This window comes from Urocitellus parryii, chromosome 3 (assembly GCF_045843805.1).
Source record: "Urocitellus parryii isolate mUroPar1 chromosome 3, mUroPar1.hap1, whole genome shotgun sequence".
NCBI lineage: Eukaryota > Metazoa > Chordata > Mammalia > Rodentia > Sciuridae > Urocitellus > Urocitellus parryii.
Genome location: NC_135533.1, coordinates 110,665,954 through 110,784,642, shown reverse-complemented (window position 1 = coordinate 110,784,642; position 118,689 = coordinate 110,665,954). Strand labels below are relative to the sequence as shown.

Below are 118,689 nucleotides of genomic sequence, written 5' to 3'. Positions count from 1 at the left end.
AGTTCCTAGCCACCCATATTAGCAGGAAAGTATTATATTCCTCTCAGGCCCAATGTCCCATGGGACCCTGAGGTCTCACTCAGCCCTTAGAGTACCGGTATGTCTCCAAGTTGGCGGCTTTTCTATGGATGGATGGATGTGTGTCTCCTCCAAACTTCCCATGCCAGACTCCACTCCAGTGCTGTCCTGGGTGATTTGTGCTGGGCCCAGCCTTCTACCCATAGTTCAGATCTGGCCACTAATCCAGACATACTTTCCCCTGAAGCTCCTCTGAGGTGTTATCTGCAGCAGAAGCCAGGTGTCTTCATCATCTGAGAGATTTCTTAAACATTTCACCTCAGCTGGGAAGTGGTCCAGCCTCAGGCCTTCTTCAGAAACTCCTTGGCACCTCTACAGATGTGCCCAGCTCATAATGCCACACCAGCACTGCACCCCTGGGCTGTCTGGAAGAAAGCAATAGGCTCCCTATTTATGAGATTTTCTGTTAACTCTTCAGCACTTAGCTATAAATTTGGGGGAAAAGAATTTACCAGTTTAATTTGTTACGTGCATGGGAGTACTACTGTTTTACTTGATAGGAGTATATTACAAGGACACATTTGGCAAATAAAAAATCTCATGCAAAACTCTTGTCATGGGGACAGGAAATAAAATGGAAGAGGTCTAGCCACTTGGCAGGCATTGCAGCCATGTTGCAGGGGGTGGGGGCATCTCATCAGGTCAACTTACTTCAGTAAAATGGGAGCAGGGGTCACTTGCAAATCAAAGGTCATGAGACTTGAGATGGTAGAGTGCTCACTTTTGTCTGTCCTTCCCAAATTTCACTAAACTTCAAGAAATCTGTGACAGCTGTCAAAGCAAGACAGTGCAAGAACAAAAATGTTGAGTAATTTCTGAAATAAAAGGCGGCTGTGAGATTGATGGATGGAAAAAACAAATCGGAGAAGATGGAGACAGCCTGTGCACAAAAGGCAGCTGGGGAGGGAAGAGCTGCTCCTTAGAGGAGCTCCATGGCACAGTAAGCTCAGGAGGAGATCAGGAGGGGCTGGGGGCAGATGGGGGTGTGAACCAACAACCATCCTGGAAAAAAGCCATGCCAGAGTCTCCACCCTAGATCTGGACTGTTCCCAGAAGATGTGTGTTAAAAGCTTGGTTCCAGATTGGCACTATCGGAGGTGGTAGAACCTGCTAGAGGTGAGGCCTAGTGAGAGCACTTCCAATCTTTGGGAGAGTGGGACCCTTGCCCAATAGCTTCCTTTTTCTTTCACTTCCTATCATGAGGCAAATGGCTTTGCTCTACCACACACTTCTGCCATGATGTGCCTTCTTGCCATAGGCCAAAAGCAACAGGGCCAGCCAGTCTTCAACTGAAAACTGCAATACTATACGCCCAAATAATGGTTTTCTCTTTATAAGTTATTATTTCAGGTATTTGTTACAATAACGAAAACTCAATGTGCATTTTGTATAAAGTAGGACCTTGAGGACCTGGAGGAGAAAATGACCCAGTCGATCACCAACAATCCCAGTCCTACTTGAATATTTTCTCTGGCATCAGAGGAAAGAAATTCAGTTCTGCTGGCACCTCCTCCTCCTTTGCCTCTGTCTACATGGTGACGGCATCTGCTTCCACAGAAAGTCGTCTGCTATTTAGAATACCTTGTAGTAAATCAGAAATCTTCCTTCCCTCTGTCTATCACTTAGTAGGAGGGAGAGAGGTCCTTCGGTAGTCTCCTGATTTGCACTATGCTAGCCTTTCTACCTAATCAACCAAGCATTTCTTACTAAGATGATCCTTAGTCGTTTGAATTTTTGCCTCAGTCCATTTAGGCTGCTATTTAGAAACAAACAAAAAAGCACCCAGCATAGACGGATGACTTGTAAATAACAAATATTTACTTCTCAGAGTTCTGGAGGCTGGAAATTCCAAGATCAAGGTGTTAGTGTCTAGCAAAGGCCTGCTTCCTGGTTCACTTCCTGTCTTCTTGCTATAACCTCACTTGGCAGAGGGGTAGGGGAATCTCTGGAACCGCTTATCCCATTCACCATTCTTAAAGGCTCCTGCCTCATAGCCTCATCATGCCCCCAGTCCTCTGCCACCAGCAACAAAACCGTCGTTTGGGATTAGGTTTCAGCATAGGAAGACACACATCCATAGAAGGAGGAGACACACCTTCATCCATAGAAGTTCTCAACTTCTAATATTCCTTGCCAAAGATGAGAACATGAAAGATATATGAGAGCAATCTGTATTATTCATGCTTATGTCATGGGAAGGCCAAGGGCACTGAAGATGGACAGCTTTGCTCAGTCCTGAGTCTACTAATTTTTAGCTGTCTTCAGGCAATTGATTTAATCTCAAATTTCAAATTCCTCCTGTATAAAATCAAGATGATATTACCTATTGCCTCTACCAGACTTACACATAGTGGATAATCAACAAACATTAAAAATCCTCTGTGCCCTTATTTCACACTAGTCCAAGCAGAAGAAATAAGAACAGTGGGAGAGGAATAAACTCCAGCCCAGTGCTTTGCTTATCTGTGAGGAGTCTCCCTCTCTGGTGTAACCAGAAGACTGGGAGTGGGGGGACTTCTTCAACATCTTCTCCAGTTGTGCTTTGTCTTTGGGACCATGATTATGCAGGGGAGGAAGCCAAGGAGTTTCACATACACCACCTCCAATGATCTGACTTACTTGTGGGTACCTTACTGTGTTCCTTTTCTGACTAAGTTGGTGTGCGTTGCCCAGTGCAGGGTGTTCAGCCAATCAGAGCAAGGAGAAAACTTGGGCAACCATCTTTCCCCCACCATTTATCTGAAATGATATCTGTGAGCATCCCAGAACAGGCCATAGATGGTAAACAATATTTCGTACATTTATGTTTCTTTTGGTATTTCTTTTGTCCCCAGCATCATCATCCTCAAATGATGATATAGTTTGAATATTCAGTGAGCTTCCAAAGGCCCCATGGGTCACAAACCTGTGTCACTATAGAGGGTGGTAGAACCTTTAGGAAGTGGAACTTAGGGAGGAAGACAGGTCACTGAGGGCATGCCTTTAAGACCCAGCCCCTTCTTTCCCTCCCTCTCTCCCTTTCTCCCCCCACCCCTCTCGCCCTGATGCTCATTTGCCATGAGATGAGCAGCTTTGCTCCACAATGTGCTTCCACAATGATGTTCTCTCTGGAGACAGGCTCAAAAGCTGACCATAGACTGAAACTCTGAGCCAAAATAAGTCTTTCCTCCTTGAAAATTGATTATCTCAGGTACTTTTTCCCCAGCAATGGAAAGCTGGCTTACAGAGGGGCTGTGCTGCAGGTGGAAGGGGGATCCTGCTCCACACCTGTGGCAGTGTTGAAGGTTGCCGTCATCCCACATGTGGCCTGGTGGAGATAGGAATGATTATCAAGACAAAAGGAGATAGGAATGATTATCAAGACAAGAGTCTCCCCCAGCCCCTGCCACCCAAGAGGAAGGTGACAGGAATATGAGTTGGATCCTGTTGCATCTTCCTACTAGGAGGCCTCCCTCTGACAACAGCCCTGGCGATCTGGGCTTTACTTTTATGAAAGGGGCTTATATTCTTGTGCAGGTTCCAAGAGTATAAAGAAGGAGCAGCAAAAAGACTTGACTTGTTTTCAGCAATAATTGGAATGCTGGAGAAGGGTGCCTTTGTCTTCCTCTCTAGATGTCAGAAATTACAGTCCTGATGTCATGAAGCTTGAGTGATGTGCCCCAAACCCACGTATATACATAGGAACAAAAAAATTGTTAACAAGCCAATACATGTGAAAATTGCCTGGGTGCAGCCTTTATAATTATCCCTCAGTTTTTGTGGTAGAAAGGTGCTACAATTTGGATGTGTTTTGTATGCTAAGCATTCACATGTTGAAAGCTGTTCCTCATTAGGGAGATGTGACAAGTGGTGGAAACTTTAAGAGGTGGGACCTGCTCGGTGTGATGGCACATGCCTGTAATTCCAACTGCTAGGGAAAATCACAAGTTCAAAGCCAGACTCAGCAATTTAGCAAGGCCTTAAGCAACTTAGCAAGACCCTGTCTCAAAATAAAAAAGGGCTGGGAATGTGGCTCAGTGGTTAAGTGCCCCTGGGTTCAGATCCTGGTACAAAAAAAAAAAAAAAAACGAAGTGGGACATATAATAACATGAGTAGGTCACTAGGGGTGCTACCCTTAGAAGAGATTAATATAGTTTTAATAGGACTCTGGATAGTTCCTCTCCCTCTAGGACATGTTTCTACCGTGATGCTATCCACCATGAAGCCTTCACAAAAGGGCAAACAAATGGAGCTAAACAGGTCTTGACCTTTTAGCCTCCCAAACTGTGAGCTAAATAAACCATTTTTCTTTATACATTATGCAGCCTCAGGTATTTTGTTATAGCAACAGAAAACAGACTAATGCAAAAAGAACTTTGCAACTTGTCTTAAACTTTAAGAGAAATGCTTTTAGATATATGTTCTAGACCAGTCACTGTCCTTTAAAGATATGAAAATGTTGTTTAAAATTTTCATTAGCTACTTTAGAAATAAAAAATTAAGTTTATTTTAATAATGTATTCATCCTTTATGTCAAAATATTATTTCTGCATGTAACAATATAAAATACATTAACAAAAAATGTTATTCTTTTCCCCATACTATGTTCATTTTATTTTGTTTTGTTTGTTCCCTTTGTTTGTAGTATCAGGAATTGAACACAGGGCCTCACACATGCTAGGCAATTATTCTACCACTGAGATACATCCCCAGCCCTTTTTTATTTTGAGACAGGATCTCACTAAATTACCCAGGTTGACCTTGAACTTGTATCAGCCTCCTAAGCAGTGAGTATTACAGGCATGCATATACTCATTAACACACATTTTCACCTGGAGGAGCACATTTCAAGTGCTCAGTAACTAATCAGGGCTAATGATTTTATTTTATTTTTTCTAACTTCATACTGCAAGTCTGGAAAGCATAAGAAAATGTGCAGTTCCTATGTTCCGGCTGGTTACTTGTAACAAGATCAAGGGAGATCAAAATAAATTTATTTATAGACAGGTTGATTGAGGAGAAAATTCAAACTCCTGTGATAATACCATTTACAATTTTCTAGTGAACCAACACAATTCTCTCAAACTCTGATCCTGCAGACTGTTGTAATACTTTTAAGGTCAGAAATGGAATCTTAGGCTTGATTAACAAAAGGTGAGTGACATCCTGACACTGTAGCTGAGAGTGAGGATTGCTATGTCCCATTGTAGCTCAGCATTTTATTCCAGCCTTCAAAGGTGCTATGTGGTGGAAATGGAATCCAGTTGCTCCTGAGGAATACCTTGGGGAAGAGATCCCAGGACTCAAGAGAGCTCACAGGATTTGGTGCACAAGGTCTCAGAGATAATGCTAGAGCCAGCCCTCAAGTCTCCTCCCCCAAATGTCTCTCAGCCACAAATCTGTCACTGTTGGTTTTCACCAAGTTCTCCAAATCTCAGGTATTCCTGGAAAGAGTAATAGAAGAGCAAATAGAAGAGAGTAGGCAAAGATGCGGTGATTCCTGTTTTTTCATTTTTTTTCATCGCCATCACTGTCAGGAAGAACTTCCTCAACCCTCTCAGGGTTCATAGAGAGATTCAAGAAATAGAAAAGTTGCATAAATTGTGTCATCTCATCAGCATCTCCAAAGACCTGCTGAGCACACAAGTGTTTCAGAGAAATATTTCCCCTCAAATGTGATAGGGTTGCACTCAAAGATTTCTAAGGCCTGACCACCTACAGCATCCAAGACCAGTCCTACAACCCAGATATAGAAGTGTATAGTGAGTGGAGGTCTCACAGGAGTTTGACAGCATTCACTGAGAGCAGAGTCGCCTCAGGGGGCAGGCAAGTGGTCTCTCTGGCTCTCTAATAGCTCCCACAAACCAGGCCAGGCTCAGGGCACCCTGTGTAAAACTTTTGCCTAAAAAATATTTCTGCTCTCCAGGGCCCTTCTCTGCGTTGGCCTGGAGAGATAAAGGCCAAGGCCCTCCTTCTAGTTTGGGAGGCAAGTGGTTCACAGGCGCTGGGAGACCAGCAGGTATGCCTTGTCTATACTTCAGGCACTGAAATGCCCCTGTGCCCTGAAGACAGCTCACTTCTGGGGGAAGTCCTGGGGAGGGAAGGTCACCTCATAGCAGCTTTGGCCCTGTGTACCTCCTCTCAGGCGCCAGAAGTTGGGCCCATTATATTAGTCCCAGAACCTGGGGAAAGAAGTAGATGCTCAGCTCACCTCCACTCCCTGCTCTGCTCCCAGCTTTCCCTACCATCTTCCTGTCTCCTCCTTGCCTGGGCACCGAGGGCTTTGCACTCAAGTTGAGAAGCCAGAACCTGGACATAGAAAAGCCTTGAGATGCCAGCTGATATTTATTTAGACTGACGTCTCCGCTGCTTGGAGAGCCCAGAGCTCGCCCTGGGTACTGGAGAGGCGGGGCCCCGGGAGACCGAGGCGCCAAGGCTGCGCTGGGGGGGGGGGGAGGGGGCGGGGGCAAGGCTCAGTCCCTTGGCGCCTGACTTGGCGTCGTCACCCAACGCAGGGGCGGGGAACCTCCTGGTACCTCGTTGCCTCATCCAGAAAGTCGATTCGGGAGGCACGCAGGGCTGTGGTGAGGATCAAACCCGCCCTGAGGAGTTCAGGGAAGGCGCCAGACTGGATCGCGCAGTCGCCGCGATGGGAACGCCCAGCTCAGCCACGGAGACCCGGCCGTCGCCGGACCAATGGCGAGCCAGGCCGTGAGGCGTAGTGCTCTGGCAGGAGGGTGGCCGCCCCCCCACTCAGCCGAGCCGAGCTCAGGCAGTGAGCGGATGGGCCCTTCGAGTCCTTCCTAGCCCGCGCTCTCAGGCGGTCTGGGCCTCCCGCACCTGCCGCGGTTGCGAGCATTACACCCGCGCGCGGAGGGCGGGGCGAGGGCGGGGCGAGGGCGGGGCGTCAAGAGCAGGTGAACCCCGGTGTTTTTAGAGCGGGGCACCTACCACTATGCAGTTTTTACTCGAAACCAAAACTATGGGATTTTTGTTTCTAGTTTAATTATGAAAATAATACATGTTCAGTGCGAGGAAAAAGGCAGGGTGGTGGTGGTGGTGGTGGTGGGAAGACTGCAGAAAAGCACCTGAATCCCTAGTTAGAATAACAATTGCGTCTATTTCCATTGCTTTCTCCTTGTCTTGCTCCAAAAACAGACACCCTGGATCAAAATAGGACTTTTTTTTTTTTTTTTAAGCCTGGATTTCTAAGGCTTTTCAACATTGCCCTATGTCTTCTCTGATAATGATTAGCTAATATTCCGCTATATAATCGTTCTACAGTCTATTTTACTTAACCCCTTTCCTGATAGAATTTTTAGGTAGTTCCATTTGGGTTTTCATTTTGAAATAATCAAATATTTTATTCATTCACAATAATGAGTGCAGCACGAGTAAGATGTTGTGGTAGATACTGACTAGCCACTCAGGAGTGCCACTTTCTCTATTTTGTGGGTCCACATTTCCCAGCCCCAGCAGCCAGATCGCATTTGTGTCTTGTTTTGTTTCTTTGAATAAAGACGCTGGTGAACCAAGCACTTCCAGGTCTGGCCCTGCAATACTGCCAGGTCCTAAAAGTTGTCCCTTCCCTTTCTGGATCCTGGAATAGGAGGTCCAGTGGAGGACTGGAAGGTTGTGGGAGGTGATGGGATTCCTAGATGACTGTGGAACAGAGATCTCTTGCCAACCCCCAGGGTTATGGCTCCAGCAAATAATCAATCTTCATTGTGATGTCTGGGTTTGCTCTCATGGCTGTGCAAGATGCAGAACAAGTATGATACTAACATGAACAGAACTTAAGAAACAGAACTGAGATCCCCATGGATCTCTTCTGCCTTCTACTTCCCACCATTATTTCACATTTTGTGTTTATAATTCCCTTGATTTTCTTCATCACATGTGTCTTGTTTTGTTTGTTTCATTTTGAACTTTGTGAGATGATTATATTTTATCCAATTGTTTTTTTAGTTCAAGTCGTTGCTAATTTTTTTCAGTATGAATAATGCTGTGCTGAGCATGTTTGTCTATTTTTATATACATCTATATTTATTTCTTCAGAATAAAATATTAGATCTCATTGCTGGATCAAAGCATATGTGCATGTTTTAGGGCCTTGAACACATCATTTTTCAAAAAGAATATACTAGTTTATTTTTCCAGCCTTTTCCAACACTGTATTATTGTCAATTACAAATTAAAAAAATCATAATTATGATTTTGAATGAATTAAAATGAATAATAATGATTTTGAATTAATTATAACGACTGTTACAATTACAATGAGGTATAACTATAATGATTTAGTCCATGTGTAATTGCTAATTTGAAGGGAGAAAAAGAAACCCCATCTTTCTTTCTTTTCTTAATGAATCTCTGACCACTTGTGGAAATTACTTTTCTTTTTTTTTTTAAGAGAGAGAGAGAGAGAGAGGAGAGAATTTTTTATTTTTAATATTTATTTTTTAGTTTTCGGCAGACACAACATCTTTGTTAGTATGTGGTGCTGAGGATCAAACCCGGGCCGCACGCACTCCAGGCGAGCGCACTACCAGTTGAGCCACATCCCCAGCCAGAAATTACTTTTCTTGAAAAGGTCTGCTGTTGGCAAAACCAAGACTGACAAGATTAAGCTCTCCAAAAAATGGAGAGTTAGAAAACACAGGCTATGACATTAATTATATATTTATGAAACGTATGTGATATAGCACTGAACGTACATAGCATACACCTTAGCCTTGCATATATATATATATGTTGTGTGTGTAGAAACAGAAATTCTCTAAATCCACATCACCAATACACCATCAGGCAATTCCTTTCAAATTGCCTTTTGTTCTTTAATGAGGTGGCTAAATCTCTGTCCAGGGTTGGCTTCTTCCATTCTTTGAGGACATGCAGACCCCACTGATTCTGTAAGTAATTGAACCAGCCCCAGACTCAAGTAACACCAAAGTCCTCATCACAGATTTTCAGTGAATAAACCTTACTCATGAGCTTTGCAGTTCTGCCACTTACCATATTCTACCACTCTGACCATCAGTTCCCTCGTTGGAATCATGAGTGCAGAAGCACTCTACTGTTGCTTGGCTTATCCAACCCCATTCCTAAACCTATTTCTTGCCTGTCTCTTCTACAGGATCTTAAAAGCTACACATCATATTAATTTTCCTATTCTCCCTTGTAGTAGGGGTTCAGGGAGATTATGTGACGTAGTTTTGGCTAATGAAATACGCAGGACTCCTCTCTAGGACTTCTGAGAAAGGTTTCCTTTTCTCAAAAATGGAACTGAAGTTGTTGGCATTGCCACATGCCTGTTCACCTTGTTATGATCATTGATGTGGTATTTGGGACTGCAGCAGCTGTCCTGTGACCAAGAGGGAAAGGCCAACATAATCTAGGAACACCAGCTTTCATACTGTTGAAACTCTGAATGAGCCAATTCTAGGTTTCTTGTTACCTAAATAAATAAATAAATTCCTATTGATTAAATGTTCTGTTACTAACGTTAGCTCATAGGATGGCTTTGAGAATTATGTGATATGATTTTCCTAAAGGCTAATCAAAATGCCTAGCAGCGTTAAAGATTCAACAAAACATATTTTATGAACATTATTTGTAGTAGCTATAGCAGTACACTGATCTCCATTTCTGCAAGTATTTCAACTCTGACGTATAAAGTGGTTCACAAGTAAGAAGATGATTGTTGAGGATCATTCTCTGCTGCCAAATAGCTATTAGTGATCTTGGGCAAATCATGAACTTTTATTGGCTTTGGTTTCCTCAGCTGCTTATAAAATAATATCAAAATTCCCATTCAGCCCTGAAATTCTTTGATTCTATTTCCTTTCACAAGAAATTGTTTCTGTCTTATGATATAGGATCCAGACTACAGAACCAGAGGAGGACATCTTGAGTGGAGAAGAGAGTAATATCTCTAATTTACATGCGGTGAAGTTTAAAATAGTCCCCCAAGAGCACCCTGTACCTTCCAGCCAGCTTTTTCGTGTGATATAATTGGCTATGCCAAATATCTACTAAAAGTCACAACACATGTTGAACCTGGATACCAGCTTAACTTGACGGCCTTGAGAGAAGTGTTATCCAATAGTATTTTCTATGATGATGGAAACGTTTTAGGCCTGCATTTTCAATATAGTAGCCACTACATGTGACTGTCCACCACTTGAAATGAGACTAGTGAGAATGAGGAACATTATTTTAAATGTAAGTCAGTCTTTATAAATTAAGTTTAAAAACCCATTTGCAGCCAGTGATCACCACATTCAGCATAATTCTAGAATCCAGACCTAACTTCTAGTTAAAGGAAGTGAGAAGCAGCAGAAAAAAGTTATGACACCAATGGGAAGGAATCAGATAAAGCCACAGGTGGGGAATGGTTCTATAAGACAACAGCCCTGGGGTCCTGAGAAAGACAATGCCATTTAAGACAACAAAGAAACAGCAAGGTAGAAGAGATGAAAGAAAAATCTAAAACATCTACTCTAATCTAATTGATAAAACAATGCAGACTTAAGAGATATTCTTGGGTCAATTGGTGAACATAGAATATGATATGGCTGCAACATAATATTGTGTTTTGAAATATGTATTATTTGTTTTTTTAGGTTTGATATTGGCATTGTGATTATATGACAATTATATTTTTTGAAAATGTATATGAAGTGTTTAGAAATAAAGAGTCATAATGCCTACAGCTTCCTTTCAAATGATGCAGCAGGTGTGTGTATGTGGGGTGTGTGTGTGTGTGTGTGTGTGTGTGTGTGTAAGAGGGAGAGAGAGAGAGAGAGAGTTGGAAGAGGGATAAGAGGGAGATGAGGAAAGTTTATGAGAGTACACTGGAAAGATATAAAGTAGCAAAATGTTTTTATTTACTTTTGTCCTATTCAATTCTGTCTTGTCTGATACTTATGATATTTCTTTTGAGAAAGAAAGCAAAAAATACACCTATAAACCAAATGCCATAAAGGAGATTTCCTGGCAGAATATTAAAAACACTGTCTGTATTTTTGTTCTTTATAGTAAAATGTGTAAGAAGATGGAGAAGCTAAAGAGAAAACTATTAAACACAAGAGAATCAAGTCTTGTTAATTTAAAAATTCTCAGAGACAGATAGCCAACAAGTAAAATTTAAAAATGTCTTCCAGGCAAAAAGAAAACCCAGGGTACTGTCAGGAGAGTATGGTATAAAGTAAAAGATGTAGCTATAAAATCTTTGTTAACTAGTTTTGCTAAGAGAAAACTCAGCCATGTGTGGTAGTGCAGGCCTGTAATCCCATCTATCTCGGATACCTGAAGCAGAAAGATCTCAAGTTTGGGGCCAGTCTTGGCAATTTAGAGAGGCCTTGTTTCAAAATAAAAAATAAAAAGGGATGGGGAATGTAGCTCAGAGGTAAAGCATGCTTGTGTTCAACTCCCTGTACTACAAAATTAAAAATAAGAAAATGAGAGAGGAGGGGCTGTGGTTGTGGCTCAGCGGTAGAGCACTTGCCTAGCATGTGCAAGGCCCTGGGTTCGATCCTCAGCACCACATAAAAGTAAAATAAAAATATTGTGTCCCCCCCCCCAAAAAAAAAGAAAAAGAAAATGAGAGAGGACACTCTGGGGTCATATCTCCAAGGCAACTGTTCAGATTTAAAAAAAGAAAAAAAAAGAAGCTTCAAAGGAGCTGAGAGGAATGTGCTGAACAGCCTAGCAGAGGCTGATGCTATAATGAGACAGGCATTGGGATAGGGGCAGTGGAAGGGGTAAGCATCTTCTGTAGGTGGAAGGATGTGAATCAGGTATCCAGCCTCCAAGATGCCTTCAATGGCCCCTGCCACTTGATATTTGTGTGCTTGTGTAGTCACTGAATGCACACTGTAGAGATGATGGTGTATAACTTCAAATGTTTGGCCATAAAAAATTGCAGTTTCTGCCTTGGGCTGTCTTAGATTCTTGCTCTGGGGGAATCCAATTACCATATCATATAGACACTAAAAAGGGCCACAAAAAAGAATGTACTAGATTGGACAGAGTGTCCACCCTCAAATTCACATGTGTCCTAGCCACTCAGAGTGAGCTCATATTTGGAAATAGAGTTGCAGACGTCACTGGTTAAGATATCATTGCAGACGTCTTGTTGGAGTAAGGTGGCCCATCATCAATATGACTGGTTTCCTCATAAGAAGAGGAAAAGAGACAGACCCTGGAGAACAACTTGAGAGGATAGAAGCAGAGATTGGAGTGAGACATCCATAAGGCAATGATCACCAGGCATTGCTGGTAACACCAGAAGCTAAGAGAAAGGCATAGAACAGACCCTGCCCCGGAGCATTTAGAAACTGCATGACTCTGCTGACACTTTGATTTCAGATTTCTAGCCCTCAGAATTGTCATTTCAAGCCACCTCACATTATGGTGCTTTGTTATGACAGTCCTAGAAACCTAAGGTAGAGAAGGAGACCTTCTGCCACAACAGCACCAAATTGCAAGCCCTGTGAGTGAACATCTTGGAAGTGGTCCTCCAGGTCCAGTGACATCACAACCACAGACTCATGAGGGAGCCTTTGTCAAAATTGCTCAGCGAGACTGCTCTTAAATTTCTTTCACAAAGAAACAGATATGTTTATTATTATTTTACCCCACTATGTATTGGGGTAATTTGTTACACAGCAATAGATAACTAGTACTGCAAGAAATTTAGGGGAAGGCTATACCTAGGCATGAATGAATATATTGACTTCTTTATTTTATAATTTATCTATTGTAGTCTAGAGCTTTGATGGTGGTTTGGAGGCTTGTCCTGAGTTATCAACTGACATTAGAGATACTTGAACTGGGATGGAAGGTAACGCAAAGCAGCATGGCCTTAGAAGTGCTTGGAAGACTGCTCTTCAGTCCGCAAAGCACCAAACCCCAGCACTGAACACTTCTTGGTTTTTTCCTTTGCTTCCAGATTCTACTAAGACACAGCATCTTCTCCACCCCTCCCCACTGCCTGTGGCCCCTAGTCCTACTCTCAGAGTATTGGTTTCATACAAACTTTTCCAGGACATTAGATTCCCATGATCCCAATCTTGAAGAATTTCAGAGAGTACTATTTTAGTCAGCTTTTTTTTTTAGCTGCTGTGACTAAAAGACCCAACCAGAACAATTGTAGAGGAGGAAAAGTTTATTTGAGGGCTCATGGTTTTAGAGGTCTTAGTCCATAGAAGGCAGGCTCCATTCTTTGTGGCGAGAGGTGAAGCTGAACATCATGGTGGGAGAGTGGCAGAGGGAAGCAGCTCACATTGTGATCAGAAAGCAGAGATTCCACTCTCCAGATAACAAATATATACCCAAAACCATGCCCCAATTTCCACCTCCTCCAGCCACATCCTACCACTTCAGTTACCACTTAGTTAATCCTCATCAGGGGATTAAATCACTGATGGGTTAAGACTTAAAACCCCATCATTTCTCTTTGAACCTTCTTGCATTGTCTCACACATGAGCTTTTAGGGGACACCTCACTTATAAACCTTAACTAGTACAGAAGAACAGAGATTATCATAATGAACTCTTATGTGATTGTCACAAGTATCAACAATCAGAGTGTATGGTCAATCTTGTTTCACACAGATTCCTCTGGCCTTTGCCTGAATTATTTGGAAGTAAATTTCAGACATTTCCTCCAAAAATATCTCTGCATATAGCATATCACACTTAGTTAAAAATCAACAATAATTTTTTAATGTCTTTAAAGATCTTATCAGTATCTACATTTTCCTTTTCTCACAACTTTTTAAAAAATTGTGTCAGGATCCAAGTAAGATCCAAACCATAAAATTGATTTCTATATCTCTTGGAATATATAAGTTTCTCTATTTCTTTTTTATCTTTTTGCTTTTTTTTTTCTTGGAAAAGAAATTGGGTCATTTGTCTTGCAGGTTTACCAACAGTCTGGAATTTGCTGACTGCATCCATCTTTAACAGTATTATTCAACATGTTTCTTTGCCCTGTGCTTCTGGATTTCTTGCAAACTTAGAAAAAAAAAATGATCACATTCAGTTGCTTTTTTCTTTTTGTTTACTTTCTTTCTCTTTTCCTCCTCCTTTTTCCTTTTAAAAAATATTCAGAAAAGCAAATATAATGGCAATTTGCAACAAAAGTCCACATGTAAGATTTTTCTTTTTCTTTTTAAGGGTCTACTTCAGCAGTGGGTATATTTCCATCAGAAGGCACACATGTCTACTGATCTCCAAAGAGCCATGGATGATCACTGCATAATTAGAAGACAAAGCAGTTCCATTTACCCTCTAATATTCCTTCAAATGTATCATAGGTTATAACTCTGAGACCCATACTTGTTTGAAAAAAGTACCAAAAAGAAATAAAGCTCATGTACATGATTTTGTGCTTCGGCTTGGGCTTGAGCACAGCTTTTCACTGCTGCTTCACTGTCCCTATTCACTAAGCTCTAGATGTCGTGATGTCACACTATTGCCCATTCAAATGGCTCATCTTCTTCCCCTACCCTCACCCTTCAATAAGAATAGAGATCAGTTTCATATTTATCTTTGACCTTGAAACATCTGAATGCTATTCTGGTAAACTTGTGTTTGATTGAACATCTGCTCCACAACTCGCTGGCTATATGACTTTGGGTAATTCTCCCAACCCTCCCAGCCTAATAGGTAGTAAACTGTGGCTGATAAGCCTATGCAGAAGCCTCAGCAGGGCAAAATGGGATAATTGAATGCAATGATGCTTATCAAGTTGCTTTGCACAGTGCCCAGCTCAGTAAATGGTTGATATTATTATTATACATTAGAAATGAAATGCACTCAAGCAGTTAAATCCATTAAATGTATGAAAGCCTAGAATAAAGAATGTGAAGAATCCCTGTTGCTATGTCCCTTGAGTAGGCCCTTGGGAACATTACCAATGACTCAAGATGTGCTAATTTTAAATTAAATATCACATCTCTCTAAAAGAGCTAGCCATATGTCGGGTGTGTGTGCTGAAACTGCAGTGTCTAAGTGGAAAGAGCTGTTCTCTGAAGGAAGTGGTTGTTATTCCCAGGAGAAACAGGAAAATGGTGTTGTAGAGGCAGAAAGAACCAATAAAAGCTCATTTACCTGGGACTGAAGCTGCCCTACTGCTCTCTGAGGGGGGTGCCAGCTGCAGAAGCAACCAATTCCATTATAAAATACTTTTTCTCCTAGAAAAATCATCTGATGTCTATTAATTTAAAAGTGGCATGTATTGAACATGTGCACAGTGCCAGGTGTGTTACTCAGATTATTTTGTTTAATCCTTCCAATAACTCTTTAAATTAGCATTGAAAGTAGCAAAACTCAGATTGAAACCGAGAGAATTTGGATGTCAGTCATCATTCTTGTCACAGTCTCCATATATGTAGGTTGAGTTTCTGAATAAACCATGCCTATATTTCCCCAAGGTGCTTTAATTTCACAACTTGTAAAATTATTTGGGTGAGGAATCAAGGAATTTCAGGCATCAATATAATTTCATGCATCTGTGAAGCTAGTACTCCTCAAGCTGGGGAAAGAGGGATGGTAGCCTTTGTCTTATTGTTGAACCACAGGCCACTGCAGTTTCTGCTTCCTTTGTCTTCCCTCTTCCCCCAGCCACCTCCTTCTGGTCTTCATGACCCCTAAAGTTGTCCTCCCAGAGAGAACTAAGAGAAACACAAAACAATTGAGAAACTGCAGTATCTTGCCAACACTAAATGTTCTTAGTTTGTGAATTTTTCCCTCTGACAAAAAATTAGTTGGCTTTCCTTATGAGACAAATAAATAAATAAAAAGACATTTGCAAAATCATTCAAAGTGAGAGAATGTCAAGAACCCAGAATAGTCTGACAATGTGGAGTGCAGACAATAGCGCCCTCCCCTGACTAGTCCCCAAGTCTGGTTTCAACACAAGAGCGAGCATGATGTTAAGAATGGAGACAAGGAGCAAAGGGATGTTTAAATTCTGTTCAATATGTGGTGATGATGGCTGTGCAGAGCTTAGAGTGACACAGGAAGAGTCACAGGAAGACTACCAACATTAAAACCCCTATGGGCCCCAAAATATCTGGCCACTCTTTGGCCATTCAAATTTAAGCAGGAGCCTAAGACAGTGAGTTTCTGAGGATCTTGGGCAAGAGCTTGTGACTAGGCACATTTGGGCTTCCTTCCAAAGTCCCTACAGCCCAGGCTGTCCCCCCACCCAGGTGTCCCCCAGCCCCACGGGAGAGGAGAAGAAACAGGCACAAAGTTGGGGAAGCCAAGAAGCAGATAAATGGGTGACAAATGACTGAGCAGAACATGGTAACAGGAGGATAGAGGAACACAAGTGAGCCCTGAGCACACAGTAAGGAGAACAAGAGCCAGAACAAGGAGAATAAGGGAGAACCTGTCATTTACTTAGAACCCCAGCCCATGGCTGAGCACCTTTGATGGCAGTGAGGAGGTCAGGTCAAAGTAGGTTTAGACAACGATCTAGGTGCCCTCCCTTAGCCCAGTGCAAAACTGGAGGCTTTTTTTTTTTCTTGGAAAAAGTAAACCAGAGAGGTTTTGACCCAACATTAAGGTCTGAGTGCATCCTGTGTGCTGGGAGTGTAGTTCAGTGGTAGAGCCCTTGCCTAGCATGTGTTAGGACCTGGGTTCAATCCCGAGCAGTACATACACACAGAATACCAACTTGAAGAAATGGTGGCCTCTTAGCTCTCTTCCCCCATTCCTTCCTATTTTGTCGCAAGCAGGGAACTGGGTGGGCTCAGCAGGAACTGAGGAATCCCAGAAACTGACCTTTGTGGTTCCCAACTAAAAGGTTCATCCAAACCACACTACATAGCCATAATTCATCTATGGCCAAATATTTTCCATCCACTTTATTCTCCCACTCATAACTCTGCAGCCTTCTGCAGCATGCCACTGTGTGAACCCTTTAATATCAAAGCTAAATAAGTATGGATGAAAAATAAATATTAGATAAATATTTATGGATGAAAACCAAAGCCAACAAACAGGAAAAGGCAATTCAGATGCACTAAAAAGCAAGCTGACTGTGGCCAGAAGTTGACTGGTCTCAGCTATATGCCCAACCATGTGGGCCTTGGATGCTATCAATCTTACCTCCAGGCAACTTGCCTTCAGACCAGCCATTCTGGAGCAACAAGAGGACCCAAGGGAGAACCTGTTTTCCTGAAGTGGGATTCTGGATCAACAGCTTACTATGGAATATGTTAAAAATATAAACTTTGGGGCCCTATCTCGGACCTACTGAGGAGGAGGAGGTTCGCCCCTCAATCTGTCTTTCAGCAAGTCCTTCAAGTGATCTTTGAAGCATGCTGAAGTTGGAGAACCACTCACTTGTTCTCCCATCCTCCTGGATAGTATTTCACACTGCTTCTTCTCTCTTCTAATCCCAACACCTCCTCCTCCTCCATCCTTACTTAGCAGATGCTGCCTTGCTTGCTTCGACTTCACTTCAGAGAAAACCGAAGCAATCAGGAGAGAATTTCCACAGCTCCTACCACCACCTACCGCCCACCAGCATCTGTTAACCAAAGTTAAATCAAATGTCCGTGCTCCCATCTGAAGCAGTTCAGCACTGGACACTAGTTCCCACCCCTCCTCTCCTATGCAAGGACAGCAAACCAGCACTTTCCCCTTTCTGTCCTACATCATCATTTTTTAACTGCCCATAACAGCACTCCCATCAATTAAAAACATGCTGTTATTTTTTGAAACTTAAAAGTGTTTTCTTGATCACATTGCTCTCACCAGTTATGACTATTTCTTTCCTCTATTGTAATAAACCTCCTTTCAAGTATGTCTATATCGAGGACCAACTAGCCAATGACTGCCATGCAGCTTAATCTTAAGGTCAATTCTCAGTCTTTATCTTACTTGTCAGAAGCATCAGAAACAGCTGACCACTCCTTTCTGCACATAGGTTCAGTGTTCTCACTGTTCTGCTTAAGGCTCTGTCTTCAGTGCCCCTTTTCCCCCACTCTCTTTACCCTCATTTCTTTGGTGATTTCATCTGGTCTCATGGATTTATATAATGTCAATATACAAAGAACACCAAAGTGACAACTCTATTTCAGATTTTGCTTCATGCTCCAGACTATTCCATGTCTATTCAAACTCAACATATTTAAAGCTCAACCCTCGTTTTGTTTCCATATCATTATTTTACAATGTATGAGAAAATTTTCTTATTTGTTAATTTTGTGTCTCCCCACCAGACTACCAATTCCTTATGGTAATGTTTTTCTTTCTTTCTTTCTTTTTCTTTTTTTTTTTTTTTTTTTTTTTGACACGGGGGATTCAGCTTAGAGGCTGTATCCCCAGCCCTTTCTATTTTGAGACAGCGTCTTGCTTAATTGCTTAGGGCCTTACTAAGTAGATGAGGCTGCCCTCAAACTTGCAAACCTCCTGCCTCAACCTCCCAAGTTACTGGGATTACAGGTGTGCACCACCACACTGGCTTGGTATCTTTGCCTGTTTTGTTCACTGATAGGTTCCAAGCACCTAAAACAGGGTATGGTGTACAGTAAGCACTGTGAATATTAGTTGAATAAATCAACATCATCAGAAAGAGATGATACTGCAACCAAAATAATAAAAATAGGATACCATAAATATAAAAGATAGGCTGAGAATAAGGAAAACTCCAGGAAAAAGAAAAAATGAAATAGCCAATAAGAGGACTGAAAGATAAAGCTGAAATCTCAAGTGAGTAAAGCAAAAGAACAAAGAGGTGGTATAAAACGTTAGAAGAAACCAGAGTCCATAATTGAAGGTTTAACATGCAAATAATAGGTGTTCAATGAAAAGGGACAAGGTCATCAGAGAGGAAAAAAACATTAAAGAAATAAATTAAGAAAATTTTCTAGACTTGAAAAATACGAGTTCACAGATTGGAAGGGCCTACCAAGAACCCAGGACTAGTCCTATTATCATGACAAATGAAAAACAAAATCCTACAACTTACAAAACAATTGTACAAAACATAAGATCATGTACAAAGAAATAACACAATGGCTGTGAAATTCCAAATGGCAAAACTGAATGCTTGCAGATAGAATAATGCTTTGCAGTTCCAATAGGAAAGGGATCTCCAACCAAGAATTCTGTAGATAAATTGTGACTTAAGTGTCAGGACACAGTAAAGACATGTTTCAGGCAAGCAAGAACTCAAAACATGCACCTCAGCTGCAGCGAGGAAGCAGCACTGCAGATGGACACGGCCCTTCTTTCAGCTACTGTCAGCCTCTAGAAGGGATCCTGGGGGCACCCAGGTGAGCTGGACTGGTTTACTGGAGAAATGTGGAGGTTGTTTCCTTCTTCTTTTTTTTTTTTTTTTTCCTTCAGGGATACTCGACCAATGAGCCATATCCCAAGCCCTATTTTATTTAGAGACAAGGTCTCACTGAGTTGCTTAGCGCCTTGTTTTCACTGAGGCTGGCTTTGAACTCGTGATCCTCCTGCCTCAGCCTCTCAAGTCACTGGGATTATGGGTGTGTACCACTGTGCCCCAAGGTTGTTTCTAGAAGCTTAGAGTGAAGTATTTGATAACTTCACTACAGTCTCCACTGGAAAATGATTTGCAAAGATGGCCTTGTTGGTTCTTGGAACTATTAAAAAATAAAATCTTTGATTATGGGTGAATGTATGATATGCTGTTTGGTACATGTTTTATCCTCCTATGGGCAATACTTTGAAGGGTAGGCTAAGATCCTATGTGACCTGCACTTTATCTGATAACTGGTCCTATGAGCCACAACATTATCTTGGACAGCTGTGGGTTAAGGGTGGGAGGTGGCACAGAACCAGGGAGATTTCCTAAGGAACTCAACACAGAAAAGGCCAAAGGAGCTGACAATTCAGCCTCTGAGCTCTCAAATTTTGAGCACACCTAAAATTGAACATGGATATCCTCTTTTCTGTGGCATTTTTCCCTTTGAAATGCTTTGGGTCAGTGAGAATCTTACTCCCTACCCACACACCCCCACCCACACAATGTGCATGCACAATACAGCTGGCCAACAGCTGTGGGCTGACAAGCAGAGCAGTGATGAAGGCTTGTGGTGATACAAGGGATTTAGTCATTTATTTGTCCTGAAGATTGAACGCAGGGCCTCGTACATTGCTGAGCACATGTTCTTGCACTAAGCTACAACTTCAGGCCAAGTATAGGATTTTGATGCTGGACAGATAGGGGTTTTCATTGTACTCTTTAGGCAAGTGAACCTGTTTCTCCACATAAAAGTTATAATACATCAACACTTTCAGCTCCCTATTATGGAGCACTTACATGTGCTAGATAACCCTCCCCCTTTTTTCATATTACTTCTTTTGGCAACTGAATATAGCAGATTCTCTTGTCTTGACTTTTTATTGGAGTACTGGAGAATAAACCCAGGAGTGCTAAACCACCGAGCTACATCCCTAGCCCCCCTTTTTAAATTATTTTTTAAGACAGAGATCTCACTATTAAGTTGCTGAGGCTGGTTTTGAACTTGTGACCCTCCTGCCTTAGCCTCTAGTTGCTGGGGTTATAGGCATGTGTCACCATGCCCAGCAATTGTCTTGATTTTATAGAAACAAAACCAAGCCTTAGGAAATGGCTTAGGTTCACACTAAGTAAGTGGTCGAGCTCAGAGGTCAACACAAGCATCAAAAGCCCCCACTTTTTACCTACACTTCACTAGCCTAGCAGTAAAATAGTGTTTTAATCAGTTTTTTCATCTCTGAAAGACTTTAAAAGAACAATTAGAAGAGGAAAAGTTTATTTGTCTCAATTACAGAGATTTCAGTCCATAGAAGGCAAATTACTTTGCTCTGAGCCATGGTGAGGCAGAAAATCATGGTAAAAGAGTGTGCCCCAGGAAAGCAGCTCAGGACATGGCAACAAGAAAGCAGGATAGAGAGCAAGCTCCACTCACCAGGGACAAAATATAAATCCCAAAGCATGTCCCCAGTGACTGCCTGAACAGAATAGGCAATGAATAGAACACAGCCTTCCAGAAGCCTGATGGCCAGTTATGCAGTCTGAAACAGTGGCTGAGCAGGTAATGATAGGCACCAACAGTTGAGTCAAATTGGAATGGACACCTGGCTCTCATCAAGAAAATCTGCTATGGAAAATTGAGACCTGCAGGTGACATCTTTCACTGTGTATTTGGGGGTCTTCCTAAATGAGCATGGTATCTGATTTTAGATTCCTCTGCCATGCTTATCTCCCACCGCATCTGTGGCTCCCTGCTTTGAGGCCCAGCTTGCCAATATACATTCTTTAACCCACAACCTGACACCTGTACCTTTTCTGGTCACAAACCACTTTGAGGCTCTGATGAAACTTAGTAACCTTCTCTCAGACAAAGACATAAAATTTTATATATCATTCAGTGGGCTCATAGCTTCCTGAAGATCATCTAAGTCCCCATCCCTACTACACTTGCAGGCTCTTGCCAAATGTAGAGGATCGTGAAAGGTAGATTCCCTACAAGCTGCAGCAAGGAGCCTGGGGTGAAGAGGGGACAGTTTTTAAAGATTTTTTTTGAGAAGCTGAACTTTAAACTTAGATAATTGTTTTCTTTTTTGATTTAGCAAATGAAACAATGGATGTGAAACAGCCTAAGTTAAAGGTGGTTCCAGTTATAACAAATGGTTGTAGAGTTCCTCCCTGCAGAGCAGGTTGTAGGGGAATGGAAATGATGAGGACATAGAGAGAACCCCTGCATGGGTCAGCCCTGCCTTCCATTTTCTAGTTTTATGCATATGGCCAGGTCCCAGAGTCTCTTGAGTTTCATTGGCTTACCTCTGCATCCGGCATGTGGGGGAAGAGTATTGAGTGCAGCTTAGAATTGCTAGGACCACTGGCAAGAATCTCCTGAACCCTGACTGTTCCATGAAGTAGGTGTGAGACTCTGGGAGAGTTCAGCATTTTCTCATTTTTTAAGAAGGTAACAATAATATTGCCCATCTCCCCATGATGTTGAGAAGATAAAGGGTCTGTCACATAACTGAAGTTCAACATTTGTGATTGTTCTTCTTATTATCCAAGTTCCAGAAGGTCTTGTTGAATTTTTTTTAAAAAGTGCATGTATAGAGCCCATTAAATATAACATCATGGGTAACCACCACATTCACATAAAAAAATCAAATCTTCAGGGCTGGGGTTGTAGCTCACTGTTAAAAGCACTTGCCTTGCATGTGTGAGGCACTGGGTTCAATCCTCAGCACAACATGAACACAAATAAATAAAGATATTATGTCCATCTACAACTAAAAAAAATATTTTAAAAAAATCAAATCTTCAGAATTACCCGTGCATCTCACCCATGTTACACAGACAGAATGGAAAGAAATGAAGACTCCACAAGTTATCACACGAAACTGTCTTTTACTAATAAAACCAAAGAACCTCAAATACTTTTTGTGGACTTTAGCTTTTTTCCTTCAGATTTTGAAATGGTATTGTGCACGTACATATTTTTAAATTTAGGTACATTTGGAGAACACAGTTGTGGACACAAAGAAATATAAAAAATGAATGAGATGTTCTGAAATCTGATTTCAAACACTTGTAATTATTAAACTGATGTCTGTGAATCCTGTCCTGTGAAGTATGTGCCATTTCTCTCTGCTTTTCATGATGGTGAGATCACACAGCAGCCCATGTAACAGACATGAGAAGTACGTTAACATAGAATCAAAGAACTGTACATCTGTTAATATCTAGTGGAAGGTGTCAACCCAGCTGGCTTAGAAAAATCTTTAAATAATATTTCCATTTATCCCATGAATACTTTCTTTCCCTTAGTGCGTTAATTAGAAAGACTAGTAAGTATTTTTTGAACATGCGCATACGTGAACACATCCAGCATCCTGATAATTAAGAGTCACCCTTGCTGCTGCTGGACTAGAGATCCCTGGTCAGAATCAGAGATTCTACTGGCTGACTCCTCCTTGCAAAAAGCTGTACTAGAGAGCCCCAGGGAATTCCTGGAAGCCCCAATTGTTTGCCTTGAGAAACAAGACAGGCAGGGCCTCATTGGTAAGCTGGGTTGTATATTATTCTTCTATGAAGTGGATAGGGAAGATGGGAACCTTGTTGTTTGGAAGAGATTGAATATTATGTGGGGCCTTCTACAAAACAGTTCCCGTTGGCTTGTTCATGATGGCATATCCTGCCTTTAGGTAATGACTTCCTGGAGAGACCCAGTTTAAGCATAATTATGAAGACTTATGCCCATGCAAGTCATCACCCTAACATGAACAAAAATAATAATGACTTAGAAGCAAGAGCGTCTTCAATGAAGACAGTCACTAGGCATCATTTAGAAACTGAAGGTCACATGTTTAGGGCACCAGACTCTCAAATAAGGCTCAGCAATGCCCTAAAAACTGCATAAGCATGAAGGAGACTTATCTTCTAAATTGATATTATTATTTATCCTTTATAAAAGGAGTGGAAACTTGGGCTAATATTTAGACAGTCCCCTGTAGACAAGGACTAGACCATTCCAGAGTCCTATCTTGTCTTTTGTGACAATGTCTTACCTTGCCTAATGAGAATTACTTAGAAAATCCTAGACCTCTTGTACCATGATGAAAAACACCCTTCTAAAAATGGAAATCTACATAATAGAATTACTAATGATATACTAATCCAAATTAATGCCCCCTTTTTTAAAAAATATAGTCATCTGGATAATACCATAATTTTCTTGTCTAGAACCTTATGTTGTTCCCCATATGCATAAATGCAGACTAGTACTTTTAACTACCCAAAAGTGTACAAAAAGGAATATATTCATCCCAAATTTACACTTTTGATCACTTAAACTAAATTTTTGAAATAAGTTTGGTTGCAGGGACATTGGTCCAACTGAGGATCTTCCTGTTTATCACCCATCTGGAATTGTATCCACATAACCAATAAGTTATCATATTGATAAAACTGAACTGGGGTCTGTTGTTTGTTTTTATTTTTGTGATACTGAGGATTGAACCCAAGGCCTTGCACATGCTAGGCAAATGCTCTACTATGAGCAACATCCCTAGCCCAAGGTGGGGTCTATTTTAATAATATACATCTGGGTGCATGTTCTAGAATTGCCAACTCTCAGTTATTACTACTTACAATGTGGTCATTAAGTTTACTCTTGGTATTATGAAATACATTCCTCAGGGCACTAGCTGCTTGAATTGCAAAGAGCTTTTGAACTTTAGGCAAAATTCCTGAAATCTCTGCCTTGCTAGACTGGCAGCTCTAATGCACTTCCTGGGGTTTCTTAGAAACACTAAAGTGAGCACAAAACACAAAGAATAAACAGTAGTCAACTGTATACTCCCCCCCCCCCCCAAAAAAAAAAGTTCCCAACAAATGCCCTCTTGTCTGCTGTTTCTGTTTAGGTTTTGGAGTGGTCTTTCTCTCATAGTCTTCTGAAAATACCCAGGGAAAATGCTGACAGTCAGTGGGATATCACTCTAGATTATCTTTCTTTTTTCTTTTTTTTTGGTACCGGGGATTGAACTCAGGGCCCTCGACCACTGAGTCACATCCCCAGCCCTATTTTGTGTTTTATTTAGAGACAGGGTCTCACTGAGTTGCTTAGGGCCTCACTTTTGCTAAGGCTGGCTTTGAACTCATGATCCTCCTGCCTCAGCCTCCCTAGCCACTGAGATTACAGGCATGTACCACCATACCTGGTTATATTATCTTTCTGATACATAAGAAAGACATCACCTGACTGCTCCCCTATCTGTCAACAGAGATGACACACCACTTTTTATGTTATATACAGAAAGGTATGGCTGCCCCCATACACTCATGCATGCTCATCTCTGAGCTCATGTGGAGAGAAGGGCTTTCCATTTAGAACAATTTACACCTACAGACAACAAACACCAAGAAACATGCAAACACCACAGGGAACCTGAAGGTGAAGACTTCATATTTTACACAATGAGGGGACACTGTTACAAAATGTTGATGGGATGGTTTCTGTTACTCATGCTCTAACTTGAGGGTCTTTGCAACAGAAGGGTGCCTGTGAAGGTATTTGCTTTTTTTTTTTTTTCATCTTCTTCTTCTCTTTCAGGAGTTACAGGTAGTTCTATATCAGGCACTATGCAATCTGGTGGCTTTTGGTCCAACATGTATTTTAGTTGTCTTTGCACCTTTTTAATTTCTTTCTGAACAGCCAAGTTCAAATGCTGGAAATCGTGATGTCTCTGGTACCAGGATGTCAGAGAGAAAGTGAATAGCGCCAGCCATGCCTGTAAAGCAAAATGTGGATCTTTTTACAAATAGTCATGAAGGTTATAAATGCAACAAAGTAACCTTCAATTTTTTCCTCTACTGGGGGCTCTAAGGATATGAGAAAAAGTACTGGGGACTTCAAAGATGATTTCATTAAAAAAAAAGAAGAAAATTAAATCCTTATATTAATACCCAGCAAGTATTCTTCACTCTTAAGTTTTTTTTACAACTGGCTCATGAGCTTTCATCTTATGTCTATAATACTACAGAATCACTATCAAAGAGATACAGATGCTAAGCTGGAGGTGTAGCTCAGTGGCAGAGTGCGTGCCCAGCATGCATGACGCCCTGGGTTCCATCCCCAGCACCATACACACACACACACACACACACACACACACACACACATAAAAGTTACAGATGTTGTCAATTATATTTCAATACATAAAATTTTTCCCTTTCAGAGCTTTTATATTTTAAGTCAAAAAAACAGTTGTACTTTACATCTTCTTTAGGTTTTAAGACAGTAATTTTCAAACAAGCATTATTTGCTTTGGTCAAAATCCCCATTCCAAATCAATATAGTAATTAAACCTCAGGTTTCACACTTCCCTGACAGGAGCTTCTGAAAGTCTCAAGGCCTCTGTCTCCCACTCCAATCAGAACGATACCTTTCCTACAGGATTTGTTTGCTTAAGTTTTCTTTTGCCATAAAAATCACATAAAACCAAACACAAATCTTAGCATATTTCCTCAAGAGTTTTGACAAATGCACACACTTGTGTAAAACAAACCCTGTCAAGATCTGGAATATTATAACTCCCAAGCAGTCCCCGGTGTCCATCTGTAGTCCATCCCAGCTACATCCCACAGAAGCAATCACCACAGATGAATTTTGCCCATTTTGGAACTTCACATAAATCACAATACAGCCTTCTGTGTCTGGGTTCTCCATTTTGTTCATGTGTATGTCAGTAGTTGGTTTCTTCCTATTGCTGAGTAGTACATTATAGATTGTTTCCCTGTTTTCCTACTGGAGGACATTTCAGTTGTTTACAGCCTCCCTTACAAGTTTTGCTTGAAGAAAAGGTTCCAGAAGTTTATTTTAAAAATTCAAAAACTAGTAACCTATATAGGAACCTATTAGAAGTAAACAGGAATACTTGACACCTTTGGGAGGACCCTAGAGAAGGCGATGCTGCAATGACCCATTTTCTGGTTTTAAAGGGTAGGGTGCCACACTCACTGGATGAAGCACATTAGCAGGAGTATGCTCCCTCACGAGGGGTCGTAGGTGTCAGCAACCCCAGCATCCTAGTAGCTCCTCTGCCTGACATGCCACATAGACATTCAATATAACTATTTCTTGGTCCATCTGACAAGAGTTTCGTTAACACCTACCACTATTTGTGTCTGGCAGGCATTGGAAAGACCCAAGGCAGGGAGTTAACTTCCCAGACATCAGGGGATTTTACATTGAACAATTTTGACTCACTAGGGCTTTGAAGTTGCTATTATAAACTTGAATTTCTAAACCTGAATGACCTCCATTTAGAGTTCAGGTTCTAACTATATTATATCTGATGAAAATATACCACATTTTTATGACATAAGGAAAAGTCTCATTGAGAAATATTCTTTCTATATGATGTGCCCTGCACGTGCTAGGCAAGTGCTCTACCACTGAGCCACAAACCCAGCCCTCTATGTTGTTTTTGAATATTAAAAAGATCATATTCCCCAAAAGATTGACAAATATTCTATTTTTGTTCATATTTCTATTATGTGATTAAAAGTATCACCAAGGTCAGAATAAAATAACATATATCACTAGAGGTGATTTAGACATCAAATAAAACAATAAAGGAATACTACCAATAGCTTCAACACATAAAAACTTGACATCATAGATAAAATGGGCCAATTTCTCAAAAGCAGGAAACTCCTACAACGTACCCAATATGAAACAGAAAAAGGAAACAGCCCTATAACTATTAAAGAAATTGAAATTATTTTAAAATCTTGGAAAAAGAAATTTCCAGACCCAGAAATGTTGACTAGAGAAGTCTACCAAACATTAAAATTTGATTTATACTAATTTTTCCACCAATAAATACAAAGCCTGTCCCAGAAAACAGAAGAGAGGAGAGTTCTCAGGACAGTTCATTAGATCAGGATTACCCTGCTACCAAAATAAGATAAAGACAGTGCAAAATAGGAAAACTAGAAATTAATACCCTTCATGAATACAGATGTAAAACTCTTATTATATAAGGCTAGCTTCTGGAACCCTTTCTTCTAAAAAAATCTTGTCGGGAAGCCAGGGAAAAGCCCAAATGTCCTTCAGTAGAAATCATTTTATTAGTTCTGAAGTTTACTTTGGGATAAGTATAAGATGTGGCTCTAAAGTAATTAAAGGTTACTTTATTATGAATTTATCTCAACTGACCTTTTAGTCTTTGTCCTTTGATTTTTGTGGCTTATAAGTTAATACACACATAAATATAAAAAAAGAAGTTAAGTCCCTCTGTAAGACTGTTATTTTTTTTCCTTAAGTTACATTCTGTTGTGCCCAGTGCAGAGCAGACTGATAAAAATTTTGTTGCTTTTACTGATGGCCTGTTATTGCTCATTTCCAGAACGTTCTTCAATATTTGTTTATTTTTTTCCCAATCACTAGTATTCCTAATTACTAATACTTCCAATTAATTATTAATACTTCCTTATATAATTTATATATATAATTTATATATACATATAATCTAAATATATAATATATAATATAAATATTTAAGTTTATATTATATAAATTTATTTATTTTTAACTATTCAAGCTTCCTGTGAGCACATTAATATTACAATATTACAAATGAAATGCAAGAGGTGTCACCCAGATGCTTATCTCTCCTACTGCGCAGTAGCAAGCCTTCCATACTGTATCCATATCACTAGATAATCACTTCCATACTTTGTCTGCATATACTTCACAGATCTACAAACACTTGGATGATATTCACAACAAAAAGAAGGCAACATAAAGACATACTCAATATCATTTTCAGGCATCAATTAATCTGTTTACTGCTATTTTAGTTTTGGAATTTTTACTCATGTAAGATCAAATATACTACTGCTAATCCCCAGAGACATGGAGATCAATTTCACTCACCCAGATGCTTAAATCTATAGTTTTGTTTTTTTTTTGCTTTTTCACTCTCCTACCTTCAAACAGGGAATAGGGTCTATCAGGAATGCGGCATCCATGCGCTCCATAATCTAGACACCACTCTGCAAACTAAAAAGAAAGCATTTCTTTTTAAGAACAGAATTTTCATTTGGTGAAAGGCAATAAATGAGATACTACAATGAATTCACCAGAACCGACAGTGTTTTGGAGCAAAGGCTCAGGACTAGACAACAGTGCTACTTCCTCTCTGAGGACTGAGTCCTGGCAAGTTATGTTATGCACCTCTCTTCATCTGTTTTTTTCATCTGCAAGGTGGTATCTACCTCATCCATTGTCTGTCCTTTCTAGGCATCTGCTGCTGCCCACCCAGTTGTCATTTCCAAAGTAACTCCAAACACTTGCTCTGAATTAAAAAACCTGGCTTGGAAGCTGCCTGCAGAATCAGCTGCTGGCTCCCCCTGGTGATCTGTGGCAGCAGCTTCAGCCCTGGCCAGGGCCATTCTCAGTCACACTCTTGTTAAACATAATCTACACTCTCACTTTTCTTATCTCCGCTTCCTCTTCCTCCACTTTCTTATGCACCTTTGTTTGACAGTTCCACCTTGAAAATGCCTCATCCCTTAGCTTTGTCAGTGCTTTCCTTTTGAGAAATATTGAGTTCTCAAACCTCTTCAATGGGATTTTTCTATATTATAATAAACTTCCATTTTATTTTCTTAAGGTAACAATTAATATCAAATTTAGCATGTTTAATAACACTCTTTCTGTTTTGTATTTACCAAATATGCTTCCTCTTTTCCCTTGTTTGATCAGCATCTACCTGGTTTTCTTAGACAATAGGAAAACACTCAGGTATTTCCATCCTCTCCACCCTAAAGAAAAAAAAAGATGGCACTAAATTCTGTTCTACATCCTAAACTCTCCATTCTATCATAGACAATGCCTTGTTGTATAACTCAGTATTTTTCTTGCATTAATGTGTGGAAACACAACCTCTGCCTCATCCTTCCGAATGGAACTAAAGCCATCTTTCTAAAAGAGGAGTCTCAAAATGGACCCCCATCTTTCAAATCAGTACTCAATGCCAGCTGATTATTAAAATCACCTGCAGAGGCTTTAAACTACTAGTGACACACTCTCTCACTTAGAGTGGGCCCTGTGATGTCAGGTGTTACTGAGGTTGAAAACTGCTAACAGACTTATTTTCTTTTGCCTCTGCCCGCCTGACTTTATCTCTTACTAACCACTCTTCCTATGACATCCCACAACACTGAAGTGCTCAGAGTTTCCAGAATACACAGAGCTATTTTGTGCCTTGGCAGTTTTATACAAGTTATTCTCCCTATCAGGAATGTATTCCACCCCTTAGCCACCTGGCTCCTGGTCCACCTGAGACTTCATCATTGAAGAACCGGCTGTATCTTAATCCTACTAAAGTCTTCAAAGTCCCCATATTTACTTAAATATCTACAATTATAATTATCAAGGCTGATGCAGCCTGCAGGACCTAGCTGCTTTATACCTCTGTCTCTCCTGTTCTGGCCTCCCCACTCCAAGCTCCAGCTACCACAAACTTCACACAGTTCCCCTGTGTGCTTCACAACTCCAGAGCAGTTTCTTCTCTTTTTAATACCTTACCTCATACCTCTTTGCTGAACTTCTAGCTGTTCTGTAGGTACTAGTCTGGATGATTTTTTCTGAACTCCTACACCCAGTTTGGGCCCTAACCTCTTAATGTGCTTCTATAGTATCCACAATCCTCTGTGTGTATTTACTCAGAGGCACCAACAAGAGGTATATTCTATTTCAGTTAAGAAAATGACTATAATTGTAACAGATGTTCATTGATCAAAAGGTATAAAGAATATATCAACCAAAAGGACTCCATCTATCAAGGCTCATGATAAACATTTTCTTCTGACCTCTATTCTATGAGCATATTACTACAGAGTATGAAATGTGTATAATAATGAATATACTAGCAAATATTTATTTGAAAAGGAAGCTTGAAGAAATGTGCTCAAATTCATAAAATCACACAGCTTTATAACAAATAAACACAGTATAGATGGTAATTCTAACCAAGTATCGTGACTCCAAAACTCCTGTTCTTCAGAGGTCATTTACATGTGTTATTCCTGTCTTATAGACAAGTACACCACAGTATAGGGAGGCCAGGGACAAAACTTTGCCAGAAGAAACCAGGGGTTTTCCCTTGTGATCAAAAAAGGAAGCAGATTTGGAAGGTAGAAAGCAAATTAAGTTTTAGTAAACATGTGTAAGGTGGGAAAAACAGGTTAAAAGAAGAAAAAGAACTGTTTAGGGACTTTGTACAAGTTCTGGGGTGTTCAGATGTCCTCACCTTGCAAGCTCGGTAGAGATACTTTTTATCCTTTGTGACGTGGTAAAGAGACAGAAAAGAATAGCCATTCCCAGAGGTCCCATGGCAAATCCCGTATCCCTTTCGGAGCAAACCTCGCTGCCAAATCACATCACTACACTCCATGGCCTCTTTCAGGTATTTCTCCTCCTTAAAAACCTGGGCAGTGAAAAACCAAAACAGTGTTAATAAGATGGTCTCAATGAAGAGTTAGTAAAATCCTTTTCCTTCCTGGTTAGAAAATTATACAATGTTAGGAAAACAGAAATGGCACTAGGGTAAAAACAAATAAACAAAAAACCAATAGCACTAACAGTGCATCATTTCTTACAGTCCCAATCAGCCTATTCTTCTTGGCCTCCTCTTTTGTAGTTCAGCATAAGTAATCCTAAAATTAAGCTTAAAAATTAGTTATTAAAGTTACCAAAAAAATTAGTTATTAAAGTATGGACAGCTGCAGAGACAAACAGGCACAGTGAAGGCAAATGACTGACAGAAGAAGCTGTTTGTTTTTACTCCCCAGACTCCCTTATAAATTTTCTTCTCTCTTTTCTTATTTTTCATTTATTGCTTCCCTGGTCCTTTTCTCAGAGTCTGTTAATAATTTCAACAGCTTATGAACTCATGCCATTTAAGTACAAATGAGTTTGGACAATGAAAGACATGAAGGCCATTAGACATGATCTACTTATGGTGGCATACAGGATCCATCTACTAATGACTAATGAGTACTGGCACTAGGCTGAGAAGAGCTCTGAGGCTGTAGGCAGGGAAAGGCACTTCTAATCATGAAGGGAATTAAATGTTTCCAAAATTAGGCTGCCAGAATCAAAAGCAAGACTCCATTTCTTCACCATGATGGCAAATGAAAAGCAGGTTCTGGGGTCAGACTGTCTGACTCTGAATCCTACTTCTGTCATCTTTCAATTTGGACAAGTCACTTAGTCATTATGTCTTAGTTTTCTGTAAAAAGATAACCTTTCCTTATTTTTATTTGTTCTTTTTAGTTACACATGACAGTAGAATCTATTTTGATATACAAACATGGAATATATCTTATTCTAATTAGGATCCCAGTCTTGTGGTTGTACATGATGTGGAGATTCATTGTGGTGTATTCATATATGTACATAGGAAAGTTATGTCAGATTTATTCCATTGTCTTTCCTATTCCTATCCATCTTCCCTTCATTCCCCTTTGTCTAATCCAATGAACTTCTATTGTCTGCCTTTCTTAATGTGGGTTAGTATCCACATAACAGGAGAACATTTGACCTTTGGTTTAGGGAGACTGGCTTTTTCCACTTAGCATGATAGTCTCCAGATTCATCCATTTACCAGCAAATATCACAAAGTCATTCTTTTTTATGGCTGAGTAATATTCCATTGTGTATGTAAGCCACAATTTCTTTATCCATTCATCTGTAGATAGGTACCTAGGTTGGTTCCATAGCTTAGCTATTGTGAATTATGCTGCTATAAACATTGATGTGGCTGTGTCAATATAGTATGCTGATTTTAACTCCTTTAGACATATAACAAGGAGTGAAATAACTGGATCAAATGGTGGTTCCGTTCTTAGTTTTTCTGAGGAATCTCCACAGTACTTTCCAGAGTGGTTGCCCTAATTTTCAGTTCCACCAACATTTTTTCACTTCAAAGGCTTGTTGTGAGAATTAAAAAGAGATACTGTACAAGAAGCTCTTAGAACAGCACCTGGCACATAGCATGTACTAACTACTTCCTATCTTTAATTAACCATTATTTTTTCTGTTATCCTGCCAGCATGACTACTTTACATTATTAGCTGCATCTTAAATCCCTTGAGAATTAACTGTAAAATGAAACACCTTAACCTATTTTAAAGAAATACTAGGTCAAAGCTAACACCTGAAAAGACACTAAGAGGCTATGTCTTGAAATCATGTGTGTGAAGAAACCCTAAACCTCTTTCTAGTGGTTGCTAGGGGCATGTGAAGATTGAAGGAGAAATCAGTTAGGTGTTCTTCACTGTCCTGCTGTATTGGTAGGACTGAGGATGCTATGGAAGGCCCATAATGCTACCTACACTTTTAGTTTCCCTGCCCCCATCATATACTCTGATGATTCTCTATGTGAAAAGCAACTTTTAATAATGAGACATTTGAAAAATTAAGTATTATAGAAAATAAGCTCCCAGATTTAATCACAGATTCATGATCTTTACATTGTAGCAATCATAATTAGATGGGAAAATCCACTGACTTAGCCATATTCTTTTTCCTGATGGTAGATTTCTGAGATGTGTCAGGATAAATGAGACAGCAATGCATAAGAAATCATAAGGGATCTGGAGTCAGGAGACTTAAGAGTCATTCTTCTATATCTACTAATGTTGTGATCTTGAGCAAGTCATGTGACTTCTCTGGTCCTGTTTGCTTACATTACAAAATTGATTAACTCTGAGATGACTCTAATGTTGCAAACAGAGATAAGAGTTTTAGATAATGATTAAAAATATCTTAAAGGATGCAAAGGAAATGAAGGTGAAATAAAGACAAGTCTAAGATAAATGAAAATCAATTTGTTGTCACCAAACCTGGACTACAAGAAATGCTAAAGCAAGGTCTATAGGCGAAAGGAAACACAAATCTGAACCTGTAGAAAAGTATGCAATACACTAAAAATATATGTGAATAAATACCAAAACTACCTTAATTTCTTTTAAATACTTAGGAAATATTTAAATAAAAAGTATAATTTGTTCTCTAACTTAAAATTTATAATTTTAAATTATACTGGGGTTTATAACATTTGTAGGTGTAGTATATATGGCACAGTGTAAAGAAAGGGAGTAAATAGAACTATAAGCTTACCAGTTATTACATCCTAACTACTGTTTGCATGATATATATTTTTGTTTTCAACCTATGGATTTATATCTAGTCTAAATATCTCAGCCTTTTATTTGTAATGTTTAGTTCATGTATGTTTAATGTAATTATTCATATAGTTAGATTTAGCTCTGACATTTTATTTTTCATGGAGCTAAGATATATTTGCTGAATATTTTTTAGAATTCCATTTTAGTTTCCCTGTTGACTCTTTAACTATCTATTAAATATTATATATTAGATGGTAGGGACCCCAAGACTAAAACATGTATTATCCAAGTCTTTACAGAAAGTATGTAGACCCCTAACACAAAATAACTGAATAAAACCTTCAACTATCTAACCTAATTAACATTTGAAGAAAACTATGCCGAGTAACTAAAGAATATACACTCTGATCAAAGTGCCTGATACATCATTCATTAAGACAGACTAAATACTGAGTTATAAAATGAGTCTAAATAAAATTTAAAAGATTTAAATATGTTATCTGACAACCATGGAATAAAAACAAATAAACAAAAACCAATAGCACTAACAGTGCATCATTTCTTACAGTCCCAATCAGCCTATTCTTCTTGGCCTCCTCTTTTGTAGTTCAGCATAAGTAATCCTAAAATTAAGCTTAAAAATTAGTTATTAAAGTTACCAAAAAAATTAGTTATTAAAGTATGGACAGCTGCAGAGACAAACAGGCACAGTGAAGGCAAATGACTGACAGAAGAAGCTGTTTGTTTTTACTCCCCAGAGTAAAATTCTGGAATGACTATATTAATATAAGGCAAAGCAGACTTAAGACAGAATATTATCAGAGATAAAGGAGATATTTTATATTGATAAAAGAGCCAATTCATTAGGAATATATTAGTATCATAAATTTGTATATGTCTAATAAGAGAGTCTCAAAATACATGAAGCAAAAACTGACAAATTTAAAGATTGTTGCAGTCCTCCTCGCCATAACTGAGAGAAAAAAAAATTGACTAAACATATCTAAATTGTGAAATTACTCAATGCTGTCAGTAGAGCACAAGAGCAGGCATAGATATATACATGAATGATCATGACTATGTTCCCAGTAAACAGGGGTTATCAAACCATAAGCCCATATGATCTGATTCTGTAAATAAAGTTTACTGGGAACATAGTCATGATCATTCATGTATATATCTATGCCTGCTCTTGTGCTCTACTGACAGCATTGAGTAATTTCACAAGAGATGGTAGGGACCCCAAGACTAAAACATGTATTATCCAAGTCTTTACAGAAAGTATGTAGACCCCTAACACAAAATAACTGAATAAAACCTTCAACTATCTAACCTAATTAACATTTGAAGAAAACTATGCCGAGTAACTAAAGAATATACACTCTGATCAAAGTGCCTGATACATCATTCATTAAGACAGACTAAATACTGAGTTATAAAATGAGTCTAAATAAAATTTAAAAGATTTAAATATGTTATCTGACAACCATGGAATAAAATAACAATAAAATAAAATATCTAGACAAATTTCAACTCTCTGAAAATACATAATGTACTTCTATATAATCCGTGGACCAGAAGAGAAATCATAGGTAACTGGAAAATATTTCAAACTAAATAAAAAAGAAAAAATATTCAGAGATGAAGCTAAAGCACTGCTTAAATGGAAATGTAAAGTTTTAAATGCTGTATTCAGGGGAAAATAGGAAAGGTATAAAATCAATGACCTAAGGTTCTATTTTTTAAAAATTTAAAAAAGAAGAGAAAATTAATATCAGGTGGAAGTTTTAAAGGAAAGAGAAGAAAAGCAAAATGAGGTAAAAAAGAGAACCCAAAGAAAATTAACAGAGTTAAACGTTTTTTGTTTGAAAGACTAACAAAACTGATAGGGGAAGTGGGGGGAGAGGGAAAGACAGAGAAAGAGAAAACAAATTATCGATATCAAGAATGAAAGAGAAGCATCACTACAGACTCTACAGACAGTAAAAACATAATAAGGGACTTTTAGGAACAACATTGTGCCAGTAAATTTCACAACTTAGGTAAATGAGAAGATATATTGAAAAAATTAAAACTGATACAAAATGAATTCAATTAAAGAAACTGAATTTCTAATAAAATTATGCCACAAATATATGGAATATGAATTTTATATAAAATTTTTCTGAATATAAAAGGAGGAAACCCTTTATAATTGATTATGTAATCAGACATCAAAATCAAACAAAAATGTTAAAGGAAAAGAAAATTATAGACTAACAGAGACATAAAAATCTTTAACAAAATATTAGTAAACTAAATCTGACCATATTAAAAAGGACAAAAATCATGTTCAATTGAAGTTTGCAATAAGAACACATATTGGCTTAACTTTCAAAAAGCCGTCAACATAAACCCACTACAGTAACAAAATAAATGGAGGACAACTATAGAAGCATTTGAATAATTGAAGGGAAAAAAAGAGAAAATTCAACATCCATTCATGATAAACAGTAATAAAAGAAAAATCCTCAATCTGATAAATAACATTTATGAAAAACAGTTAAGTATATTTGATGATGAAATATTTAATTTTTTCTCTATGGCTGGGATCCTTTCTATTTAACATTGTATTATAGATCCTAAGCAATGCAATGAATAAAGGGAAAAAAAGCATATATTGGAAAGAAAGAAGTAAAACTGTCTATGTATACATAGATAGTCTTGAGGAATTACAGAAAGCTACTAGAATTACTATGTGAATTTAGAAAGCTTACAGAATATAAAGTCAATATACAAAAATCAATTCTATTTCTGTACACAAGCAATGAATGGTTAAAAAATGTAAATAAATGAAATACTTAGAAATAAGTTTTAAAAAGTATGTGGAAGACCTGTACATCAAAAAAACTATAAAACACTATAAAATATAAATAAATGGAGAGATACAAAATATTTGTGGATAGGAAAACTTAGTACTATGAAGATGACACTTCTGTCTAAATTGATCTTTAGATTCAATGCACTCTCACTCAAAATACTAATAGGCTTCTTTTTTAGAAGTTGATAAGCTGACTCTAAAATTTATAGAGGAGTTTAAAAAGAACCTAGAATATTAAAATTGGTTCTGAAAAAGAACAACAAAATTAGAAGTCTTAAGTTACCAGACTCAAAACTTAAAGCTAAAGTAAGCAAAACAGCATTATAATAAGACAGTATCAAAAAGACAAGTCAAAATAACAAAATAAAATTTTAAATAAAAAGAAGTCCATACTTCTTAGGTCATTCCATATTTTTATAAAGGCACCAAATGAATCAAGTGGGAGAAATTGTAACACAGAATATTCAACAAATAATGCAGGAACAATCCTTAAGATCAAAATAAAGCAACTCATTCCTTTCATAATATAATAAACAAAATTTGAAATAGGCCTAAATGTAAAAGTCTAAAACCAAAAAGCTTCCAGAAGAATATTATCTGTATAACTTGAGGGTAGACAGGTTTTTGGACAAGACACACAAAATTAATTACCACAAATGAGTGATAAAATTTACTGAAATTAAAAACACTATTAATCAACAGATACCAGAAAGAATATTATTATGGTTTGGACATGAGGCGTCCCAAAAAATCTCATGCTAGGCAATGCAGGAATATTCAGAGGTTAAATGATTACATTATAAGAGCTGTAACCTCATCAGTGGATTAATTCATTTGATGAATTAATAATCTGAATTAACTACTGGGTCCTAATTGTAGGCAGGTAGGGCAGGGCTGGAGGAAGTAGGACACTACAGCATCCCCTTGGGGATTATATCCTTTGGCCTTCTCACAGGCAAGCTCATACTCCCTCCCCCATACCCCTTTGTGTTTCCTGACTGCTATGACTTGAGCTGCTTTCCTTCACCACTCCCTTCCACCATGATGTTCTGCCTCTGCTTCACCTCAGGCCCACAGAGATTAAGTCTGGCTTACCACGGTCCGAACCTCTGAACAATGAGCCTAAAATAAACTTTTTCTCCTCTATGTTGTTCTTGTCAGGTATTTTGATCGTAGTGACACAAAGCTGACTAACACAAAATGATTAGAAGAACTCAGACTGGGAGAGACTATTTGTAAAATATATAACTTACAAAAAAATCAGAAATATATGAAGAATTCTTATAACTCAGTAATAAAGCAGCCCCTCAGCAGGGAGTCACCAGGAGGACTGGGCTACAAAAGCTGATACTCTTAAAGGTGAAAGGGGAAAAGGAGTTTTAAAAATAAAAACTTTGAATTCTGGTAATCTTACATCTGATATGAATAATAAAGGATACATGTTTGTACTGTCAATATTATGCTAACATCTTACTATTGAAAATTTTGTAATATTAATACATATATTATCATGTCACTGATGTTACAATTGCTCTAACATACAAATAAGAAGAGGTAGTGATTTGAACAGAATTATGTTTTAATTTTAAAGCTAGAATAATGTTAAGATAAATCATTAAATTCTCCTGATTTTTAAGAGTAAAAGTCTAAAACCAAAAAGCTTCCGGAAGAATATTATCTATGCTCTCAACAAATACCATAACTGAGTCATTTCTGAATGTTCATATTTTTTATACTATTTAAAAATTTTGGGTGTTATTGTTGAAAGAGAACTAAAAGAATTCTGAGAAACTATTCTATATCATAAGTTAATTTACCACAATTTTTTTCTAAAGAATTTATTATAGTTAGTCATAAAGGGAAAATAAAATTGAACTCAGGTAACAGTTTTTGTTATTTTCATGTAGCAATGTGAATTCTGCTCCATTAATTCTATCTATCTCTTCAAAACAAAAGAACTTATTAAAATATTGCATTGACTAGAGCAATTATTGTAGTTATATTTGTATACTTTTGTTGCTAAATGAGCAATAATCTCCAACATCAATTATTATAAAGATGTATTAAAATAAAAATAAATTAATCAGTGAAGATACTGCCTATTTTCCCATAATACCCCAGAGGTACAAAACTTGAATGCCACTCCTATTTCTTGTGAATAATTTTGTTAACAATTTTAAAAGCCCTTGAATGATAATTATTATAATCCAGCAATAAATGCTTATGCAAGCAAGGGTGTAATATAATGTGAAGACAAAAAAATAATTGATTCTCATTCTTTCTACTGTACACATTTCTTGGATACTAACACTCATTAGAATGAAAATCATTACTGTCTTGTCATGTATTTCTTTTACACATGAATGTAAACTCTGTTAAAAATGCAAACACACTCACAGTACTGGTCACAGCAGCAGTGAATAGTGAAATAAAGACATTTTCTATTTATTTTATAAAAATATTAATTCAAAACGGCTTTTCATGTGCGGTTGAATGGGCTTACCAAAATCAAACTGAAACTTGGTGAGAAGTGGATCCTGTACAGTGGAAGCTTATGAAACTAACTGAAATACTGACCTTATATGCTTGCATGAGCATATGGATGACACCTGGGGCACCATGGCACCAGTGGACCAATCGATCTGTTTCATTGCTTAATGAAGATGGATAATTCCCAGATCGAAATTTCTTGTGGCGCACATAATCGATACTAGGCTTCACCATTTCTATTAAGGTTTCTTGGTCCACTTTTGCTGCAGGCTTTAAAGAAACAAAAACAAAACAACTTTTCTGAATTTTTTTTAACCTTTGTATCAGCATAAATTACCTGGAATACTGAGGAACATATAAAATTAGAATTAATTCAATTATTTGTTTTAAATACTTAAGCAGACCTTTGTTTATTTCAACTCTTTTAAAAAATCTCTCTAAAATTTATTAGTGTCAGAAAAGATATATTTTATTTTTTACTTTGATGCATTAGGATCGTCAACTTGAAGTTGAAGAATCCAGGACTATAAAGGATTTTGTTTAGATGTTTTTTTTGTCCAAAAACTGCTCCTTGATTTTTTTCCCATGTGGCTCTTACCCCAATTCTCCCAAATTTATTAACTGGCTTTGTCACTGCAGGCAAATAATAAAAATAACAACAACAACAAAATAATAATAATATTATTATTATAGAAAAATTGTTATATTTATTATTATATAATATTATATAATTGTTATTACATTATTACTAATCATTTTGGTACTGGTTATTGTTGTTGTTATTATTATTATTATTAATTATTTTGGTACTGGAATTAAACCCAGGGACACTTTACCACTAAGCTATATCCCCAATCCCTTTTATTTTTTTGTTTTGAAACAGGATCTCACTAAGTTGCTGAGGATCTTGCTAAATTGCTGAGGCTGACTTCAAATTTGCCATCTTCCTGTCTCAGCCTCCCAAGTATCCAGAGGTAATATAAATTATAATGGTAAAGTGAAATACTACTTACAATTGTTATTATTATTGTTCTATTAAAGCCAAAGAAAATCTACAACATGATGTTTTCTTCTATAACACAAAATGAAAACCTCATTTCTTTAACAAAAAGTTAATTTTTGTTAAAAATTAACAAAAAGTTAATTTTGTTAAACACAAAGAAAAGAGATAATTTTAAGGATCACTAATGTTTCTAAATTTCACATAAGTAAAAGTACTTTATTATGTTTTTAATTTAATTTACACATTAGAAAATCTTTAAGTGTTTTCCTTGACACATATTTAGAGATTAGATTTTTGTTTTTCAAACTACAGGTCATGCAATATATTTCCAAAAAGGTTAACCAGTAATTTAAAAAAGTTTACACAGATAATATAATCAAATAGTTTTACATGTCAAAAAAATGTTTGGGAAGTTTATTTCAAAAAGCAACATTCAGTTTTCTTCCCAGGATACAACTGTGATTTTGTTTGTATTTTTGCTGTATCTTCATATTTCCTGAATATTTCTAAAAATGCCTGCATAGTGTAGACTTACTAATTCTAGACTTCATCTATGGGATTCTCCTGTGGCAGGCAGATGATTATAATTTCCCTCTTCAAATCATCCCAAGAGAATTTTATTCCATCACCAATTTTTGTTACATTCATAATCACTGTGCTCTTTACAGACTGAACTATGTAAATATTTCTTGCTGCTTAGACAAGGAACATACTAAAGTATATATCTTAAGAGTTTTATTACTTTCAGTTTTTCCTAAAGTTAGTAACTTTCTCACTCTTTTATTTAACTGGTTTTCTTTGAATCGCCATCTAAGTTTTTTTCTCATGCACAAACAGCTTGTAAAGTCTCTCAATTTAATTTTCCACAAATGCAAAACTGCTGTGATTTTTTTTTTCCTCATGGAGAAAGCTCTTCAATCTCATTCCATTCTTAATCAGTTATTTTCTAGGACTTGTGTACAACTGCTGTACTGGGACATCCACCTGTCAACTTCATGGAGATTTCATTCCCTCTCTCTTGTTCAGGGTCTCTTTTCCTGGATCTCTCTCTTAGTTAACTCCCTTTTAGTAGCTTCCTGAGATAGGAGATAGGATGCAGGGGAATTAATATTTTCTTTTCTTTCTTTCTTTCTTTCTTTTTTTTTTTTTTTTTTGGAGAGAGAGAGAGAGAGAGAGAGAGAGAGAGAGAGAGAGTTTTAATATTTATTTATTTATTTTAGTTTTTGGCAGACACAAACATCTTTGTTTGTATGTGGTGCTGAGGATCGAGCCTGGGCCACACGCATGCCAGGCATGCCAGGCAAGCGCGCTACCGCTTGAGCCATATACCCAGCCCATGGAATTACTTTTTTTGAGACTGGGATATTTAAAACTGTCTTTGTTCTAGCCCACATTTAATTGATAATTTTCAATGCTGAAAATCATTTTTACTCAGAACATGAAGGCGTTTCCATTTCTCTTTTAGCTTCAATGAAACTGCTGCAAATTCCAATGCTATTTTGATGTCCAACCTTGGTATATGACCTTTTTCCTCTTGAAATTTTAACATATCTCTTTAAGTTTTCATAATAATGTGGTATGGATAATTTTCCCCATTTATTATATAACAACTTGGTAGGTTTTTTCCAATATGGCAACTCACTCATGTCCCTTATCTCTAGAACATATTCTTTTACTACATTTCTTAAAATTTCCTCCCTGCTATTTTGTATTCTCCTTTACCAGAAGTCCTATTAATCAGATGTTGGACCTCCTAAATTAATCCTATTATTTTCTTTTCCCACTGTTTATTTCTGTCTGCTAAGATATTTGATTTTCAAACATCATTATAATTAAAAAAAACAACTATTTTTTTTGTGTGTGTGTGTGTCTTGTTTTTGTTTTATTTTGTTTTGTTTTTGGTGGTGCTGGGGATTGAACCCAGGGCCTTGTGCATGAGAGGTAAGTACTCTACCAACTAAGCTATATCCCCAGCCCCTTTTTAATTTTAAGAGCTCTTTCTTATTCCTCAAATGTTTCTTGTATGCAACTGCTTCTCTTATTTGCCTAAAGACATTAATTATTAATTTGATTTCTGTGATGTTTTCTTTTTCATCCTAGAATATATGTTCTGAGTTTCTTTTTTCAACTTGTTTAGGTCTCTCATCTTTCAAGTTGGAGACTTCCTTCAAATGTCTGAAAATTCTTTGGCTGTTTGTCTATATTTTGTATAAGGTAGTACAAAGCTCACTGAATATACTCTGCACACGGGGGGATTTGTTCAATAGTAGAAATCACTTTAGAGTTGTAGGATAATTTTTTAATCGGGATTCTACAAAGAAACAGAATCAATATGGTATGTTATACAGAGAAAAAGACTTTTAAGAAACTGACCAATACACTCAAGAGTCTTGAGTCCAAATCTAAATGGGATTATCAGAAGGCTGAAGACTCAAAAGTGTTGCAGTTCATATCCACAGGTAGTCTGCTAAATAACCAGAAAGGGCTAATGTTGCAGATGAAGTGAATTCCAAATACAGTCTGCTGGAAGATAGCCTTTTACTTAGCAGGGAAGTTCTGCCTTTGGTTGTATTTAAACATTATATTGATTGGATAAAGGTCCCTACTCATATTATGGAAGACAATCTACTATACTCAAAGTCCACCAATTTAAATGTAAAACTTATTCAAAACCACCCTCACAGAAACATCCAGAATAATTTTTGACCAAATATCTGGGTACCATGGCTCAGCCAAGCTGACACATATAATTGATCATCACAGATTTCTAGCTAACTTTTTTAATGGGAACTTTCAAATACCTATGTCTGTAAATCTTTTATCTGAGCTTGTTTTCTCAAAAAAGGAGACTTCAATCCCTCATCTGGTGTATGGGTAGAGTTTTCATTGGCCAAGGGTTGGGGATATGTCTGAGGCTGGCTGTGACAGAGGGTGATCTCATCATACAACTACTTAGACTTTCATTCAAGCCCCCTTCACCAACCTCTATACCTGGCCATCTCTAATCAGAATAGTAGATTCAATTCTTTCAGACTATTGCAGTTTAGACATAAAGTGTCCCCCAAAAGCTCATGTGTGAGATAATGCAAGAAGGTTTAGATGTGAAATGATTGGGTTATGAGAGCCTTAACTCAATCAGTGAAGTAATCCTCTGATAGGGATTTACTGAGTGGTAACTGAAGACAGGTAGGATGTGGCTTGGGGAGGTGGGTCACTGGGAGCATGTATTAGGGGTATATGTTCTGTCCCTGGAAAGTGGAGTCTCTGCTTCTTGGTGGCCATGTCCTGACCTGTTTTCCTCTGTCACATTATTCCACCATGATGTTCTGCCTCACCTTGAGCCTTAAGGAATAAAGCCATCTATCTATGGACTGAGATCTCTGAAACTATAAGCCCCCAAATAAACTTTTCCTCCTCTAATTGCTCTTGTCAGGTCTTTTGGTCACAGCAACAAAAAAGCTGACTAAAACAGATCTAAATCCTTTGTCTCCAGCAGGAGTTAAGAGGAGAAATAGTCATCTCACTTTGCTGGATGGAGATACTTACAGAGAACCATTGGCTCCTTATAAAAATGTTTGTAGAGCCCTCTGCTGACCTGCCCTCACTGCCATATAGACACATGTCTCATGCCACTTTTATGGTACATGTCACTTGAAATTTCTTAGTCATAGGGTTTGCAGGAGACACTGGCTTGATTCCTTCTGGCAGCCTCTAATTTATTAAGGCACTTTTGTGTGATCTTCTTCTATCCTGTTAGGACATTTGTCATTCATTCACCTCTTTCCAGTTTATATATTCACAGTTTGGGGCTCTAGGTGTCTTCTAGTTTCATTTTGGAATGTGAGTTTCTATTATTATTATTTTGAAAGGATTTTCAAGAGAAGAATTGTTTTAGTTATGCCATTATGAATTTGAAGTTCTGTTTAAGTGACAACACACAATGGATAATACCACCACAGGACAATGCTACCACACCAGCAGGAGATGTGGAACAGGGAAAAGAAATGCAGAGTCAGCTCTCAGCCAGTGCCATCACACTGCTTAACATCTCTTTAAAAAGATAAGGATTTCTATATAGAATACTAAATAGTGTAAACATGTTTCTCACTTTAAAAGCACAAGAGGGGAAAATTTCATGATTTGTATCTCTCTCAAAGAAACTCCTAATATGCAACAAAATCAACCTCAACATCTGAATCTAAACCACATCAGTGGGGATCTCACATTATTATGTTTTTCCTAATGGTTTTATGATTTGAGGTGCCTGAGCTACCAGTTAAAACACCTTTCTGGAGTATATCCTGTGATGTTTAATTTTGTGTGTTTACTTGACTAGGTCAATAGGGTACCACAATACATTATTTCTGGGTATGTCTGTGAGTGTATTTCTGATTGAGATTAGCAATTGCATTGCTGGACTCAGTAAAGTAGGTGGTCCTTTTCAATGTGGGTAGGCTTCATCTAATCCACTGAAGTCATAAGTAGAACCAAGGAGGAAGAAGTTGCCCCTTCCCACCAGCCTGCCTACTTAGAACAAAGACATCAGGCTCTTCCTGACCCTTGACTATGATTTACACCATCAGGTCCCAAGCTTAGAAATGGCAGACTGTGGGACTTCTCAGCCACCATAATTGCACAAAGTCAATTCCTATAATAAATTCCTTCAGGTATGTGTATGTGTATTTACATCTTCTATTGGTTCTGTTTCTATAGAGAACTTTAACACACAAACATCACACTATAACATCTCTTTTAAAAAAAAGAAACTATTATTTCAAAATTCAGATAAAATTCTGGTTATTTTAGAAATGCATGCTGCACTTTTAAGAAAATCCACAACTGGAATATATGCAAGTTTACTTTTACAGTAATTAACAAAGACTACTAATTATCAGAAAAGAAAGTTTTGGTCCTGTTTAGATATGAATTTTCTATTTTATTTTTAGCATTTATTTTTTAGTTATAGGTAGACACAATACCCTTATTTTATTTTCATGTGGTGCTGAGGATCGAATCCAGTACCTCATGCATGCTAGGCAAGTTCTCTACCTCTGAGCCACAATCCCAGCTCTCTATTTTCCTTTAAGCATGGTGTAGTATTTTTTTTCAAAAAGGAATTTGAAATAAAAAAATTTAAAATAGGCTTTCAGTCAAAGATATCTAAATTCTAATCCTTATTCCTTGACTCACTAGCTTTGTGATTCTGTAAAATAAAGAAAGGCATAATTTTAAGAAAGAAAAAGGAGGTTGTATACTTAGCACAGAAGGGGGCCTTAGGCAATGAGGCTAGAAGCATCCGTCGAGGTAATACCTGGGATGGGTTTCTAACTACTTCACAGAAGTGCAGGTTCTTAATTCAGTAAGTGACAAGGATAATTAAGAGACAAGATCATAACCATAGCAATAAACTTGTTAAAATTTCAGAACATGACTGATAACAAGTTGGGGTCATCTGAATATAACAAAGGTTCTGCCTCAGTTTGGATTCAAGAGGCCCTTTTACTCCCTGAAGATCCATCTGTATTAAAAAAGTTTCCACTTCAATCAGTAGGAGGACAAGGAAAGAAGAAAAGCATGGGCGAAAAACAACGAAATGTACTCTTGGGAATTCTCATGTTCATGAAGCAGAGTTTAAGCAACTGTGATTCAAAGGAGGAGCTTGTTTCAATTCAGCCAGCTTGATTTGTCTAAAAATTTCATTTCCCATTTGTATTTGACCTAATATAATATAGTTGCTGTATTAGTATTTCAGAATTTTGTTATTTACCTGCATTAACATATAGTAGATCCCAGACATGCCATGGGCTGCTCCAACATACTGCTTCCTGTGCCACTGATACAATAGGGGACAGCGATCAGTTTTTCTTTCTTCTCTTGATAAGGTTTTACCGGATTCAATAATAGCATTGACTACCTACAGAGGCAATGAGATTCCATAAATCTAAAAAATTGTACATGCATGCTGTTCTGGTCTAATTAACATTAACACTTATGTATACATAGAGAGATTATTAATCTAAAACTCTTTAAACAATTAGTAGCTAACATAGTCATTTTTATCTTATAAATTAATAAATGTGGGCAGAGAGGACTCTGAAGACAACATCAGAGTAGAAAAAGACAGAAAAAAAAAGTCTAAGAAAGGAATCAAAAGTTCTTTATAAAAAACGTCAACTAAAATCTGGAAAAACTTCCCATTAAAAATGGTCCTAGACTTTTTAGTTGCTTTGTAGCTGCAATGTTTTGCCCAAAAGACTGGCAAACACACTTTTCAGGAAAGACTGTAGGACTTAGATTCACTGATGAAAAGCTAATGCAATGTGGTCAGTTGTGGCTTGAAGGATTTTAGTCAGATCACAAGAACATCATGTTTGGAATGACTATGTGGCAAAGACACTAATTGTTTCCTCAAACCCATGTTCTTCTCATCATTTTGGTGAAGTACTCCAAGTTTTAGCTGGCATCTGGTCTCCTAGCTAGAAACAGCTGAACACAGTCATTTTTTCTAATTTCTGGCAAAGGGTTGTGAGCAGACATGAGATGGGCAACTTACATACGGAGTCCTTACAAAGGATGATACTTTTTCTCCCTTTCCCTCCTTCCTAGGACTAAGGGTACCAAACTAGCATTGGTCATGCAGGTAAAGATACGCTTTTAGCATAGCAGAGTAAAAAGAAGATAGGTCACCTCAGAGAACTAACAAAAGAAAAATAAACATTCAAACTTTTTGAAGCTGCTGTTGTTGCTTGGTTCCTGTAAAACCAGTTGTATCAATAAAAGATGGAGAAGTATATAGATTTTTGCTTTTTAGTACTGGGGATTGAACTCAGGGGCAATCTACCACTGAGCCACCTCCCCAGCTCTATTTTGAATTTTATTTAGAGACAGGGTGGAGTTCCTGCCTACTTGGTGGAGTTGCTTAGCATCTCGCTTTTGCTGAGGCTGGCTTTGAACTCCTGTCTCAGCCTCCCCAGCTGCTGGGATTATAGGCGAGCACCATGACACCCAGCAGATATTGAGTTTTTAAAAAAATATCCCTAAAAAGAAAAGCAGCTAATTTGTTATTTTTATGAGATGTTTTAAAAAGCTAATTCAACCTAGAAGCAGAGCCTTAATACTAACATAACTCCATGCTAACAGGTAGCTTTGAATACCCACAGGTGTCAGTAATCCCACAATACCTCTTTAATGGCTGATTCACACACAGTGCCAGGGCCAATCTCCGTGTTCAGGTACAGTAAGGCATACAGATAACCTGCTCGACCGAACAGCAGCTCATCAGGAAGCTCTGATTCTTGGCAGACAATGCTTCTGTGCAGCTGCAAAAGTCTAAACAACAAGAAAAAATTCTGTTTTCTCAAATGTGCATGTCTGAAATGCTTCTTTCCGAAACAAGTAACTCATCACTTTAGAAATGTATTTATTTTTAAATTTAAAACTATGATTTAAAAAAGCACCCCAAATTCCCAAAACAACTAGAATTTCTCCACTTTACTAATTCTTCTTTCAAATGTAAAAATTATGAGCAAAAAACCTGATCTGAGAATATAGCTCAGTGGTAGAGTGTGTGCTTAGCATGTACAAGTGTAACAAGGACTTAGACTTCAACTTAGACTTCACTTTTGTCTGCAAATGCCCCATGGGTGACTAAAAGCAGGAGCGAAGACTTGGCCTCTCTGCCTCCATTATCTAGGTCTGATGGATAAACATCTTGTAATGAGTTGAAGCTTTCCTTCACCCCATCCCTTGCTCAGCAACGTCAGGTGCAATTTTCTTATTTGGAAAAGGCCCAGCCTGACCAATCATGAGATAATGATGGACAAAGCACGCCTGATCAAGATCACCTATTTGGCAGTTAAGAAAAGCCTTCAACAGTGTAAACAACCTTGCACTTACTCCTCTTTCTATAAAACCTCAAAGTAATTGTCAGTCCCTCAAAGACAGGACTAAGGCCATGGGTCCCCTTGTCTTCCTGGTGTAGCTATACTGATTAAAGTTCTTTTCACACTCTATAATTACCTTTCCTGTTTAGCTTTTTAGCAAGTAGCTACGCCTACTTTTTGGATACCTAGAGTCATGCCTCTAGCTCAGGCTGTTACAAGGACCTAGGTCCCAACCTCAGCACCATTAAAGAAAGAAAGAAAAAAATCTTTCTGTTCAAAATGTATACCTTTATATTTATTCTAAACCATGTAACATAATTCATCTAGCATTAGAACAAAGTGATTTAAAATCTAAATAAAAATGGCACTGAAATGCTGCCAGTGCTTAGGAATGAGTATGAATCATTCTAACTTTCAACAGACATTAACTAACATGTACTAGATCAGGTCCTAGAACTAAGCCCTGATTTCTACTTCTTCAAGAAGGAATATAAACCAATAGGTACAATGAAACATATTCCTTACTTCAACTTCATTAATATAACTAATCAGTTAAAAGTTAAACTTTGATTAATTTATTCTTGTGGATCTACAGCACTGTGAGCTAATTTTCATGCATTGAAGGCAACCAAAAATTATTTAGGAAAAATGATTAAAGTCCCTCTGAAATTAAGAAATACTCATGCTTGAACAGAAAAAGAACATGTGATTTCACTAAAATGCTCAAGAGTGACATACAATTAAGCAAAGTGGCACACACCTGTAATCCTAGGGGCCCAGAGCCTGAGGCAGGAAGATCGCTAAGTTCAAAGCTGGCCTCAGCAACTTAGGGGGACCTTAAGCAACTTAGTGAGATCCTATCTCAAAATAAAAAAATTAAAAAACAGGCTGGGGATGTGGTTCAATGGTTAAGCACTGGGCTGGGGATGTGGCTCAAGTGGTAGCGCGCTCGCCTGGCATGCGTGCGGCCCGGGTTCGATCCTCAGCACCACATACAAACAAAGATGTTGTGTCCGCTGAAAACTAAAAAATAAATATTAAAAAAAAAAATGGTTAAGCACTCCTGGGTGTAATGTCTGGTACAAAAAAAAAAAAAGTAGACATACAAACCCTTTTACTTCTTAGAGAAACCTATCTGCAACAGGAGAGTAAGTTAAAAATAATTTCTTTTCCGTATATTTTTCTACAGCTAGAGTTTCAACTAAGAATTTAAAGAAAATGTTTCCAGAATTAAAAACTTACTTTGTGATGCATTCCTGGGATTCACAGTCACTTTTGAGTTTATGATATATCACAGCTCCTACAGCAAGGGGCCCAGCGTCTCCACAGAGGAAAGTGACCCTGCGACCATTCAGGTTCCTAAGTGTTCTCTTTACATAATCCAGAGATCGAAGCAGGTATGTCTGGTCACAAGTGACCCGGTACAGCTGCAGGTACAAAAGGGCTATGCCTGAAATGATCCCCACCCCAAAAGAAAAATATTACTACCTTTCCTTTTTACCTTCAAGATATTTTTAAATTACATGATATAAATTCTTCTACGTAAACACTACATTTTCTGAAGGGGTAACATCAAAAAAATTATGTCAAATAGTTCTTAAAAATGAAAATTAAACCCCACAGAAATAAGAGCTGGGAAAAAAAAAGAAACACATGTAAATTGATTATCTTGCTAACTGGTATGGCATGGTGATTCTATGCTCTTAAACAAGAGATGAAATACCAAGGCTGAAATACAGAGGATAGTCCTGCTCATTCTGTTAATTTTTATTCATTTCAAGGTTATATTCAGTCTCTTTTGTATCTCAAGTTACCTTTTCTTTTTAATTCTTATTCAATTATTTTCTCCAATGCTATCCCAAATTAAATGATTACCTTTCTGGATTTTATTGCTTTTTCTAATTTTTCTATTTGGCAGTTTTTCAATTTTCTTTAGTGATCAACCCATACAATTGATCAGTGAGTCAGATTAACATTTATAGAACACCACATGTACGGACTATCACCTACACAATCCTCCTATTTTAGATCGAATAACACACCCAGATCTTCACATGAACCAGAGAGGGGGCTTTGATACCTTTGGAGGATGATGTATATAGCTTCTTAAGCATAGTTTAATGCCTGGGTGGAAGAAGTTGCTATGGGAGGAGGAGGGTAGAAGAGTGGCTGGATTTGATCAATGTGCTCTGAATGAACCTCTGGGATTATCACACTGACCCCATCAACATGTGCAATTAATATGTGTTAACAAAAAGAAGTCAGTATGACAGTGAAGTGTTTTATTATTTAATAAAATATACTGTAGAAAAAAGTATTGAAAGAAGTGATATGATGGTGAAATGGCCAAACAAAACACCCTGTTAATGTAGAATTTATGTTCTTCAATATTCTGGTCTTTATCTAATAACATCCTCTGATTTTTACTGTTTTTTATTTTGCTTTTGAAAGTTCTCAAAATATCTAATTCTGCTTTGTTCAATTTTCCTATTCAGGGTATCCCATGACTCTTTCACATTAATGCTCAACACTTTATTTTTTTGAGCAATCCTTCTTTTGTCCTTATCCATTTCTGTAAAAAGACATTTAACCCTTACAGCATATCTGGAAGCTGAAAAAAAAAAGTCTTCTGTATGAGTTGCTTATTATCTCTTCCAGTAAGTAAATGTAAATTTATGTAATCATTAGAGAAGAGTTAGAAGTTAAATACAGATAAATTTCGAACATAATAATCATTATAAAAAGTTTACAAATAAGTACTCCCTGACTGACTCAGAAACCTCTGAACAGAATACTCTCTGGTTAACCTGAGGATCTAAAAACTTATATTTAATGCTTGAGTATTTTAAAGTACATGAGGACAAATTAAAAAAAAAACGGTCATCATGCTCTGTAATTTTTTGTTAAAATGTTGACACGCACTGGGTAAAAGGCACTGTGGTAAACAGGGCTTTAGAGATGTAGGGTAAGTGTGGGAAGAGGAAATGGTCCATAGTACCGTGGTCTCCATCTTCTGGCAAGTCTTGGTCCCTAAACTGTTGAACTTCACCAGTGCCTCTCACCTCCCATTCCCTTAGAGGGCCTGGATGTCCAGAGGGAGCTGGAGTTAATTATTTCACTTCCCCAATATTGAAGGTTTACAGCCAGCTAGACTTGGGTATTTTCCTTCTCCCAGGTAGTTTGGCTATGTTAAAACTCTAGGAGGTCAGATTCTGGTAAAAGTTTCTTCAGAGGGTGGGCTTTGTTAAGAACAAAGTGCTCAGAGGTATTTCAAAATGGTTTCCATTCCCCTCCTTTTGCTCAAAGATTGATGGAATGTTTCTTCAATATTCACTGTGAAGCCCCAGTAGAACTTTTGGAGGCAAGATGCATTTGTATGAGGTCCTCTTATGATTAAGTCCCCCTGGAATTTTTCTTTCAGATTTGTTCACACTAAGCCTCCAGGATTAATCAAAGTACAATTTAGGTTTTCCTACTATTAAACAAAAATTATGGGAGCCCATTGTTTTAGATTGAACTGTTGCATGAGACCCCAGCAGACCAGAATTAACCAAAATGGAGTCACTCTTGATAAATGTTACATAAACTGAAACTTCAAGGAAGCAGAAAGACCTCCAAAAGACCAGTTTTACCCCCAAACAGATTTCAGTCTACTTGTGTCATATAATAAGGAAGTCTCTTCTGCTTTAACCCTTACAAAATAATAATAAGCTGAAGTAACTTGATCTTAACCAATCATCTTTGTACTATTCTTGTTTCCTGGTTCGGACCTTACAAAACTCATTGTTCTGCCATTGCCAGGAGGGAGCTCTCCATCTAACTTGTAGAATGAAGGCTGCCTCAATTCATGAATTATGAAGAGGCCAGTTAGATCTATTTTATGGTTTGGCTCATATGTGGAAGGCGTGGTCCCCAATGCAGCAATGTTTTTGGAAGGTAATTAGACCATAAGGGCTATGACCTCATCAATGGATAAATCCATTAATGAGTTCATGGATGATGGCATTTTTAGGAGGTGGGGCCAAGTTGAAAGAAGAAGGCCACTTAGGGCAGGTTCCAGAAGGATCTATTTTGTCCATGGCCTCTTCCCCACTTTTTCTGCTTCCAGGATACCATGAGGTGAATAGCTTTGCCCTACCACAGACTCTTCCCTATTCCAGTGATGTTCTGCTTCACCACAAGCTCAGAAACAACAGACTAGTGACCATGAATTGAAACATTTGAAACCATAAGCAAAATAAATCTTTCCCCCTTTAAGCTGATTTTCTCAAGTATTTTATCAGTGATGAAAAGTTGACTAACACAATCCATAATTAAATTTGTTCTAACCTTGTGTTTTGGCAGTAACTGGCAATAGCTCCTATTAGTTCTAATTCTCTGCATCCACCTGTCTTCCAACTTTTGGTAAAGCAATTCACCTTGTGACCTAACTTCTCTGTTAGATCTAAGAAGAGGTGATGTTTCAGTTTGTTCAGCTTTTCCCTTGTTAGGATGGAGTAACGACTCCGTACATTCCGGACTGAAAACCAGGAGTTTCCCCTTAGTTGATTTTTGTTTATTTTTCTTTGCTTTTTTCCCCCTTAATGGTTTGATTTAGTAATGTATTTATTCAGAAAATATGTATTGAAACTTTTCTAGACAAGAAAGACACTTGGCTTTTCATGGTGCTGCTGACAATTCCATGGTGTCATCTTAGTGTTACTTCAGCTTCTTGTACTTCAGTTTTTTTAAATGACTTTTGTGGGTCAATTCTTACCTTTTCAATTATTTTCTTAGTTCTGTCAATTCTTTATCATAGGCTCTTGTTTTCTGGCCCTCTCTTCTCCAAATGCCTTTATTTCTGCTTTGTGAACTTACTGCTTTAAAAAGTTTTACAAAATTCATGTTCAAAGTATTGCCAATTTTTCTTCACATTGCAGTGGCATTTCCTTATGTTTCCTTTTTCAGAATTCCTTTTATGACATTCTGAGAGTCCCTTTTTTCCCTTATATTATAACAAATTTTTTTCTTAAGTGTGAATATATTAAATATTTCTAGAAGATTCCCTAGCCAAAAAAAAAAAAATGGTTAGGGTAGCTTTCATAGTTGTTTTTGCTTTTTCTCAAGGGCATCCTCTTCTTGCAAAGTAATAAACAACAGTTTCTTTCTTTAATAGTGATGACTTCTGGTGGCCAGATTTCCTTTGATTCCCATATCTTTTCCTGTTTCAGGAGGGTGTCAGTCATGGCTGTTTCCTTCCTGCCTTAAGCCATTAGCTGGTGCCACCAAAGACACCACCCCCTTTTTGAAGGTCTATACTCTTTCCTTGTACACTTTCCATGCCTCTTCTTCTCTGCTCGCCCAGCATTGCCTACTCACTTTGCACTCAGATGTGCCCACAAAAGTTCCTGTTGAGGGTGTGGCCCACTCCTTCTGGGAATTACTCCTTGTTGATTATGGAGAATGAGAAAAGCAAGATTTTGCTACTCCTGGGCCCTGTGGCTTTCCTTTCCTGCTATGTTGTGTGCGGCTTTCCACACTCATTCTGTATGTTGTTTGTTTTTTATCCAAAATTATTTGAATGAATTTTTTTGGTCTGTCTCAAAGTTTTGCAAAAAGGAATAAGTGATGAATGCTTTAATCATTCCTCTTGCTCTGTATGGTTTTAAGAGAAAAGATGGAAAGGTACCTTCCATACTTTTTCCTAAACCCTAAAGCCCTAAGTACTATTTTATATCACTGAAACCAAATACCTCCACAGTGGTTCTACCATGATTCCAGAAGATGGCAATAGATAAGGATTCTTTAGAAATATAGATTCCCAGAGTTCCTACTGCAGTTGTCCTCTTAGTTTGTTATAAAGCTTTCTGAATGACTCTATGCAATTATTAATTATTATTAATTATTCTAATAGTTAAAAATAATTATAACAATTATTTTTAACTATTAGAGTTAAAAATAATTGTCAAAAGTAAGAGGAAATGCTGTAAGTAAAAGACTTTTTAAGGGAAACCTGTGCTATTAACAGCTATGTTATTGTTCTTTCCTGAATATAGTTTTCTTCTCAAAATATTCTTTGTATTTTTCTTCTGGTTAACCACAAATATCTAATTTTACATTTAGGATATATATATAAATATATAATGTAATTATATAATGTAATTGAACTTGGTCTATGTCTATCTGGGTTTACAAGTCTGAAATATATAATTTTAATGTCACCATATAATTGTTGTACTTATAAAAGGCAAATAATAAATAAAATATCACTGAAATAAATATAAGTACATAATTATCAAGGCTGCCATGTTTGGCTATGCATTGCAAAAATAGGTTTTGGGTTCACGGTAGCTCTAACATATATACCTGTGTCTATGCTAATTAGAAATTCAACTACAACAACTTAACAAGAAGGTTATAAAAACTGTCATTAGCAATTTAATCAGTCTTTAGTCTAATCCCTAAGAACAACGTCTGTCTTATTTCCTTTATATACCCCAAATAGCTGTTATAATGCTCTGGCTACCTGGTAAAAACAATAAAAATATAAAGATTAGTTAAAGCAAGTTAATTTTGAAATTATATTTTCTAAAAAGTGAAGTATATTACTGGTTGCCTCTTTAACCATTATTATTAAAATTTAAATAAAAATCTTTACATGTACAAATGAGTCATATTGAGTTCAGGCAGTAAGGGTAAATGGCTTATGAAACAGATCAGAGAAATCATTCAATCACAACCTATCACAAGAGTAAAGCAAGAATGATAACAAGCCAAGCAAAACAAAATACACCTGACCCCTTATGCAAGTTTACTTTTATTACACATTTCACAGCTACATATTAGGTTAACTAAATGTAAAAATATCACATACTATATACATTTTATGTCAAACTTCAGGCAGAAGATATTTCTTTAGAAATAAAATTCCAAAGAATCTCTCAATGAAGATAGTTTAAGACTTCAAGAGTATAAAACTTTACCACTTTAAAAGAAAATTTCAAAGCCAAGTCTTACATCTCATAATATAAGAAAAAAATATTAATTGCTTCTACTCCATATTCTCACCTGTCCAACCAGTATAAGCAGAGCAATCATGAGGATCAGCTGTCTTCAGCCCTTCTTCCATCTGCTGTAGAAGATCTTTGATTTTGGTCTGGATCCGCCTCACAAAATTATGAATGATCTAAGAAGCAAAAGAAAAGATAAACTTAAGTTGCACACGAATAGGACAATGTCATAATGATAGTGTAAGTCACATGAACATAACAGAACTTATTTTATGTGGCCCATTTCAATGTCTGACTACCTGGACACTACCTTGACTTTTACAGGGTTAGTATCTTACTGAGATAATGCTCTATGGGTATTACAACTCATAAGTAGGTTCACAAAAAAATAACTGGTATAAAATAAAAAATAAATAAATAAACATAAAAAAGACAGATTTGACTACACAAACATTTTAGCTTCTATAAGGTAAAACACATAAGATGATTTAAAAATTAATGACAAATAGAAAATACTTGCAATATAAGATATTATAAATCAAAAAAGAACATAATACCGAAATCAACCCAAATGATTAATGCATCTTACACAAAAGAAAAATCAAATGAAAAACATATGCAAAATGTCCAATCCGGAGATGATTCATGAATTGCAAATAATTACAAGTGCCACAGTTTCCCTGTCAGACTAACAGAGAATACTTTTTTTTTTAATATTAAATTCTAAGGCTGCTAAGAACAAAGGAAACAGGTATTTTTTTCATTTCTGGCAGTCATTCCCAAGAGAAATATACAACATTCTTAAATACATAGTAGAATCTCTTATACTTTTGTTGATTTTAAAAGTCTATTTGCTATATCAATTGCTGAAGGGTCTTAAAAACAGTTTATGATTATAGAATTTCATTTCTGCCTTTTATGATTATTTTTCTTTCGTGTATTTTGAAGTTGTTATGTGGCATACACAAATTTGACTATTAAATCTTCCTAAAAAATTGACTCACTTTCATAATGAAATGCTCCTATTGTAGGACTATAGAAAAGAACCTGTATTGCACAATTAGAGGTGTCAAGGCAAATTTTACTGAAATTTGGGATTCTAGAATCAAACACTAAGAATTAATTTGCCACAGTATATGTAATGAAAATTCCAAGTGGCTAACCCCTGGAAATATATGTTTACATCTCAAAAAGGGATGAGAAAAGGTAAAACTGGACAATGGGCTGGTCTTATTCATATAGAAATTAGTGTACATTCCAAAGGGTTAGAGTAAGACATTTATAAGAAGATTCTCCTAGAAGCGGAAGGGTAGACATTGCCTCTTTCCCCTTTATAAAAACTGCAGAAAATTTATTTTTTTCTTCATTCTTGCCTGTAATACAACTCTGTGCATGTAGGACAGCAGACCTCACCTTCACTGCATCACCCTCGCCATTAAGAACTGAGTCACAGGGAACCACCTGCTATGTGCTGTCTGGTAAACAAAAAAATCTCTGATGCAAGAAATTTTTGTGTACATTCAGAACAAAACTAATGAAAGGTAAATATTTAAAACCTAATACTCTCTTTATCTTCTTGTCATAAAATCTATCTTATGTGATATTAAAGTCACATCAGTTTTCTTATCAATGATTACTTTTGCTGTCCATTTATTTTCAGTCTCTCTGTATTCAGAGTTAAAGTAAATATCTTGGATAGCACAGCGTTAGCTATTTTTTTTTTTTTTTTTTTTTGTAGGGATGGAGAATTCCCTTCTATCACTCTTTAGTTCTTATGTGGGCTCTTTGACTGGATTGAGGAACTGAATTAATACAAGAGCTGATTAGCAAGAAAAAAAGCATATTACATGGAAATTTTTACAACAGAGTGAAGTCCAAAGAAAATGTCCAAATCAATGTTTTTATTATTTTTAGACAACAATAATTTGCAAAGGAAGAAAAGACTAATCTCTGAACTACAAATAGTAAATTCCAGAATGTCACTAAGTGATTTATGAAAGGGATGCAAAATCTAGTGTAAAATAAGGGTTAACTCAATGAACTTATTTATTTGGCTTCATTACGGTCCCAATCACAGATCTTAAATATCTCCCAAAGACCCATATGCTAAGGCTTGGTCACTAGCTTGTGGTGCTATTTGGAGGTGGTGGAACCTTTAGTAAGTGAAGCTTAGTGGAAGGAAATTAAGCCATTGAGGGCATTCCATTGAAAGGGCATTTGGGATTCCCAGCCCCTTCCCTTCTCTCTTTGCAACCTTAGCACCATAAGGTGAGCAGCTTTGCTCTACCACATGTTCCCTGTCACTATGTGCTACATCACCAGAGGCCCAAAAGCACAGAGGCCAATTGACCATTGACTAAAATCTCTGAAACCGGGAGCCAAAATAAAGCTTTCTTTGTAATAAGTTGATAATCTCAGGTATTTTGTCCCAGAAGCAGAAAGTTGACTAACACACCAATGTCTGGTGATAAAAGCTATTTTCCTGCCTTGGCACAAAGATTTCTCTCCCAAAAGAATATTTATGGCTTGCTGCCTGTAGGAAAAGAGATGCCAAATGGAACTTACAGTTTCTCAAGTAATTTCAGCTTGAAATAATCAATATACCAATTCAGCATATTTTGAGATGGCACATTCTTAACTTCTTCAGTTTGTTTGATTTTTGTTTTTGTTATTGTTTCTCCTGCTTTTTGGATTGTTTGAATACTTTTAGAAAGGTATTTTAATATTCCTGCTGAACTTTTAGCAGGGAAATTAGTTTAAGTTGTTGCTCTAGAGGATACAAGAGATATCCACACCTTTTCACAATCCATTTGCAGTTAGTAATGTGCCACTTCATGTAAAATGCGGAAACTCTGAATCTTATAGGTTTAGGTCCTACCCCAAGTTCTTCTGTTATAGCTGATATCTGTATTACCAATACATGAGCAATGAATCCTACAAGATAATAATGCAATTTTCATGTACAACCTGTTTTGTAAACAAATTCAGAGATAAAAGAGTAGAAAAAATTTTTTTTTTTTTTTTTTTTTTTTTTTTACCTATATCCCCTTAAATGTCACAATTTCAATGAATGGGTTTGCAATTACAAGTTCTCTCAGGGGTCTTGGATTCTTTTTTTTTTTTTAATCTGAAAATATATTTTACCTCCATTCTTGAAGGATGTTTTCACTGAATAAAGAATTCTAGATGACAGTTTCTATTAGTACTTTTATTTTTTTTCACTCTCCTCTGTTCTCCAGGATTTTCTAACTAGAAATCAGCCATTAATCATATTAATTAATTAATCATCATTAATCAATTATCTATACATAATGTGTTGTTTTTCCCTTCTCTATTCAAGATTTGCTCTTCAAATTTTAATCTTTCATTGAATTTATAAATTCTTGCCCACTATTTCTTCAGATTATTTTTATTTCCCATCCTTCCTCTGCTTTCCTTCTATGATTTCAATTATGTTAGATTGCTTCATATAATCTAATAAGTCCTTGAAGCCCTGTTGCTTTTTATCTCTTCAATATTTTCTTTACTTTTCACAAATGGATAAATGTCTATTGATCTATTTTTAAGTTCAGTCACTTTTTTCCTCTAAATCCATTCAGTAGCTTTTAAATTTCAGATTTGTCTATATTAATTCTAGACTACCCATAATGTTGTATTTTGCCTTTCCATTTCCCTGCTGATTTTTCCTATCTTTTTATTCACTGAAAGTATTTTTGCTGTGCTTTGTGGAAGACAGTTACAGTACTCACTTTAAAATCCTGTCTGCTAGTTTCTATCTGGTTCATTTCAAGGTTGGTTGCAGCTAATTTTCTTTTCTCCTGAAAATGTGTTTCTATTGTAGAAGAGTAGAATATGCCACCCTAAAACATGCCTTTTTGACATAAGAATTATTTATTCTGAGTTGAAGACAACTCATAAGAAGCAATACAAGAACAGCTTTCTGCATTCCCCCACTGGCCTAAAAGCAGGACATAAATTTACAAAAATGTCAGTCTTCCCTTTTCAACAAGTAAAGACAGCTTTAGACACCAATCAGCCTGGAGAAGTCACCAGAGAAATCAATATAATAAATTTTCATTTATTTGCCTTCCTGCAATTAGCATGCATGAAAATTCAAATTTCTTTTCCTTCATTTTCTGTATTCTCTAAAAATTTACTGTTTTTAGTTAGAGATGCAATATAAACAGATTTCTAAGCCAAATCTGAGATTTACTCATTCCCTGGGTACCACCCATTCATATGGAAAATACACTGTACAAATTAAAAAGCCTCTGTTTTTCTCTTGTTAATCTGTCTTTTGTCTATCCCAACTAAGCATTCCCAAGGAGAAAATTATTTTTCTCCCCTATTTTTGTGGTTCTTCATAGAGCAGGCAATTTTGTTTGGCAACTAGAATGCAAATTTGTAGTCTGTTATCCTACTTGTGTTGAATTGCAAATTCTGTTTCTTGGGCAGCAGCTCTATATCAGTTCAGATCTTCTGTCTTTAGCTAAGTATCTTTAAGTCTGTAATCAAAATTTGGTTAGAGGTACATTTAGAAAAAATTTAGGGATCCCTTCTCTGATTCATCTCATTTCCCCCTTGTCTTTGGTAGCCACCAATTCTTTCATGAAAGATTTTTATGTAACAAGTGATGTTGTTTAACAGCATTTTACCTACAGTAGAACTTTTTTCAAAACTGTAGTTAATCCTCTCAAATCCTGCCACTGTTTTAACACTAAGTTTATGTATTCTAAATCTTTTCTTGTCCCTTCAGCAATGCTCAGAGCATCTTCACAAGGAAAAGATTCCATTTCAAGAAACCAGTCTTTGCTCATCCAAACAAAGCAACTCCAAGTTCTATAAAGAGGTTGCAGCAACTTAGTCACATCTTCAGACTCTGCTTCTAGTTCTGTTTCTATTTTACCACTTTCACAGCCCTCCACTGAAGTCTTGAATCCCTCACAGTCACCCATAAGGGTGAAAATTAGCTTCTTCCAATCTCCTATTAATATTTATAGCTTGGCCAGGTGCGGTGGTGCACACCTGTAATCCCAGCAGCTCAGGGGCTGAAGCAGGGGAATCATGAGTTCAAAGCCAGCCTCAGCAACAGTGAGGAGCTAAGCAACTCAGTGAGACTGTGTCTAAATAAAATACAATACAGGGATGGGGATGTGGCTCAGTGGCCAAGTGCCCCGCCCCCAAAATGTTCATAGTTTGACCTCATTCACAAATGCTCTCAATGGTATCTAAAATGAACAATCCTTTCCAGAAAGTTTTCAATTTACTTTACCCAGATCTAATAGAGGAATCACTATCCATGTCAGCTACAGCCTTACAAAATATATTTCTTAAATAATAAGACTTGAAAGTTGAAATTTCTTTGATCTACGAGCTGGAGAATGAATGAAAACAGTCTCATGTACATCTCCATAACAGCTCTAGGGTGACCATGGTGTGGTGGTGCACACCTGTACTGTGCTGTCCATAAGTATTAGTATTTTAAAATGATTTTTTCTTTTCTGAGCAGTTGTTCTCAAGGTCAGTAAATCATATCAGAAACAGATGTGCTATTGTCCAGGCTCTGTTGTTCCATTTACAGAACACAAAGTAGATTTAGCATAACTAATTCATAAAGGCTCTAGGATTTTCAGAATGGTAAATGAGCATAAGCTTTAACATAAAGCCACCAGCTGCATGAGCCCCTAATAAGATCTCAGCCTGTCCTTTGAAGCTTTAAGTGGAGCATTGACTTCTGCTCTCTAGCTCTGAAAATCCTAGATGGCATTTTCTTCCAAGAGAAGGCTATTTTGTTTGCCTTGAAAATCTGTGGTTGGATGTAACCTTACCTTCATCAACTATCTGAGCTAAATATTCTGGATGATTTTTCACAGTATTTACATTAGCACTTGCTACTTCATTTTGCACTTTTATTATATGGAGATGGCCTCTTAAACCTTATGAACCAACCTATGCTAGTTTCAAAGATTTCTTCTGTAGTTTCCTTCCCTCTCAGTCTTCACAGAACTGAAAAGACTTAGGGCTTTGCGCTGAATTAGGTTGTAGCTTTAGGGAATATTGTGGCAGTCCTGTTCACTAAAACTTTCTCCATAACCACTTTATTATCAATTCTGTGTTCAATGGAGAAGCACTTTTAATTTCCTTCAAGAACTTTTTCTTTGGCTACTGTTTTGCAGAAGAGACCTACCTTTGGGTCTGTCTTGGCTTCTGAAACACCTTCATCACTAAGTCTAATAATTTCTAGCTTCTGATTTAAACTGAAAGATGTGTGACTCTTTCATTCACTGTAAGAGTCACACAAATTTCAGTTTAAATCAGTTTAGAGACCACTGTAGGATTACAAATTGGTCTAATTTCAATATTTTTGTGTCTCAGACAATACAGAAGTCTAAGTAAAATGAAAGAAACAGGGGAATGGCCGGTAGAGGAGTCAGAATATACACTTAAGTTTGCCATCTTATACTGGCACATTTCATGGTGCCTCAAACAATTACAATAGTAATATCAAAGGTCTCAACATTCATCATAAAACATGCAATAATGATGAAAAAGTTTGAAATACTATGAGAATATCTAAAATGTGACACAGAAAAATGAAGTGAACACATGTTGAAAAATGCTATAGCTAGATCTGCTCAATGCAGGATTCCCACAAATCTTCAATGTGTTAAAAATACCATCATTGATGAAGTGCAATCAATAAAGTGAACTATGATAAAATGATGTATGCCTGCAATTCCTTTAAAATCACCATCCCTGCCCACATTTTTAAGCTTCAGTAAGTATTAGCTGAGGTGGTTACAGCCAACTAATTTTGTCAAAGAGGATTTACATTCATAAGTATATATTTCAACTGTCATGTGGGTATTGAGTATGCTTTTTTCCTCCTTATCATATTTATCATTTGCAAAAGATTAAAATAAAATGCACAAGTAGACTATGGATTCTACTCAGTATCTAAAACATAACATTAGCTTTCAAAATTATCTCTCTAATTAAATGTTATTTAGAGTAGTAAATTACAACAATTCTTACTCAATCATGGTGGTAAAATACATTCTCTTATTTTAAAAGGTAAGCTAAAAATCTAACACAAACAGCAACTTTATAAACTTCTTTACAAATATGCTTACTCACATACAATGATAAAGACAGCACACCAATGAATTCAATATCAATGATATTTCAGAGGTGATGTAATATAAAGAGACTCCATTTTACCAATCCTTGCTTACTAAAAATTTTTCAAGATCTGCCATTTCCTATTATTTGATGATATACTTGTAAATGTATTTTATTTTGTTGCTATGATAAGTTAGCTGAGGTGCTTTGCATCACTGTAATGAAATACCCAAGATAAATAACTTATACGGAAAAAAATATCTATTTTGGTTTATGGTTTCAGAGATTTCAGTATATAGTCACTTGGCCCTGTCATTTTGAGCATCTGACAGTATGCTACAGCATGGTAGGAGTCCATGATAGAGCAAAACTGCTCACCTTATGAATTGAAGAAGCAGAGAGAGAAAAGTGGCAAGGTTCCCAATATCCCCCTCAAGGACATGGCCCCCCAGTGACCTAACTTCCTTCAACAAGGCCCCACCTCTCAAAGGTACCACTATCTCCCAATGGTCTTTTAGAGGATACTCCAACAATAAATATTGAAAAATGTGTCAAAAAGAATAATTGTCTGATTCACCATACAACTGACTGATAACTCTGACTTCAAATTAGTAACTTAGGCCTCCTGAGTCCTAATGTTTATTTTCTGCTATAATCAAAGAGATGCAGATGAAGAAAAAATGTGGGTAATATCTCTTCATAATACCTGGTGTGGCAGAACCTACACGGTAGGTTCATCTATTCCCCACACCCACTCTCCTTGTTATAATAATTATGGTTATATTCTTAACAACAATATATCCATCCCCAGAAGAGCTACTATTCTTCCAGATTTTCTATAAAAAAGGTAAGTCATATGACATGGTTCTGACCAATGAGACCTAAGTGCAAATATCCCAGATCTCAAAAGTTGTTATTTTTATTGATAAATGAGAGAAAGAGAATAGGTACTTCTTTACTTCTTCCTTTCTCTCCCCACTGAAAACCTGAACATGATATCTGAAGCGACAGCAGCCATCTTGTACTATAACAGAAAAAATTTGAGAGAAAGACCAAAATAAACAGCAGAAATCCTGGCCCTAATCTTATTCAATCTTATCAAGACCTTATCAATTGCCTACCCCTAGATTTCTTGTTATAAGGCAAATAAAATCTAATCAAGATATTTTTAAATAAGAGTTTTCTGTTTATTGTTGTGAATGTAAACCTAACTCACATTCATATGTGGCTGAGTAATGAACTTTATTCCAAAGCATACACTATTAAGTTTTCATTTCTCATATTTATGATATATATTTTTAATGTGAATTCTGTTTAATATAGTCCAAAATTTCACTGCAAAAATCATTCTTCTGCTCTGTGCTCTCTCACACCCCCAGTACTAGGGATTGAACCCAGTGCTCCATGCATATAAGCAAGCACTTTACTACTGAGCTACATCCCCAGCCCTTTTTATTTTGAGATGGCCTTGCTAATAAGTTGCATAGGCTGGCCTCTAACCTAATGATCTTTTGTCCTTAGCCTCTTTAGTAGCTGGCTTTACAGGTGTATACCAACATGCCCAGAACTGTACTTTACTTTAAGGTACATTTTTTAGTTCCTCCTTTTCTAACTATCTTATATAAAAGAGACTGCGAATCTCTATATTGGATCCAAATCTCCTGAACAAAGAAAACAGGTAATGCTATTTTATTCTACAAATTCTATTTGCATTTGATGGAGATTACTATACCAAGAGAAATTTAACTGGTTCATCTCATTTAATAATGGTATTATTATAACAATTATTAAACATTTGTACCTGGCACAATGAACCTTACATCATAGTTCAGTCACTCTTTTCATCATCCATTAATTTTCAATTTTTAGATGAGAAAAGTAAGACTCACTGGAGGTCACAAGGCAAAAGGAGAGAAAAATCTTGGAGCTTTGAGTAGATTATTAATTCCAGAGTTCCTGGGTTTCCCTACACTCTCTTCTTATTGTAAAATCTTTGCGGGAATCTGGATTTACAATTTACCTTTAAGATTTTCAAGACCTACAGCCTTCACTCACTCACTCACATTGTACAAATATATCTGTAAAATGCAAAAGGAAAAAACTTTGGAGGTTTTATCACTGAGATTTTATCTGAGATTGATCCTTTGCAAAGGCATTGCAATCAGAAAGAAAATGTTGTATTCTAATAAGGGAGGTTTGTTTTCCCATACAAAAATGCCCAGATGTGTTATAAAGCAAAAATATAATGGAGTAGCTATTAATCACTGGTTGTAAAATTCCTTGTAAGGCATCACTACACTTGTTATTACAAAGGATGCACAATGCATGTATATGGCAAGAAAGTGGCTTATAACTAGTGTCCATTTCCTTCTTTACAATGTTCTTCATGATAATAAATCTTAGAATTTAGATGGGAGAGCTTTTTTCCCTGGAGCAAGAGGAGAAGGAGAAAGGAGGGAGAGGGAGATGAAGGAGACAGAGATGGAGAAAGAAACTGAGATGAAGATGGGAGCAGGAGAAAGAGAGAAAAAGTGAAAGAGACAGGCAAACTCTGGGTGACATTTAACCCAGTTAAGTTCTTAAAAAAAAATTGGGGAAATTATATTCCTCTTTAGCAATGCTCTTTTTGCCATGTACTTCATAAGAATAATTAAGGGAAATAATTTATTTCCAAATTTCTTATTTCCTAGAACATATGCATATATTCTGTATCTCTCTGCCCCATCTCTAGATTTTAAAAAAGGGCATGGAAAATCACCATGTTCAAAAGCTATGTTTTTATGTATGTATTTATTTATTTATTTATTTTGCATTATAATTCTTAGTACACCTTTTTACCACAATTTGTCATATCTCTGATTGTATATAAGGTATGTTGACAACAAATTCACATCTTCATACATGTATTTTGTATAATGATGAGGGTGTCTTTTCACCCTCCATGCTATTCCCCTTCTCCCTGCATTTCCCTCCCACCCCTATTCCCTATCTAGAGGTAATCTTCCTCCCTTGCTCTCCCTCCCAACCCCATTTTTTATATTGAATATGGCAAAAAAGTTGATTTCACAAATTTTTATAATTTTATAAAACTTATAGCTGGTAAGAATGCTAAAAAGCTATTACTGAAATTATTCACTGTTTTACTGAAATTTTCTTTATCTTGGCATAAGGCTCAGCAAGTGTAATACAATAGTTTATTAACTTAACATATGATAAAATGTTGAATATTATATATATATATATATATATATATATATATATATATATATATATAAAATCTTCAGACACCTAGGAAATACTTGAGGAGGAAAAATGAAATAAAAATGTGGCTCATTAGCAAATTGTAAGTCTAAAATTAGATTATTTCATTCAGTTATTTAAAAAAAATAATCAAATTGCCAGACACTATTACTAGAATAAAAAGTTGGATAAGATTGAATCTTCCCTCCCAAGTTCCCGATCTAATAAGACAATCATAAGAATAATTATGAGAACACATAATAAATGTTTGACTTAGCAACATATAACATGAAATATTCCGAAAGATATGTAGAATGATGCTAAAACTTCAAACGTGTCTACAGCCTAGAGGAGCTAGGAAAATGGTGCATCTTGAAAAATAATCTTCAATTCACCCTTGTAGAGGGTATTCAGGAATTTACTGGGGTTATTATTGCTCCTGGAAGTAGGCGAGTAGCCAGAATATTTAGAAGGGTGAAGAGAAGATGGAAAGGCATTAATAACCTTTGTCAGGCTGGGAAGGGGTTTCTTATAGGTCCTAAGACACCCTTACTTCCATAAGGAAGTATCATCAGTGGGGCACTTTATGGACTGGAAGTCCACAAAAGCTTGTTCCTCAAATGGAAAATGCTGCTGAGCTTGCCTTGCAGAGCTGTGTGCATTTAATTTTATCCTATACTTCATTAAGAGACTATATGTCCTCTGAGTCTGTTGTTGTCCCTCACTGTCATCATAAAAAAAACCTAAGGTCTAAGGGGCAATCATTCCCATATTTTGCAAATGAAGGTACGCAGCACAGGGAAAGAGGAAAAGTCACTTACCAAAAGTGATGCTAATAGGAAGTGGCAGGGTCAGAGTTTGAACCCAGGTATCCAGCTCAAGATTGATAAACTAAGGACTTTTACAATATAGCCACCCCAAAATATGCCTAAGTCCCTGAAACCTGAAACAGATTACAAACTTTAAAACAGATAGTGTAATGAATTATCTAGGTGAGACCAATTCAATCCCATGAGCCATTAAAAGCAGAGAGCTCTGACTGAGAGCGATAACAGAAGGTGATGAGGAAAAAAAAATGTCAAATATGAAAGAGACTCAATGTACTGTTGCTAGAGAAGCCACATAGAAATCATGAAGACTTGGGCAACATGGGGTTGGGGGGTAGGGGGGAGACCACCATGGCCAACAGCAGCAAGGAAATGTGCACCACAGTCTGACAACCACAGGAACTAAAATTAGAAGCAGTCCATCCCCCAGAGCTTCCAGAAAAGAACACAGGCCTACTAACATTTTGAGAAATTCTGATCAGAGGAACCAGCTGAGCTACACTCTGACTTACAGAACCCAGAGAAAATAAATAGGTGCTATTTTACGCTGCTAATTTTGTTTGTTTTTCCTTTTAATTGAAGAATTACAAACATACAGACTCAAACATAATGAATTTTCATAAGCTGAAAACACCTAATTACCCAGCCCTTGCATCAAGGATCAGAGCATCATCAGCCTTCTTTTTTTTTAATTAATTAATTTATTTATTTTAATTAGGTATATATGACAGCAGAATGCATTTTGATTCATTGTACACAACTGCAGCACAACTTTACATTTCTATGGTTGTACACAATGTATCGTCACACCATACGTGCAGTCATACATGTATCTAGGGTAATGATGTCCATCTCACTCCACCATCTTTTCTGCCCCCATGCACCCTCCCTACCCTTTTCTCAATCAAAGTTAATTTATGATATTATTTTTATAATGTTATCAATAGAAAACTAACACAACTAACTTATTTAACCCCTCAAATGGCTTCATCATGGTTAACAGTTCAGCTTCAAGGAGAAAAAAAGCATCTAGCATGCATCTTATGGAGTTTGCTATGTGGAAAGTAGCAAGGATAATGTTTTGTGATGAAGTACAAAGATGACATAAAAAAGGTATGTAGCCAGGTGCAGTGCACACCTATAATCCCAGTGGCACAGGAGGCTGAGACAGGAGAATTGAGAGTTCAAAGCCAGCCTCAGCAACTTGGTGTGGCTCTAATAATATAATTCACACACTCCTGATATATGGCAGGTACTTAAGACCCTTCATCTTATTTAACTCTCTGAATAATACTGAAAACAGTATTATCATCATCATGGAATAGATGAAAAAACTAAAGTTAAGAGAGAAAGACTTGCCTACAAGTTTTGAAGACAATAAATTAGGCTTTTGACCCACAACTCAGTGAGACTCTGTCTCTAAATAAAATACAAAAGAAAGAGCTAAGGATGTAGCTCAGTGATTAAGCACTCTTGAGTTCACTCTCTCATACAAAAAAAAAAAAAGGTATTTAGTGAAAGACATGGTATTTCTTGAAGAAATAAGTCATTCTATCTGAAAAGTAAGAAACATGCAATCATTCTTTTTCTAAAATAATAATGTTCCCTGTATTTTCTTAATGAAAATTTAATGCTGGTTTGAAGAAATACAATTACCATATATAAAAATACAGAAAGTGTTAAAAAGATTGATGATAAACTTTTTAAAAAATTAAGATTTCAACTAGAGGTTAGTAAAAATTTCCAAAATCAATGTTTATGTAAATAACTCCTAAAAACACAACAGTAATTTCTGAACAGTTATGCATGAATCAAACCTGTTGTATGAATAACAGTTTAAATGTACTAGAAGTACTTACTAATAAGATAATTCATACATTCCTGATATATGATAAGCACTTAAGACCCTTCATCTAACTTAACCCTCTGGATAATACTAAAAACAGTACTATCATTACCATGGAATAGATGAAAAAACTAGAGAGAAAGACTTGCCTACAAGTTTTGCAGATAATAAAAATAGCTTTTTGACCCACATCTTCTATGTGAGAATATATAAAAAGTTGCTAATGTATATACACCAGTCGATCTTTCTTAGGAAAGGTTTTATAAAACTTTTTGTTAGAAGAAAGTGCATTCCATAATCTCAAATCTTTAAGGATCTTACTTGTAAGTAAGATGCTCTGTGATGTCTTACAGATTTGAAAGGCTTTGGGTTTGGTTTTCTAACACTCCATTCTGTTAAACAAAAATGAATAAAACAACCCATAATTCTTACCTTAAAGCTGATTATGAAAGGGGAAAGTGGACAGGAGAACTGCATCTTTCTACAGTAAAAATTAGATGGTTATGGAAACATCTACCTTCATTAGTGACATTTATGATAAATAGGTCCTTACCTAAACTGAATCTGTATCAAGAAAATGCTTTTTGCTTAGATGTTTAAAAATAGTTCATTCTCCAGAAACATAAGGATTGGTTTACGTAATCAGGTCTGATTCTGTTTTTCTTATTTCAAACTCTATTATGAGTAGAAAATATTGTAGATTACCTATCCTAAACAAATCTCAATCCAGTTTGATGTGTGACATAAAAAAGTTATTGATGATCTCCTATGTATAATCTCTAAGGCAAATATGTCATAATCCCAAGAAAGTTAATAATTGCAAGAAGTTTATAAAAGCAAAGGTTATGTAATATTTTGTGTATTCTACTGAAAATATAAATTTTAAAGTAAATTGTCATTATCACATTTTATAATATAAAATGCATGATGTTAATAGCTACCATTAACTAAATTCTCACTACTTACCTATGCATCAGTAACTATGTATAGCTAATTACCACTTATATCAGGCATTGTTCTGAATGTTTTAAATGTATTAACTTAATTAACCATTATAAAAATTATATAAAAATGGGGTATTACAACTATCATTACTACAAGCTTTTAACAAACATATTATAACTATATTAAGAACTTCAATTAAACTTTCAATTTAACTTTTAACAAGTCGATGAGGTAAGAAAGCCAAGTTTCAATGTAGTTAAGTAACCTGCTCCAACTTAAAAGCAAGTAAGTGACAGAAAAGTAGCAAATAAGTCTATCCAAGTAATTGACTGCTCTATACTTCAGTTTATTCACAAAATGGGAAATGTTAATTTACTATTTCATTAGCCTCCTCTCCATAATCTTCCCATCACCCTTCTGTCAATACCTTTCCATATTAGGAATTAAAAACTGGTAGGTGGTTAAGATCATATTAAAAGAAAATTCAACAATGTCATAGAGCTAGAAAGAATATTACTTCTCACATTTAGGATAACCCTGGGCCTGGTGATCTTGTTAAAATGTGGCTCACTAGATCTGAGGTGGGATTTGCATTCCTAACAAGTTTTCTGGAAATGTTTGTGCTCTTGGTCCACAAACCTCATTTTGAGAAGAAAGGCTATAGAGTTTATTCCTCTACTCCACACCCATATACCACTACAGTTGATTTTGTTATGTATAAAAGCATATATACATGTGTGTTTAAGAGATAGAGTCTATGTTATTCAGGCAGCCTCCAACTCCTGGGCTCAAGATGATCTTCCTGCCTCAACTTCCCACATAGCTGGGACTATAGGAATACACCTCTTCATTTTGAAAGAAGAAAAAGGAATTATATTTCTCTGGGCTATTGAGAAGTGCTGTTTTCCTTAGGTTTATATAATATGAAGTTAAACAAATTTTGATAGAAAGACCATCCACTTTTAAACAAAAATATGAAAAATTAAATAAAATTTTAAAATAAAGCATTCCAATAACTCAAGATTATACCAAATTAAGGATGCAAAGTAAAAGTTTTCCTGATTTCATTTTTCTGCGGAAAAAGTTCTAAAATCCTTCAGATCCATCAAAATCAGCCCCTCTCTACCTTTTGTCTCAAATTCCCATGTCATTCATGCTCCCTCTTCTCCAGCCATGTTTTACTCCTTGACAATCTACTATTTTAGTACTGCATCTATCTCCAAAGTCCTTGCTCACGTAGTTCTCTACCTTAGGCTGGCAAGTCCTACTTAATCTTCAAGGACCTCAAAAATATCACCTTAATCTGAAAAGCCTTTCCTGTGGGCAGAAGTAATCTCTTTCTTGTGCCTTCATTATATCATTTGTGTATTCTCACTTACTATACCACTCATTGCATGGTTCCAGAGGGTACACTTCCAGCAAGTTCCAGTGGTACAGTATCACACCCATTTCTCTGCCAGCCAATGGCCATGCCTTCCCCCAACAAGTTCATTTCTTGGCTGCAAGGCTGCAAACCACTTAATATTAATATGCTTGTATAATCCCTTCATTTGTGTGATAGGTCACTTCTGAGATTATAAAATAGACAGCAGCTTCCATCTTGTTCTTGTACACCTTGAAGGAAGCCAGTCCCTATGTCCTGAAACAGCCCTATGGCAAGGCTTATCTGTGGTAAGAAACTGAAGCCTCCAAATAATAACTAAAGAGCCATGCCAACAATTATTATGTGAACAAACCTGGAAGCAGATTCTCTTAGCCCCATTTAAGCTTTAAAATGACTGCAGCTTCCTCAACAAGTTACAAGCACTTAGTTAAGTGGCAACCGTATTCCTGACTCTCAGACATTAAATATTTACAAAGAGGCTAAATTTGGGGGTAATTTTATACACAGCATAGCACCCCCTGTGTTATTAGCACAGGTACCTTTTCTTTGTACACTCTCTCGGTCCTATGGATGAGGCTGCTCCTTATTTCCACTATTCCTATATTCTCTACAACTCTCCTTATTTATAATGAGAAAAATCAAACTTTGGGTGGTTTCTATCCTGCTTGAACTTTGACAATATGCCAGATAAAGCTGATGCTACTGGTCAAAGAACTACTAGCTTAGATCAGCTATGGATTCAGCTCCTGGAACTGAAGTCAATTCCCTTGAAGTCCATGGCCACAGTAAATTCCAGTAAAAGTTAGGGAGGAAATGACTGTAAAGTATTGAGAGTATTTGCTATAGAAATCTCCCATTGTTTAAAACCTGCTATTATCTTGATTCACTGTTTTTCATATTTTGGCCAATACTGTAAAAAGTGCTCATTTTCACATTCAAGAACACATTTTCCATTTCCCCTATTCTTAAGTACATAATCACAACCACTGGCATAGGTCTCCAAGACAATTTATTACTATTTTAATTGCATAGACAATTGGTCACAAGACACATTCATTATTTGTCGATTTTTAAACAAATTGATTTTGTGTAAAGCAGAGATCAAAATCACAGTTATTGAAATATAAAGTGTAAAAATAAAAATTTGTAATTTTGGTACTTTAAGTTGTCCCAGTATTTATCTTATTTATTGTGAGGTTGAAAATGATGCTCACCTGCCCCTATCAAAAAGCTGTCAAGAGTTCACTTCATTTTTCACTAAACCTCGAAGTATTAAAAGAGCAACTAATTATAAGTATAAATGATTTAAAAAAGTGTTTGCTAGAGATATTTATTGTAAAAAAATGAACACTAAGTCACAAATATAACAGACATATGAAAAAGAGGAAACAGAGAAAAACAACATTGATATAAGAGTTCTAAAGCATAGCATTTAAACTGCTAAGAAACAGTTAACATTTATTCAGAGCCTACTAGGTAGCAGATCAGGCATTTTGCTGGGCAAATTATATTCTTTAATTCTTCACCAACCTCCCTGAGTTAGGAATGATTATCCAACTTTTAATCACAAGTAAGACAAAAGAGGCTTAGAGAAGTCATTAGATTTCATATTCAGACCAATGGCTCTTTCAAATTTACCTTCCTAGTTTTGGCCAACTTCTCCCTTTTCAAAAATAAAATGCATGGGGAGCCAGGGAAGTGAAAGGAGCCTTGTAATACATAGAGAAAAAGACAACTTGGTAAATGTGTGGTTTTACCAAACATGAACAAATCGTATTCACATTCCAGAGAAAAGTGGCAGAATATGTCCCAGTAAAACATATCATTTTGGCAAAAGGATTATTTTGAGCTAAAAGCACTTGAGAAACAGCAGGTGGGTGTTCAAAACCTCCCCTTTTCCTCCTGAAAGTAGGAGATAAAACTTCCATGGAAAAGATGCCTGCCCCAATACCAGGAGAAACATTCTTATCACCAGGGACAGGGTGTGGAAGACAGAAGAATTTTATATTTATTAAAATAATCACATTCCTTTATTCTCCGTATAAACAGTATTTTAGTTCCTTTCCAATAATTGTCTCTTGTTGTTTGGCCTAATATAAATGCATTTGGTTTTGCCACTTTCGTCTTCATTTCTTTATGAGGCTCCTATGTCAATAAAACATGAAATAAATTTATGTGCTTTCTGTTAATTTGTTCACGTTAATTTCATTCTCTGGCCCAGCGAGGACCCTTACAGAGTAAAGTTTCTCTTCTTACTCCCGTCTTCAATTGCTAGGCACGCAGGAAAAAAAAAAAAATGACAAGACTTGATTTTATGAACAATGCTTTTTTGCTACTATTCGTCAGCGATAAGGTCCAAGGGTGGGGAACCAACCAAGTATGACATCCACACACAATCAGGCTAGGGAGAAATGCAAATAGGTTTTTGACATTAAATTCAACAGTTTTAGAGAAGGAAGCCAGGAGGCAGGCCTTCTTTGGTACATAAATCTGCATACCCAATCGCCACTAGTACCCTAATATCACTTTTAGGCGCCAGGAAACAAAGAGCTCCATTAGAGTTTTAAAGACCGGAGGGCCCAGGAGGCGTATACTGCCATTGAAGTGGCCACTGCAATAAAAGCTCACAGCCCCTAGGCCATTCTCGCTCGGCAGGCTGGCGCCGGCGGACGACAAACGAACATCGCACTGTGCCTAGCCCTGGACTGCCAGCAACGACGCGCGCGGGTGACGTCAACGCGCCGCCGGCCGCGATGGGTGGACGCTACCACCGCTGGCGCCCCCCCACCCCCGCCGGGCCTTTCCCGAGGCAGGGCCGCCGACTCACCTTGCCGTCGTGGTGGAAAGGAAGGCCTAACTCATCTGTGGTGGATTGGGTGCGAACACAGCCCGACTCTTCTGAGGTTCCGGTAGTGAGCCCCGCGGCGGCGAGGGCGGCCTCGTAGTCCGGGAAGGGATTGGTGAACGCGCGCTCCTCCATCTCCGCCTCCCCTCCCAGATGCAATTTCAACCTCTTTGACATGGTCTCGCCCATCTCCGCCGCGCGCCCTCTCCCCACCCTAGGTGCCGCGCGGCACGGCGCGCGGGCGGGGACAAACCTCCTGCCGGGGCGTTCCGGCTGGAGCAGCGCTGTCTCGACCGCCAGTCACCTACCGAAGATCCCGCAGCCGGAGCCAAGGGCTTCCTTTAGAAAGAGCGAAACTGTGAGCTGGCGGGATGAGCGGAGTCTTGGAACTCGCTATAGCCTCGCCTAGTGGCCTTCTTCCCCGCGAGGTGCCTGCACATCTGGATGCAGCCGGTGAGCTGCACGTGGTGCCTCCGCCCCGCGCGGCTGCTGTTCGCTGCGGCGGGAAAAGTGGTCTCGGCGGGACCTCCGTTGCCCTCGGCGGTTCGGAATAGGCTCACGCCATCCGCCGGCCCTGGCCTTGCTGGGACCGGGATAGTAGCCCGCAGAGCCTGTCCGCGGGTACGCGCAGGCTGGGCTGGAGCCCCCGGGTCTGGAACCGCTCCAGCAATGCCGCGCCCCGGTCCTCTCCGGTGGCCGATTTTCTAGAGAAAACCGAATGAACCGCGAGGGGCACGTTCCCGCAGGGAAAACCTGTAGAGAATTTGCTGTCATTCAAGGAGTGTGCTGTTCGCAGAAAAGGAAAAGCGCATCCCCCGACGCTCCATCATCAATTTGCATTTTCCCCAGCCCGGTGATGCCGCCCATGTCCTCAGCCCCAGGTGGTGCGCCAGCCACAGGAATAGCAAACAGCAGCTTTGTTTGATATTTTTAAAGAGAGAGAGAGAGAGAAAAAAAAAAATCTCCTCTAAAGAAAAGAATTTCAAAACAGACTATCTGCAACGATAGTCTCCAGGGGCGAGGAATACAGTCCCTCCTATTCATCACTGTTGGGAGGGGGGGGGGGTTGTCTTGGAGGAGGAGCCACAGGCTTTATTTATTTATTTTTAATCTTGTGTTTTATTTTCAGTTTCTTTGTTTTGAAAAAAAAAAATGGACATCTTTGGTAACAAGAGATAATGTGAAAGCATATTTAATCATCGAAATATTTTATTGACCAGAGAGATCCCTTCGCTATTACTATAAATGCCCTGGAGCACAATAAATATAAAAAAAAGGACACAAGCAAATAGAACTTTGCATTTATATAATTATAATATATTAACTTCAGTCTTTTATTGATTCTCTTTTATTCTTCATGCTATTTATTTAGAACCAAATCAATATGATTTGTCCTCCTTAAGAGAAAAGTCTTATTTTAGTTTTCTTCTAATTGGTGCTAGGCCATGAGGACATAAGAGATTAAAAAGTTTCTGAGAATGCCTAGCTAGTGGATGAGAAATGCAAAAATCACAGCACAACATAATGGGTAAATTTTCTGAAATTATGTACATGGTGACATGATAGAGAATACCTTATCAATCACTGCTGCCTCTGTGGCTTTAGAGTGGGCTGATGTGAGTAAAGACCTGGCTTCCCACTCTTGCCCAGTCCCATAAGGCTGTGGATGTGAAACACATCCTCATATGGGAGACTTAGAGACCAGAAGCTCTGATAACAGCTATCCCCACACCAGTTACCCACCTGGGCAGGTCTCTGGGACAACTCCTCTGCTGTCCTTTTTAACCCTGCCTGGAGAATACCAAAAGAGCAGTGTGCTCTCAGGACAGGTTTATCTTAGTTTTTCAGAATATAAGAGATATTAAGGCTTATTCAGATAGGAAATCTGAGGTACAGGAGGAATCGCTGTGGCTGAGTTTCAGCCATGTCTGAAAAGATCTGGGGACTTGCAGGTTGCTACAACCCCAGTCTATTTGCAGTTTGTCTTCCCTCTGTGAGATCCAAGTACAACCCTCTGGTCCAGGAGCAAAGCCCCATTTGTTTGCACAGGTACCCCCTATTTGTTTGCACAGGTACCGTGCAACAATGTGGGGCTGAGTTAGAACAATGTGAAATCTGTACAGCATAGTTTAAAATTTTGTATTTTTCTCCTGCCTCAATATCCCGCCCCCACACCAAAAAAAAAAAAAATCCCCACAAACAAGCTGTAAACCCCCTGACCAGTGGACCAGGTACACCCATGACAAAGCTGCTCTTGTCACAAATTCTTCTTGTCCTTCTTTGTCTGTGACCTAGTGGCAAAGATACTTTGCTTGGTCAAACATTGGCCAGGTTCCTGAACATTTTCCTAGATTAGTTTGTGCACTTCCTTATGAAATCCACTTTCTGCAAACTCGGTTTATCAAGAACACCTACCCTCACTATGTGATCACCCTTGATTGCTGATCAGCAATCCACTATGCCCCAGGTGATAGCTGATAACCAGGGCTTGCCTTCAGCATCCCCGTAGATGTGTTTTGTGTTGCTGACCCAACAAGAACAAATTAGAAGTAAAAAAAAAAAAAAAAGTTTATTTGGGCTGACTATTTCAGAGGTCCATAGGTGGCCAACTCCATTGGCCCAACATGATGCAGAACATCAAAGCAGAAGGGCCATGGCAAGACAAGTTGCTCACCTCATGGCAGGCAGGAAACAGAGGAGAGAGGTGGGAAAAGAAGCCACGGAAAAGATGGAATTCATCCAGGGCATATCCCCAGTGTCCCACCTCCTCTAGGCATGCCCCACCTGCCTACAGTTAACACCCAATCAGTTCATTCAAACTAGAATGTGCAGATTAGATTACAACTTTCACAATTGGATTGTTTCACCTCTGAACAGCCCTTTGTTAACAGGGTCTTTGCTTCACACCTCATACCCAAACGATGGCAGTCAGTTTTTCTTCTTTACCACCTGGTGGTTCCTCTTAGTAATTTCCCCCACCTTATTACTTGACTATACATATCCTCTTGCTCTTGCAATGTTCAGAATTGAGTCAGTCCAGTCTCTCTCCAATGCAACACTTCATTGCCATGGTCCCTTGCCTATGGAGATAGTCCTGAATAAAGTAGGCCTCTCTGTGTTTTAACAGTTATTATTGAATCACTTTTTCTCTAACAGTAGTAATATCCAGACATTTCAGTGGAATCCCTACATACCTTTTGTTTGTGTATTCCACCTTGACCCCCAATATTAGCACTTGCCCACAGGTCCTTACTCTCCTCCCCACCTGTTTGGTTGTACTTACTTCCTTGGATCCCTTTATATAGCCCTCTCATGGCATGCATTGACTGTCTTACCTATGAGTACATTTAATAAAACTCATTTTTCTGTGCTTTCCTGTGTCCCCTCCTATGTCCACATCTGATGGGCAATCTCACGAAGGAATACAAACAGCATCTTTGACTCCAGTTTGAACTGAGGAAGGGTCCTAGGAAGAGAAAACTTCACAGATAACTGGGCATTCCTCTATTTTACTGTAGACCACCAGGCTTATGGGAACTCAGATCTGGTGCCTCATGATCATGCCTGTCAGAACAGTACAATCAGTATGGTATACTGCAAAGTATAGGCAGCATCTGGGGAGCAAATAGCTCATAAGCATCTGAAGCACACTATGAGGACTCCCATAAATATTTGGGAGGAGTGTCATTTGCATGCAGTGAGCCAGTTAAATATAAGTTACTACTGCTTATATGACCATACGGGTGAAATCTGCCTTACTTGGTAAAGAGGGATATCAGGTATCCCTTACTTGATACAAGGGAGTAAGGGAGTAAATGCAACCAAACAGATGGGGAGGAGAGTATGGGCCTGTGGGCAGTTGAAGAAGTGAGATATTAGCCAGGTATGATGGCACATGCCTATAATCTCTATTGCTTGGGAGACTGATACAGGAGAATCAAAAGTTTGAGACCAGACTGAGTTGGTATAGAAAGAGCCAGTCTCAAAAAAAAAAAAAAAAAAAAAAAAGGCAAGATCTTTCCTATCAAAGATGTAATATTTTTTTCATAACAAGTACCTTCTCTACTCAGCTGTTTCTGCCTCCACCTATGATTATTTCCTGACGTCTTATTCAAGCAAAGATATAGGCCTCTTTTGATACAGGCTAAACTTCATTGGGGACAGCTCCATCAATTATAAAGAATGAACTGGCCATCTGGTTGACTACCTGACTTCCTAAGTAGATAATGACTCAGAAACATTTCCCTTCTCTTCCACATGTCCATCTCTCAGGGGATGTTAGACTTATCATGAAGTATTTTGGCATTGTTCCTCTGTTGAGGCCATAGGCAAGGCCCCTCTATGAATAGGTGGGGTTTCCCCTTAAATGAGTGGATGTTTTTCTTGCTAGTCTTCCAGCTGGGTCATGTAGACAGAGTGGACCTGCCTCTCTTAGCCCCATCCTCTTGTCCATATGTAGAGGAACTCATTTGTCTGAGGGGACATACTTGGGTAGTCGGGAAAAATAGCCTCTGTCTCATGAAGGCAATTCTGGAACTGAGCTGGACAGTAGCCATGTATCGATCCCTGTTTAAGGGGACTATGCTGTACCTTTTAATCATAGTATTTGTGTATATGTATCTTTATCTATTTCCCTTCTTATTTTGAGAATTTAGAGAGTTTTGGTTTAACAATTGCAGACTGCTTTTATTCATATCACAGAAATTGAGCCCATTCAGGGTCAGAGCATTAAAGTGAAAAAGCTGTACCCAGTCTGCAGTCAGCATCGGGTCAGCAGAGGAAGGTAATGATGGCTTCCCAAGGAAAAGCAAATTTGGGGAAACCAGTAGTCGTAGATCCAGTTTCCCTTCCCATGAAGTGGTTTGCCACTTTCTTTAGTGTCTGGAGATTCTGTCCTGGCCAATTAAAGGATAAAGTGGGTTCCCTTAAATTATCCAACTAAAAAGTGGTTCTGAGTTCTTTTTACATCATGGAAATTAACACTCTATCTGAGGTGTAGGTAGAAAAGATTTTTTTCTCCATTCTGTAGGCTCTCTCTTCATGCTCTTGGTTGTTTCCTTTGCTGTGAAGAAACTTTTTAGTTTGATGCCATCCCATTTATTGATTTTTGATTTTACTTCTTGTGCTTTAGGAGGCTTGTTAAGGACGTCAGTTCTCAAGTCAATATGTTGAAGTATTGGGCCTACATTTTCTTCTAACTATGTGCAGCATTTCTGATCTAATATCGAGGTCTTTGATCCACTTAGAGTTGATTTTTGTGCAGGATGAGAGATAGGGGTTAACTTTCATTCTGTTACATACAGATTTCCAGTTTTCCCAGCACCATTTGTTGAAGAGGCTATTTTTTATCCAGTGTGTGTTTTTGTGGAATATTACTCAGCTATTAAGAGAGATAACTTGATGACATTTACCATTACTTGGATGAATCTGGAGACAATCACGTTAAGTGAAATAAGCCAATCCCAGAAAACCAGAGGTCAGATGTTTTCACCGATATGTGATAGCTAAACTGCAATAAAGGGGGAAGGGGAAGAAGAGTAGTAGATTAGACAAAGGAGAATGAAAGGAAGGGAGGGGAGAAAGGAATAGGAAAGACAGTATAATAAATCTAACGTAATTTTCTTATGCACACATAGGAAACTACTTAAGTGAAACCCCCTCATTGTGCCAGCCCACAAGAATAGGGTCCTACTTAGAATAAGATACATTCCATGCTTGAATTTTATCAGAATGATTCTATTGCCATGTATAACTAAGAAGAGCCCCCCCCCCAAAAAAAAAAAGTTACATGAAAGGAGAAAAAAAAGTGGTTCTGTTAGGGTAGGCCACAAATTGTTCTTCCTTTTAAAAGACCCAAAGGAAAATGTTATAAAAGAAGAAAGTTTCCATACCTTGGTAGATACCCAGGAGAAATGAAAACATATGCCCACAAAAAAATTGTACATGAATGTTCAATTTTTTTTTTAATTTAAGGATGTCAGTTCCTGAGCCAATATGTTGAACAGCATTATTTATAGTAGCTAACAGTATAAAGAGCCAACATATCCTCAACTGATGACTGGGGAAATAAAATGTGATATATTTATAAAAGGAATAGTGTTCTGCAACACACACGAACCTTGAAAACATGTTAGTGAAGAAAGTCAGTCACAAAAGGACAAATAATATCTGAGCCCATTCAAATGTCCAGAATAATTAAATAAGTAGGAACAGAAACCACATTAGAGGGTTCCAGGTACTGGGAGGAAATGGGGCATGACTGCTTAATGTGTAAAGGGTTTCCTTTAGTCATGAAAATATTCTGGGAGTAGACAGTAATGATGGTTGCATAACAATGTGAAGAACAAATGCCTCTCAATTGCACAATTTAAAATATTTAAGATGGTGAATTTTATATTTATTTTACCACACATAGGGGAGTGACATATTGATACATCCTATAATATTGATGAACCTTGAAAATATGGTGCTGTGAAAGAAATCAGTCATAAAGATTGCAATTTTACAATTCCACTTATAGTATTTGTCCCAAATAGGCTAATCTCTAAAAACAAAAAGAGTACTCATTGTCTGGGACTGAGGGGGGCGGGGCGAAGGATTGGGTACTGATGGCTAGAAGGTATGAGGTTTCTTTTTGCAGTGATGAAAATGTTCTAAAATTGGTTATAGTGACAGTTGCACAATTCAGCATATACACCAAAGGCCATCAAATAGTGTACTTTAAGTAGTTGAATTATATGCTATGTAAATTACATCTCAAAGCTGTTTTGTACACAAAAGAGATTGATGGACTGATGGCCAATACCTAGAGAGCATCTGTGTTAGTTGGCATGCCATCATTGTGACAAAAATGAATAAATGACTTAAAAGAAGAAGAGATTTATTTTGGCTAATGGTTTCAGTCCATGGTCCCTAGGCTCCACTCCTTTAGGTCTGTAGAAAGGTATAACCACCATGGCTGGGAACTGATGGTGGAGCAAAGACGTTCACCTCATGGTGGACAGGAAGTTAAAAGAAAGAGAAAGTACCTGGGATTCCAATATCCCTTTAAGGGCACACACTCAATATCCTAACTTCCTTCCATTAGGCCCCACCTCCTAAAAGTTCACCTCCTTCCAAAAGCACTATAAGCTGGAGACTTATTTAAGATCCAAACCATAACATATCCAAAGTTGGATATTATGATCTAAAGTTCTAACAATATGAGTGGAAAAAATGACTGTCTGACTTGTACTGGATGAAGACTCAAAACACCTGGCTTATTTGTTGGGACATAGACCTATTGGTTATTGACCAAAAAGAAAAAAAGAAGGCTTTGGGAACTGGCACCAATAGTCTTCACTCAAATGTGCTCTGACCCTGACACCTGTGAGCCTTTGTCCTCCAAGATGGGCAGAGGACAAGATAGAATGATGGCAGAAAAGACAGATCATGCCATAAACTCCCACTAGGCCCCTCCTCAAAAATTTCCAAGTTCTTTTGTGCCTAGGTTTGGCCAAGGTTGGCATGCCATTTAGGTGGGGATGCCCCAAGATCTGATGAGACATCCAAGGACTTGTTCTCATTTCTTGCCTTTAGAAAATTCTCCATCTTCTTACTGTGCCACCCACCCCTGAAGATGCCACAATTGCTTCAAGGTTTGTTTTCCTGGGGCTTCTAGGGCTGAAACCTGTGGAATTTTCCAGGACAGTGACCTCAAGAAAGAATTGGCCGCAACAAGGGCACTGTCACGATAATTCATGATGATTCATATGGTTTATGTAAATATTTGCTCTGCAAAATATATTTATCTATGCTCTACATATCCTAAGGTGTGAGTGCCTTTTTCCAACTTTAGAAATAATAGTAGCGGTAAAGGAAGATTACCATGTTCACCCTGGTTGCTGTGTCACAGTCAAAATCCTGTTGGATTAAACCCCTCAGAACAAATATCACTTCTTCCACCACAATGCCCAACCTTAGGAACACAACAAGGTACTTGCTAAATGCTGGTTGGATTAGACCCAAACTGTGATGAGAAAATTTTCTCTGAAGGAAAATTGGCAGGTAGATGGCAGCAGCTGCTATTAAAATCAGACTAATTTAATTCTCTTTAGCAAGTAAAATGTTTGCTTCCTTGCTTATTTGTTTATATTAATTTATTTTTCCTGATTATACATGCTTAGAGATTTATAGAGAAAAATTTGGAAGAGAACAGAGAAGAAAATGAAAGCCTATCCATAATCCTAACAAGGAGACACAGCCTCTTGTTAACACTTGATGTTCAGATGGCTCCAGTTGGAGTTCCATAAGCAAAATCCTTAATGTGTTGTCTATTTTAATGAGTGTTAATATTATATTCCTGTGAGAAGTTAAATTTTTGAATACTAATCCCTCATATACACAGTTTTAGATCTTTTACCTCTCCCTCTGTCGGGGAAACAATTAGCCAGGGTAGGGGTGACTTATAAGATTATAATTTCTTCTAGTCTTGTATTATTTCCCATGCAATATGAATATCATGAACATTCTAACTGCCTGGGCAGAAAGTCTCTCTTTATAGTCTTTTATTATTATTTTTTGTAGACCTTATCCAGATTCAGTTCTTAAAAAGAATTGAGAACTTACTAAGGTTCGATTCATCTCTAATGGGCTCTGTGAAATTTGGGATTTGCCCTTTCCCCAGAACCAGTTTTGTTTTTAATGAAAACAAAAACAAAGACAGTGAGATAATATGACTCAGCTAAATTAATAAAGTAGCATGCAACAGGAAAATTATAGTTTGATGTTTGTGGATTTCAGTAATGTAAAGTTTATTGCTATCACTATCGCTGGGGTGCCCATGGCTTTTTTAGGTCCACAGATCCTTCAGACATTTTATTGACTGATACTGACAAGTTATCTCCTAGTATAATGCTAGGCTTATTTATTAAAATCCAAGGAAAAATTGCCTTTTAAGTTAAATCTAAAAAACCTTTTCCTATTATTATAAACCTATACCTTTGGATAACAGGGAGGAACATGATTGGAACACTTGAAGACTGAGCCTATCAACATGATGTTGTCTGGACTTTTGAGGGTTATTCTTAGGAAATTCCTCTAGTACACTTAAGAAAGTCTTGTTGTCTTTTTCATCTTTTGATAATATAGCACTGAGAGGATCCAGTGGCTCCTGAAATGTTTGCACAATAGTACCCTATATGTCCTCTTCAGGTTCATCATCAGCATAACAGTTAAATGCCCGCAGTATATAAGATTCAATGTTTCTGGGCTGGGGTTTTGGCTCAGTGGTAAAGTGCTTGCCTAGCACCTGTGAGGCAATGGGGTCGATCCTCAGCACCACATAAAAAATAATTAATTAATTAATTAAAGGTATTGTTTCCATCTAACCAAAATAAAATTTAAAAAAAGAAGATTCAATGTCTCTAATAGAGCTTAGTTGGAATTATAAAGAGTGTGGAGCTCTGGAGTCAAACTGGTCTGAGTAGTAGCTTTATTACTTATTAGCAGTCTAAATAACTTTGTGCAAGTTACTTAGACTCTCTGTGCCTCATTTTCCTCATCCTCATCCTCAGTTCTAGTTTAAATAAGGGTTAAACTAGAAAAAGCGCTTTAAACTTAATAGCATTTTTAATATATAGTAAATGCTCATTAAACGGTAGTTGCTAGTGTTATTAACATATTATTATGTATTCTAATTTTCCATAGCTTTTTGATCACTTTAAGTCATTAAAGTAATCCAAATGTTGATATACTGAGTCCTATTATAATTAGTTTTATCTGGGTTCAGTTTTAGGACACATTGCCTAGCTCACGTGCTATGGTTTCAATGTGGGTGAGGTGTGTCCTACTAAAGCTCATGTGCTTAAGGCTTGATTATCAGTGTAGCTTGCTGAGGTGGCAGAAATTCAAAAGAGATTATGGCTGATCTCATGTAATAACATAAAAATCAAAATTGTGCCCAGAACGGACTAAAGGAGAACAAAACCCCTTTTCTAAGCCTCACAGATTTTTCTGGCAGGGATACGTGACTACACAGACATCATATAGGGAACTGAATCCACCAGACAGAACAATTTTCTGGAATCTAATAACATGTTGCAAGGTTTAAAAAAATAGATTAGCCAGTTTGCCTCTTGACCTAGATATTCCAATGGACTTAGAAGCCTTACTGCTATACAGATTTGCACCAGTTTGTAACACTCAATTTATCTCAACTCTGCTTCTCTTCCCAAAAGAATGTTCCTCTTTTTATCAAAACTCCAATCCTGCTTAATCTTGCAAGAGCTCTCTCCGGTTTTTTAAACTGAGTCTGTTTTTCCAACTTATAAACCCATTCTGCACCCAAATAAAGCTATCTTTACGTTTATTTAGACTTGTTTGTGATTTCTTGGTTTATATGTGCAGTGACTTAAAGAAGAGTTAGTCTTTATTAAAAGAGCAAGCCTGACCCTTGAATCCCTCTAGTTTTTTGTCTCACCATGTGGTCCCTCTCACATGTGCTCCTGCCATTGTGATGCTTTTGCAATGAGTCCTTCATCAGAACCAAGCAGAAGCTGGTGCCATACTCCTGACCCTGCAGAACTGTGTGTTAAATAAACCTCTTTTCTTTTTAAAGTTTTCAGCCTCAGGTATTTTGTCTTAGCAACCAAAAATGAACTAAAGCATAAGGTTCTAAAGTTATTTTCATGTTACTTTTTCATACTTTACTTTTTAATTGTTCACACTCATATCTAAAACCCATCTAAAACTATTTATGTACAAAGAATAATGGATGATTCAACTTCATTTTTTGCCACTTAAATATCCAATTAACCCAACATATTATCTTTACTGACTTTTCTGCATGACTGGCCAACCTTCCCATAAGTTAAGTACGTGTGCATGTTTGAGTCAGTTTCTGTTTTGTATTCTTTCCTTTGGTGCATTTGTCCATGCTTTCTCAATACTGTTTAATTTATTGCTATTTTATGCCAAGTCTTGAAGTTACTTGAAAAAGTCCTATAACTTTGTTATCCTTCCAGATTGTCTTGGCTATTCTAGATCATTTGCAATTCCATATATGTTCCTGAGTCTGCTCCTCAGTTTTCTAGAGCTTCTGCTATTTTAATTGAGACTGTTTTGATTCTATGAATCATTTTTGAAGATAATTGACATTTTATTATACTGTGTATTCATGTCTATTTAGATCTTTCACATTTTTTCTCAATACTATTTTATGGCTTCCTGTATAGCAGTCCTGTATAAATTTTATTAGAATTATTCCCAGGTGTTTGATTTTCAATGAAAAATTTTATGACTGTTGCTGGTATCTAAAAATACAGCTTGTGTATGGACTATAATCACTAATAATATGAAGATAAGCGATAGAAAGGAAGAAGATATTTTCCATACATGATGCAAAGTGCTCAACATTATAAATCCTCAGAGAAATGCCATTCAAAATTAACAATGTAATTCCAGGGCACACCCCACTGGAAAGGTAAATTAAAAAAGAATTTCTATACTAAATGTTGGTAGGAATGTGAAATAACAGGGAATTTTCATACACCATGGGCTGAACTGTTAAACTGATATAATTTCTTTGGTAAACTGGCAGTAACTACTATAGTTGAATTTACGTACACAATTGCATTACTAAGGATACACACAAAAATGCATGAATGTACAAAAAAATACAGGAATAATTGTAGAAGCATTATTTATAAAGCCCCAAGCTAAAAAAACAATTGAAATAAATGCTACCTTATTTGGAAAAAGAATCTTTACAGCTGTGATCAAACCACAGTTCTTGACATGGGGAGATTATCCTGGATTATCAGGGTGCCCCAAATGCAAACACACATATCCTTATGAAGGGAGACAGAAGGAGACTTAATACACACAGAATAGGATAAGGCAACATGAATAATAAGGCAGAAACCAAGAGATGTGATCACAAGTCAAGGACACAAGCAATGACAAAAAGCTAGAAAACATAAGAAACAAATTCTCCCTTAATGTCCCCAGAAGAAGTCTGGCCCTGTGGCCCTTAATTAAAGCCCAGTGATACTGAGTTTGCATTTCTGGCCTCTAGAACTAAAAGAAAGTAAATCTGTTGCTTTAAGCCACAAAACAGCAAAACAGTCTGTAATTTTGTGGTACTTGGTTATAGTAGCCAGAAGGAAATGAAAACATCATGCAGTGGTTTATAAGTAATAAATAAACATAAAACGAAAATAAATGAACTATTCTATATACAATATGAATCAATATAAAAAAAATAACATTGATGAAAGAAGCTGGAGTCAAAAGAGAACATAACATATGATTCCAGCGATGTAAAAGTTCAAATCATGTTGTTAGAAGACAGGATAGAGGGAGCCAACGACTTTGGGAGGGAAATTTCAGTCTTATAAAAAAAAATCCAGGGTGTATTCATTTTGAGATAGATCATTGAGCTGTAGTCTTATAATTTTTGCATTTTATATATGTGTGTTCACTTCAACAAAAATTTATTTAGGTCTGGGAATGGTAGAGTGCTTGCCTAGCATGTGAGAGGCCCTGGATTCAAGCCCTAGCACCTCAAAAAAAAATGTGTTTTTAAAAAAATTAAATGAAATCTCTACATGTTACAAGTCTTCCTTACCTGGAGTGGGAATATGGCTGTAATCTATTCCATCCCTTCCCTCTCTCTCTCTCTGGATTTATACTGGTTTGTATTATTCAATTTGATGTTGGTGGCCTCTATGTTTGTGCTGTTCTCTATGTAAATATGGCATATGTGTTTTATTTGAGAGGGAGCCGTGTCCAATTTTACCCTGACTTATGCTTTATTATTGAGTATCCCCTGAAATCTACTGTGTCTACCATTGGCTACACCAGCAATCTCTGTCTACAACATTTGCTCAAGGGTGGGCTTGACTTACTTGATCCTAAACCTGTGTGACCCTCGGTTTTCTTTTCTCCTCCAGTGTCTGTGCTGCCCACTGGATTGGTTGAGCTCCCCTTCACATTACCAAGAGTTTCAGAGATCTGGGATGGATAAAGAAGTAACTCCTTCCTGTTCTCTGGCACACCCCACAGGGGGTCCTTCTCACCCTATCAGCCTGGGTTACTTTAGGGAACTTGCAGAAACCATCAACAGGCAGACTGAGGTCTATAATTCTTTCAGGCACCTCCGTCTCCATAAATGATTCCTCTCTTGGCTTTGGGAGATGGTAAGTGGGGGAAGAAGGCATCTTCTTCCTCATAGGAGAAGAAAGAAGACTTTTGCTGTCAATGTTGTGCAAAAATCACAAGATAACTTGGTGATCACCATCACTTCCCCGCCTTGGTCTACTCTTGCTGGTGAGGCAAGTGGAGGGATTTGATTGAGTCTGTTTTTCTGACCCAGAGGTTAGGGGTTGTTTTAGTCTGCTTTTTCGCTGCTGTGACTTATAGGCCGGACCAGAACAATTGCAGAAAAGGAAAAGTTTATTTGGAAGCTTACATTTCAGAGGTCTCAGTCCATAGACAGGTCCATTCCTCAGTAGTCGGAGGGAAGCAGCTCACATGGTGATCAAGAAGCTGGGGGGGGGGGGAAGAGAGAAGGAGAGAGAGAGAGAGAGAGAGAGAGAGAGAGAGAGAGAGAGAGAAAAGGAGAGGAGGAGGGAGGGAGGGAGGGAGGGAGGGAGAGAGAGAGAGAGAGAGAGAGAGAGAGAGAGAGAGAGAGAGAGAGATGTCTACTTGCCAGAAACAAATATATACCTCAAAGCTATGCCCCCAATTTCTTCCTCCTCTAGCCACACACTACCACTTCATTTACCACTCAGTTAATCCCTATCAGGAGATTAATCCACTGTTTAGGTTAAGACTCACAGCCCAATTATTTCTTCTCTGAACCTTCTTGCGTTGTCTCACACATGAGCTTTTGGGGTAATATGCTGATTGTAGTGGAGATACTGAGCATCTTATTTTCCTTGGTTTGGATATTGACCATTAATCTAGGGCAAATGGAAAAGTCCCACTACATGATTTGTCATCCAAGGTACATTGTCCTAATCTTTGCAGATTGAAGAGAGCTCCACAGATGAATCCAAGCCAAAGACGCAGGCAATGTTTCTTTTCCTGAAGTATCCAAGGATACTGGCAGTTTGGCTCTAATCCGTGGCAACTTCAGTATTTTTATAAGCTTGTATATTTTTGTCTGGTTGGGCCCCACTATAGTTTTGTAACTGGAAGGACAAACTCTCTTGATATTCCTTGATCTCTGCAAGTTTGCTTGTAACTGAGGACAATAAACCCCCATTCTACCTGTCTTCATTTATATTTTTACACTGGGAAGGTGAATCTTTTTTTTTTTTTTCCTCTTATGTTTTAGTCATTTGCAGTTATCTCAATCTTTTTGTATTCACCATCTATTTGAAATGCAAGCCAATCCTCCGTAATCATGGGGTATCAGTTTCTGGGTTCCCTGCAAATATAAAAATGTGTGGAGGATTAAGGCCTTTCTGTAAAATGGTGAAGTATTTGCAAAGAACCTATTACATATCCTCCCATATATTTTAAATAATTTCTAGACTACTTATAACCATAATACAGCATAAATCCTATGCAAATATTTTTTACACATACTGTTAAGGGAATGATGACAAGGAAAAAGTGTACAAGCTTGGTACAGATGCAAATGTTTTGATCAAATGTTTTTGATTGATGGCTGGTTGAATCCACAGATGCAGAACCCACAGATATTAAGGGTCTAGTATAGTTACAAAGCTAAAATTACATTTTTCAGACCTATTCCTGGATATGAGTTGAGTTCTACCAATGTGACATAGAAGCATGAGATTTGGATGGAGGATTTTAGGGGGAAACCATACTTAAATTATTTAGGTCTTGGCCATAGTTACTCTCAAGCAAGGTTGGAAAGGTGAGGCTTCTGCCCAGGACATTCTTCAACTTGTAGAAAAGCCAAATGCAATGTCTGAATTGACATTTTCTTTTTTTCTTTTTAATTTAAAATCTAATCTATCTAGAATAGTGTACACAAAGCTTGAAGAATTTTTATGTGTTTGCACTCATTGTTACCACAACTCAAATCAAGATGTAGAGCATTTCCAGTGTTGAGGAAATATAATTAAATCCAAAATGCCCAGAAAACCTCTCCACAAAATTAAAGTAGAAAAAAATAGTCCTGTTTTGGAATTCATGTTAAACCATACTGTGATACACATCACAGGCAGTCCACTAAAGAGACTACAAAGACAAAAAGAAATCTCATCCTTTTATACTAAAAGATAGACACAACCTGTTAAATAATTATTCTCAAGATAAAAAAAGCAGTCCTTAAGTAAGAGGACTTAGTGTATCATTTGTCATACAGAGTTCATCCTATATTCACCTAGTGCTATAATTTTAATGTTAAGTGTTCCCCCAAGGTGCTTGCAGTAAAGGCTTTCTCCCCGGCATGTCACTATCAAGAGGTGGAAGAACCTTTAAGAAAATTATTTTCCATTATTTAAAATAACCATGACTACACCTACCTTCCGGCGACCCAAGACATTGAGGCTCCGGAGGCAGCCCAAATATCCTCGGAAGAGCGCCCCCAGGAGAAACAAGCTTGACCACTATGCCATCATCAAATTCCCTCTGACCACTGAGTCAGCCATGAAGAAGATTGAAGACAACAACACACTTGTGTTTATTGTGGATGTCAAGGCAAACAAACACCAGATCAAACAAGCTGTAAAGAAGCTCTATGACATCGATGTGGCCAAGGTTAACACCCTGATCAGGCCTGATGGAGAGAAAAAGGCATATGTTCGACTGGCTCCTGATTATGATGCTTTGGACGTTGCCAACAAAATTGGGATCATCTAAACAAAGTCCAGCTGTCTAATTGTAAATATACTTTCTTTTTTCCAACATAAAAAAATAAAATAAAATAAAATAAAATAACCATGGTATAACTCAGTGCCACTCTCTTCCCCCTTCTCACTGCCACTTGTTCTCTCAATTATAGATACATTCACTTGTTCATCTAGAATGATGAACCATTCTCACCACACTTCACACCAAAGAAAGCAGGCTTTTGGCATAACTGTACATTTCATTGTTGAAAGTGTTGTATTTATTCTTTGAGAAAAACTTTTAGGAATAAAGTTATTGGTAGTCAGCTTTATGTTACTATGAAAAATACCCAAGACAATCAACTTAAAAAGAGGAAAGGTTTATTTTGACTTACAGTTTCAGAGATTTGTGCCCATGGTTGATTTGCCCTGTTGTTTTTGAGCGTGTAGTGAGGCAGTACGAAATGGTGAGAGAATGTGGAAGAGCAAAGGTCCTCACCTCATGGTGATCAGGAAGCAAAGAGAGAGAGGAAGAGACCAGTCTCCCATAATTCTCTTTGAAGAAACACCCCTAGTGACCTCCCGGTAAGCCCTACCTCCTCAAGTTTTCACATGGGTTTCTAGGCGACATTCAAGATCCAAACTATAGCAGTTATCTTAAGGTTTTCTTGACATTCCCTGCGTTTTTGATTCTGTGAGCAGGAATAAGTTATGGACTATTTCACTTTGTTTCAAATTGTCATAAAGAACCCATCCTTAATTTTACTGTGAAATTCATGACCTAAAGCAATGTTTCCTGGCTAGATCACACAATTCCTTCTAAAAGAAACATTTTTTTACTCTATAAATCATTATAATTGAGGCATTATGTTTAAGCTTTTTAAAAAAATGTTTGTAATTTCCCGATAAGCATGGTTTTAGCTGAATGCTAAGAGTTTTTATATGTAGCATATTCATACTAAATACTGAAAATAGTTCAGTTCACACTCTTTTCTAATTTTCATTATGGTTTAGAACTGTATGATTTGGGGGATCCTTTTTTTAATTATTATTTTTTATGTTGTAGCCAGACAATGAAACCTGTTTCCTTTCAATTCTTTGAAATGTCACCAGGCTCAGTTTTGGTTCTGTGTGTGCATGTAGAGAAAGAGAAGGGCAGAAGAGACCTTGGTCAGGGCCTGGGGTTCTTTTCTCTTTGTTTTTTATGCTACAGCTGCAGTTGTTTGGTAGTGACTGCTCAAGTTTCATTCAGCTGTGAAAAACAAAGCTCAGGTTCACCAAGTCTGGAAAATACCCTCAAGTTAAAGCTGGGCACAGTGATGCTCACTCTCCTGGGTCCCTGCTGTGTTCACACACCGGGCCTGGGAGCTCCCAACAATCTTATCACCTTGAAGCAGCCTTTAGGGAGAGCAGACACAAATTTATACATGGGTGTCCATTGTTTTCATGTACGTGGGTATGTAGCTCATGAGTTTATTGAAAGCAGATTTCCTGGATGCTATTTTGCACAGTGACCTTAAGCATTTTGATTGCAAGTAAATAAACCAGAGAAGTCATGAGCCTTCCGGAGCACTCACATTCACCAAGAGCCAGGGAAGAACTAGACTTTGTGAGAATTCAGAAAGGACAGAGGAACTCTAAATAAAGTCACTTCAAGAGAGTTGTGCTGTTTCCTGTAATATTTACTTTGATTTTTGTTTCTTAATGGTTTAAGTGAGCTTTTATTCACATGGGCTTTAAATGGTTTTTAAGCTGCTATCACAGAAATGCTCTATGATGTAGAATGCTGGATGATTTCTCTCCTTTATGTCTGTATTTGATGAGAAGCAAAATTATATCTTGAGAGAAATCTTTTGGAAAAATGATTCAAAAGTCTTCAGAATTTCATGTCATTTAATTCACTCAATGTACCTCTGAGAATAGTCATAATGGAATAATTAGACATGCATGTGCAAGAGGAGAAAGTAGAAAAAACTGGAGTGAGAGGCACAGAAAAAAAATAGAGGCAAGGAAATCCTTAAGACAGAAAAGAGAGAGTAACCCTGGTTTTTGGATCCCCAACTTTCCATTCACTTCCTTATGAGTTCTACCTGTGTTTTTCTTTGTTTCTAACCACATTGATAAGATTGTCTATCTATTAATCCCACTCACTTAGTTCAAAAGCTTAGTGTAGGGTTCATATGTAATAGAACTTTCCAATATATCTACTCGAATAGGTTGAATTTGGATTGTCTGGTGCATTACTTATGACAAACAGAGGTCTGAGCATTCATGGTGGGAACTTCAGCAATATGTGCATTAGATTAATGATGTTCTCTCCATAGCAGATTGAAATTTGCACCATGTGGAGGTGAAAATTAGAGTTAATGGGTAATGGCTGAAGCTGCAAATGTTTAACCTTTGAATGCCAATATTTCAATGAATGTGTGTGTATGCATTTGTATACATATTATGCTCAGTATTATAATATAGTAGTCATCACTCATGGTAGTCATTTGAATTTTTCACATCTTAAACTTCTGATTGATTTTTATACCAGTATAACTTTGGATTATTATTATGTTATTGTATTTTTAAAAGAATCTCTACATTATTCAAGAAAAAAGTAAATGGACCTCAATTGTGAAATTAATACAATTAATGAGCTGATTTGATTAAAATAATGAGTACATTATTGATTTATACTGTTTTTGATTATACTGTGTCTTTGATTTCATCCAGAAGTCTGCATACATTGTCATACAATAGTCATTACTTTGTAAATGTCTGTGCATTTGTTATCCTGGAGAGAAATCATGGGAGAATAAAAAGAGAAGATAAAGATGATAGCCAGAAGCTGGTTTATTGGAGGATACTTTTCCTTTTTCATAATTGTAGTAAATCTAAATGTTCAGGAACCTCTCTTGGACATAGAATAGCTACTTGCTGGCTCAGTTTAGTCTAGTATCTTCTTTTAGACTTACGTTGAAGCATTATGTATTAGATAGAGTTGGCATAAAATCATGAAAGTTTCCATCAAGGGAAATCCCCTGATCTTGGGAACAAGGAAGTCTCCTGTATGTGCTCTGGTGAAGGTGTTCCTGTACCCGCTGTCTTACAGGTCACAGCGTGGGGGATGCTACAGTGGGGCTGCACCATCTGGAAATTGGAACCATGGGGATGTTAAGTGTTTTGTTTATGATACTCATGATATGGATAATAGGGCATACATCCATCAATAATAAAAGTAAGTATTGCAGGAAAATTCTCAGAATGAGACTAAGAATACAATTAAGACACACCCCAAGATGTGTTTCAGTATCTCTCAGGATACAAACAATAGTGTTATTCCTCAAGATATGTATGGAGAAAAAGGTTGCAAATCAAGGTTCCTAAGAAAAACTTAACAATTTACACTAAGCCCTCTGTTCTAAAGCCACAACCTGTGCAATATATATTCCCTCCACTAACAGACCCTCCTTTGCCTTACACAGGAATTCATGATGAAAATGAGAAACACATAGTTAATATAAATGACAAATGGGTTGAAGTGCAGAACCTGCCCTTTAGGTAAAGAATACAAAGTCGTAAGACTTGGTGTACTTTGACCAAGGATCAAAGAAACTCTTTAAGAAGTTTAAAGCTAAAGTTTTAAGTTAGGTCGTATGGAAAAAGGAAATTACGGGGCTGGGGATGTGGCTCAAGTGGTAACATGCTCGCCTAGCATGCGTGAGGCAATGGGTTCGATTCTCAGCACCTCATAAAAATAAAGATATTGTGTCCACCTACAAAAAACTAAAAAAATAAATATTAAAAAAGGAAATTACATGGGGAATTAAAGATATAATAATGTAAAATTAACATAGATATCTTTTAGAGGCACTTCAGAATAGTAGGCTTTTAAGTAATAGACTTTCAGTGTAAGTGTGTTTTATTGGGACTTTGGAAGTAAGAAAGCTTACCAATAATCATAGGTATGCTTTAAAGTTAAAGGTTAATGAAATAATTATAGGTATGCTTTAAAGTTAAATGTTGCAACCTGTCACCCCGTGTCTTCTTTCGCCAACACTATTCGTCCTTCAGGACCCCTAGATCCCTGCTGGGGCTGAACCCCCGCAGTACTCCATGTTTAAAATAGTATGACTTATGCACTAGGGATGTGGCTCAGTGGTAGAGCACTTGCCTGGCATGTGTGACCCCCTGAGTTCAATCCCCAGCACTGCAAAGGAAATAGCAAAAACTTCTTCCAGGTTGTTTATCTTGGAAAAAATTTCTTCTTCATCTAGTTTATACTATGCTTTGTAAATAAAAGAGGAAATCAATATTGAAAATATTTAATTTGCAGATCTGACTGTCTTGGCTCAATCTCTGTGACAGACCCAGAGCAGATGTCCTATTGGCCTTTAGCCAATGGCTTCATAGCTGTCCATCTGTGAACCTTACATCTTGGCTTGGTTGGTTATCACCTGATATTTGTTTTAGCAGTGCAGTTTTAGGCAAAACAAAAGTTACTAGCTGCTGTATTACACTAAATTTTCAAACAACTTGGAGTTTCATATATAAGTATTTTTTTCTTGGCCACTGGTCTAAGGAAGGACAACAGAGAAAAGATGAATAAAGCTTCCTGTTCTTGCTAACAAAATCAATAGTTACTGGAACCCCAGTTTTCATTGCTCTTGTTATTTTTGCCTGGTAAAGCAAGAGGAGATGGATTTGGGTTTACATGTCCAAGACCCAATACTATTCTTGTTGTCCAAAGAGTGTTTTAGCATATGTGGCTGTTTACCAGTCATGGCTTTCTGGAACTTGCTGCCAACACTGCCTGTCTCATGCTGTGGATGCTGAGTTACTGCTGTTGTCCCCACCAGTGCACATTGTATTCTGACAAGACTACCATCCTTGCAAAACAGCAGTTCCAGGACACTCCAGAGGTATTTTCATGCTGTACAATCCTATTGGAGCTCTGCTCAGCTACTGCACACAGTCCTAGTCATGAGAGCTCTATTTCCCAAAGAAATATTTCCTATTCTAGAATTTGAAAGAGTACAGTCACCACATTAGTCAATACAGCAAAGTCATTTGTATCTCAGGAACCAGACAGAGCTGAATGTGGTTTCCTTGGCTTGCCAATACCAGTCAAACCTTTAATTCTATTACTGTGGTCATGCTTTCTGCCACTGAAAGTTCTGCTGAGAAATTTCATCCATACTGGCTGATAAAATGCATTTAAGACAAAAATGCATCACTATAGGTGCTTACAAAGTGTAAATGCTAGTGATGCTCAAAGTGCAAGTTGAAATGAAAGTTTTATATTATCTTTAATGAACCACTGCAATAATGAATTGGCACAGAATCAGAGATTGAGAATCCCTAGAAATCGCTTAACTTTAGAGAGGGTTCTTATATATCATATTACAAATCACTTCTCCATCAGCCATATGATATATAAGATATATATGCATTTGTATGAATAGCAAGTAGAAGAAGCTATGGGGATGTATGTCATGACTTCAGGATATGAAGCAAAGGAGGCAGTGGAGATGCACCTATGTTTTAGTGACCAAGTGGTGCTCATGGCATCAAGCCAGGAAGCATTGTCACTTCCAGTGGAGCTGCTCTTGGCCTGAAAGATGATGCCAGCAAGCAGGAGCATATCTGTTGTTCTGATAACTCCAGCTTTGCCACATCATCTATTCCTGCTTCTGATCAGCCCCCAGGTTAGCGGTCATCTCTGAGCATGGCTCTACCACCTGCAGGAGCCAATTGTTCTTTAAACCAGAGGCCTTCCTCCCTTTCTTCTTTTCTTTCATATTTCTATAAAACCATTTTGAAGTACTTTCACTTACCTTCAAATTGATGTTTAACATTTTTCAATTTAGTCTTAAATAGTTTGAAAGAAAGGAATTTCCTACATAATATAAATATTAACATTATGAGCCATGGACTTTAATTCATAAGTCAAATAAGTGTATTGTTAATCTTTATGTGGCATTTTTTCTTATTTATTTCTAATTTCTTTTGGGGAGCAGGCATGGGTATTCAAGCCAGGGGCAATTAAGCACTGAGCTATAACCCCAGCCTTATTTATTTATTTATTGGCAGAGGAGTCTCACCAAGTTGCTTAGGACCTTGCTGCTAAATTGCTGAGGCTGGCCTGAACTTGTGATCCTCCAGTCTTAGCCTCCCCAGCACTGGGATTACAGGTATGTGCCACAACAGCCAGGTGTTTCTACCTTATTTTCTATATAGTCACAGGATATAGTTATTATGATAAAAATACTTTGAAATTTGTTGATATTTCTTAAATGTTAAAAATGTGCTTGTAAAAATGTCTTTTCCAGGGCTAGGGATATAGCCTAATAATAAAGCACTTGCCTAACATGCAAGAGACCCTGGATGGATCTCCAGAACTGTCCAAACAAAAAAAGCAAAAATAATGTATTCTTATACATCCAGCTAATCTGAACATATAGGCTATTTGGATCAAAGTTTTAAGAAACTAAAAAATATGATATTTATGAGAAAATTGGACGTTTGAAAATTGGATGTTTGATGCTACTAGGGAAATTAATTTTTTCTTAGGTATGAAATTGGCAACATGACTGCATTCAGAAAAAAATATCTGTCAGAGATTCATACTAAAACATTCTTGATGAGTGATACAATGATTGGTATTTGCTTTAAAATAACATGAGAAAAGGGAAAGAGAAGAGAGAATGATAAAATAAGATTGGCCATGAGCTGAAAATTATTGCAGTTAAGTGTTGGTTGAAGGAGGGCTCACTATACTATTCTATTTTGTATATGTTTAAACTTTTAAATAATATATAAAAATGAAAATGAAAAATATTGTTGTGAATCTTCCTAATATTCTTTGGCCTGATCTGAAGAGTCCTCAAGGTCTCTGTTTCTCTATTATGAAGAGGATATTTATACCCTCTTATCATCCCTCATAGCTGTGAGTCATAAAAGTTCCTCAGGCAATTATGGCCTGTCAGAACTCTGAGCCACCTGAAGCCCACCTGGTTTTTGTGTTTATTTAGACTTTTCTAATTAATGACTGAAGATGATATTCTGGGGATTTTCTTGCTACATGACTTTATACCAGAGCCTGAATCAGGGTTAGTGGGTGCACAGCTCTGATGACCCTGCTCACGTCTTCTTGTCATGGGGCAGCCAGGCCTGCTTTACATGTCCCTGCCTCACCCTCTTTCCAGAAAGACCAGAGAAAGTTTGGACCTGAGAGATATCTTTTCAAATGCAGGTGGTACTTCTTACCCCATGTCTCAGCCAGTTTCCAAAGTTTGGAAGGGCCAAGGCTAAGGATATGGGAGAGTGAACGTATTAGAAAAGGCACTGCTTTCAAAATCAATATCTCTCTCTCTCTCTCTCTCTCTCTCTCTCTCTCTCTCTCTCTCTCTCTCTCTTTACACATTTCTCCAAAGTCTTCATGATATTCTACAGTTTTGAGGAGCTGCTAGCTCTGCATTACATTCAACTTGTCTGCCAGGACTCCAGAACTCCAGAGCTTTGAAGGACGGCTCCTCTTGATCTTCTGAAAATCCATCCTAAAGGATCAAAACGAATGAGAGTCATGTGTGGGAGGTGAGGGGTTTGACTTTTTCTTTAGGATTAAAGAGTAAGGGGTAAGGCAGGAGGGCTAAAAGGTGAGACAGACCTCCATGCCCTGTATCATGTTTGTTATACATTCTACTCCAGTTTTGCAATGGGAAAATAGATGCCGTGAGGGAGAGGTCCCATGGACGGAAGAAGACTCAGACTATCTCTCAGGACCACTGCCATTTTCTGCCAGGTCTCTCTTCAACAGCTTGAGAAAAGAATCCTCACTATTGTCCAAGGATCATCTTTTCCTCAGTAATAATAAGTGAACCATAAGTGACAACAGACTCATCTAAAAGGATACAACTTTATTAAACCACCTCAAATACTCTGAGGAACAAGAAAAGATATATTAAATAACTGAATAAATACACTAAAAATATCTCTTATGAAGTTGAAAGTGAAATTCACACTGCTCTTTAAGAGTTGTTAAATTTAGTAAATAAAAATACAGAATATTCAGGTAAATTTGGATTTCTGTAAAACAATGAGTACTGTATTAGTATAAGCATGTCTCATGCATTATTAGGAACATACTTGTACTACAAATGTGTACATTGTTTAATCTGATATTTAAATTTAACTGGGTGTCCTATATTTCATCTGGCAACCCTGCTCCATCTATACCTTTCCCCAAACTTTTTGATTAAGTCAAGACCAGTTGACAAAACAGGCAGCATTTAAGCCATAGAAGAATCTTTTGGACTGATAAGAAGGGATGATATATACTTTGGGTGAGTAATGAGGAAGAGCAAGTTACATTTTTCTTCTCAGAAGTTTCATAAATAAATTTTCAAATTGACTTGTTTTATCCCCAGCTTGCTCTTTGTTATAAACATTTGGTCCCTGGAGACACAATGGATAATTTTCCTTTGAAAGGGGTTCCCAGGAACTTTAGAATAGTGTCAGCACTGCGGAACTTGCTCTTCATGTTTTGAAATCTGCACTACAGGCATACAAAACTCCGGGGAGGCTGGCAGTGTTACATTTGATAATGTGAAAATTCATATAGAACCAGACCTTCGAAGTATAACACTGTTGCTTCCCTGGGGCACCCGGTTAGGAGCTGTTCAAAATGCTCTACTGCACAGATACAAGTCTGTCACCCAGGAGTGCCTGCTGTCATTTCCAGAACTGAGTTCTAAAGGGGTAGATTGGATCTTCAATCTCTCTGCTTGGATTGACCCACATTTCATCACCTCTCTTCTCACCACTTTACACCAGCAATTCTCAACCACAGGCAATTTTACCTCCTGCTATGGTGTGGATATGAAGCGAACCCCAAGGCGCATATGCTAGAGATTTTTTTTGGCACTACTGGGAGTTGGTGGAGCCTTTAAGAGGTGGGGCCTAGTGGAGGTCTTTAGGTCACTGGGGGCATGCCCTTGAAGGGGACAGTGGGATCCTCATCCCCTCCTTGTGGCATTTTATTTCCTGGCCATAAGGTGAGCAGTTTCGCTCCGCCATCTACTCTGCACCGTGATGTGATGACTAGAGAGAAACCAGCCCAGACGCAATAGGGTCAATCATTGACTGGGACCTCTGAAACTGCCAACCCAAATAAATCTTTTCTCTTTGTAAACTGGTTATCTCAGGCATTTGTTACAGTGGCAGAAAGCTAACACACCTCCCAAGCAAAGTCTGTGATGGTGATTGGTAGTCATGATTGGGAGAGGAAGGCTACCCTACCATCCAGTAGCCACAGGCCAGGGATGCTGAACACGCACAATGCTCAGGGCAGCCCTCACAAATGAAGATTGACTCAGCCTTAAGTGTCAATAATGCAGCAGTTGAGAAACCCTACTGTGAACCCTCATTTTTCCTTTGCATTTGAAGTAGCCCAATGAGCGCTGCCTCCATCCCTGCCATACCTCTGACCTTTCTACAAAGATCTGCATACTGATCTTTATATACGCTAATATGATACCACTATCCTGCTGAAAACCCTAAGGGTCTCCCAATGCTCTTAAGATAAATCTCAAGCTTCTTAACAAGCCCAACAGCCCTGCATGGTGTGACCTTTGCCAAGGTCACCAGAACACCCCTTGACCTGCTGCCTTTTTCAGGTCTAGAAAACAGTGATTCCTTTCCTCCTTAGGGTCTTAGCACTTCCTGTTCCTTTGACCTGGAAGGCTTACCCTTTCCCTTACTTCCCTTTGCTGAGCTCTTTAACTCTTGCAAATGGCAAGAGTTAATTATCTTTCACCAGGGAAACTAGCTGTTAGAGAACACATACTGTCTGGGAAGCATATTAAGTGTTTTTTTTTTTTTTTTTAAAGAGAGAGTGAGAGAGGAGAGAGAGAGAGAGAGAGAGAGAATTCTTAATATTTATTTTTTAGTTTTCGGCGGACACAACATCTTTGTTGGTATGTGGTGCTGAGGATCGAACCCGGGCCGCACGCATGCCAGGCGAGCTCGCTACCGCTTGAGCCACATCCCCAGCCCCATTAAGTTTTCTTTTTGTAGCATTTATAATTGTAATTAATGAGTAATGTAATTTGTTGTTGAAAATCTGACTTCTGCTGAAATATTGTCTACAAAAGAGTATGCATCCCCAGAGCCCAGTGTGGGGTTTGCATTTAGTAAGCCTTCAAATAAATATTAGAAAATGAATGAAGCCCTGGGTTTCCATCTAGTGCCATTTCTGGCACAAGTAGGCACTCAGTGAATATTTGATGAATTACTGACCACACGCATGTCCTTGAGTATAAATTTTATTCAGTTTGACTAGAGGAGGTTTTAGGAATCCATGTGCAGTTCCTGCTCTAGAAATCCAGGTCAAAGACACCAGGCTCTTCTGAGAGATGTTTATTCACTTTCCTTCAATTTCAAGTTTATTTGTAATGACAAGTGAAAGTGCTAAAACCACTTACTCACTGCCAGATTGCAGCTGGTGATCCTCTAAGGCTCTGACTTCAGACAGTAAATTTAGCTTCTCCCTGACTCATGAGAAATAATAACAGTTCCCATCTACACTTCATTTTCCCTTCCCCTTTGCACTTGGTTTCACAGGACAGTTTTATTTGTAAGTTTTCTAACTGGGTGTCTAAAAAACTTGTTTAACAGATTTCCTGGTTTCTGAAAGCCTGTATAGAATGGCCGCCAAGAAGTCACAGGAAGAGTGACTTCTCAGCCCCAATTTAAAAATGGACAACACAAAGAAAGAGAGGAGGGGCACCCAAATCTCACAATCCTGGAGGAAATATGTCTAGAGGGTTAAAGCCCTAAGCAACCCAAAATGTTGAGGGTCAAGGAAGAAAACCCATCTGAATACTAGGGGCAGAGCAGGGAATATTTGGTCCAGTAAATGTGAACTGAACAGAAGGTGTGGAGAGGCAGTTGACTCTGGACAAGCTGGCTGACATCTCTGAGCCATAGGGTCTTCACCTATAAAATGAACAATAATGTCACCACACAGGGTTGTTGTGAGCATCTCAACAAGGGTATCTGCTATTGAAGGCGTTTATTCACAACTCAAACTATGTGTCTTAGTTCTCATTTGGGGGAGTTTTAGCTTCAGATTAAGAAGATTATTACTGGAAGGAATAAACGGAGTCCAGGTCATATAGTGTGGATCTTGAATGTTCCCAAAGAGCCCATGTGTTGAAGGCTTGGTCCCTAGTTCATGATGCTATCAGGGGGTGATGAAACCTTCAGCAGGTGCGGCCTAGTGGGAGAGGTTAGGTCATTTGGGGTGTGTGTTTGAAGAGGACAGTGGGACCCAGACCCTTCTTATCTCTTTTTTCCTGGCTTCTATGATTAGTAACTTTGCTTCACTAAACACTTCTACTGTGATGTGTTTACTATCTCACTATGGTACCTAAGGCAATAGGGGTAACTGACCATGGGATAAAACCTCCAAAACCGTGAGCCAAAATAAACCTTTCCTCTTTGTAAGTTGATTTTCTCAGGTATTTATCACAATGACAGAAAATTGACTAATACACCAGCCTATGGCAAAACCTAAAATCAGGAATCACAAACTTCATTCAAAAGGGGCCAGGAAGCCAAGGTGAATAAATTTAGTGGGTTGAGTGGAAAACTTTGAAACCAAAACTACATGATGCCCTAAGGAGTTGGCAGCTGCTGAATCCCAGACCAATGTTCCATGAGGGAATCCCAGAAGCATGACAGCTTCCAAATTTTCAAGAGAAGTCAAGAATCCTGATTTCATGTGAAGTCCTCAATGTTGAGTTGGCAACTAAGTTAAAGTTGGCAAATAAGTTAAAGTTTTAGCCAAAAAATTGGACTCTGTGAGCACTCACCTATCATCCCAGCAACTCAGGAGCTGAGGTAGGAGGATTGCAAATTTGAGGCTGGCTTGGCAACTTAGCAAGACTTGTCTCAAAATAAAAAATAGTGAAAAAGAGCTGGGAGTGTAGGTTAGTGGTACAGTGCCTCTGGGTTCAATCTGCAGTACCACAAATCTTAAGCAAAACAAAATCAGCTTCGGACTAAACATGATCAAATTTTGCTAATTTGAGACATCTATTGATAAATTATCTGTTTGCTCTGTAGATCTGGCCCAAAGGAACTTCAGACACTAATCTGCTGAACTCTCCAAATGATGACCAGGAATCATTCAAATTTATAGGATTTAGAGTATATACAAAGGATCAAAAGGCTAGGGTTGTGGCATGGTGGTGATACACTTGCCTAGCATGAGTGAGGCACTGGGTTCAATTCTCAGCACCACATACAAATAAATAAAATAAAGGTCCATCAACAACTAAAAAACATTTTTAAAAAAGATCAAAGATGGACAAGCATTTCCCTTGATAGGGAATGAAGGGATATTTTATATAGCATAGATTATATATTTGCAGAATATTTAAGAAAATAAATTGCTTATTTATGCTTAGAAAACCAGTCTGAACTCAGACCACATAGGACTTTAATCATTGAAAAAACAAAACTAATAGAGGTTATGCCAACAGCAATAGGTGCTTAGGATTTGGCATTAATTTCAGTTAAAAACTATGCCAAAGTAGCTTCATTTCCTTTATCAATCCAGTTATGAGATTGGCAGAATGGATAACATTATCACTAAAATTTATGAAGGCATTTAATTTTTTTCTATATTACCCTTTTGAATGAGAAGGACATGCAGGTTAAATGATAATGCAGTGTGGCATAAGTGTTGAATACTGAGTCTTGGCACATATCCTCCTAAAATGCTATATTAAGGTCCAATGAGCATCAAGAAAAACATTTCAGGGAAAGTTGCTTTAAAATAAATCAGATCCTAAAGAAAAATGAACAAAAATAGATAGAAAGAAAATTCAAACTTTGCAGGATGAGAGTGGTATGGGTTCCCAAACGTGTGAGTTACAGGCCTGTCCTTGGCTGTATTCTCTCCCATACTTTCACTGGAGAATCCCTCCCATTCATTTTTCAACTTCTGGCTTTCCATTACTTGCAACCACTTCTTGCTGGATCCATCCCCAGCATTGCCCCCTCCTCTCCTCTCAGTCTCATAATCAATCTCCTTTAGGAATACTGGATTCAGATCAGGAAATACCAAGCCTATGCTCCCATGACTATGCCTGTCAGAGCTCTGCTTAGTCTCAGTTGGTCTGGCCTGGGATTCTACTGTGCTTCCTGCCTTGTCCTGGCTAGCATTTCTTCCAGGAACTAAGTTCTTTCCATACTCCAAACAACTGTAACCTTAAGACAATTCTCCTGAACTTTAGTTTCTTGCCTGTCAGATTCTCAGTTCCTGCCTTCACAATACCCTAAATAAGATTTCACTACCTTCTTTTGAAATACTAGAGCCATCTGGGGCCAAATTCATGGACAAACTGGTCTGTCTTTTGCTTTCCTCTCTATTTGCTTAGTGCATCAGCATTCCTCTGAGTTCCATCTACCCTCTTATTATGGGGTCATTTCAGGTCCTGACTCTTTCTTCAACCCTACCTGCTCCAGGGAGCTAAAAAGAAACATCATGCCTCCTATCCTAATCCTGGGATATGGTCAACAGAAGGCTTGGTTGTCACACTTTTAGATTACATTGAGCTGCAGGACAAAAATCAAGATTCAGGAATAAGTGGAAGCTGGCAAGAAAAGTCCTGATCTTAATTTGCATGCCCACTTGCTCAAATGCTGAATGAGGAATCTGTAGCTTTGTGACATCTCCTGTTACATAGACATAGACTTTTAGTGCATTTATTAAACAGTTGTCTCAGTGTGAGTCATCAGTTTGTGAGGTAACTGCCAAGAAAAGCTAAAATGAGCTCAGACTGTGTTAACACAAGTATAGAAATTGGAAGTTAGAAGGCAGAAGGCAATGGCTCCACTTCACTCTGTGCCGGTTAACCACACCTGGAACAGTGTGTTTATTTCTGACAGCCACATGTTTAGAGGACTATAAATAATCTGGAACACAAAAGCAAGAATTAAATTGGTGAGGAGACTAAAAACATGCCAAAATGTTGAACTTATTGAGAGACTAGAGAATATTTAGTCTACAGAAGAAAAGGTTTAGGAAGTATAACATGTTTCCTCAAATATTTGAAGGGCTATTATATATGGAAGACTTGTTTATAGGATCTTAAGGAGTTGACACTAAAATAACTGGTGAGAATTCCAATGGAAGAACCATCTCAAAATCAAATTGGCCCCAAATGAATTTGTTTGCTTTGGCAGGTAAAGAGTACTTTTGCTACTGAAGATATTTAAGCACAGACTATATGATCACAATTGAGATTTGGTAGCCGCAAATCAAGCATCAAGGGGATTTAGCAGTCCCTTCCAAACTCTGACATTTTATAATTTTACAGATTTCTTTTAAAGCCAGATCTTGATTTGAAGAGAAGGAATATGTAAAGAAAAAAACATTTAATGAATATTAACTCTACAATGATACTTCAAATATTTTATTTCATCTATTGTGCACAACAATCTCATGGGATGGATGTTCCCATTTTCAGAAGAGGATACTGAGGATAAGGCAATGGCACCCAAAATTTGCTGCCTTGGGCTTCAAACTGAGAGCACCCAGGGAACAGGAAAAGCAGAAAGGAACTTTCTCTGATCTCCCTTTGTCTGTCTAGGTCCTTCAAAAGGGAAACAACTGTCACCTTAAATCCTCTCCTTGAGAATTTTATCAATCAGGAACAATTAAACTCATATCACAGGAGAGGAGACTGGAGGTTGATACCATGCTCAGATAGAATTTGTCATGGATTATCACCTATTCTGAGGGCCATTCATCTTTCCCCAAACTCATTTACTCTCCCCTAAGTTTCCTCAAGAAAACCTATATAAACTTTTAGCTTTCATTATATTTGTTCGTGTGTGCCAGCATGGTGTGAGGTGTTGCCCTGAGAGCATAGAATAAATTTATAAACATTTTCTCCTATGAATTTTTCTTATGTCAATTTAATTTGTAGAGCAACCAAAGTATTTACAGAGTGGGAGGTAAGGCATGTTTTACACCCTTTTACAATACTGTGTTTAAAGAGGTCAAATATTTTCCTTAAGATCATACAGATAACAAAAAAGGTGAGATCTGGGATGAGCTTAGATCTGCACTGCTCAAAAAACTTGTACCTATTTTATGACAGAATTCAAGAAGTAAAATTTCTAATATTTTTGAAGATCTATGACTTTTGTCTTGAAGGATGTTATAAGAAGCCTATCCTAGAGTGCAGTAGACTTGTAATGTAGAGCCCATTCTGCCAAAAATATAGTACAACATTCATTTGTGTTTTCTTTGACGGTGATATAGGGGTATTGAATTGAATGATTTCTAAGTTCCTGTGTAAATTTAATATTTGATAATTTTAAAGTGGTATTTAGTTACTATTATGAATTGAAGTGCATATTACTTTACTCTCAAGTTCTTTGAGTCCTGTTTTCCGAAGGAATAACTTTGGAAAAATTGAAATAAAATCTTTTACGTTCAGAGAAAAGTGATAAGCCACTTGTTTGTGATACTTGAAAAATACTTTCATTTTCCTTAAAGGTGTTGAAGATCTTATAAAAACTGTCTTTGTTTTAGTCTCTCTTTATGAAATTTGAACACTTTTCTCCAATTCCCTTAACTCTTACTCCGGTAGGATCTGGTCCCTAAACCACTTTCTACATGTCTCCCATTTCCTTTCTGATCCATGGCTCCAAAACATTATCAAAGATATTTGTACTCATCAGAATTCCATGAGCTCCCTATCCCAACCTCCTTTGCAGTTATGATGGAGTTACATCAACTGAAGCTATGGATCCATGAGGAGAGATGCAGCTGAAAGCAGATAAGTTTCTTCCATGTCCTTCTTTTCCTGTATTGGTTGAGCTGGCAGCACAATATGGAGGAAGAGTTTAGATTCCTAAGTCTATGAATAGAGGAGAGCCTGCTGTTTGCTTTGAATGCTGAGTGAATAATATAGAACTTATACTGAGACAAGCCACTGAAGTTTTAGAATTTGTTGCCAAAGCCTATCATGACAGATATGTCTACTAATGTACTTGATATGGAATCCCATTAATGTAAATGGACAATGGAACCAGTTAAAAGGTGAAGTTTTCCAGAATGGGTAAAGAAAAGCAGATCCAACGGTATGCTGTCTGTAAGAAACCAATGTTAAATATAAATACACAGAGTAAACAGAATGGAAATGAAGTAGTATATTAACACAGTGAGATGAAAGAGCAGCTATATAATTATCAAAATATTATCTAAAATCTTTCAGAGGAAAGAAGGATGTTTAAGAATAATTTCAAAATAAGAGAAGTTTAATTACAACAAGAAGATATAACAATTCTAATGTTAATGGACCTAATAAGAAGCTTCAAATTACATGAAATGAAAACTGATAACAGAGAAAGAAGAAATAGACAAATCTACCATTAAAGTAGCAGATTACTTTACACCAATATTCTAGATAATCTCAATCATTTTGAGTCTGTCTGGCTGTACTTGCTAAACTTATTTATTAGTTCTAATAGTTTATAGTGAATTCCTTGAAGTTTTGTGTACAAGATTATGTACAAATAGATAACTTTATTTTTTTCTTTTCTTTTCCAGTCGGGATGACTTTTCTTTCTTTCTCTTGCCTAATTGCCCTGCCTAGCACCTTCAGTAAGATGTTGAATGGAATTGGTAAGAACAGACATTTTTGTCTTGTTCCTGATCCTAAGACAATGAAAATTATTCAGTTTTTCATCATTTAAATATCATGTTAGTTGTGGGCTTTTCGTGATTGGCCTCTATTAGGTTGAGGAAGTTCACTCTCCTCTTGTTTATTGTTTTTAATCATGTCAATGCCTTTTCTGCATCTTTGTCTTCCATTCTGTGAATATAAAGTTCTACATTGATTACTTTTCACATGTTCAGCCAACCATGTGTTCCTGTCATAAATGTCACTTGATCATTGTGTGCAATCCTTTTCATATGTTGCTTGAATCTACTAGTAATTTGTTGAGGATTGTTATATTTATATTCTTAAGGGATTTAGGTCCGTAGTAGTTTTCTTATGCTGTCCTTGTCTGCTTTGATATCTGATCAATATGGCCTCACAGAAAGAGGAAAAGATTTTGGGAAAGTTGTGAAGGGTTAGCGTTAATTCCTTTTAAATGTTTGCTTGAATGCACCAGGGAAGTTACCTGGATCTGGGATTTTCTTTGTGGGGAGTTTTTAAGTTACTTAAAAACTGAAGTAACTTATTATAGGTCTTTTGGAGTTTCATCTTTTTCTTGTTTTCCTTTTGGTTGTTTTGTATCTCTCTGGGAATTTGTTTTTTATTTCACCCAAGATATTTAATTTTTGAATAGTTTTACTCAAAGATTCCCCTGTAATCCTGTTTATTTCTTTAATCTTGATAATAGTATATTACTCTTTTATATAATTTTTTAAGTTGTTGATAGACCTTTATTTTATTTATTCATTTATTTATAAATAAAATGACCCAGCCCCAGTGTATTACTCTTTATTCCCTTTTTTGTCATTCAAATTTCTCGCTGTTTTTTTTTCTTTTTGTTTCTTGGCCAATTGGACTAAAAATGTATTAATTTTTCTTCCTGTTTTTTTTCCTTCTCATCATCATTGAGATGACAGTGTTCATACTATGGGATGGATTATATGTAGTGTCTGAAACAGTTAATTTAACTTGGCTACATAAAATAAGTCTAATTTAATATACATTTAACATAAATGAAACTAGGAGGATCATACCAATCCCTCATTCTTACAGTGGGTGAACTCAAGCAGAATTACTTTATGGTTTAGGCAATGCCTTCATCTTGAGATAATTCAGATATTTTTCTCATTTAGTGTTTTCTTCTGGTGTTCTTCTATGTTTCAAATTAATTTTCAACCAATTCTGGTTTGTGTACAATTATTTCCCAGGACCTGAGCAAATAAATACATAATCTACAATAACAATAGCTAAGCTATGGAACAAACCTAGGTGCCCTTCAACAAGAATGGATAAAGAAAATATGGTATAAATACACGATGGAATATTACTTGGCCACAAAGAAGAATAAAATTATGACTTTTTTCCACTAAATTGTTGGATCTTGAGACAATCAAGCTAAGTGAAATAAGCCAATTCCAAAAGCCTCAAGGCCAAATATTCTCTCTGATATGTAGATGCTAACACAAAAAAGGGGATGGGGAATAGAGTTCATTGGATTAGAAAAAGGGGAATGAAGGGAAGGGAGGGGGAATGGGAATAGGAAAGACAGTAGAATAAACTGGACACAACTTTCCTATGTTCATGTATACACAAGTGAAACTCCATATCATGTACAACCCCAAGCATGGGAATTAGAATGTTATACTCCATGTATGTATAATATGTCAAATTACATTCTATTATCATGTGTATCTAAAAGAAACAAATATATGAGCTGTAGGAAGGTCTCAATATAGGTTTCAGTTGTTTTAAATCAACAATCATGAAATCATTTTTTCATCCCTTCACTCTGAAGGAGGAATGGAAAAACATTTCAGACTCTCTGGGAGGCATCTGCAGTTCAAACGGCTGCCTTAAAAATTGCGAAACACTGGAATAGAACTTCTGCTTTAAGTTCAAATTTTAAGAAATTTTTTTGAGTCCGCTTTTTTGCCACTATGACAAAAAAGATCTGACAAGAACAATTTTAGAGGAGGGCTCACAGTTTCAGAGGTCCCAGTCCATAAATGATTGACTTTGTAACTCTGGGCCCCAGAGGCAGAACACTAAGGCAGAAGAGTGTGGCAGAAGAAGGTGGGTCAGGACATGGCCACCAAAAAGCAGTGGGAGCGGGGAGGGAGAGAGAGCATGCTAGTGCATGCTCCATTCTCCAGAAGCAAAATATATATATATATATATATATATATATATATATATATATACCACAGAGGCACACAGCCAATGACCAGCTCCTCTAGCCATACCCTACCTGCCTACAGTTACAACCCAGTTAATCCCTATCAGGAGCTTAATGCACTAATTAGATTAAGACTCTCATAACCCAAGCGTTTCACCTTTAAACTTTCTTGCATTGTCTCACATATGAGCTTTTGGGGGACACCTAGTATCTAAACCATAATAGGAATGGTGTGGCCACCTGTTCTCTCTTGAACTGTTTTCATCTGGGTAAGTTACTGCACATACTTACAGTTAGAGAAGCGGGGACTGTCTATCAAGGTCTGCTCAGTAAATGCAGGAGTTTTGTATTTTAACCATGTCATACCCATAGTTTATAAGATAGAAATGCAATTCCAACTGAATATTATCTGTAGTTTTCACCTGACTCTTTATAAATCTAAATATGTAATCTAGAGATGAATACCTCAGCCAGGGCACAACCGATATTTAAAAATGTTTCTTGATATCTTTATTATGTTCTTATTAGAAGGACTTAATAGCTGGATGATTTTTACTAAAATTCCTAACAAGATACAAAACTGAAATTTATCCTTGCATGATAAAATAAATCTGCTTTTTGGTAGCTTAAAGAACTCAACCAAAGAGTTGTCTGAATGCTGCTTTATAACAAAGTTTGCAATACTAAGATGATAAGTACAAAGCTTCGTAAATCATGTACTATCAGAATGCATCATTTAGCTCAGCTCAGCAGTGTTCCCAGTAAGCTGCAAGTCAGTGGCTTGACAGAACACCCCTGAACATGGCTCAAATCCTAGGCAAAATTGAGATGGAAGTTTGCTTCTGATATCATCAGATCATCTGAAGCATGTATATCCTGATCTCTCTATCTGACATTCCATCTGTTGCACCTATTACCTCTTCTAAAGTTGAGTTGACCTGCATTGCCTGTGGTCCTTTCTTTCCTGATATCATCAGCATTGTCTTTTTCAAAGCTCATTGAATCCTTCTCTGCTAACTCTTCACCTCAGTTGCTCAGAATCTTTCCATTCTCTCATTGCACCAGGAAAGAAATCAATCATCTGCTGCTACTTCAATTAGACATTTAAATTTTTATCACTAACTTAACAGTCAGCATTAGGGAAGACAGTATTTCATCCAGTAGTATTCTGAGATGACATTAGGGTCAGTCATCAGTGCAGCTCCTGAGAGGAACTGGAGAAAACACAGGGAACTTTGGATTTGGGAGTCCAGGGTATAAAAGCACAAGACATCCTGGTTCCCCTCGGGTTGATAAGATGGAACTGAATAGTTTGCTGTAGAAGCTGAAGGAAAGAGAAGATCTCAAACACACTGTCTGCCATGGAAGCTGATGCACACCCAAGCCAGAGCTCTTTGCTGGGCACTGTGTGCTCCTCTATGTGTTCTTCATCACCTTCACTCCTTTCTGGTGGTGGGCAGAATCTTTGTGCTAGAACAATTTTTAGTAGCTTTGCAAATAATTTTAAAACTGGTAAGTTGAATATCTCTGCAGAGAATTCCTGAACTAGATAGGTAGGATTTAGGAAGGGGCAATATTATAGATAAAACATTAGTGCTCTCAGTTCCTAATAACATTTTCAGTCTAAGAAGAGCAGAGATTTGTGGATGCCAGGAGGGATGTCCTTACTTCCCCTAAACATCTTTTTTCATAGAATTTTTAATCTAAATTATTTTGGCTTTCTTACTTTAAAATATATCTAAAGTATGAGATTGTTATATGTGAAAGTTTTTCATTTTTTTCTTTTTTGTGAACATAAATTTACTAATTCAATACATATGCTAATCATACAAATTGGAGATTACTCATAGTACCACAAACTAGAACTAATCAATATTGACTTTTTACTTAATAGAATCCTTTGTTCCTTCCTTTCTTTTTGCTTCTCTCTTGTTTAAATAATGCAAAATATCATTATATTATACATATTCTTGTGATTTGATTTTTCATTAAATTATTTATTTATTCCAATTTGTTATAAATGATGGCAGAATGCAATTCATTTCATATTACATGTATGGAGCACAATTTTTCAAGTCACTTGATTGTATACAAAGTATTTTCACACCATTCGTGTCTTCATTCATGTACTTAGGGCAATGATATCTAACTCATTCCACCATCATTCCTACCCTCCTGCCCCCTCCCTCCCTTTGCCTTATCTAAAGTTCCTCCATTCCTCCCATGCTCCCCCCACATTGACATTCTGAGTCAGTATCCTCATATCAAAGAAAACATTCGGCCTTTGGTTTTTTGGGATTGGCTTGCTTCACTTAGCCTTATATTCTTCAATTCCATCCATTTACCTGCAAATGCCATGATTTTATTATCTTTTAATGCTGAGTAGGTGTCCATTGTGTATACATACGAAAGTTTTCCTATACATTCATCTACTGAAGGGCTTCTGGGTTGGTTCCACAATTTAGCTATTGTGAATTGTGCTGCTATAAACATTGATATGGCTGTGTCCCTATAGTATGCTGTTTTTAAGTCCTTTGTGTATAAACCTAGGAATGGGATAGCTGGGTCAAATGGTGGTTTAATTCCAAGTTTTTCAAGGAATCTCCATACTGCTCTCCAGATTGGCTACACCAATTTGCAGTCCCACCAGCAATGTATGAGTGTGCCTTTTCCCCAAAATCTTTGCCAACACTTATTGTTGTTTGTGTTCTTGATAGCTGCCATTCAAACTAGAGTGAGATGAAATCTTAGAGTAGTTTTGATTTGCACTTGTCTAATTGCTAGAGATGTTGAACATTTTTTCATATGTTTGTTGATTGATTGTGTATCCTCTTCTGAGAAGTGTCTTTTCAGTTCTTTGGCCCATTTATTGATTGGGTTATTTATTTATTTATTATTTTGTTGTTAATGTTTTTGAGTGCTTTATATATCCTAGAGATTAGTGCTCTACCTGATATGCTTGTGGTAAAGATTTGCTCCCATTCTGTAGGCTCTCTCTTCACCTCACTGATTGTTTCTTTTGCTAAAAAGCAGCTTTTTAGTTTGAATCCACTCCATTTATTGATTCTTAGTTTTAATTCTTGTGTTATAGGAGTCTTATTAAGGAAGTTGGGGCCTAATTTGACATGATGGAGATTTGGGCATACTTTTTCTTCCATTAGGTGCAAGTTCTCTGATTTAATTCCTAGGTCCCTGATCCACTTTGAGTTGATTTTTGTGCATGGTGAAGATCGAAGTTTAATTTCATTTTGTTACATGTGGATTTCCAGTTTTCCCAGCATCATTTGTTGAAGGGGCTATCATTTTTCCAATGTACATTTTTGGTGACTTTGTCCAGTATAAGAGAACTGTAGTTATGTGGGTTAGTGTCTGTGTCTTCTATTTTGTACCATTGGTCTTTAGGTCTATTTTGGTGCCAATACCATGCAGTTTTTGTTACTATTGCCCAGTAGTATAGTTTAAGGTCTGGAATAGTAATGCCACCAGTTTCACTCTTCTTGCTAAGGATTGCTTTGGCTATTCTGAATCTCTTATTTTTCAAGATGAATTTTATGATTGCTTTTTCTATTTCTATGAGGAATGCTATTGGGATTTGATTGGGATTGCATTGAATCTGTATAGTGCTTTTGTTAGTATGGTCATTTTAACAATATTAATTCTGCCTATCCAAGAACAAGGGAGATTTTTCCATCTTCTAAGGTCTTCTTTAATTTCTTTCTTTAGCGTGCTTTAGTTTTCATTGTACAGGTCCTTCATCTCTTTTATTAAGTTTACTCCCAAGTGGTTTTTGAGGCTATTGTAAATGAGGTAGTTTTCCTGGTTTCTCTTTCAGCAGATTTGTCACTGATGTACAGAAATGCCTTTGATTTATGGGTGTTAATTTTATATGCAGCTACTTTGCTGAATTCTTTTATTATTCTAGGGAATTTTTGTTGAAATATTTTGGGTCTTCTAGTTATAGAAGCATATCAACTGCAAATAGTGATAATTTAAGTTCTTTTCCTATCTGTATCCCTTTAATTTCTTTCATCTGTCTAATTGCTCTGGCTAGAGTTTTAAGAACTATGCTAAATAGATGTGGTGAAAGAGGGCATCTCTGTCTTGTTCCAGTTTTTGGAGGGAATGTTTTCAATTTTTCTCCATTTAGAATGATGTTGTTCTGGGCCTTAGCATAGATAGCCTTTACAATATTGAGGTATGTTCCTGGTATCCCTAGTTTTTCTAGTATTTTGAACATGAAGGGATGCTGTCTTTTATCAAATACTTTCTCTGCATCTATTGAGATGATAATATGATTTTTATCTTTGAGTCTATTGATGTGATGAATTACATTTATTGATTTTTGTATGTTGAACCAACCTTGCATCTCTGGGATGAATCCCATTTGATTGTGGTGCACTACATTTTTTATATGTTTTTCTATTCAATTTGCCAGAATTTTATTGAGGATTTTTGCATCTATATTCATTAGAGATATTGATCTGAAGTTTTCTTTCTTTGATGTGCCTTCATCTGGTTTTGAAATCAGGGTGATATTTGCTTCTTAGAATGTGTTTGGAAGTGTTCCCTCTTTTTCTATTTCATGAAATAGTTTGAGAAATATTGGTGTTAGTTCTTCTTTGAAGGTCCTGTAGAACTCAGCTGTGTATCCATCCAGTCCTGGGCTTTTCTTGGTTGGTCAGCTTCTGATGGATTCCTCTATTTCCTTGCTTGAAATTGATCTGTTTAAATTGTGTATATCATCCTGATTTAGTTTGGGCATATTATATGCCTCTAGAAATTCACCAATGTCTTTGATATTTTCTGTTTTATTGGAGTACAAATTTTCAAATTAATTTCTAATTATTTTCTGTATTTCTGTAGTGTCCATTTTAATATTTCTATTTTTATCATGGATGTTAGTAATTTGAGTTTTCTCTTTCCCTCTCTTTGTTAGCATGGCCAATGGTTTATCAATTTTATTTATTTTTTTTGAAGAACCAACTTTTGTTTTGTCAATTTTTCAATTGTTTCTTTTGTTTCAATTTCATTGATTTCAACTCTGATTTTAATTATTTTCTGTCTTCTACTGCTTTTGGGGTTTCTTTTTTCTTTTTTCTTTTCATAGGTCTTTGAGATGTAATGTTAGGTCATTTATTTGTTGAATTTTTCTTCTTTGAAGGAATGAACTCCATGAAATAAACTTTCCTCTTAGAACCGCCTTCATAGTGTCCCAGAGATTTCAATATGTTGTATCCATGTTCTCATTTACCTCTAAGAATTTTTAAATCTTCTCCTTGATATCTTTTGCAGCCCATTGTTCATTCAATAGCATATTATTTAGTCTGCAGGTGTTGTAGTATATTTTATTTTATCATTGATTTCTAATTTCATTCCAATGTGGTCTCATAGAATACAGGATAGTATCTCTAGTTTTGGATTTACCAAGATTTGTTTTGTGGCATAATCTATGGTCTATTTTAGAGAAGAATCAATGTACTGCTGAGAAGAAGATGTATTCTCTCGTTGATGGAAAATATATTCTATATACATCAGTTAAGTCTAAGTTATTGGTTGTATTATTGAGTTCTATAGTTTCTTTGTTTAGTTTTTGTTTGGAAGATCTATCCAGTGGTGAAAGAGGTGTGTTAAAGTCACCCAGAATTATTGTGTTGTGGTCTGTTTGACTCTTGAATTTGAGAAGAGTTTATTTGATGAACATAGATGCTCCATTTGGGGGGGCATATATGTTTATAATTGTTATGTCTTGTTGATGTATGGTTCCCTTAAGCAGTATGAAATGTCCATCTTTATCCCTTTTGATTAACATTGTCTTGAAGTCTACACTATTTGATATGAGGATGGAAACCCCTGCTTGTTTATGTAGACCATGTGAATAGTATATTTTATCCCAACCTCTCACCTTCAGTCTGGGGACGTCTTTTCCTATGAGATGAGTCTCTTGAAGGCAACATATTGTTGGGTATGTTTTTTAAATCCAATCTACCAGACTATGTTTTTTGGTTGGTGAGTTTAGGCCATTAATATTTAGGGTTATTATTGAGTCATGATTTGTATTACCGGTCATTTTTGTTTATTTTTGGTATTTAGCTTGACTTGGTTTCTCCTTTGGTTGGCTTTTCCTTTATTGTATTTCTTCCCTTTGCAGATTTTCATTGTTGTTTTTCATTTCCTCCTCATGGACTATTTTGCCAAGAATGTTCAGTAGTGCAGGCTTTCTTGCTGTAAATTCTTTTAACTTTTGTTTATCATGTAAGGTTTTTATTTCATCGACAAATTTGAAGTTTAATTTTGCTGGATATAAGATTCTTGGTTGGCATCTATTATCTTTTAAAGCTTGGTATATGTTGTTCCAGGATCTTATAGCTTTGAGAATCTGGGTTGAAAAATCTGCTGAGATCCGCATTTTTCTTCCCTTATAGGAAATCTGATTTTTCTCTCTTGCATCTTTAAAATTCTATCCTTATTCTGTATGCTAGGCACTTTCATTATAATGTGTCTTGGTGTAGATCTGTTGTAATTTTGTATATTTGGTGTCCTATAGGCCTCTTGTATTTGATTTTCCAATTCATTCCTCATGCTTGGGAAATTTTCTGATATTATTTCATTGAAGAGATTGAGCATTCCTTTAGTTTGAATCTCTGAACCTTCCTCTGTACCAATAAATCTTACATTTGGTATTTTGATGGTATCCCATAATCTTGGATGTTCTGTTCATGATTCTTAACATCTTCACAGTGAGGTCAACTTTATTTTCAAGATTGTATATTTTGTCTTCATTGTCTCAGGTCCTGTCTTCCAAGTGATCTAGTCCGTTGGTGATGCTATCTATTGCGTTTTTAATTGGCTTATTATTTCTTTCATTTCAAGAATTTTTGCTTTTTTTCAGTATCTCTCTCTCTTTCTTGAAGTAATCTCTTGCAATCTGTATTTGCTCTCTTATTTTTTTGTTGGTGTGATTGATGGACACCTGTATTTGTTCTGTTATCTCTTTGTTGGAGTGATCGATTGTTGCCTGTATCTACTCACTTACGTCATTCTTTAATTCCCAATTCATTTTAGTTGTGTATATTCTGAACTCCTTTTCCGACATTTCACCTACTGCACTATCTATGGATTCTACTGTTGTAGTATCCTGGTTTGTTTGGGGCACTTTCCTCCCTTGTTTTTTTTTTATGATGTCTATGTGTCTTTCTCTCTTGCAGTGTAGATCCAAGGTATTACAGCTTCTGTCCTATTGTCTTATAGTGTTCCTATAGATTATTAATACCTCACTTTTAAGGGAGAGATCAATATTACAGCACTCAATGTATCCAATATGTAGCCCTATATCAATTAGCTTCTATTTTTACATTTACAGTTTTGTCACTGTAATCAGAAATGATGAGTTCAATTATCTTCTACCATATAGTCAATAGGTTTGCGTAATGGTTTACAGTTGCTAATGGTAGAAGAGGGAACTGGGGGGCTAGTGGCTGAGATGTTTATGAGGTAGGATGTGAGAATATGGAGGTATTAGATTGTATGATGTGTGAGAGGGTAATCATAAGAAGTTGGCTGTTAGTAGGAGAAACAAGAGAGAGACAACCCCATACGAGACTCCCTGTTACCTCAGCAACAGGATAACTGTTAGCACCCCCGGTAGAGAAACCTCTGGTACAGTCAGGCCAACAGGAACCTTGGTGACATCTTACCAGGTCCTTATTGTTGTCCCTTGATAGAAGTGGCGATATCCCAGTTTCACAGCTGTGGCAGCCTCAAGCCTATATGTACCCTGATTTTGGACTGTGGAGCCATGCTTTGGTGAATAAGGAATCCCAGCATGGGCACAGGGTGGCTCACTGCGTAGGTGTGAGGTGACTGTCCACACAGGTGCAGGCTCCGGGTCTCCAGGCTGTGGTGTGGTGTGGTGGGGCGGGAGGGCGGGCCGTGATTTGATTTTTTAATTACATTAAATATGTACATTATTCCTCAAGATCATTGTATTGGCTACATAGTATTTCCCTTATAATTTACATCATTTATCTTCACAGTTATAAGAAACTCTGAGATGAATATCCTTAGACATACATTCCTGTCGACATATTCACTTGTATTCTCAGAATAAATTCCTGCATATGAATGAAACCGATGAAATAAACATGTTTTGAGACATTTGATTGACACTGCCAAGTTGTCAGATGTGTATGGGAAAGGGGACAAAGGGCAGGCTCCTAAAATCTTGCCAGGTAATTACCACACAGGTCTGCCTTTCTCTGGAGGCTGAACCTTGCTCTGAGGTGACATTGCATTACAAGGGCTCTTTAGGGATATACCTGAGGCCCTAGAGGAGAAAAGTAAGCAGCCTAAAATAAGCTTACACTTGCTTTACTATGTTTTTATCTCTCCCTTAATCTTTCCTTCTCTTCTGCTCCCTATGCTGAGCTGTCCAGTTCTGGCTCTGCAGCTTTAGGGCACTGGGATGCCAGATTCCTTTACATCTCCCAGTTGGAGTCTTACTTTTCTTTGCGATTTAACTAAAAAAGAGCCCATCTCAAAATTCCCATGTAGGAACCACTGCCATCTGCTGTCTACAGTGCTGTGAAAATTTAAATTCTCATCACAGTCTATCTGGCATCCTAGAAAAGTGCCTTCCTTAGGTAGGGGCTATGCTGGACTGAGCTCACCTGCTTAATTAGGAGAATTAAGCACTTGGGAGAAGGATTAAGAGATTCCATTTAGAATGATGAGGTACAGCCAGAGAAACTGTGAGGCATTCAGAGAGAAAAGGGCTATAGAAAGATTTCCTTAAGAAGATAAATCACAAAAATAGAAGGTAGCAGCAGAATACAGAATTTAGGGGAAACCCAATTATTTGGGGAACACATAGAGACCTGTGAGATATTTTAGGGATGCCTGGAAGATATATGAGATTCTTCTGAGTCTCACAACAGCCGTGAGGCTTGGAGAATGAGAAGAGCCTACCAGCTAGCACTAGGGCAGATCCATGCAGCCCCCAGACTCCTGCTCCCAAGACCTGCTCTATGTTTTACCTTGGGCCCCTTCATGTGGAACCAACTTCCAGCTCCACCAGTCTCCCCTGCATAAGGCTACCTAAAATAGTTTTTAAAAAGTCAATAAAATATCCTTTGAAACGTGAGCTGCGGGTTAGGTTACACTTTCAGATTATTATCTGTGCTTGTTCCTCTTCATGATTTGGTCAGATCAGGAGGATGATTACTTCCCTTGTGCAACTGAAGAGACCAATAGCAGATTAGGGACTCCAGGTCCCAGTTTTGAGGTAGCTAACCAGTGACACAGTCAAGGCTGGAGCCTGAGGATTTATCTGTCTGCCTCTATATTGGGGGACTCTGGGGAGAATGCCGAGACCCAGCAAATAGAATTATTTGTCCAGCAAGCAGCCTCTGCAATTCACTCCTCACAAATCCAATGTAATCTTCTTATAAAAGTCAATGGCACTGAGGACACAAAGCAGGTTTTTTTAAAAAAGACATTAGAAACATTTAATTTTTTCTGTTTAACTGGGAAATAATAGTTGTACACATTGATGGGGTATAATGTGATGATATGATATTTGTATATATTATGGAATGATTAAATCAAGCTAATTAACCTATCCATCACCTTACATATTTATTTTTTCTTTGTGGTGGCAAGAACATTTAAAATCTCTTAACATTTTCTTTCTTTCTTTCTTTCTTTTTATATATAACAGTGGAATGCACTGCAATTCTTATTAGAGAGAGCTCAATTTTTCATATCTCTGGTTGTATACATAGTATACTCACACAAATTCATGTCTTCATACATGTACTTTGGATAATAATGATCATCACATTCAACAATTTTGAAATATACATTATTGTTAACTATAGTCACCATGAGATACAAAAGATATCAAAAATCTATTCTTCCTGTCTAACTGAAAAATTGTACTTCTGGACCAGTATCTTCCCTTTTCCCAGCCCTCCCTGTAACCACAATTCTCCACACCTGTAAGATTTATATTTTAGATGGTACATCATTATACCTTTAAACCATGTTCTGTTTTCAGTCCTTTTTTTTTTTCTGTTTTTTTTTGGATAGTTTGCTGTGAATCCAGGGTGGAATCTTTGGACCAAGGAATTACTTATTGTTAGGGATCACCTACCCAATACTCATGAGCCATTGGCCCAGTAACACAAAGGCCCTGTAACTGTGGCTTCGTGCCTTTCCTCAGCTCCCTCTCTTTATGATTCTGAGGTCTCTCATGAAGTTGCAAACTGCCCACCAAAGACTTCATCTGCCTTTCTGATTTCTGCCTTTAGAGGAGCTTTAGATCTCTCTCCAGCACTTCTCCTTCAGCCACCAGGGGTCACTATAATCCACACAGAATTCTGGAGATTGACACCCGCATCAGACATCTCCTGTAAAATTTGAGATATCCTCTTTGCAAATGTAATTAGTAATTCCCATGCAGGTGGTGGGGGTAGGGGGGCAGGGGCACTAGAGATGTCAAGTTAGATGAGCTCCGTTAAGCAGGCTGGGAACATTCCCACAATCTCAGGTTACTGAGCAAAATTTCCCTTGACACTGGCTGCGTGGATCCTGTCAGGTCATATACATGTGGTAACAAGTTTGCCACCCAAAGGCTCATTTTCTCCAGTGCTACTTACATTTTTCCTTATGGTTTAATTACTTGTTTTCTAGGAGTTAACATTGATAGCACAATTGTTGTCTTCCCAATCTGTTCCTCAAAAATGGTGGCAGGGATGATGGCATTTCTTGGAGGAGTTCTTAAAAGCTGTTAACATGTTG

At 37.4% G+C, this 118,689-nt stretch overlaps 1 protein-coding gene and 1 pseudogene across 2 annotated transcripts; one reads left to right on the top strand and one right to left on the bottom strand.

Moving 5' to 3' along the window:
* Window positions 1–22,527: 22,527 nt before the first annotated feature.
* Lancl2 (LanC like glutathione S-transferase 2) lies at window positions 22,528–74,474 on the bottom strand. 2 transcript variants are annotated; one of them, XM_026412218.2, is made up of 10 exons: window positions 73,178–74,474; window positions 55,045–55,162; window positions 49,240–49,447; window positions 47,296–47,443; window positions 45,882–46,028; window positions 39,199–39,381; window positions 30,881–31,057; window positions 28,554–28,626; window positions 25,250–25,348; window positions 22,528–22,706 (listed from the first exon to the last, which is right to left on the bottom strand). In XM_026412218.2, exons 1-9 carry the CDS (start codon window positions 73,382–73,384, stop codon window positions 25,254–25,256), a joined length of 1,356 nt encoding a protein of 451 aa, XP_026268003.2. In that variant the 5' UTR covers window positions 73,385–74,474; the 3' UTR covers window positions 22,528–22,706; window positions 25,250–25,253. The 2 variants fall into 2 exon arrangements, with proteins under 2 accessions (XP_026268003.2, XP_026268002.2); XM_026412217.2 differs by having other exon boundaries at window positions 22,528–25,348.
* A 14,189-nt stretch (window positions 74,475–88,663) lies between these two features.
* LOC144253728 (large ribosomal subunit protein uL23 pseudogene) lies at window positions 88,664–89,014 on the top strand (annotated as a pseudogene).
* The last annotated feature ends 29,675 nt before the right edge of the window (window positions 89,015–118,689 follow it).

Coding starts and splice junctions, on each gene's coding strand:
- Lancl2 (XM_026412217.2), bottom strand. CDS start 73,384: ATGGGCGAGACCATGTCAAAGAGGTTGAAATTGCATCTGGGAGGGGAG. Junction 55,163..73,177: donor CTTTCCACCACGACGGCAAG/GTGAGTCGGCGG, acceptor TTTGCTTCTTAG/ATCATTCATAATTTTGTGAG. Junction 39,382..45,881: donor TCTACTATATGTTAATGCAG/GTAAATAACAAA, acceptor GTTTCTTTAAAG/CCTGCAGCAAAAGTGGACCA.